General features: G+C 44.8%; 2 protein-coding genes across 4 annotated transcripts; both read left to right on the plus strand.

The window, feature by feature from the left end:
• Positions 1 to 38,360: 38,360 nt before the first annotated feature.
• Positions 38,361 to 71,988, plus strand: LOC126545103 (venom metalloproteinase antarease TserMP_A-like). Its single transcript, XM_050192825.3, has 14 exons — positions 38,361 to 38,481; positions 40,814 to 40,983; positions 44,516 to 44,608; positions 49,136 to 49,259; positions 51,264 to 51,332; positions 52,120 to 52,241; positions 54,541 to 54,612; positions 61,007 to 61,131; positions 63,141 to 63,190; positions 65,332 to 65,440; positions 65,509 to 65,640; positions 68,975 to 69,125; positions 70,324 to 70,434; positions 71,854 to 71,988. The coding sequence occupies exons 1-14, from the start codon at positions 38,403 to 38,405 to the stop codon at positions 71,890 to 71,892; spliced, it is 1,446 nt and encodes a 481-aa protein (XP_050048782.1). The 5' UTR covers positions 38,361 to 38,402; the 3' UTR covers positions 71,893 to 71,988.
• Positions 71,989 to 76,216: 4,228 nt separating this feature from the next.
• On the plus strand, positions 76,217 to 121,420 carry LOC129388120 (venom metalloproteinase antarease TserMP_A-like). 3 transcript variants are annotated; one of them, XM_055078219.2, is made up of 14 exons: positions 76,228 to 76,476; positions 77,824 to 77,990; positions 78,555 to 78,647; positions 80,132 to 80,255; positions 81,765 to 81,806; positions 82,323 to 82,453; positions 86,751 to 86,822; positions 90,693 to 90,817; positions 95,438 to 95,487; positions 103,865 to 103,973; positions 104,066 to 104,197; positions 105,443 to 105,599; positions 109,518 to 109,631; positions 121,282 to 121,420. In XM_055078219.2, the coding sequence occupies exons 1-14, from the start codon at positions 76,428 to 76,430 to the stop codon at positions 121,318 to 121,320; spliced, it is 1,404 nt and encodes a 467-aa protein (XP_054934194.1). In that variant the 5' UTR covers positions 76,228 to 76,427; the 3' UTR covers positions 121,321 to 121,420. The 3 variants fall into 3 exon arrangements, with proteins under 3 accessions (XP_054934196.1, XP_054934194.1, XP_054934195.1); XM_055078221.2 differs by lacking the exon at positions 105,443 to 105,599 and having other exon boundaries at positions 76,217 to 76,476; XM_055078220.2 differs by lacking the exon at positions 86,751 to 86,822.
• The last annotated feature ends 4,667 nt before the right edge of the window (positions 121,421 to 126,087 follow it).

Consider the following 126,087-nt stretch of genomic DNA (forward strand, 5'->3'; position numbering starts at 1 on the left):
CAAAATTCATCCTGTAATTCTTGTAATCTTGTACTATATTTATTTGCAGCAAAGGTTCTACGTCGTGCGTCGACGTCCCACCGAGTGCATGCGCTAAATTTGATGCTGGCATTTCGGCATAGCTTGTGAATGATGTACACACAAACGTTGCATAAGGTCATACGTTGTATAGGATGAAAATAAAAGAAATTGTACGCCTTGCATATATTTGAATAGAATTTATTTACTAGGTCCAGTAAAGCTTCGCTTCGGATTGATTCTAACATGCTCATCGGATCTCCCACATTTTGTTTTATTTAATCAAAGAGGATAACACGCTGGTGAGGGTCACATTTGCGCCGGTCCTTGACCAGAAGAACTCATCGGCGAAATGCAAGGAGAAGCTTGCCCACAACCTTTTGAATATCATGAGCTCGTGGTGGCTGCTCACACGTCGGCTGTCTCACCTCTTTGACGGGAAAAGTTGTTTCCAAGATGCAGGTACATCTAGCCCTGACCTATATGTTGAACGTATGGCTTAGACCTTTATGAAAAGGCCGGCTTGTCACAGCTCAGAGCTTGCTCGCCCGTCGTGTTATTAGCAGGCCGGATTCTCAACCTAATCCTGTGGCGACGCCGTTGCAAATTGCTAAATTAAGCACTTGATTTTCAAGCAAGATATACGCGCCATGGTAGCTTATTCGCAGCGCCGCTGCGCTACTGAGCTTGAGCTTGCGGTTTCGATCCTTATCGCGTCAGCGAAATTAATCGGGGATGAAATGTGAGGGCGCTCGTGTGTACTTACACTTATGTGCAAGGTAAAGAACTCCAAGTGGTCACAAATGATGCGGAGTTCCCAACTACGGCGTGCACCCTAATCATATCGTTATTTTGGCAAGTAAAAACACCGAATGTAATTCTCTTACAAGCAGTTGAGAAAGGCCTTGTACAATTCTGCCTTTCACTCAATGCACGAATACAGTACTAATACCGTCAGACCCTCCACACCCGGTTATCAATATTCACTGCGCTGGCTGGGCCCCATCGAAACCCTGTCCGCTTAAGAGGAAGCTTTAGCTTAATTGGACCCAACTCTGACGCGGCCTATTCAAATACATGGAAAACGCAAAAACGTTTTTCTCAGATAACCCCTGGACCGATTCTAATTTGTTGCATTTGAAAGAGAAATTTAAATTCTAGTGACTGTTGGAAGCGGAATTTCGATTTAGGGCTTGAATTTTCTTAGAAAGGTTTTCAAATATTTGACCGTTTCAAAAAAAATGGAAGTACGATGTTTACAAACTCATAGCTCTGCATGAAAAACCGATATCGTGGTTCTGTAAACGGCATCCATTAGATCATTCAAAGCGGACAAATTCGATATTTCATTTTACATCTTACGTGGATTTGTTACGTTGGTTACAAGGGTTCTGCAAGAGTTGTATTTTCCTATTACTAAATTTTTTTGTATTCATGTGTAACATATCGATTTTGTCTGCTTTAGATGTACTATTAGATGCAACTCACAGAATTGTACTATCATTTTTTGTTGTTCAGTTATAGAGTTGTAAACTTGATAGTTTCGTTTTTTGAAAATTTTAAATTTTTGCCAATTTTTAATAAAAAATTGATGACCTAACTCAAAAATGCAAAAAACAGCCACTAGATCTCAAGTTTTTCTTTTGAATGCAACAAACCTCGTCAAATTTGATGCAGTGGTTGCCGAGAGAAACGAATTCTCCTTTACATGTATTTAGATAGGAGCACCCGAGCTAAAGCTTCCTCTTAAGCGTGCTCCTGTCCTTTTGCCAGACAATTAGAAAGGATAAATCGCTCAATGTAGGCAATTTTTATTATTTTCAAAGCAAACAAAACTTCCTACAAAGGAGGAGAGCGTTTGATTGGGATGTTCAGACAACGCTGCGGGTCACTTTCGGATGCTTGTGCCACCGGTTAAGTAAGTTTCACATCAGGAAGTTGGAATCAAAAGAGATTGGAATAGTCTTAACGTTAGAGGGCTCATAATAATATAATGTTACGATATTCCAGACTTCAGGAAGGGAGTTAACTACTACATTTCCTGTAGGCGTCAGCTGATAGGCGTCGTCCACCAAGAGTAAAAAGCATTACCTACATGTAATGGTAACCACGAAAGCCTGTAACAGTATTAAGTAAAACCGAACATCGCAATGTCGTTCGCATATATTCTGGTATGGGCTGCAAATGGTAATACGAGGCTGCGTTGTGAGGCTACGCAGATAGTCAACTTTTTCTCAGATCTCGTATCCTGTAAACATTTCTGGTTTACTGTACCCTAGAAAACGGCGATCTGGCTGTTACTCTTATAGATCGGCACTGGCACAAAGCGAGAAATTTTCAAATACGAACAAAACCTGGCCAACAAGGCTAAAGAAAAGCAGGTTATGTCTGGGTCTCGTGCATATGTAATTTTCTCGCTGTCTTTACTGAGGCAATATAAGAAAGACATCTCTGTTATTGGGCGGCTACTGACTACTGTCAATTCCCTTAATATCTATTCGAAAAGACTTGTCGAAAATATGTCTGGTCTAATAAATGTACGAATGCCACGCCCTGTGGTAGTAGGATTTAGGGAAAATTTCATGAATGTTTCTGAAGAAAGCTGTTCTTGTTTATAAACAATTCGAACGTCAACGTCATATGACCTAAACTGACGCGCTTTGACCGGGAGACGCTTCGCTCCGCGTAATCTTGTGGTGCATGAAAATTCGGATACCACGCTCGATGGCGAAGGAATGATTACATTCGAATGACGATGGCGGCGTAACGCCGATGGCATGACGACACTGGAATGATGACGACAGAAGAACCATGATGGCATGACGAGGGTACAATGAGGGCGATAGAATGACAAAGAAATAATGAAGACGACAGAATGGCGACAGTGGTATGAGAACAATGAAGTGACTAAGTCAACATGACACTGCTGGAATGATGACGGTATGACTATGACGGTGAGACGATAATGGTACGAGGACGACACGACGACAATTGGATGATGAAGCTAGAATCTCGACTGTGGAAAAACCACAATGGCATAACAAGGTCGGTGACATCCCGAAGTGAAGGCCCCTTTTATGACGATGACGTACTGACAACGATGGCTTCATGACGACAGCATGATGACGATGAAATCAGGTTAATAATGAGAGTGAACTGAGCAAGTTGATGTTGATTCATGCTGAAAATTTAGCGCTGTAAAAGACAATGGAAAAGGAAGAACGTATTTAAGCACTTACTGAAAACTGAATGTATATTTGGGAAAAAAACAAGTATGTTAGTAAGACTTGCGCATGCGTGCGGAGAAAAATAAATATTACAGCGATAACACAACGAGAAGAAGCCCGTCAAAACAGGGCTCTTCTAATACAGGGCTGTGGAAGCAAGTTATTACTAACGGCTTGTCGGAAGACCGTATCGTTTTTGCTAGAGATCTTAACTCGCCGGACGTGGTGCTGTTAAAGCGGGTTGACAGCCCATTAGTTTAGAAATAAAATGCATCTACATACTCTGAATTGAGAATGACAACCAATGTGCTTGGTCGAGCACTATGTGTATGCTAACCTTCTCGTGGCAACAATATTATTGATTTGTTGTTCTGCAATACTCAGATACTATGAATAAAGATCAGGACGAAGAATGTCACATAAAAGAGCAGGAGCGCTGAGTGTTTCAGTGACTCGTTCATTTTCTTGACTAATATATTGATGCGGATTTTTGAGACGTGCAATAATAAAGTTTCCTGCGACAGTAGAGTTTCCAACAAGATATACTAGAGGGTAATGTGGTGTTAAAATCTCCGGAAGCTGTTGGTATGTTTGTTCAGTACAGGTGGTAATGATGGGTGGAACACGGATTTGCCAGAAATTCGTCCTTCTAGATTCAATCGGTTTTCTCACTTGGTGAATTTATCATTTTCTACTAATGTTGCAGTACACATGCAACAATTCGCAATTATTCAGCATAAGTGCTGACACTCAATGAACTCTAGAGTTGAGAAAAATATTATTGCTTTGAAATTTATCAGAAGAAGCATGTTAATAGCACCACAAGACACAAGACGGAACAGATTCGATGTACCATCCATCATTCCCATGGTGGCTTAACATCCACAGTACTAAGTTACTATATATTTCTTTGCTCTTCTATTTCTGATTGACGTAGCCGCACATGTGCATAGCATTGCTTATGAAGCATTATGTCAGCTTTACGGTATAATTTTCAATATTACATTTTATTTCCACCGACAGCCAACATTCTAGTTGCGGGTACAAATGAACCTGCATTACATGTCCGTCAGAGGCAAGAACTGTCCAAAAATTATTATAGTATATAGATAGATATAGAATAGATATAGTATTTTATATATTGTGTAGATTTTCGCACTTTTTATTATCACAAGTATGCACAAACTAGGCATGCAGCAAGTCCTCCTTTGCGCGCAGCGTCTCCCCTCGACCGGAGGGTTGCGGTGTATACCTTTACAAGTGTCAGCAAAGCTGTCTGAATCGCGTTGTCGGGCATGCAGAGAACATTTTTCTCGCTGGTGCTCTTGTTTCGTAATATGAGTTCTAGGTTTGCTCACGCTCTGTGTCTACACCGCTGTGTCCTGTGCTTCGAGGCGCTGTTTTATTATTCTTAACGGGATATTTCGTTGATGATGACAGCGCTTGCGGCAACCATTCTGGGCACTCTTCCACTCGCTCGTGCTCTCTTGGCAAATTGCTTGATGGAAGTCACTCAACACCATAACAGCGCTTAAGCTCACTAACATCTCGTTGAATGTCATATCTCGCAATACTCAAGGCAGTTACGGCTTTCAAGAGTATGAACTCATAAAGCCATCAATTTGATAGGATGACCTGCAGACTAAATCAAAGCTATCACATATATTCATGTTTGTTCTAAGGTAAACGACAGAAGAAAGGTGTATCTAACTGGAGTCACTTCGCTACCAGCAATATATATTTTATGAAATACTACCTATCTTTAATACGTCACTCAATGTGTTTAATGCCTCATTTGGAATTTGGACGTTGTCCTAACTTTCAGCATTGCATCATTTCGTTGTGGTAGGAACATATGCTCTTTAATGGAGCTACGTGTTTCATGAGGAGCGGCTGCTGTTTCATATCCTTCGTACCGCTAATGAGCTTACAGCCCGACACAAACAGTGGCACGAAATTTACTTCGACTGGATAATGTTGCCAGTGTTTGCTTACTGAACTGATGATTGCTGTCGAGAGAAGCTGCACAAGAGTCTCTTTTACGTCTGTCACTCTGGATGTTTAATGTCGTTCGAACTGAATGGCATTAGCATTGAATGACATTATTCGGCTGCTGCATAGAGATATTTAATGCCATGAGAATGGAACGACTTCTACAATCGAATGAATTGGAGAAGCTCATTCTGCTTCGCACTCGTAGCGAATGTATGTTCTCTACCTCAGAGACAAAGTAAAAAATGACATTGAACGTTGGTAATTCGAGAATAATTCATGTAAAAAGGAAACTATTTAGCGTGTTTTAAGGCATTTGTAATTTTCACGAAATAAAAGCTGTATGACAGGCTGTCACAAAATGTTTTGCTCTTCACTTCAGTAGCATCGCTTTACTAGTCGGTCTTGCTGTACGAAGGCACAAACCACTTCACCTGCTGCAACTGAGCATCGTCGTTCAGCACGGCCTTGTGAGTCATATTTTTTGTTTTTATTTATCCGCTATGACTACTAAGCTGGCTAAGCCTTGTCTTGACTTGTGGTGGCCCGAAATTCTGAAATGGAAGTTTTATATGCGTTTTGTTTCAGTGAAATGACGGCCTGCTATAATTTTACACTATATTGACTTTTCGGGCAAACATACCTTGTTTTACTTTTCTTGCCCTTTTTTTAGAATGATCCCCATTGATATCATGACCAAATGACATTAACTTTTTCTGTGTAGCACCAGCACGGGTCGAATGACATTCGTTGCACCGAATGCCACTTGAATGTAAGGTCATTAATATGCCCAGTTTGACAGGGGTATTATATCGCTGCCAGTTCGCGAGATCGGTGCAACTGCTTACTTGACCACAAGGAGAGTGTACGTGAACGCAAACAAAGCCAGTTCTTTTGTCCTTATGAACTAACCAGTGAGCTTTTGCTTAAAGTTTGATCTACAAACCTTCCCCGCTTTGACTTTCATCTTGTCTCTTCCTTGAACAGCATCTTGTAGAACTGGCTTTGAGGAGCGGCTCGGTAGCATCGCCCGGAGCACTATGACTTACTTCGTACTGTTCTTCGTACAGATCCAGCTGGGGTTACGTGGATGCAGCGCTGGTTCCTTCCCTGCCTCGGCAAAGGCGATGGCGTCAACGGCGCCGATCACACGACAACCAATTTCCACTGCACTGGGCGTATCGCCAGCATTGATACCGACATGCTCACGTCACATGGATTTAGAGCCGGCTGAGTCACACCTGGATCGCTCATTTGGCTCACCAGCGACCCCTGGAACATCGGTGGACCAGCTTAAAAGGAAGCCCAGCAGCCGCGCGCAACTCAGTGGGCTCGGTAGCATCGCCCGGAGCACTATGACTTACTTCGTACTGTTCTTCGTACAGGTTGGTAACAAATGGCGTTTTTGTGCTTGCGTTAAGAGCAATGTTGTCTGTCTGGTAGTGCTGCCGAGCCCACAGTGCGCAATGCTTTGTTGTTTGGAATCATTTCGTGTCATTCTCATGGTATTGCAACGGAGTGGTGACGTAGAGCAAAATCCGGGCCCCGATAAACTAGATGAAATATTGCGGGCTGTAACTGAAATCCGAACTTCGCACTCGACCTTAGAAACTGGTCTAGCAAATGTGCAGCAGAGGCTTTCACAAATTGAAGCGACCCTCTCGTCACTCAGGCAATATCGCGAGAAAGTTGATAAGTGTGAGGCAACTGTGCACGCTATGCGCAGTGAAGTTGCCCAAATGACTAGAAAAATTGATGAGCTGGAAAATAGGAGCCGCCGCAATAACCTAGTCATATATGGCGTGAAAGAGCACGATAAGGAAAATCCTGCAGCCTTGGAATCGTTCGTAACAAAAGATATACTGCATAATATTCTAGACGTTCAGGTCAGAACTGTGGAACGCGTACACCGAATTGGCTTAAAAAAGCCTGGTCGAGATCGACCAATCATACTACGCTTTTATGACTTTACCGAAAAAATGACAGTACTTCGCAACTGTTTCAAATTGAAAGGAAAGACAATTTCAATTTCTGAAGACTTTTCCGCTGACATTCGTGAAGTACGCAAAAAGCTATGGCAAGCCGCGACAGGTTGTCGGGATAACGGTGATAAAGTCAGCCTACATTTTGACAAATTAAGGATTAATGAAGACCTGTACGTCTGGAATAGTGAACAGGAAAAAATGGAGCCATTGCACCGCTCGAAGCCCCACGTGACAGCGAACGCTAGCACTTCCAATGAATGACAAACAGAAAGTACTGCACGGCTGACGTTACTGTGCTTTAATGCGAGAAGCATTGTCAATAAACTTGAAAAGCTTGAGGAACTGCTGCTGTTGTATGGCCCAGATGTAATCGTAATTACAGAGACGTGGTTGAACTCGGATATACATGATTCTGAGGTGGTTCCTCCCTCCTATGCATTTCTGCGCACAGATCGGGACGGTCGTGGTGGAGGCGTTGCTATTGCTGTTAAGCGGCATTTGTTTGTCCACCGAGAAACTGGCATTACTGATCATGAGAGCGTCTGGTGTACAATAAAGGTCAATGATGTCAATTTACTAATAGGTGGTGTTTACAGGCGACCAGGCACGCCGGACAGTTACCTTGCAGAACTCTACGACTTCTTATATAACCACACCAACCAAAGAACGAAATTAATTCTAGCTGGAGACTTTAACTTAGGGGGCATTGATTGGGATACCTTGTTAATCGGCAACAAAGAAGTCAAAAGTTGTGATCTTCTTTTTGATATCATGCAGACTTTCTCGCTAGCTCAACTTGTGCATGAACCAACTCGCGTCCAAGGGCAAGTGTGCTCAGTGCTAGACCTTGTCTTTGTGTCCTCATCTTTAACCCCTGAAGTTAGCGTAGAACCGGGTATATCCGACCATAAAATGATTTTACTGACGGTTGACGATCTTGGCACGGGTGCAAGGCCCTCTAGTACTGACACCAGAATTCTGGTTAAGAATTACACAAGGGCTAATGATGAAAGCATCATTGATTTTTTAGGAATTATGGAAGACGATTTTGACGATGGTACGTTGGACGCCAACGACCTATGGTTGAAATTAAAAAATGGGATTTCGCACTGTGAAAGTAATTTCATTCCTACCAAGCTCAAAAGGATAAAGCGGAGGTCGCCGTGGATTACAAGAACTATCATACACCTCAAAAGAAGGGTTCAAAGGATGCGCAAGAAAAAACATAATCCCACTATGGTTAGTCAGCTTTCACGAGAACTGAAAGAAAGGTTAAGAAGCGCGAGAGACAACTTTTTTTCCAATACTTTACTTGAATTCATGACAAATCAGCCTCGGAAATTCTGGCGGTATCTATCAAAACCGGAAAGTCCTCCAATCAAATTGGAAATTGCCGGTATAGTGGTTGAGGATGCGCGTACCATCGCTAACTCATTCAATACATATTTTCAGTCGGTATTCTCCCGTGCCCACGCCCCTAATATGCCCTTATCAGAGTATGACTCTGCAATGCCTGAAATCCTGATAACAGAGTCCGGCATTTTGAATTTGCTGCTACAGATAGACGTTAAAAAATCGCCTGGCCCTGATAATTTATCAAGCACTTTTCTCAAGCGATACGCGGGTCAGTTGTCCCCCTTCCTGCACAAAATTTTCAGTGCATCACTTGAAACGGCAGTGCTTCCCGCGGACTGGCTGTGCGCAAAGGTGGTGCCAATTCATAAAGGTGGGAACAAGCAGCTTCTTGACACATACAGGCCAATATCCCTAACCAGCACATGTTGCAAACTAATGGAACATATAATAAATAAAGCTATCGTAACTTATCTGGAAGAAAATAACCTATTATACTTCAGACAACACAGCTTCAGACAAGGGCTTTCAACTGTAACTCAACTTTTAGAAATTATACACGACTTTGCTGTAACAATCGATTCAAGACTGCAAGCTGACGCAATTTTTGTCGATTTTTCGAAGGCATTCGACCGCGTTCCACACAGTTTACTCATCTTCAAACTTAAATCAATTGGTATTAATCCCAAGACTGTTTCATGGATCGAAGCCTACCTCTCGAATCGGTCCCAGTTTGTTTGCGTAAAAAATACTGAATCGGACTATCTTGATGTTCTTTCTGGTGTGCCACAGGGATCGGTTCTGGGGCCAACTCTTTTTCTTTTATATATTAACGACTTGTATACATGTATGGAACCAGGGGTCACAATAAGGCTTTTTGCGGACGACTGCGTCATATACACAACTGTTAGAACAGCCGATGAACAGACAAAACTTAATAAGTCTCTACAAAACATTGTTGCCTGGTGCGAAAAATGGGGCATGCAAATTAACACACAGAAAACCAGGTGTATGACTGTAACACGTAAGAAAGAGCCCTTAAATTTCACATATAAACTAAGTAATACTTCCTTGGAACGAGTAGACTCATTCAAATATTTGGGTGTCACAATAACAAGATCGCTGAAATGGGACGTACATATCAATAATGTTTGCGCACGCGCGTTCAAACAACTCGGATTTTTACGAAGAAAGCTAGCAACAGCCCCCACCTCGGTGAAATTAACTGCTTATAAAACTCTGGTTAGGCCGATATTAGAATACGGCAGCATAGTATGGAACCCGCATCAAAAGTATTTAAACTTGGCATTAGAAAAGATCCAAAGCAGGGCGCTCCGATTCATTTACACAAAGTATTCAAGGTACGACAGCGTAACCGCGCTTCGCACACAAGCAGGCATACCTACACTTGCTGGTCGGAGGAGGTTGGCCTGTTTGAAGTTCCTTTACCTTCTTTACCATGACCTGATAAACATAACAAAATCCGACTACTTGGTGCCCCCCGGACGTCACTCCAGTCGAACTAACCATGAAAAATGTATCGGACCATTCTTTTCGCGTTGCGACACACTAAAATACTCATTTTTCCCTTCAACAATACATCTGTGGAATTCTCTGCCAAGTGACATCGTTTGCTCACAATCTGTGCATTCGTTCGTGTCGACACTCGAATCTCACTTCGAGTCATTATCGGAATGATGACAGCATTGTGGTCTTCTTGGCTGAGAGTCCTCAAACGTTATCAATGACGTATTGCCATGCCCCAACTTTTTTCACACGCCGGTGTCCATATGCTCTTTCGTACTTCACTGCGCTTGGTTCTTGCGCACGTCTGATAATATACATTACACTTGACACTGTTTGTACATTGCACGGCACACCCAAATGCATTTTTTCCTGTATTAACTGCTTTCTACACATTACACGGCGTACGCACTGTATAGGTTGTTTTTGTTTCCTTGTATTTACTTATTGCTGACCTGGCGCGTCGATTGTAACCATTGCTTTTTTGTTTGAGTTTGCTGCAAACCCCCTGTATAACAAAGCGCCTGTACTGTTTGTATGTCCACTCCTGTATGAGCCTCTCAAGGCTTACAGTATTGATAAATAAAAATAATAAATAAATGGCACGTATTGTTTGGCCTGTAAGTTTCTTGTGTTCAGTCACGTAGCTCTTTTTGGTTACAATCGTTATGCATGTGCTCGGAAGGTCCCTACCGAAAAAAAGGAGCTCGACTTTACTATTGTTCGCAATGGTATAAAGACACCTATGAAGCAACAACACGCTCATTTCTCGACTTCATCCAGGATTTTTGTGGCAAATATGTTGCCCCCCCCCCCCCCCCCCAAGATCCCATAAAGCAAACACAGGCACACAATTCAGCTGATGACATTTGCCTAGTTGAAAGCTTCATTTATACGACTACCTCGCACGGTTATTTACATGTTGAAGCAAATCTTGCGCACTAATGATTCGCATTTTTAATTCCTTTAACCATAACACACCTCTCTACGGGAAACACTCTTAGGTGAGAATAGATTGCCCGAAACAGCTGATTTCAATCTACATACAGGTGACATGTTTAATGTGTGCATCTGTTATCACATTAATTTTCTCTCGTAGCTCTTTATGCTAAATCTACTTGGAACTGGGTGCATGTTGCTGTTGTCAAACCGGCCACTGTGCAAGAAGTCAAATTATAAATACTTTATTAGAATGTACTGATAACCATGGCTTGATCTAAAGCTACTTTATATAAAGTTTATGTTCTATGTACATGACTCTGATGATTGCCCTCACCAGGGTATAAACTAGTGCACTCGTGGCACGATTCCAGTTTACCAGGGGGTTATACCGGCTGACATAGCTGTGTTGCAGGCGTCCCGCCAAGATGGTGGGCGAGATGGGACCGACGGGAAACCATCAATGTTAAAGATTGCCCAGTGCAATATCGGAAAAGTTCAATTTGACGTATACCGCTCAGACCCATAGCATACACACCACGGCTAAGCAGGAGCACTGTTTCTTTTTGCGATAGCAATTATATGGACACTCCAGGCACATTTCTGCCGTCGCTGTCGCCGTCGCCGCGAGGTCCCGTTTGAGTAAAGGCGTGTGAGGGTGAGCCTGGGAACACGGTTTAATCTTGCGTGCGCGAGCGAGGAACGTGGCCCGGATGCTTGCCCTCTCCTGTAGCGCGCGAGGCTGGGGGGCGAGACGAGGGAGGAGGGGCGTTCTTCTCCGGCGGCTGCTACAGTACCTCGATGTCCTCCTCGCCCGCCGCTCCGTGCAGAGTGGAGACAACCGCGGCGTCTTCTACAGCGTTGGCCATGCGAATGGCGGATGCTGTTGTAGCCGCTTTGGCGGACGCCGTAGAAACGCGTTGCCGGCACTCGTGTGTCTTGAAAGCGATCTGCGACGTGCCTAAAGTGCGCAAACGCGCAGGCCTAATCTTCAAAGCGATCTGCGATGTTTGCAGAGCGCGCATAGTGCCGGAAGCCTCGTATGCGCTGTGTTTTTGACGTTTCGTTCGCGCTGAAGCGAGACATGCATGAAGGTCAATTCGCTTGCTGCTGCCGCGGTTAGTCACTCCAGAATTTTCATAGCGCGTTTCCGCGTCCATCGAGCGAGATGTAGTCATGTTTACCTGTGCACGCGTAAAACCGTGCTGGTTAATTTAGTTAAAACACGTTGACGAAGTACTTGGTTTGAATCCATGATAGAATGTTTATAAACGCGAAGCAGACACACAAAGACAGCGCTGTCTCTGCGTGTCTATTTCTTTCTACGTCCTCGTTGAATCACGCTTACACATTCTATCATTGTTAATTTAGTTAGTAAGCGAATGTTTACAAGTTTATACGGCCGCTAAAACTGCTATCCTTACTTCGTACAGCTATCTACTAATTTGCTATCTCAATAGCCTTCGCCTTTCGGGCGGAACTGCGAATGTCAAAGTGTGCGAGCACACAGCGCTCATGCCAGCATAGGGAGGCAGAATGCTGCTCCTGCTCGGCCTCAAAACAAGAAAGTCGCGTATTTTCTTACAGCCATGAGCAAATGTTAAGCAGCACTTTATTGTTTACAACTGCGCTTTATGAAATTTTTCACTTGTTTTTCAGCAGGCCCTGAAAATTGTAGTGTTTGCGATAATATACCGCAGTAGTGTTAATAAACACTTGACAACTTTCAAAATTTGCGATTTAGCAGTTCTCCTACCAACGAAAACTTGATAACAGGCTTCCTGTTAATTTTGGTTATATGCTGGAAGTTGTTACATGTCGTCTAGAGAGCATTCTGTCGCAAAAATTTTCAAGTCGGCTCATTAATAGCCGAGATAGAAATATTTCACAGCCGCAAACCCATGATTTGAGCAGGCAGGCTCCACTGCATAACGAGACTCCCTCTCCACTCACCCCCGTCTGGACTTCGCAAGCGAAATTCCTTCCCTGCTTTCTCCCATGCCGGGCCTCGAGGATCGCGTGACACATACGCCACGGGCCTCACCTTAAATTTTTTTTCCTTGCATTTATTTCGCTGATGCGCATTTTCGCTGGCGGCATAGCGCGCGAGCTGTGATCGTTTCGCGCAGCGCACGATTTTGCGCACTGTGCACAAATACACATGACTAGCGTTATCATTCAGTGCTACACAAATACTGAGGCAGAACAAGCGGATCGCAGAGCATGATCACGCGCTGCAACACAGTAGAAAATGGCATAGTTTCGGCACCTGCGCACGTGACCCCACGATCGTGGCAACAAGCAGACGCAGTGGAAATACATCTCTCTTCCTTCGGTGCGAAATAAAGCGAAAAACAGTCAGACATTCTGTTTGTGTGTTTTATTATTTCTCTAAACTTCAATTCGTCGATTCAAGCAGATCCCACAAATAACAGATGGTGCCTTGAATAATTCTACAAGTCACGTGTCACCACAAGCGACGTCACACTGCGCGCTCGAGTACGTAGGCGCAGGGACGCGAGTACGTCATCCTCCGGCTAGGAGCGCGGCGCCCGCGAGAAGAAAACACTGCGTTGGGTTTCAAATTTCAGATCATTCCGCGGCGCCTAGCGATGTAGTACTTTGAAGATAGGATCTTTATCATGCAATCTGTGCTCGTCGCTTGTCAGCTCAAAATGGCCAGACCTGGCGAAGGGCCCTTTAAGCTAGGTAACATAAAAACCAGGGCCCGTAATCACAAAACATTTTTGCGCTAGAAGCGTTCGTGCCCGCTAATAGGGATGTAGGACATATTGTTAACGAAGGTAATCAGCCAATGAAAAACAGCACTTACGCAAAAGAAAGCTTCGTCAATTCGGCCCCAGATTCTCGGACAAACTAGTTTCAAGGTCACCGCGCTATAATTTCTTTATTTGTTTTTCAGAGCCGATAGGGGTTCCTTAAGAACACATTTGAAGACATAGTGGCTGGAAATAAGGTAAAATAATGCCCAAATATTGCCCAAACATATTCGGATCACTGGTATTTTTTCAATCCAGAGGAGTTTTATTACATAGAATTCACCACTGGTTTCAGTCGATCGCTTTATTGCAGCTTGTTCGCATCTTTATGCAAAGACAATCTTTTCCTGTGTGGTCGGATTTCGCCACCCAAATATTTACCGATGCTCTCGGTTCCACCACAGCAGACAGCACATTACAGTTTTATCTCTGTCAGTTGTTCATTCGTCTGAAGGAAGAAAAGCAGGAATAGACACAAGGACAGGGAAGTTAGCCAGTTCTCCGATCGGCTGCCTACCCTGTGCTGGGCAAAGGCGGTAAGGGGAATAAAAGATTATAGATAAGGGATGTTATAAAAAAAGGAGAAATAGCAAAGAAGAAAGGAGAAAAGGAAAGGGGAATACGACACTGCTTAAAGTCTCTCTTTAAGACCAGTTACTCGCAAGAAGCGCAACATAGCCTGATCTACATCTTGTAGTTATGGCTTAGGATAATGTGAAATGCATGGCTTGGAATGACTGATGCTTCCCCAGGTCATTCAACATCCAATCCGATGGTTAAATACTAGACCTTATGTTGTGTCTTTGGAATGTGTCTACATTCCCATTTCCGATACCGGTTGCGACTTTTCCGAAGTTCAACGAGCCGAAACGTCCAACATGTAGACCCTGTATTTGCAGCGGGCGACAATTTCGAATGGATATGCCATGTTAAGGAGAGGCAGTCGACTGAGAAAGCCATTTTCGGTCGACTTCTTTATTGGTTGCAATTTCCACGTGTTACGTCGGATTAGAAAAAAATAAAATCTTGTTTATGCTGTGCCTAGAGTAAAGGCGCACTAAATTGCGAAAAATTTCCGTAAGCTATAGTGCCTGACACTGTATAAAATTATTTAGTGAGCTATCATTGCTACGAAAATTCGATGCAAATGGTCCCAACTTTATTTCAACTTGTTGCAATTTTCAGTGCCAGCCGACAACCATACATTTTCTCGATGATTTTCATGTTGTCACAGGATATGAAGGTGGAAATGGTTTTATTTGTGTATGAAGCTTCACGACACCACTGGATCAAAACAAATAAAGTGGTTATAACGATACAGCTAACGCCACGGAGAGCTTACGCTAAAAGCGACATATGTGGCGAGAATAGAAACCTTTGAATAAACAGTGTCTTCAAACAACAAAGAAGACTGGTGATCATCATTGATTAGAATCAAATGAATAAAAAGAACCACTGCATGCACATATATTCTGTGCACTTGCTGTCGAGAAGTTTACTCTTCTCGACGGCTGTCTTCGTTTTCTGTCGAAGATGTCACAAAATAAGTAGGTGTACCAAGCAACCATCCAGTTCCACAAAAGACAAAGAGATGTTGCTTCATGGCTGCCTAGGCATGGGATGAAACATCAGACAAAGCTTGCAGGTGTAGTTGAGGAATGCCAGGCATTGGCAGTGGAGAGCGACACTGTTGCTTGAAGAAAATAGAAGCCTGTGAAGGCACATCAGAGTGATATTTACAGATTTTACGCCAGCATTTCGTTCACAGGTAAATGTTCTTGCTTGACTACGAATCGTGAGAAGCACAGGAGCATAAACGCGTGTCTGTAATTGTCTTGTCTAAGTAGCTCAGCTTAAGTGGAACAGCTGTAACGGAAATGATACCGTGTACAAAGTAGAACGCATGGATGTTCTGGATAAAACTCAGATTTGTTAAAAATAAGAAGTAAAGCGTCAAAAAGCCAACCGGCGCACCCATACAGTCACGAAGTGGTTACAGGAAAGCAAAGGAACTTCGCGCTACAAAATAAATCAACGTTTTCCCAGATATGAAACGCTCCCAAATGCCAAATGGCCTCTCCGATTTCTCAGTTGAACTTGTACGTACTATAATACATAACATTGTGTTATAAAGTTTGTAAACAGGGATAAGGTGCCTCAGAAAGGCTGGCCAACGTTTCGATAGAAGGACCTATTTTCGTCAAAGGCGGCCTCGAAATTCTCGGCATGCATTTCGATGGGGGCGAAATGCGAAAACACCCGTGTACTTAGATTTAGGTGCACGTTAAAGAACCCCAGGTGGTCGAAATTTCCGGAGTCCTCCACTACGGCGTGCCTCATAATCAGAAGTGGTTTTGGCACGTTAAACCCCATAACTTTTTTTTTAATTCTCGGCATGTTAGTTTTAAAGGGTTAGTGCAGTGACGTCACATGCGGATGTTGTCGGTGGCGGTTGGTTATAAAGGGAGAGATTCAGAGGTAATGAGCGCTGTCGCCTGACGTCTGTGAGCGTCGTTCTTAAGACGGTGGCACAAGAGCGGGAGAGTGGGAAGGCGAGGAGAAAGGAAAAGACAGAAAAGGAGAGAAAAAAAATGGGGTGGGGTACACCAAGAGGGAAAAAAGGACGAAAAGCGAGAGGTTAGGGAGCATTCAGGAGTGTCGTTGGCGGCATGCTTATGTGACATTAGCAGAGCCGGTCAGGCGGTCAGTGCGCGAGTAACACAAAAGACAAAAAAAAAAACATGAGTTGAAAGAGTGAGCGTACGCGCTCAGTTGAGGATTCTGATGTGAATTTTATTGCTGGATGAAAGGAGTTTAGGAATGCTACATATTTATCTAGACTGTCTTGACCATGTAAATCATTGTAATCATGTCCCTATATTATGAATATGTCGTCTATGTATCGTAGGTATGTGTGGGGCTTGTCAGTGCAGCACGATAGGAAATCTGTTTCTAGAATCCCCTTAAATGTGTTCGCGTGGGTTGGTGCAAGAGGCGTACCCATGGTTGTACCATGTATCTGTAGGTAGTAACTCTCCTCAAATTCGAAGATATAGGTGTGTGTTAGAACTAATTCAAGGAGAGACAAGTAGACTTCAGTAGAGTGTTGTGCATCGTGTTGAGACAGCATTTGGTTTATCGAAGATAAACCATCAGGGATTGGAATGTTGGTGTACAGGGCCGTTGGTGTACAGGGAATGGTGTTGTGGGGTAGTGCGCCTTTAGTATTAATGCCCTCTATAATTCTCAGCACGTGGGGCGTATCTTGTACAAACAACAGAAGTGATTTTGGCTCTGAGGCACCTTATCCCTGTTTGCGAACTTTATACCACAGTGTGCTATTCCATCTTTCAGCCCCTTTCTTGATTTTGGATAACCCATAACAGTAACAGCTACCATCTGCCGTTCGTTTTATTAACTGCAGAGCTATAGCAATAGAGAGAGAGACAGAGAGAACATTTATTTAAATAAAGGGAAACCGCAGGGTCCTTCGACGGGCCCTGGACGTGGGTGGAGTCCTCTGTCCAGGACCCCATGCACGCTACAGCGAGGCAGCGGACAGGCACAAAGCGAACACAGTGCGCTCTGTATGTTCCATTTAATTATGTCTGTTATCTTCCTGTCACATGGTAATTATTAATAAATAAATGCCAGCTAGCCCCAATTTCAATTGTTTAGTTTATTCATTAGAATTTTATATTTGCCAAATATTGCGAGAACTTACGAAATTTGCTTCACTCAATCAAGCGCCGGCTTTGGACCTCGGCGCGGGGAACATGACGACGATCTCAAATGGCTGCCTCAGCTTCGCGTTTAGCTTTGAAGATATTGAAGTTACTTGCCTCAACTGCGTTACAAATGGCACCTGTCTTTTAAAACAGTGACCCACATACGCCACGATGACCCACACAGGCGCCCAGTAAATTATTCGTGCAAGTGGGTTATGGGATAAACAAAAGGTGACAAAACGCACAGCTTAGAGCAAGCGAAAAGGTCAGGTTGCTGTTTAAACTCAACTATGCGCAATTCCTCTTACTTTTATTTCTCTCGTCGTAAGTGTGCCGAACAGGAACAAAACGATAATAATTAAGCGTGTTTTACAGTTAAAAAAAACTGGCAGTTTTGCATTTCTTTTCGCGCAGGAATATTGTAAATAATAAAATTCCATTTCATTTGGAAGATTTGCACGAGGCGTAAACAAATTTGCCGCAGAATCACGTCCAAACATTCGTGGATGTTTCAGCCGTTTCTCTCTCTTTAACTCATTCGCTCCTCCCCCCATGTGTGCAATACCCAAATGGAAAAAGTTCAGTTATGGTAAATCACATGTGCGAAAATTCGCTGTGACAGAATATTTATTAAAATAAAAAAGTGACATCTACGTAAGGCTAGCCCGAAGCTACAAAGGAGACATACAATTATCAAGTTATAGAGCAATTATCACTGCACCATGTATCATATTATCCCTGTATCAATTATTAATGTATTACCGTGAAGTGAGTAATTATCATTGTTAGACTGAGGACCCTTCTCACGACTCGTCCTTAAGTTCTGGAGTCCCAATTGCATGCATCAAAAGTGACAGTTTCGCTCGAAAGGCGAAGTGTTCATTGCGATAGTCAATTATTAGAGAGCTATTCGAATTATTAGGATACTAGTCTTATTGGCTGTATAAACTGTTTTAAACAACGTAGACAATGTAACGTCCGCTTACTGGTGTCACGCGCCCACAGGAAATCATGAAGGCATCTCACGGGATGGCGAATTTTCCTTCCTGCTACCTCTCGCTTCAACGCGGACTAGGTGCGTAGGAACGCAGCGCACACGAAGCTGTGAGCTATTTTGGGTTGCTCAGCATTTACACCCACCGCAGACTACCGCCAAGATAGGGAGCGTACAGCCACGATCACTCGCGGCCCGTGTAGAAGAAACGTGCTACCTTGCCCCTCCCCCACACCGCTCTAACCGCGCGCACAACTCCCCGCTTCTCTCCCCACCCCTTCCTTGTGCGCACGAAAAGACGGCGCCGATCCTCTCCACCCTTGCACTTGCGAGATCAAGCCACCATCCTTCTCGGCTCACCCTCGCAAGCTTTCTCTTGCATCTACAACATACGGTGAGCGGCTTCGATCTTATCGCACTTGGACTTTACACGGAAGATCACGGCGACGACGACGGAAATTTGGCTGGAGTGTGTATATGATTGTTATCGCAATAATAAAGTTCTTCCTCTGCTTCTATATGAAGTCTATAGTTCCGTCGAGAATGACGAATATTTTTTGTTTTTTACCTGCGAGCAGCACCTATGCAGCTGCATAGAAAACCCTGTGGGTTTTCTGTGCAGCATCATGGTGCGCTTTGTTGTACGACAAGTATTTTCTTTTATGAAGGCCTAGTTAAGTGCCCTATTTTTACTTACCTCTCCCCCCCCCCCCCCCCACCCTCCGCTGTCTATAGCCCTGTCAGATGTCAGATTAGTGATCAGACTAGCAGACACAAATAAAGTAAACACAGTGCTGCTGAAAAGTAACATTGCTATCACTGGAGGATCTCTGTGAAATTGAAAGCAATGGTGACTACCTACAGCACTAAATCAAAACCTGATCTGGTAACTCCCATAACATTTTTTGATTTCGCTGGAATTGGAGTGTGTTGAAGTAACTGGCATTGCAAGGGGGGTGGGGGGGTGACGACAGATGGTACGCATCGGGTTTGAGCAGAGAGCATCGCAGCCATATTTTTTCTCAGCAACTTAACTCATGAAACTCCAACAAATGTCATCTTGCAGCGCTCAGTACTGTCATCGGTGTAGCTGCCCGGATTGTAAGTAACGATTAGCAGAAAACATAAGATCATAGCCGTCACTTCATAGCATGAAGGTTTCTATACAATCAACATACGCAGACTTCTACGGCTGAGACGGGTGTCTGTTTCCGAAGGCTTTCATCCACCTACTAACTACGATTGTAAACAAAAGCGTCAAAAAGGGTAGGTTTTGTCTAGTACAAGAAATGTCGGAATTTTCAGCAAATGGAGGGCAAACTTTCTTGTTTTTTCAGTTTTAGCAGCTGCGGCTGGCCTTTGAACTTCGTCTGTTTCTAATGTACACTTAAAATGACTGCTAGTCAGAAGCAACAAAATTTTTGTGCGCGTTTGCTTTAGATTAAATGTAAGGTATGACATCCTTATATGTCCGTAACAACGCTAGACACCGGCAGTATGCGAAAAAATACGCCACATTTCCTGTTCTTCATTTACCAAATGCTGGAATCGTGCAATTCGTACTCTAGCAAGACGACACCGTCAGTACAATCCAGTATTTGCAGCCATGATTTACAGATAAAACTTAGATGGTCAAATAATTGCGAATATTAAAACGCTGGTGTGCACTTGGAACCTATGGAACTATATGGTTAGTATAAATTATGTTCTTGCTGCAGCCACATAAAGAGACACTGCCATTCGCTGGCCCAATAAAAGGTGTCCACGACTGCGACTCATTGTCACTGTGCCGCTGCGGCAAAATTTCGTGAAGCAATTCAGAATCAAATCAAATGCTTTTGCTAAAGGGAATATATTGTTACAGCGACCGGCAGGTGACGTGCTGCACCGTGACATAGGTGCTACGATTCGCTCAATCCACAAAATTCTTTTTAGAATTATGAACGACAAAGCAATCAATTTTATGAACTAGCAATCTTTTACGCTGTTAGCCGAACAGACTGGAGGAATTTCTGAGTGAGAAACTGAGAAACTGAGAAAAACTAAACTAAACTGAGAAAAACTACGGAGCGTTGCCTGCGCGTTCTTTCGTAACCTCCATGACTTCTTGGAATTTGACTATATTTTTTAAAAGCTATACCAGCCTAACCTATGCACTGTGCTCTTTGTCAAAGCAGTTCGCCTTCATTATGAGGCGAACGCAATTTTAAGGAAAGGTTAGTTACCCGCGAAAATAAGTGAGACTAAAACTGCAACATGTTGTGTTTAGTTGAATTCAAATGAGGAATTTCAGGTTTTTGATAAGGACACTCTACGACCACTGCACAACCACAGTGAGTTATCCACACACAGAAATGCGTTCTGTTGTACCGCTATTCTTCCAGCTCAGAAAATGATTACGATGAGTCAGAATAAAGGCAGCAATGAAGCATTTAAATTTCAGTTTTGTTTTTGGAAATCAAACTTCACACATAATGCCGATTGGAAAGAGCGGAGGTGTAATTTTCCACGCATTTCCAACAGATATAGAAGATTTGAAGTTGAGCCGATATGTATTCTGCTTTAGCGCTAATACACCAACGCTGAATGGCTGCCGAAAGTAGCGAACCATTCAGGGAACACCAGATTCCTTCTTAACGTCATAGAGCAGCTCACAATATATGTATGTAGAAACTTAGGAATCACTTCATGATTCACCGTAACGCTCAACCACTGCTGTACTCTCATAATCATCATACATGACACTACAACTTTTTTTTTGTGTTTTGCGTTGTGTCTGCATCATGTACTTCTACTGTCTTTCCTTTCATATTTGTTGCTTGTGTATCATATGTGATCTACTCTAGCTTAAAAGGGCGTGGGACAATGGTACTCGGCACTTGTCTGTAGTGCAGTTTTTTACCTATTATCGATACGTGGAGAGACAGTTCCTTTGTTGCCGAGGAGCTCTTGATTCTTCTGCACTGTGATGTAAAGGTGATGTAAAGACTGTCACGTAAAGGTGTATGCCCAGTCTCTGTGGCCGTCACAAGCTCTCAGTTTAGCCAAGAGATTTATCTTTCCCTCAGCAAAATGCCACTTCAGTTGTCAGCGCTTCATGGCCGTGGCCTACATCTTCAACTCATAGCTAAGGTTACTGTGCCAAGCACGGCTTGTCACGGCTGATTTTCTTTTGTTTATGTTCTTTTTTTTGTATGCGACCTGCCAAGTGGCTAGAAATATCTCCTTTGACGCTTTTTTAAATCATAATTCTGAATATCTACGAAGAAACATGCTATACACCCACACAATATAATTTTGCTATATTGAAATAAGTTATAACCAGCTTCAACCAGTGGCATAGCCAGAAATTTCGTTCGGGCGGTGAAGATGGTGGTGGGGGAGGCGGGGGGGGGGGGCTCGCTTTGCAGTTCGGCCTCCTCCTTATAGAATTTGTCGAGGGACCAAAGACATGAATAATAACTGCATTGCAATTGCCAACGATGCTGCAAATTTTTGAACGCTACGCACTCTCAAGACAAGTAATATATGTATTCTTTCATAAAACAATACACTAATGTCCCAAAAATTGTGCCTGAAATAACTGATATCAATGCTTCCAGGTTTTTTGTCTATTTAATAAGCACAAAATATCATTTAGAACTGCATCAGTTCGAAACCAGCAAAGCAGTGCATGCCGCGTATACGAAAAATGTAAATGCCGGTAAGGAACAAGTTAAGGACAAATATTTTAATGAAACTTTGTCATTTAGGAACCGCGTTTCCATTTTTGTACATATGCAACGGCGAGGCGAAAATCTCGATGAGGCTGTTTTTTGTTCCAATGTATTGCGCAGGAGCAGCTGTCACCGGTCGTGTATTGTAATTGCACCGAAATTGTAGTCGCAACAGAGATCACATATAAAAAGCAGAGTTCTGGAAAATATATGAGGGCGAGTCAAATGAAAGAGAGCCAATGCGAATATATGACAAACGGGGTAGTTATTGAAAAGTAGTCTCCATGAACATTAAGACGTTTGTCCCCCTGACTAAAGAGTAGCGTGATTCCCGTCTCATAAAGCATCTTGGGTTGCTGCTTCAAAAAGTCTGTAACTGACTCCTTCACGCCATCGAAGGACACGAATCTGGTTCCCTTGAGCTGTTTTTTCAGATGCCCCAAATTGTGGAAGTCGCAAGGCGACAGGTCTGCGCTGTATGGTGGATGTTGCAGCATTTCCCACTTGAACTTTGCCAGTTTTGTCTAACCACATCACGAGGTTGGGACGGGCGTTGTAGTGGAGCAAGATGACCCCATTCGTCAATTTTCCACGTCGTTTGCTCTTGATTGCGACCAAAGCCAATCCGGCGTTTCACAATATCGGAAACGATTGATAGTCTCTCCAGGTTTAGCGAAATGACGGCCTTTGCTTTGTTAGGAGGTGGTTAATTCGAGTGTTTCCACTGTAAGCATTGCCGTGTGTTTCAGGCTCGTAATAGTGGCAGCATGATTCGTCCCAGGTGACAATTACAGACAAGATGTCGCCACCTTCATTGTGATACCTGATCATATGAGTCAAGACAGCGCCGAACCTCTCCGTCTTCTGGCGATGGTTCAAATTCTTGGGCATCCATTGCACACACAAGAGCCTAAAACCAAGATGTTCATGAGTTATGCTGTGGGCCTAACCGTGACTGATGTTCACACGTTCTGCCAGTTCATCGATGCATATCCTCCGTTCTTGTCTAATCAACTCATCAACCTTTCCAATTGTGCTGGGGTTGATTTCACGGTGGCTTTGGCCCGGTCTTGGGTCATCTTTGCAACTTTCACGTCCTTCTTTGAACCGTTTCCTCCAACGCTTCACAGTGGCCAATGAAATGCAATGTTCAACGCACGCGGCAGCCATACGGCGACTAATTTCTTTTTGTAAAAAACTTTCAGCTGTCAAAAAAAAAAAAAAAAAAAAAACTAGCGACACCACGCTGTTCAACTTTTGGAGCGTCCATTATGTCACGCAACCATGTTCAAACCAGTGAACACATATCCTCAGAATACATATCCTCACACCTGCCTGTCACTTTTTTAAATGAGATGTGCCTGTGTGCTATACGCCCATGCCTCGCAGATAATGAACCGAACCATTATTGCGTGGGGTGGGCTGGCTCACTTTCATTTGACTCACCCTCCTACATTAGAAATGCGAAGATACAATGGAATATACTAATGCGAAGATACAACTTGAAAGAAAGGGCAGAAAAGTGTCACCGGAAACAAAGTTCACTACACGTATACACAAAGCCTCGCAACAAGATATCTAAATATAAGTATAAGTATCCAATAAATCTACATATGTAAGAAAAATTGACTGTATAGAGTGCGTCAAAGAATGCAAATAAATATGTTGGGCAATCACAGATTCACAGATCACAGATAAATGCACCTTTGGCGTCAAGTGTTTATGACAACAACCCAAAAAGTTCCAGAATTGAAAATCTGAAGCACGACTTTGAAATGGTCAATGCACCTTTCACATCAAAAGCTTATATGAACTTTATACCCATAAAGTTTCGGAATTGAAATCCATGCGCTCCGTATATTACGCGGCCTCCGCGAGATGCCGCAACGAGCCCGCTCGCCATCAAAACGCCCTTGAAACTGTCTACTTGGATGGGGCTCCTTGCGTTACGTGACTTCTGGTGCATGGGCGTTGCCGCGAAATCCGGCCCTAGTTTGAGATGTTGGTGCTGGAATGTCTTTTCCAGCGTGAAAGATACATTCTAGACAAAATCCAGAATAATTTCCAACACCGGGGGTTGTTTTGTTCGGCGATGCATAAAAGCATGAAAAAATTTCGTTGGGGGGGAAGGGAGGCTAGAGATCCATAACCCCCCCCCTCCCCCTTGACTACGCCCCTGGCTCCAACGTTTGTTACTTCTATTCACGACGCCCCTGTAGTTGATATAGGTCAATCCACCGCGGTGGCTTAGCGCCTATGATGTTGCGCTGCTTAAACGCGAGGTCGTGGTATCAAATCCCGGCCGCAGTGGCCCCATCTCGATGGGGGCGAGAACACCCGAGTGCTGTGCATTGGGGGCAGCTTAAACAAACCCTGGTGGTGAAAATTAATCTGTAGTCCCCGACTACGGCATGCCTCATAATGATATCGGAGTTTTGGCGCGTAATACCTCAGAATTAATTCATCAATTCGTTCATTCATATAGGTCTGCGTACGAGCAGTCAAAAACACAAAACAGTATCGTTATAAGAAGTGCACTCAGTTTTCGACAATGCGGCATGTCTTAGTAACAATAAGTAAATGACGCAATATACATATATTAGGGCTCTATTAGTGTTGTGTGGTTGCTGATTGTTAATGTCGGCAATAAATATCTTTGCTCCTATTGAACTCTGAGGTAGTCGCTTGTGTACTTAAAGAAAGCATGCAATGAACCTAAAACAACCAAGAACTTTATTTTCAACCAAGAATCGGGAAAATTGGTGGCTAGGAGCTGAACCAGCTAACACCATATACTTATTAAAACCATGCTACTGTTGGAATTTTGAATATGTGAGTGAGGATTTAAATAAGACAAAAAATCAAGCAATCTCCTCCTTGCACCGCGTACTAATTTCTCTATATTGTCCGGTGGCAGTAATGGTTATATTAGCCAGCCTTTCAAATTTTAGATTTATTTGTCTACTGATTACCCCTTCTCCAGCTACAATTCGTACAGCCTACAGCAAACATGTTTTGCACGTGCAAGTGGTGCCCACAGCCATGATCTTGCATCAGTGCAGTAGGCCACTGGCTGTAGACAACCTGTCTTTAAATTTTTATTGAAAACCTGAAGTCTGCACACCATAATACCGTTGGTCTATACATACTGGTAGCACATATATTCCCATAGTACACATTATGGGGTATGTTGGCAGAAGTGAACAACTGCAAATATACGAAGTAAAATGCAAGCTTTGCTTGAAATAGAAGGCAATCAGCAAAATCATATAACAATGCTTATTTATTTCCAGACAGCACTTTGACACACAGCATGAGTACAGTATAAAGCACATACTGGGCCACAGTTCCTGTACGTAAGCTGTTTGAATATATAATGGCCCGGCTGTACAAACAACACCTCAACACTCCGGAATCAACGTCCCAGACTGTGGCGAGGCTGACAATAAAAAAATAACACTTCCGTATACACTTCCCTCTGAGACGATCATTCGGAAGTGCCATTTTTCATAACTCTATTGGGAAAGCAAAGCTTAGGGTAAGCGCTTCCTGTTTTCGCAAATACCATGCATAAACAATATGTGTAGCTTGAAAGTATTAGTAATAGAGTGGTCAAACATGTTTTCGTGTGTGGTGACTTGTGAATGTTTATGATTGATTCTCTGTAACGGTTTACGTTTTGGGGATTTCATAGCTATTTTTGTTATTTTACGTTAGTACTGTGTTAAGTATATTTGTGGCATATATTAGGTATGTGCAACGATTAGAGTTTCATGTTTTCAAGAGTCCTATTCATAGACAAAATATCAAAACTGGAAATAGCGGTAACAAAGTGATCGGACGTCTTTCTTGTTTTTATTTCCACGTGTGGCGGCTGATGAATGTGAATGGTTGATTGTACTTACAGGGTTATGGTTTTGTGATGCCATAGACATTTCGGGTGCTTCTATTTGCATTATATTAGTGTTTTATGGGTATATTATCTGTTGTCAAAAATGATTTCCTTTTTGTGTCCATTGGAGTTTGTTAACGTACTATTGGGGTTATTATCCAGTGTCAATGTAAGGTAGTGTTGTGTTATGTCAATTCGGTTCTTGCTGTACCGCTTTCTTAGACGCGCTCGAACCCTCATCATGTGAATTAAATTTCAATTTTTGTTCAAGCCCTTGCAATTTCGAACGATGCACAATAATGTAAAGAAACTCATTTGTCCTTTGCCATTATTGTTACTAGACACGAGCGCGACAATACTTTTTTACTGAAAGTGCAAAGTTTTGGCAAAATTCAGTCTCAAAAAGAAAAGAACAAGCATTCGTTGCCAGTTGAACTGGTTGCCGGAACTCGTGCTTCTCACAATGCAGTAGGAGTTTAGTGCTAAAATTTATCGACGAAACCGGAATGAACCAGGCGAGCCTGAGGCGTCGCCAGGATATAAAATGATGACGTGTCTTGTCACCTCGAGCGAGCTATCGCGCTCTGCACTGGCTGGCTTCGCTCCATGGAGCAAGCGAAATAAGGGCATCCGGGCTCAATTTTTGCCTCGTCAGAACCACACGTAGAAACAGGCGCTGCGGTGTCGTTGAATTGGTGAAGCACCGCTCGCTAAACATTGAAAATAGCCGCTCGCCTCTCACCTGTAGCAAGCTTTCTTTTCGTCTACTTTGATCTTCAACTACCTCATTATTCACGTATTCCAATTAAACATAGTTATATTTGTATGCTCCCTTGGCTTTTTGCTTGTTTGTTTTCTTGTTTAGTTGTAGTAAATTCCACAACCGGTGGTGGCCTGTCGTTAAAGGGGCACTGAAAAGCAACATTGAGTCAGTTTATAGACTGCTAAAATATTCTTTCAAAATATTTTTTTTTTCTATTCGGCGAAGAAAAAAGGCTGTGATGCCATATTGTAATATCGCCTTCACTCCGTTCTATATACTCTCTTATTGTTTGACGTAGTAGTTCTGCGGAAACCCGCATAGTGGAGAGAAGTAATTAGGGTGGAAGTAATTAGTAATTGAATGTTTCATTTTCCCCTTGACTCTCTGATTGTTCACCGCTCGTGAACTGTCCTTTCTGCTGATAGATAGTATGGCATTGACATGCTGAGAAGTCAAAAGCATGACAAGAAGTGTGGGAGTGCGACAGGCGCGTCTTGCGAGGAGCACAAAATTTATAGCAGTGATAATCTGGTGAAATGTACACTATCAAAAGTCAAAACAATATAAGCGCGTTAATATGGCCCTCTGACGTGATCGTGGCCGCCATGGTTGGGTACTAGCATGATGAAAAGCTGCCTTTGTTACGTCAGATGAAAAGCATTTATTACGTAGGCGTAGCGCAGCTCGAACCAGTGACAGAGCGAGAAAAAGGAAGGAATTGAAATAAAATCGTCCCGTCATTTCCACCCCGATTACTCGTACAGAAAACAAAGCGCAAGCTTTCTCTTCATTTTTATTGTTTAATTTCATACCAGAACGCAAGGGCCCTGTGATGCAGTGAGACGAGACAGATTTCAAGGTATTTTCTCGCATTAGTTTTTTAGCGAAGCAAGATTGCGAGATCATTATAATTTCAGTCTTCTTTTCATTTACAATATCATGCCCTTCCTTCTTTATCGATGAAGTAGTACTAGGCAGAAATAAACAATGACTAAATTTATGACACCACGGAAGCCAGCGGGTGAAGTCCGATGCGGCATGGTCAGCCGTTTTTAGTCTTTTTGTATTTTCGGGCTTATCAAGGCTTCGCTAATGGCAAGAGATATATTTTCATAATAAAAAAAATTGTAGCACAAGTTCAGTAGTAGTCTACTTTACGGTGCCTTTCAAATGTAATTTTCTAAGGGGGAAGCTGGCTAATTCCTGCGACCTCTACTTGATGGTGCAAACGCGCGTTGTTACCCAGCTATAACAGCACAGAACTTGCACCTCCCAAAAACGCGAAGGTTCAAAGCTGGTGGGAGCACTGCGAGATCAGCGGCCGAAATAAGCAAAAGTCGTTTGCAGTACTTGTAGAAAAAAAATCGCAGGACTGCGCGGCACTTGCAGCACAGTGACAGAGTACGCTAGAGGAGCGGCTACACGAGAGCTTAATTTTCTGCGACACGCAATAGAGGCTCTTCGCGGCGAAGTCTCTTCAAGTCGTTTTCACGAGAGCGATCTGAACTATCCGCGCGGCGAGGACGGCGAACTGCGGCTTGTGCTGCTCTGTGCACAACGGTCTGCTAAGCACGAAGTTGCCAGGTCGTAGCCGCGCACGAAGCTCTGCGATTCGCTTTTTCAGCAGCGCGGTTCCTGCCTTGCGAGGAGGCGCCGTGAAGTGTAGGGAAGAATAAACAGATGGGTTAAGACTACGCGGCGCACGTGTCGCATTCCTTGACCTGTGGCACGATACGATGCTGTTGGTGATGATGAAGACGATGATGATTTATTGGCATACCCTTTGATACGGCTCGGTGACAAATAGTCGCCTAGCCTGCTTGAGTTAATCACGTCCTGTCACAAGCAACATGCAACTGCAACATGTCGGGACAGCTGTTGGAATGAACAACCCTACCAAACTGCAATGCAAAGTTTGCAAGTATCGACACTACGCGGCGCGCATCTGACATCGCGTGACAAGGGACACGATACGATGCTAATGATGATTATGGGGATGATTTATTGGCGTTCCCTTTGAAACGGGACGGTGACATACAGTCACTTAGCCTGCTTGATTTATTCAGGTATGTTATACATGTTTTCATTCTAGCATGTTTGTATACGTCCCCTTAATCTTCTTTTTCTTCCTCAAACGTTCGCTATCTACCTTGTACCTCTACTTATGCTACTACATTGTGTGCCACCTGGTATTATAAAATGCGACTGCAGTACAAAGTGTGCACGTATCGACGCTACGCGGCACGCATCTCGCATCGTAAGACAAGTGGCACGATACTATGCTGATGAATAAGATGATGCTGAGGGGGATTTATTGGCGTCCCCTTTGAAATCGGGCGGTGACAAACAGTCACCTAGCCTTCTTGATTCAATCAGGCATGTCGTACATGTTTTTCATAATAGCAGTTCTTAAGCATCTCCATAATCTTCTTTTTCTTCCCGAAGACTTCTCGATCTGCGTTGTACGTAACGTATGCAACTTCGACATGTCGAGCCACCTGCCGCAATACGCAAATGTTATGCAGAGTTGTACGTATCAATGCTTCGCGGCGCACATTTCAAATCGCCTGTCTTCTTGTGTGCTAGGACGCCTTTATAGGGCATGTTTCCGCTGTAAGCTAGCAAGCGCTGGCGTAACTCAGTGGTAGAGCAGCTGCCTGCCGCGCTGCAGGCCCGAGCTCGATCCAGGAGAGAGCTGGACATATTTTTTCCTCGTTCCCGGCGACACCCGCGAAGGACACCGGGGGCCGTGGCGGACAACATTGCCAACCTAAACGGCTATTGGAATGAGCTCATAACAGCTTACGCTGTAAAAAATAAAGCAGGGAAGAGACGGCGCCGTACATGCTACAGACGTAGGCAATACAGGCATAGGCATAGTTGGAGATAGGCAAAGTGCTACACTGCAGTAGATGCGCTAACAACCTAAATAGATCGAGGGGGTAGGCTAGGAATTACTATTATTCGCCCGCACCACTTCAAAAAAATATCATCATGATCACCATCATCGTCACCGTCCTCATCATCAGCACCACCATTCGCGCGCTCCAGACAACTGAGCGAGGGTCAATGCGCTCGTGTAATATGCGCGTACGAAGAGTGCGTTCGTATGTAGAGCGCACTAGTTTCTATGCCGCCATGATATATATTGGATTGTACTACGTTGCAGCATGCCCAATGGCTGCGAGATTATTGCAACGATGCTGGGTCCTTTTACTGCAAGGTCGTTGACGCGAGTTACATGATGGTTTTCGTGTGGTGGCGGTGGACAACATGCGGTGCCGCTGTTTATATCGAATGTCGCGTGCTCTACGGTTGCCGTCTGTAGAGCCATCGCAGCATAGAGGAACACGCATCGAATACAGCGCAGAACACATATGTACTAGGCATTTGAAGAGATTCAGCCATAGCCAAGCAGGTGCACCGATTACAGCGAAGTGTTTGCAAACTCTTAGGTAGATTTGGCGCCCAGGCAAACCAGACCCCTAGATCTTCGGAATGGTGTGAAAGCTCCTATATGGAGCCTCACTGTACTTAATGTCTGAATAGCTTGGATTTGCACAGATTGGCAATTTATCTGTTTTCTTTCTTTTATGGATTGAACAAAGCCGTTTTGGCCTACTTTCCGTAGTTTGGCATGGCTGCTTGGCTGTTGGGTCGGTCGCCGGATATCCCCGGATATATTGGTAATATAAATGCGAGGATTGTATGAAATCACCTGCGAAGGGGCTTATATGGCCCTTGTGTGCGGCCTAAGTATGCTTACGTTTGTCCTGTGTAAATAAAAAATAAATTCGTACATAAAACCTGAACATACAATGTCGGCCCAAAGACAATTCGAAGGAGCATCGATCTGTTGATGGCATTGTGAAAGATGCTTGACTGATTCTTTGATTTACTTCGATTTCTTTAGTTTAGCTACTCAGTTTGTGGCACTGGATGTGTTCAGTAGGTCTACGGCAGCGCGATTAGAAGACAGGACGAAAGAAGACACAGAATAACACACACGGTGCTAACCTCAAACACAGAAGTTAGCGCCGTGTGTGTCGCTGTGTGACTTCGTTTGTCCTGTCGTTTTATCGCGCAATCGTCAACCTATTTAAGACTAGGTATGTGCCTGTTGTCGGCCAATCATCCAGAAGGGGCATGTCGCACTACGATTCCCATATAAAACTCATCCAACCAAACCAGTCTTTATATAGTATCAAATAGCAATTATCAATCACCAAAGCTTCGCTTCATATAAATTACAACACGTGCGTTGGATTTGTAGAGCGTTTTTCAGCTTTAAGTGGTTTTCCTGCAAGCACGCTGTGCTTCAAGTTTTTAGCGAATGCAATACATGTGACTACATTTTTATAATGCGAGTCTCGCTTCTCGACAAGTAAAAGTGCATATGTAACGGCTCCGAACAGAGGTGCATAGAAGGGCTTTCGTGGCTCTCGATGACGTTTGTAAGGGGAACAGTCTGGCATCATGCTCTTCATAAAAATCATGCTCGTAAATTTGACAGTCCTTACGCGGGCTTACGCGTTGCCCAGAATGAGCGATAGCTGTGCTCACTTTCTGTTGACGTGCCCACTGCGTTGACCTGAATTCGCGGCGCCTACGTTGCCATTCGTGGATAGATCAAAGCAGATTGAAGCGTGAAGGCTGCAACGTGAGTTGACCCAACGAAAGAAGGGATCCCACGGAATTGTGGTTAAAGCTGATATTTTCACCATGGCGCTAAGTGATTTATTCAATAAACAATAGTTCTTCACCCGTATTCCTTCTTACAATTAAAGAGCTTGGCTAGCATTTTAGCCATTTAGAGAGAACACATGACTGCGAATAATTTGAATGTTGATGTGAGCTGAAATCATGTGTATATTCAAGAACTTAGCCCAAGATTTCTTGAAGTTTGTTGAACCAGAATGCCTCAACCAATTTGAACCACTTGTGTGCCTGAGAGAATATTAACCTTTTCGCGTCAACTAAATATTAGCTGGCATTATTAATCTCTTATAAGGCTGCAAATATTTCTATATTCTAGATAAAAACAAAGAACAGGGGAAAAAGATCGCGGCCTAGTGTCTCGAGCACCGGGCTCTTGTAGTGTGGTATTGAGGTTCGATCCCCTATCATCAGGGACGTAATTTCTGTATTTTCTGTGTGTGAGCTCTTCGGCAATAACAGCAGCAGCAACCTGCCGAAGCAGCAGCACCGACGATCACGGGAGTCCAGGCCCCGCGGTGCCACAGCCATGCCATGCGAGTATCGCGTCTGAATAGCTGAGCACTGCACAGGGTCTCGGCGATTGAAACGCAATACCCGGCGCTCATTGCTAGAGGTGCTTCCCCCTCCCTCCCCCCCCCCCCCCCCCCATTGAGTGGCCAGAACAAGGAGCTGACGCAACGTGTTATATGCGATGAAAGCTAGGGCCTTTGTGACAAGCTGTGACTCAATTTGGTACCCCAGCGATGAAACAGCGCTCATCTGTAGCGCAAGAAAGCACCGCGGTCGCCGTGCGGTCTCATTGTCGTGTTTGAATTGCTGAGCACTTTACACTCGCCGTCCTTGCGGTGACGTTTGCATAAAACGTGCGCGTGGATGTGCCTGAAGAAGCGGCTAATTTGCGTCAGTCACCACAGTAATCGAAAACTGGATTCCAAAGAACTCCTAGAAAGATCTTGAGAGCTCCAGAAGTTGTAGGTCATAGGAAGCTGTGCGCCCTATTTTTCTACTTGTGGGTGATTTGGAGACTGTTTAAAGCCCCCACAAACACTATAAAAACGGACTAGAATTTTAACCCTCTGTTAATGGGCCTCTAAATCACTCTGAGCTCGAAATTTTATTATATAGTCGCAGCTGAGCACCGGTATGCAATGACCATACAGCCGCAAATAATTTTTAAATATCGTAATAGCAAAGAGACAGGCCTTTCGTAAAAGACTACACGGCCGCCATGGTTTGTCACCAGCTTTCACTACTCTCTCCACTGGTGTTGTCGCCTCCTCGCCGCGTACCCTCACCAATTTTATGCAGTGCACCTGAAGCAACGGGTCGCCGTCTACAGAACAGAAGAAAGGCTCATCCACTGTACGCCGTAATCACCTTCCACGCCATGCCTACTGAAGGCAAGCTTCGAGGAACTAGCAGGACAGCCTTTAGACGAGCCTCGGCGAGTACGATTTGGCGATTTCAAAACCAAGAATTCTAGGGCCGCTCAGCCTCAGAGCCGCTCGCACTAAAAGATTGTGATAGTGCTGTACGCGCACAAGCCATCGCACAACCTGCAGAGGTTTGTTCACAGGGCCCACATTAGGCCGCTGCTCGCTCCCCCAAGAAAACTTGATAGCCTGTGCCAAAAGGTGAATCACGAGACTGAGAATAAAGAAATCCATCTCCATTCCACCCTGTGAAAGTGGATGTACAGCGAAGCTGGTGCGGAGGTTAGGCAAGTATCACCACCCCAACTGACGTTAGACGACGTTACGCAAGCACCTCCACCCCAAGGGACGTACGTCACGCACGCACGCGTGTGTGGGATAGTTTCAGTTTCAGTTTCAGTTTCAGTTTATTTATGCGTTTGAAATGTTTTACAGTAGTAACTCTAGGAGGTCCCATAGTCAAAGACTGGGGAGGGACCTCCAACAATAAATACATAGAAAAAGTATACTTAATGCGGTTAACAACAGCAGTAGCAATCCTAGGAACAGAAAGTATTAACAAACAAAGTCGAGTCATAGTAGTAACAATAAAGTATAAACACGAAAAGCAGATCCAAGGAGTATTATTCGACATACAGAAGCGTAAAAAAATATACACCACAATCACTTTCCCAAGAAGTGGTGACGAATTTTCCTCTTAAGTAAATGAATGGAAGGAGATAATTTAATGGAGGGTGGTAGTGAATTCCATATTGATGTTGCCAAAACGTTCGCAGTAAGTTTGCCGTAGTTAGTCCTTGGTTTCGGTAGGAGGTAGTTATTATGGTGTGAAAATCGAGTGCCAGTGAAATGGGGGGTTTGGTCTTTTGATATCAACAGTACAGCATACATCCTAATTCTTCTAGGTCGTCCGCCAAGCGCAAGCGCCTTATTGAACTAAATGAATGTTTAAAAACAAAATGAGTCAGCATGTTCGTAGCGTACGACTTACTTACAACCTGCCGACATGATAGCATCGGATTGTAATTCGAATATACGAGAAAATATAATTCTCTTCCGCGGAAACTAAAGCACAAGTCCCTTTTACGGCTGTCATTTGGGAGGAGCACGCCATGAAAAATCCCAACCAACTAGAGGCAGACAGCTGCCCTGTAGGAAAGTTGCGAAACAAACGTAGACTGCAGTTTGTCAAGTGTACTTGTAACATTGTTCACCAGTTTCCTCTTTCCTGCGCACGTGTTCATGTTGGACATACGGGGCGCTAATAAAGTCAGTAAGCAAGAAAACAGATAGCCACCTGCCATTGCATTGCGTTGAATGTGGCTGTGAACCACTTTTTTAAAGAATGCGCCATAATGTCAAAATAGCATGATGAGCGCCCAGCGCTGGTGTCTGAAGGCTTCCACATCCAAAAGTGGCAATGTGTGCCTAAGCTTGCCTTCCGTTTCGCTTCTTCTGCCAATGGATCTTGTTCTGCACTAAACTGGGTAAAGTCTGGTGTGCCGCAAGGTTGTGTGCTTGGGCCGATTTTCTTCCTTATTTGTATTAATGACATAAGCAGCAACCTTACTTCTACTATTATACTATTTGCCGACGACTATGTTATTTACAGAAAGATCACTAACCCGTTTGATACTAATGCCTTGCAGTCCAATCTTGACAAAATTGCTTGTGGTGTGAACAATGGCAGATGGAGATTAATGTTTCCAAAACAAAAGCTGTAACATTTACTCCGGCTAAACACACTGTGTCCTTCTTTTATTCTATCAATAACTTGGCCATTGAGAAAATTCCTGCAGTAAAATGCTTAGGCGTTCATATTTCTTCAGACCTGACATGGCACAACACATTGATTACATCACCACAAAGCGTCGAAGACTCTGGGTTTTATAAGCCGTCACTTACATTGCACAAATCAGCAAACCAAACTATTAGCATACTGAACTTTAGTGAGATCGCAATTAGAATACGCCGGCATCATGTGGAACCCGCATCAAGCATATCTTGCCGGGAAGTTCGAATCATTGCAGAATAAGGCCACTAGGTTTATCACAAGGAAGTACTCTCGCTGCTCCAGCATTACTGATATCAAATCGTGCCTAATTTATGTTCACTGGAAAGGCGAAGACTCGTTACCCTGTTGTCTCACTATCACTGACTTTATTAGAATCCTGCGCGATTCACAGAATCTCATATCAAACCGGCAGTAAATCGCATCTTTCCTCGATTAGACCACGGCTTTAAAGTACAACCAAATATCGCTACTACCAAGCTTATGCGTCACTCGCCATTGTTCCTTGCCATTTACCATTGGAATAAGCTGCCTGCGGAAATCGTTTCTGTCAACAACCACGACGCTTCTGTTAGCAAACTGAAGTGCTTATTGCGTGCCGACTGTTAGAATTGTATTATTCTCTATTGTTGCCACTACCATTGTAGTTCTACTTATTGCAACATGTTCTCAGTGTTTGCAGTGTATTTTTCGGTATGTTTTGTCAAGGTATGTTCGCAGCAAATGGTGCTCGTTTTGCTGCTGAAAGATGTAACTCTTATCGGTGGGATTAAGTTTCATTTGACCTCCGCGCATGCAACCTTTCCTCGGTATTACCTGTTTTTCTCGCAAAGTAGTACACTTTATATATATATATATATATATATATATATATATATATATATATGCTGCTTAAACGAATAAACATATGGTTGTTAGTGCCGTCGTCTGTTTGCTTCTCATTTCTTGTTATTCTGCTCTGTTTCTACTCAAGTCATGAATCATCCCAAGCGTGTGCGCTTCTTCATAAACCAATCAGTGGCAAGCAGTGAGACAGCCCCCATCTATTCTCAGGACACAGAACTGGATCTAGGCGCTATCGGCCTACGTTGACCAACTAACCGACAGCTTTTACCTTGGTGAGTCACGCCCAGCACCTTGCTGAGGTCACCACGTGTGACGAAGTGACGCCTGTGGCATCTCCGAGGCGCGTAGACCAGCCACAAACGCGAATTATGACTTTCATGGTGTAACGTACGGAATCGGCTTTGTTTGTTAGAAATTGGTAAATATATTAGAGGTCGGTTTGTAGCCTTTTAAGCCACAACCTATTTCGACACCGAAATTGGAGCGTTTGGGCAACGCTGTCAGAAAGCAGTCCAATAAAAAAAGGTGCAACTGAGGCGCTATAACGTCTAACTAGTCCAATCTGTTTTTATTCCAGTATCCTGACGTTAAATTTACATAACCACCGACGCAAGCATCGGGCGGAACCAGCAGCGTTGTTTGAAAAGCCCACTCACACGCGCTCCTCGTTTATAGGAGGCCATTTCTTTTTGCTTTCAAAGCCAATAGCATTGCCTACATTGGTGCAGTTTTTTTTATCTGATTGGCTGTCACGAAGCGATGAGCAAGTCAAGTGGAGAGGGTTTCAATGGGGCCGAGCCAGCACAGTGAAAGTAGGTAACCCAATGAGGAGGGTGATGCCGGTGTCTGCGATTGGTTCTCATTCCCTCACTTAGCTTGTGGTAGCTGGGGCAAAATCGCCTCGGCGTGCAACGGAAGGTTAAAAATGCCTCTAACACGGATTCTCAGCAAAGAACAGTTCACACAGCAATGACATGTATATGTCCAAAGGGCTCAATAACATTATACTGCCACGCACAAATCTTTATTATACGCAAATAAATCCGTGCTCCCCTGCAGCTCCGAGTAGCCAGGGCTAGAGCACCCGGCGGGCAGCCATGTGCCATTTCTTTCGGAACGGGGCAGTGCCTGGCTATCCAGAAAAAAATTCTGTTTTGTTCGGCATATTAATGCGTCTTGAATATTGTAAAACCGACAATTGTAAATTTTGTAAATCTTGAACCTCACCACGTAACATTGATGTAGTGAGGTTTCGCAGTTTTATGACGCCGCGTGACAGACAGGGGAAATGGGCGGCGCCCAGAAACGCTTGACCAATATCAGAGAGCTAGTGGCGAAAAAGTCGTCGAATCATAAATGATTATTTTTGTTTTGTTCAGTCTTTTCATGCATAATGAGTGTGCACGTATCATATCACTCTTTTCATATCTTCGCGGTTTTCGCGATGTCGCGTGAAAGACAGGCGAAGTGGGGTGGCCCGAAAATTTGTTGACGCCGCTACACTCAGACACATGCTATGGGAATGTAACGCCCAACGCAAGAACCAGTTAAATTCAGAGCATATTAGAGGTTGGATTGCGCAACATTTGACGAGACACACAGAAGAGACACACCACAGCGCTCTGTGGTGTGTGTCTCTTCTGTGTGTCTCGTCAAAATGTTGCGCAATCCAACCTCTAATATGCTATACCAACACGCCCAGTCGTCAACCTTGGTAAATTCCGAGACCCTATCGCTGAGGTGGACCGCCACTCTGCTCAGCTCTGACCTCGGCGACCAACCCTGGGCCGTCCAACAGGCCTGCGAGGCGACGCTGAGACAAGATCTCGACGTCCTGTCGTGGGAGACCTGAGCCCGCGTAGCCAAAAACTTGCCGGGCAATTCAGTAAAGTTATTACGAACCAATCGCGGAGGCCTGATTGAAGAATTGTAATAGGAAAGTTTGGAATAGCTTTACGTTATAGCGCCCCTGGCTCCAAATCTAGAAGTGTTCTGTCATGGTCTCACACAAGAAAAATTGATTGAACTGTTGAGTTCTAGTACGCCAGCAAGGACAGGGATGTTTTGTGTTGCTGCTTTGTATTCTTTCTAGACAATCGCGGGTGATATTAGATCTCGACCAGTTCACTCCTGTAACAATCTTATTTACGTCATACATACTTTAACCCTACGTAAAGCATGTAGGAACAAAATTGAGCAATGACTTCTCTTTTTTTGTGCTGTCATGTATGTAGGATTGCAAACAATGCCTAGGTGGAACAATCATCGTCCTTTTAATTTAAACCAATCCGCGCTCGCAAAAAAAGAGCGAATGTCCTTGCGTCATTCCAAGGGTGCATGGATAGTCGTGTATACTTGCGCACTTCGTCGCAGATCAACCAATTGTCTTGTCATTTGGCGGTTAGCTAACTAGCTGTGCGACCTACGGTATATTTTGTCGGTGAGACATTTTGCGCCGTGTGGTTGCCAGGGCACCGTGAAACAGCCAGACAAAACTGTAAAACTTATAAATGACGCCAGCTGACGCGCAGGTAACCAAGTTCCGAAAGTCATCCGTAACTAGTGACGTAAAGGTCAACTTTCAGGCTTTATAGAATTGCAGTAGGGTATATTGTAAAGGAGGATGTTCTTTCTGCAGCAAACTTTGTATAAATTGACGGCTGAACGTTGCGCACGAGCAGAACACCACCGCCCAACTTTCATGCCCGACTATCAAGGACCGGTAAAAAGAATGCTCGCCATCATCGTATTACTGCAATTTGTTCTCTGGTGCAATGCAGGTAACGGTGATCACATCGTGATTTTTATTTACTCCGGCCCCAATCTAGCCATATTGTAATTATTTCGAGCATATATTAGAATTCGTAATGTTTACTATAAATACACATTAGAGACGTGCTTTTTCTGCGCCGTCTTCTGCGTATATTTTGAGCACTATCCTCTGAACATTTCAGTGAATACGTTGGGCAGAGAATGCATTTTCGTCATTTTACTAACCTATTCGGTTATGCTGAAGTAATTCTTTTTCATAAGCTGCTATGCTTTTAGTGAATGTGTGTAGCCTGTTAGAAACTACCTCACGGTAATTTCACCACTTCCCTCATATAGAACAAAACGTGTCATACGTGATTTCCCTGTATCGTCAGGAGGCTGCCATTACGCTTATTGTGTGACAAGGTTTTGCAAAACCTGCCTAATATGACCTCACCCTGCGTGCAAGCGAGCTAACATTTGCACTACAGTCTATTCCGGACGATTGCGTTGTCTGTACACGGAAACTAAAATTGTCCAGAGACGGCACGAAGGGTGCTAAATTAAGGTGAACATCAGGCGAAGTTCCGTTCAGTTCACTTTATTTTCCTTAAAGACCACCAACTTGGCGGCGTTACATGTTTGGACGACAGGAATCTGTTATTATTGAAAAAATTAATACATTCTGGTGTTTTAGATGCCAAACCCACGATCGGATAATGAGCCATGTCGTAGTGGGGGACTCTAGAATAATTTGGCCACCTGGGGCTATGTAACGTACTACACCCAACGTACAGTACACGGGCGTTCTTGCGCTTCGCCCCCGTCGAAATGCCGCCGCGACAAATTTGATATTATGCAAAGGTTAATTAAAGCAATCAGAAACTCATAGAGAACTTGTTTGAATATGGTGAGTGAAGTGCTATAGAATTAAAAATCGTGAAGTGATGTCCACAATATCAGGAGGCAGGTCGTTTTGTTCTGCTGCTGTGTGAAGAAAAAAAAGGAAGATTGGAATGTTTATGGTAAAATATCTGGTCGTGATACTTCACGGCTCCAACAGCGTGACTAAAACAAGCACTAAGAAAACGGAGAGGACACCACATAGCGCTGTTTGAACGCAAGTTTACTGCAGCAAAACGAACATTTTATAAAGAAAAACAGTCCCATGATCTTAGTCCCTTCGCCATACACAAAATATCGCTATCAAAGAACGACCTTCAAGTTAAACATGCAATGCTTCGAAGGGGCCACACGGTTTAAAGGGGGGAAAAACAGGAAAAATATTTCGAAATGAAATTAACAGTAGTACACATACATATATAGCATATGTACATTAGTATATAGGACAGCGTAAGTAGTACAACACACACACACACACACGCACACATATATATATATACCAACAAAAACGTTTCTGGATTGGGGAAAATATATGCAGCGAAGCAGACGCGCGTCGAAAGTCACTTATTGACGTTTCGGCCTGGGTCCGGCCTTCAGCAGTTCTGATGGAGGCCGGACCCTGGACGAAACGTCAATAAATTGCTTCATAGGCGCATCTATGTCACAGGATATATATATATATATAGATATATAATGTCGCTAGGCACCAGCCAGATGTGTGACCCTCTCACCCTACATCTAGCAAAGTAACTTCTCTTTCTTCCAGTCACGGCTGGCTAACACAATCTGAGCCCTTCTCTCACACGAAGAAAATCTCCATTATTTCACGCGACAGCTTCTCCTACTGCTTGAACAGCCCTGTAGTGCTACCAAAAACCAGATGGCATCCGCTGTCATGACAGTGCAAGGAAAAGTGCGAAAGCACAAACCTCTTCAGTGAACTATGGTGCTCTGCAAACCTGATATTCAGGCATAGTCAAGTCTGCTCTATATTCTGAAGGATGCCAGAAAAAAGAATACAATACACACGATTCTGCGTGCACCGGACGAACTTCATGCCGAATGTTTCATGGACGAATGTAACTTGAAACATGGCCGCCATGAACAACTTGTAGCAACATGTATTTTCACCCACTTTCATTTCCTTTTATATTATGAATGCTACATTTACATTAAAACAAGCAATTTACCCAGCGCATTTCCTTCATATCAGTGTTTGTTGAATTCATATTACTGCGACTTAACCAAATTATGCGCCTCGGTTTCCCTTCTTTTCGTGAATGACGAGTGAAAATATTTGCAAAATTTTATATCTACAATAAGTTTAGTTCCAAGTTTGTATTGCTTTGTTCTCGACTCATGAGACATTTCAATTTCTTGTCTGACAACTCGAAATTCAGTGTGTAACTTGAGTGCGTCATGCGATTTTTCTTTTCCTAATTTTTTTTTTTTTTGCAGAAGAAACTGACCTATTTGTCTATCCGAGTATATTGGAAGAACGCTCGGCTGAGGGAAAATTAGTGCTTCGCCTGAATGACAAAATAACATTGAACCTTGAAAAGAGCTCTGTGCTGGCCGACAAACTTCTCTTTGTCACAAGCAGCGAAAAAATGAATCAACTGGAAGCTGTAAGTGTAACAGAGCTTCATGTGATGAGTTTCCGTATCGCTAAATTTCGCGCTGCATGAAAGAGCACACAAAAATGTGACAAAAGTACACATTCGTGGCAGGTAAGCGGAAGGTTGTCATTTTTTTAGACGAAGCTTTTTTTGCCTCTCACCGGTGCTTTTCGTGTGCCGGCTTCAGTCTTGCGCAATGGACTGGTCTTGGAAATAAGGCAAACTGGCCCTGGTGATCGTGCGAACCTAGGCCGCCTCAAGTAGCTGGTGAAGTACTAAACGCAAACGTGAGCTGCAACAGAAACCTGCCGTCATCATTGTTTCTTGCCTTGCATTTCATCGTCTCATTCCTTCATTGCCGTTGTTATTACTTCGTCGTCGTCAGCCTGTCGTCCTCATGCAAGCAGTCGCCGTCAATCTATCGTAGTAATTTCATCGTCGTTATAATATTGTCATTACTTTATCGTCACGCTATCGTCAACAGGCAGACGCCGTAATGCACAGGCCGTCATGCAGTAGCCGTCATTGCACCATTGTCATCCGATCATCGTTATGCCAGCATCGTAATTCGGTCGTTTTAAAGAAGTTGTCGCCAATCCATCGTTGTTATGGCTTGGTGCTTTTGCAGCCATCATCATCCCGTCTTCGTCCCAACGTCGTCATCATACAGTCGCCGTCATGCCATGTCATCATTCCAGCGTCGTCATTTGGTTGTCGAGTGATGACCATCATTCCGTCGTTGTCATTCAATGCTCATCATGTCATGGTCATGATGCTGCCGTCGTCATTCTATTGTCATCATACTGTCGCCGCCATGTTATTGTCGTCATACTGTCGTCGCCATTACGTCGTCACCATACAGCCGTCGCCATTCCGTCGCTGCTTTGCCGTCGTGGTCGTTCCTAGTGTCATCATTTTGTCCTCTTTATTCCAGCGTCGTCATGACGTTTCATCATTCCTTCGCCTCCGTGCTGTCGTCGTTTTTCCATCGTCACCGTTGCATTGTAGTACTGCATTCGTATATACTTGCAAATGGTTGCTAAATAAGAACAGCGCTCCATGCGAACACTTATGAAAACTTCCCTTGAGTCGACTCCCACAGGGCGCCGGTTGCGCATAATTTTCTCATAAAGAATTAAGAGCTAAACACTCACAGGTTCATTCGAGTATACCGTGCTATTTTTTTCTTGGAAATTCTTCGCATCGCCTTGGATATTAATGCACACGGGAACTCTAAATGAAGCACGGAATAGGGGAAAAAGGTATTGTAATATTGCTATGAAGCCGCGCCATATATGTTTCAACTGTGCACTCTTAACATCTTGCAAATACAGCCAAGATGAATGTAGAGTTGGAAGCAAGATTAGAGGTGATAACAAAATGACATCTAAAGAAGAGAAAATAAATCTGAAGCCAGGAAAATGGTGGAAATATATCTACAGTACACTTCCAAATGCGGCTAATTCCAGACGGATTGATACGTTAGCTTTTACCGGGCAACCAAGTATCTTAAGTGCTCACTTTTGAGTTGATTAAGGTATGAAACTAGAATGGCATACATTCTCAAGGTTTTCCTAAGCTTTGTCACAGCACCAAAAAGGGCACAGTGGAACAAATACCCTGTTTGCTTCCGACCCGTCATTGTTGCATGGTGTGCACATTATGAGCTTGACAGAATATATATTGATGTCCACAATCGTCGTTTCACGAACGCTGTGTGTAGTATAACGATTACAAGCAATATTTTTGCGTACTTTGTTTACCTTACATGCGCAGGGAAAAATTACGCCCTAATGCGCTTATTATCAAAGTATCTGAAACTATAATATTGTCACGTTGTCGTGACAGTGAAGAACTACTGTGGCACAATGAAAATCACTAAACTAACTGTTTATAGGGTGACCCTATGCCCAGCAAAACAAGAATACTGATAGCGGCAATTACACCCGTCGATCGTCGAAAATCTTATCGGCAAGTCGAGCATATCGGCTATTAAACATGACTCACCGAAAGTTCCAGCCTAACCGCTGGTGCCCGCGTGCCATCCATAGAGTAGCACACAATTGGCATGGCACATACGATATCATTACGCCATGTTCATTGACGACAGACAATGGATACAACCAGCGATAACATTCTAGAAACTTGTGATACAGAAAAGCGCGCCTTTCCCATGGCAATAGCATTAAAACAGAGATTGGTTAATGAAAAATATTTACCGAAATTATAAACAATTGATACGCGTGTCAATATTCACCCTCATTGGGCAGCCTGGTGTGGTTGACAACAGAAAATAATAGTGCGCCAGTACCTTCTGGGGGAGTAAGTCTTCTGCCATGAACTCCTTGAAGTTTAAAGCAAAACATTCTTAGTGAACTCTCCCTTAATTTCCTGACCATGGCTGCTGTGGCTATAGAGCTCGAAGTTGTTAGCCATTAAGCAATGAGGTCTGCAGCAACACGCATACTTCTCTCGCGCCAACTCCAAGCAGATCGTTGACGATTCATTGAAAACATTTTTACTCGACGTGACAATTCTGCCAGTCGAATGGGAGGGCAAACAGCGGTAACTGTCATACACACTGGTGAACACCTGTGTGTGGTGAACTCCTGTGTGCGAAAAAGTTACCACGGTTTTTCTATATTTAAAGCCACACTTCTCTCTCTCTCTCTCTCTCTCGTTGAGACGATGGGCGTGTGCGCCACCTCCCGTATCACGTGGGTGCGCCACTCTTCACGTACGCGCTGTCGCGCGAGAGCTTTGTGGCATTCGATTGTTTCTTTGCTACGCTTGATGCTGGCAGTGCGTCGCGTTTCTCTGCCGCTTTGGCTGACAGCTGCGCCGATTTTCCTTGGCCGCCTCCCATTGAGATGAACCGTTTCGTCTTCCCGGTTCGCCAAGGCTTTGCTTGCACCGATTTTCCCTGTGTGGGATCTGAATGATTTTTGTTCAGTCTGTAAAGTGAAAGGCTTGAACCAGCCGGTGCTGGTCCTCGATCAACTGGACAAAGCGCTTCACATAAAAAAAATAGTTTGAGTCCACGTGTAGACCATCAGAGGTGACGACATGCTGCTTCGTTGTGGCAAAAGTTTTCTAGACTATGTCAGCACAGGCTTCTGAAGCAGGCAAGAAATCTTGGTGGATGTCTGTAACCGGTCAATAACAGGGATGTCGGTAGGTTTTTATACGCAGAATAGGAATGCACATGCAGATAACTGTAAGTAAATGTTTGGATGTTGGTATGTTCTCAGCCGATTTAAGTTTTTAAGATAAATGGTTCACATTTACGTGAAAAAAATTCAGCTTTTATTACAAGAGTTATGTACTACGAATTGCGAACACAGTAAAAAAACGATTTCATGCTTTTAATATGTCAACCATCAACGCGACAGCATTAGCTAGTAAATTTCTGCCAATATTACATGTAAAACAACTAGTGGCTTGTATCTACAAAATAAGTGGGCTAAAAGTACCATGGACATCAAGATGGATACTTTCTCTGATCGAAACGTTACAGGAAGAAAATTAATTTTGTCTGCAGGTAGACACAAGTGCCATTCAAAAGACGATATACCACGACACACACTACCAGTCCTCCGTTATGGTGCGCGAAAGAGAAGGAACAACGCAAGTCGTAAGTTCTTCTTGTACGACGTGCCTTCTGGTAGGTACAGCATGCTGTCTCTAAGATGAGTCAGGTAAAAGCGCCGATCATAGTTTCAAGCTACAGGTAATCGCGAGCAGTAGCTGGATGTACTTTCACGTCGGCTATATATGTATGGCTTCAAACCTCATAGCAGTGGATGCATTAAGAAGATCGACAATTCCTCCTTGTGAGCGATTCCAATACTTACGATAACCAAACCCGAACTAGCAAAAACAATTAAACATCGAAGAAGGCCAATCACCGTTCTCATTTCTATAACTGTAGATGCAGTAGTGCTCTCATCATACATGTTTGGCAATGTTACTGTTGAACAGGCTCTAAAAATAAAATTCTTAGAGTGCATTTCTTTCTTCCTGTATAAAAAACAAGGCGGGCTGCAGAATAGTCGCAGTCACTAAACCATTGGACGAGCGGACTGAATAACTCTAGCTGAAATATCGAGGTGAACTGCTTTAGGTCAAGTACAGAATGGTCTACCCATGCTTGGCACGTTAAACTCCCTGAACATTAAAACAAAGAGTGAACTTCAGAACAGGTGCGAAGCGAAACGTCAATGCAAGTTAAGCTATTGAGAACAGCATCAAGACTGTGAACAAGGTTAACAAATAAAAGAATTCGTCATTCACCATCTGACAACTTGAGAGCACAAAAAAATCAAATTTTATTGGCTTTAGAGATAACTAGCACACTTTCGAATCCGACGTTACACCTGAAGTCAATGATCCAAACGACATGCAGAATAAAACTTTGTCTACTACACACATTTTAGAAATAAATGTTTTATGTATTTAAGATTAAAAAAACATTTCACGACAGAAAAATACGCACGTGAAAATTCATAACTTTTCGTGAAGAGCAATAGCAATGCAATTAGGTACAGAATGGGTACAGTGAACATTTATGGACGCTTAAATAGAGTGCTTTCCTTTATTTTATTCTATTTTCAGCTGTCAAAAATTTTTCAAACTGCTGTAACATCTTTAATAAAAAATGTACAGATAACAACCTGACTTGTACATTTAAATACAGCGTAGAGAAAAGAACCGATAGGACCAAGAAAAAATAACAGCAACAACTGCATAATAAATTGCATATCTACTACAGAGGTATTCCTTGCGATTGTTTTGATGAGAGGGTGGTAGGCACAAATTTACATTTGGAGAAACAATTGCGCAAAGTCAGTAGGCAAAACCGAATCGTATTTCCTTTCACAGAGAGTATATAGGTTACATATTTACAAGTAGGAGGCTTTCGACTAAAGTAGGACGATAAACGACAGCGGCTTGGAAAGGACGGCCTAAAGGGACGACCGACAGACGAACAGACACACATCAGGAAACCCACTTTCAAGCTCTCAATTGCTGCCGCAGTAAAACTACGCTAGAAAATGCACAGTCACGAATGCCTGAGTGTGAAGCCTTAATGGCACAGAACTTGCACAGATTTAAACAGGCGTCTCAGCATTCAGATTGCATATGAAACAGCACTCCTCAATTGTGGCGCTGAGTCTAGTCTGTTCACCTCGTCGTTATCACAATGCACGACTTTTGTGCCGCAGGACGCGAACTAGTGCTGAGCCAAATAGCAAATTTGTAACTGCGAATTCGTACTCCATAACATGACATAGTTCAACATTTGACAACGTGTGCCAAGCACTACAAAACAAGCCAAGCTCGCTGATCAGGATGCATTAGGATGTTTCTGAAGAACCCAACACGCCTGAGGCCGGTGAACACAGCGTTGAAAGATGGACTGTTGTGGCGGTATATGGTAGTTTTGTAATACAGTCCTGAAGAAGCACCAAATATTCTTTTTGCCTGTATTTACATAACCTGCTATATAGCTTTCATCGATTACGAGAAAGCGTTTGATTCTGTCGAAACCTCAGCAGTCATGGAGGCATTACGGAATCAGGGTGTAGACGAGCCGTATGTAAAAATACTGAAAGATATCTATAGCGGCTCCACAGCCACCGTAGTCCTCCATAAAGCAAGCAACAAAATCCCAATAAAGAAAGGCGTCAGGCAGGGACATACGATCTCTCCAATGTTATTCACAGCGTGTTTACAGGAGGTATTCAGAGACCTGGATTGGGAAGAATTGGGGATAAATGTTAATGGAGAATACCTTAGTAACTTGCGATTCGCTGATGCTATTGCCTTGCTTAGTAACACAGGGGACCAATTGCAATGCATGCTCACTGACCTGGAGAGGCAAAGCAGAAGAGTGGGTCTAAAAATTAATCTGCAGAAAACTAAAGTAATGTTTAACAGTCTCGGAAGAGAACAGGAATTTACAATAGGCAGTGAGGCACTGGAAGTCGTAAGGGAATACATCAACTTAGGGCAGGTAGTGACGGCGGATCCGGATCATGAGACGGAAATAATCAGAAGAATAAGAATGGGCTGGGGTGCGTTTGGCAGGCATTCTCAGATCATGAACAGCAGGTTGCCATTATCCCTCAAGAGGAAAGTATATAATAGCTGTGTCTTACCAGTACTCACCTACGGGGCAGAAACCTGGAGGCTTACGAAAAGGGTTCTACTTAAATTGAGGACGACGCAACGAGCTATGGAAAGAAGAATGATAGGTGTAACGTTAAGGGATAAGAAAAGAGCAGATTGGGTGAGGGAACAAACGCGAGTTAATGACATCTTAGTTGAAATCAAGAAAAAGAAATGGGCATGGGCAGGACATGTAATGAGGAGGGAAGATAACCGATGGTCATTAAGGGTTACGGACTGGATCCCAAGGGAAGGCAAGCGTAGCAGGGGGCGGCAGAAAGTTAGGTGGGCGGATGAGATTAAGAAGTTTGCAGGGAAGGCATGGCCACAATTAGTACATGACCGGGGTTGTTGGAGAAGTATGGGAGAGGCCTTTGCCCTGCAGTGGGCGTAACCAGGCTGATGATGATGATGATGACATAACCTGCAATCAGGGCTGCGCAAAGGTACTTTGCAATTGTATACGAATTGTATACGATACAAGATACTTGGGGAACAGGTATTTGAGATACAGATACAAGTTACTACCGCAATTATTGTATTCGACATGACACCTTCCTTCTGTATCTTAAGATACTTCGATACATTGGCAAATACTTTAATATAGATTTGTACGGCGTGTTCAACGTAACTTGAGCCTAACATTAAAAATAAGCAAGTGCCACGTAGCTCGACAGAACCAAGATAATGTTGTTTGCCGTCACTCGGAGGTACTGAAATTATTTTTTCATTCCGCCTAATTAGATAATTATTTTGAACGCCCTCTGCACACCCCTTAACAGTATTACAGTTTACGCAATACCGGATCACCGGACAGGTGTCCAGCAGCAACAACGCTTGTAGCGACTTCGTTTTTTTTTACGCATCCTGTTTACAAACAGCACACAAATTTGCATAGACGTTTTATATTTACTTATCTTCTGGCGTAAAATGTCCGTTAGCGACGTATTTATTAACGTACAATTCTTTTACGATTTTCCTTCTACGGGAAACCGTGTGCAGCCCGAAAACGTTTCCTACGTATGGCACAAATCGTCGTAGGATACCGCCGCTATTCACACAGCAGCCGCTCATAGCTCCTATTACCTGGTGATTTGTAGAATCTCCGATACTGTCCAGCACTGCCTGCAATACATGGGAAATTGGGTGTGAAGATTGAAAGAATCTTAAGTTTGTGCCTACCTGAAAGGGTCATAAGCATAACTGGAAATGAAATAAGGCTAGATTTCCCGGTCCTACATTTAAAATTCTGCTGAATAAGGCTACCAGGAAAGCGTTATCCACGTGTTAATCCGTCTAAACGCAGGCGGACTGGGCTTGTTACCGAGCGAGTGGAGGCGCAAACGTCAGTGGAATGCACGGTGCAACAACGTGGTGACGCAGAGCTAGACCAGGCAAACATGGAGCTAACATAGAAGTAACAAAATCAATTCTATTTTGCTGCTGGTGTAAATTCTCGGCAGCAGCATAATCGTGAACCTTTTGTCTTTCCAAATGGTGGAGATGTGGTACACTTGGTTACAGCAATGTTAGCTGTGTGTTTGGCTGATTGAGCTTTGCGCCACAAGGTGACTGCACCGGGGAGGTCACTCATGTTTACTCCTCCACGAACCCGGCAAAACCCCCAGCTCACTTCCGTTTACCGTAATACCGGACAAGCAAAAAAAAATCTAATAAAGATTGCTGTGTGCTGTTGCCCTGACGACGTTGCTATAGAATTTCAACCGCCGGTATGTCATTGCAAGGCTGCGTTTCCACGGAAGCACTGTCATCTAAAAAATTGAAAAGAGGGACTTCTTCATTTATAACTAGCTTTAATTTTGAATAATTATTTAAACAAGCTTGGTGAGGCGTTTCATTTTTTTAATAAGAAGCTGAGCTTTTCTTGTTACTTCGCTTTGTGAATTTGTGTGCGACGTTTTCTGTAATGTTGTCAATTGATACCACCAGGGCTGAAAGAGATAAAAGCGCTTTCGTGGCGATCTTACAGGAAGGCATTGTGAGCCACAATCTCCGAATCAAGCCCATACCTACAGGAGAGCGTTCTTCGCAAGGGCAAATGTTGCACAAAATCTACGAAGTCAAAGAGACTGACGAAAGGTTCGCTAATTTGGGTAAGCAATTTCTCTCCACTTTTGTACGAGCGCTCTACCGTGCTTCTTCTGGAGTTGTCCCGCACTGCCCCCATCAAGGCGCAACTACCTGCCAAAAGTACGGCTACGACCAAGCCGCCCACCTGACTACCATCTATAATTCTATCGTCGATAGATCAACGCATGATAGATGCCTGCTGGACTTAATAGATCCCAAAAAATTGTAGGTGTACATATATCATGCATCCTTCACGCGTTGTATTCCACAGGGCAAACTTTCTAATTAAGGGAAAGCGTCTTCGTAGGAAACAGTATAGGAGATACTAGCTTCCGCGCTATTGCAGTGATGTTCCTTGAGCAAAATATACCATGGAAACATGCATGCTTAACTGAGGACATGGTCGGATATATATTACAAATGTGCAAGGTACAACGAAATTCAAGTCCTCTCCATAAGACAAGATGCCGGTAATTGTAATTAATTAAGGTTTTCCCTATTAGCTAAATGATTCGTAATGAACGAGTAATACTTATATATGCCAGGAGACTGGAAAGTGGTTAACCGAATTGAAGGACAGTTTATAGCCCTATAACAACCTCCTGATTATACTCTCATGGAGCCGAAGCATCGACTTTCCGATACACGTGTTGCGCTGTAAACTGTGAATTGTTAACGCACATATATTGCACTATGATTCTTATACAGAACTACAGTATCGGGTACCTCAAAATGGAATACACATGTGTGAAGTGAATATCTACTGTTAGCAAAGCGATGAAAGATTTGAGAAAAGGACTTCTGATATACATTCTCCAATACAAATTTTCGACGTTGTATACTGCACCTGGTCTTCGGTTTTCTGAAGTGTAACGTCCCGCGGAGCCAGTACAGGAGGCCGAGGAATATGACAAACAGCCAAGCAACATAATCACTATGTTTAATGTATGCAGTCATTAGTATTTTCGGGAAAGGCTAATGAAGTGTGTTCATGCTAAAGTCATGCTACCTTCTTTACCCTGAATTCAAGCTGATTTGTGATACAAACAAATATGAAAGCTATTCATATAGGAAAGAAGTTATTATAACGTGATTGGTTGAGCGAAGTGTTTGATGCTCGTAAATAAAAATTATGCTTGCAATAGTAATAACTGTTCTTGAAGTTGAAATTTTCCTATTCTCTCAAGAAATACTATGTTACGTATCACTGCTCAGATACAATATCGCTATTAAGGGCAATTTTGCTTACATTCTCGAAGTTCTATTGCGAATTGCAGTTGGAATGATGCCGGCACTTGGATTTACAGCTTATATTTATACGTGTCGCTTGTAATTACATTGCATTGCACTTCTGGCTGATCGCTTATACGGTTGGTGCGATATTGCTTTCAAGTTCATAGTTCAGTAAAGGTCTCTCAGTATCTGTCGGAAATTCTAACATTTTCCATTGATAAATATAGGCTCTACCTCCCCACCTAAAATGACATGTCGTTCAATTAAAAACGTGTCATCAGCAAGTTGGACATGTCAGAGCCACCGAATGCTATCACACGTCACACCTCCTTGTCGACATAGTTGACAACAACAGTCTGATAGGTATTGAAGTGCTCAACGGGCTCGGTAGGTCATGTGCATTACATCTGTATCTATATAGGATATGTAAACAGGAGAACAATAATCATTTCCTTTGCCAATGATTTTCTCCTAGCTACTGGCTGTAGTATGTGATATACAACTGTTTTACTGCTTATTTCAACAGTTAAGTTTGCACAATATCGTAGCATGATTGTACAAAGAAAAGGTTCGGAAATTGTAGGAAACGATAGTTTTAAAAATGACAGGAAAAAATTCACTTGAACGCGAGTGAAAATAAGCCTCAGTTTTTCTCGTTCGGTTATCTATGAAGTGTATGATGATGAATTTGAGTTGATGATAGCTAAAACACAATACTATGTAAAACGACTGCCCTAGTCTCATTGCCTTTTAAACTGCTAGCTTTTTTTCACTGCCTCACATGCAATTTTCAGAGCCGAGACTCCAGAGCTCATACAGGGGTGACGACGATTACCGTGGTTCTCGACGTGGAAGGAGGAACGGTAAAAGCACTCTGACACATTACACCACACATTCCGGAAGCCGTTGTTTAATGTTTACAGTCGCTGTGCCAGGGGGAAAAAGAAAACGATTAAAGCTTTTGCTAAGAATACAATGTTTTCAATTGCAAATTGCTGCAATTCACAGTAATCTAGGATAAAGCAACTTGTATGTTTCTATAGCGTTTCTGTATCTTTGGAGTGCGTAATTTCTCGACATCATAATAAATTAGGTGCATGTTTATATTGCTATATAACCTTACGAGTGTCAATGAGAATCATTGTATTTTTTATTTCATTTATTACATACCCAAGACCAAATAGCTCCAAGCAGAATTTGAAGCAGAATCAGCAAAATATATATACAACATGGCGATAACATTGCAGCATGAAGGGAACATACACATACGAAAAACAGCATCAGTGCATACAGTTTATCGTGAGGTTGAAATTCGTTAATTATATTAAATGAAGTACACGGAAAGAAAGAACGCCTATAAATAAAGGCGTTCTTGGTAAAATATGACATTACAAAGTGGCTTTGGTAACATCGTGCACGTCTCGTAGACAACCGAGAAAGATATTCGCACGACTTAAGCGGAAATATTTGCACAATAAGGACATGGTTTAATATTCAGTTCGTGATAAAATTTAGCGCCCGAAATGCAAACTGATTCAGATGCATAGATATGTGACTCATACATCGTCCGCCACCACATAGGTGCATTAATACCAAACATATTTAAAAGTGAAACTCACAAACAGTAAGGAATCTGATTGGTGTTTTTAGGTGGCGGCGGCGATGAGGATGTTTTTATTGTGGAACTTCACGTGGTGTCCGACCGCGCGCATCAACGAGACTTTGACACCAACGAGGATTTAATTGGTTACATAGCAGTCATGACTAATGCGGTAAGTACGCTTGTTTTGTCACAGCTTTAGATTCGTTGTTCTCTCCGTTCATCTCTTGTTTTGCGTTTCTCCGCTATTTCGCTGCCTTCCTTCACCGTACTATTTGCATCATTTCGCTTCACGAGTTCCCTAACTTCCAGGTGCAGTTGCTAGCGGACGCGCGAATTGTGCTTTGTTTGGCTTCGTTTTTACTTTGTATGTAAATTTAAATGATAAATGTATTGTGGTTGTATTGGATATCTATCCGCGCACCGTGATGTGGCAAGTCAAAATTGGCTGTATTGGTTTCTACTGCACTGCTAATCCTGCTTGAATTTTTACGCCGCTCTTCTAGGACTGAGCTAGGGACAAGCTTGATATCGTTGAATTACTCTTCCAAAAAATTCCTAGAATGACGCCCACAGACACAGGAATAGTTCATGTAACAGCAGTTGGAAGTTATTGCGAGCTTAGTCATGAATAATCACAGCGCAATTAAATAAATATGCACAAACTAGACACTTTTCAAGCTTTTCGGAAGCAACCAAAAACTCCGTGTTTCTTCGTATCCTTGTGCTTTATTTTGTGCCTCTTCTTACTCATGTGCGCAACTTCGCCTGTCTTTCTGTTTTGATGCTGTCTCTTGTGGTTTCAGTTCTTTCAATTTTAGCTTGCCTGGTGAAGAGGCGTAGACAGATTCACCTAAAAGCTTCGGCCGCTCCAGTAAAGGACACTGAAAAGGAACACTAAGCCAGTGCACACTGATGAAGTGTTTCTTTCCAAATATATTTTATCTCGTTTATTTATTGCGTTGATGATAAAAACAGAAAATGAAGCATATAGTCTTGTCTTGAATTTCGCGCCGAAACCCCTGTGTTGTTACCTCTGTGTAACGTCACAAATTTCAAACAATTCTTTTCGTATTTGGGCCAGTGTGGCTGAGGCAACGTTAATGAACATTGCAAAGTTAAGACATTGTCTCTTTTCGAATCGAATGTAGTCCATCTGTGATAGGAAGACGTGGGCCCAGGCCTCAAACACACAGGGATGGCACAATGAACACAGAGAAGCTTTAATAACACGGGGACGGGACTAAGATAACGTACACGATAACACACACACAGTTCCCTTGATGAGTGTCTGTCACTTAGGTATGGTCAAGCTAAGCGTCAATATAGCAAGGCGTCCGATAGCGCGTCGGTATCACACACTCACGGCACGAAGAGGCGCAAAGATGAGCCTGGAGCAGCGAGTGGCGCAGGGGCTGGAGGCCGGGGCGTATGCCCGGCACACGACGAGCCACTCGCGCGACAGCTGGGTCGGGACGTCTGCCCGCCACAGGGTAGACCGTTCGGAAGGCTTAGTTGCACCGGAACATGCCGGCGTCGGATGCTCGCCCAGCAGTGGAGCAGGCCGGTTGAAGCCCAAGGACAGCCCGGCCTGTTCTGCCAGCACACCCAGGAACACCGGCCTTGGGTAGACGAACTGCTCGGCTCGTTCGGAAGGCCAGCCCAGGCAGCTCAGGCAGTTCGCATGGCTGCCGTCTCCGCCCAGACACCGGCTCTTCTCTTCTTCTTCGTCCGTCGCCGCCGCACAGAAGTCACGCGCATTGGGCCGCGACATTCAAATAGTCCAAACTCCTATCACACCATCATATCTGATAAGGAAAATTCTGTAGGACCGAATGAACATCGTCAAAATCAGGCACGTCGGGACGCGCTGGTGCGAAACCTCAAGGTGGCGCCTACACTCTTCTCTCGTCTTTGCCTCATTTCCCTCTTATGAAAATTTTTTTCGCTACAAGAGCGGCTCGTTTAGAACTGTAGAAGGGCAATTCACTCATACATATCTAGTTATTTCCCTTCAATGCCCTTTCAATAAAAAGTGACATGTGTTTGCAAAACGTATAATCTTGAAAATTACATTCAAATAGAGAAGACGACTACGTTGATCCTTCTTTTTATTTGCCGTTTTAGCCCTAATTATTGCCAAGGAACTTCAGCAAACATTGCAACCTATGTATAAAAGTTCACTTTCCGAAAAACAAGTAACCCGTCAGAAGCCTTCACCAAATATACTTTTTTCTCTAGCACTCAATGTGACGACCGTGTCAAAGCATCTTCAAGCGTAGCTTGTCGACACAGAAAATCGTTTGACATCCCTCTTAATACAAAAAAGGAAAGAGATGAACTTGGGGAACAACATTAAAGTTCTAACCGCCAGTATTTTATTGCATGCTACGAGCATTTTCGCAAGTGTGATGCGTTCATGTTTAGTTATCTATTCTTTCTGAGTACACCTTATGCCATTCTTTATACAGGTGAATTTGAGATATCTCGATATGGCGGAACCGAAAGTACGTTTCCAGCTCGTCGGACTGACAAGAAGGACTGTAAGTACCACGAAACGTTTCCGGAGAGGTGAAAGTGGAAACAAGGGAAAGACAAAGCGGCTAGTCATGATCATTTTTCACGCAATTACCTGATATACTCTAACTCTTCTCGCAAAGACAGGGGCGCGATATTAAACTAATTATCTAGCGCGAACCAGCCAAGAACACGAAAAATATCGCTCAAAATCAAAACCAGCGCTGACCAACAAGTGAAATTTATTGAGTAGAAAGCACATTAATCTCCGCACATCAATTCATCGTGTACGATGGCCTACACTTAAAAACAGACGTGTAAAATTCAATTTCTTTCGTTCATCAGTGGCGCTGTGGCTATGCTGGTGCACCTATTTCTTTTCCGCTAGATACTGCAGATCTCCTTTAGCTTGTGTGTGACACTTTCGTTCGCATATTGCATAAACGCGTGGTTTAAAATGGACCAGCGCTGCTGCACTGCGTGCATCGGAAAGCGCGGAGCCTCGACAGATTATACAGTATACAACCAACTTACGTGGGCTCTTTAGGTGCCCTGACTGTTTTTTCTATGTAACACTGCAGGATTCAACTGTAACTCAACGCCTGTCTTGTTTTTCTGTGTCGCTGTTGGTGTCCTTGTGTTGGTAACGCCAGGTCCCTATTTCAATAATGATTGAACATGTCTGCTGAGATTATTTTACTCAACAGCATGAGTTGCTCATTATGAACGGAAGTTATTTCAAGTGTACTAAATGTCAATGTCGATCAACGGCTTCTTGAACGCACGACATGGCATGGCCTTTGCTCCTTCTGTTGGCAAATAGCTTCCAACTTCTGGCTTACCGTGCGTGTCTGTGAACGGTAGTTCTCTAGTTATCATGGCCTATGTACCCATGCGGGTGTTCCTGTGCTTAGACAGGACGAGTGTACTCCATAGAGCGTTACGAGACTGCTCAGAAAACGAATATGGGAGGAAAAAATTATGCAGATCCCACGCACTGTGGGAACCGATGTATGCGAAGCTTTCCGTGCTGGATGCTTTGATTGACGATAACTAGAGGTGATCTTGACGGCTAAAGCTTAATTTCTTCAACCCTTAGGCTAACACGAGAATGGGGAGTTGATGTTAAACGTTGCCTTGCGTGCACCACTGCTGTTTGTCTGCGTAGTACACAGCACGCATAGCACATCGCATCTTACATGGCACATCGCATTGTGGAAGAAGTATTAAACTTTAATTGGATTGTGGGGCTGTGAGCAACATAACCTCGTTATCCTGAGTACAGGGCCTAAGTGTGGACGCGAGATCACGTGGGAAGTGGGAAACCGGCAGTCGACCACTGATTACTGTCTGATTACAGAAAGAATTCATAAGTTGAGAGAAATGGTCATTGACGAGGAAGGGTATAGCAACATAGGGAGTGACCATAAACGCATCATTTTGAAAATGGGATATGCAGTTGAGAAAGAGAGCAAGGAGTGCAGAACGACCAGTCCAAATTTCAACACTGAAGAAATAACAAATATAGTCACAAAAGTCGAGAAAGAACTAGGCAAATGGCCAAGGAAAGAGTGGGAATACAGTGAACTTTTAGGTGCAATAATGGCAGAAATATGAAAAAAAAGCAACGTGTTCGTTGGAAAGGAAAAAGAAAATGAAAAGCTGATGAAACAGGGAGATACAAGAAGCGATCGCCAAACGATTGAAAGCATCCCGAAAGCACAGGCAGGAAAAAAGAGCGTCGTTGCCGCAGGATGAAGTAGCCAGTAAATGGGAAATATACCGGGAGAAAAAGTCCATGGTTCAAATACTGGTGCAAGTGAAGAGAAAAGCTGAAAGTGACCGTTAGTTGTCAGAAACACGTGAGAGAAAGATGGCCGCACCCAGAATATTTTGGAACCACATAAAATTATTAGCCAGGAAGTCTGGAACATTACAACATATCCTAGACGAAGATGGAAACAAACTGGAAGGGGAAGCGGCAATAAATTACATCCGAAAAATAACAGCCGAATCTTTCCAAGGCAATTATGAGGTTCTACTTGAAGAAAAAAGAGCATGAAAGAGAACAAGATGGAAGAGGAGCTGCTGCTGACGAATTTCAACTGGAAGAAAGCGGAAGAGAAAATTCCTATGCGCACAGCCACAGGCCTAGACGAGGTTCCCGTTACGCTGATTAATGAACTAGGACTAAAAAGTAAGGAAGCCCTTGTGAAAGCAGAGGAAAAAACTTTAAAAGATAGACGAATACCAAACAGTTGGCGACAAAGTAGAGTCAATTTAATTTATAAAGGTAAGGGGGAGAAAGATAGAATTCACCGTATAGACTGTTGACCATTACATCGGTAATATACAGGTTAGCAATGCAGGCAATCAAATTAAAGCTTCAAGCATGGGCAGAGAATAAAGGCATTTTGGGAGAGCTTCAGAATGGCTTCAGAATAGGTAGGCGTTTGGATGATAACTTGTTTGTTCTTACTCAGTGTATTGAAATATCAAAAGTAGAAAGCAGACCGTTGTATGTGGCCTTTTCAGACATTACAGGAGCGTATGACAACGTAGACCGCAACGTTTTGTGGGATATTCTGGAACGGAAAGGCTAAGGCAAGGATTGTCTACAACTTTTGCGAGAGATTTACCTAGAAAATACCGTTTGCGTTCAATGGGAAGGGATGAGGAGTGAGGAGGAAGTAGATATCAACAAGGCACTAAGGCAGGGGTGCCCTTCATCGCCACTGCTGTTTATGATGTACATGGTTAGGATGGAGAGGCCGCTAGAAGGAAGTGATATCGGGTTTCATCTCTCCAACAAATAGGCGGGTATAGTAGTAGAGCAGCAGCTTCCAGGTTTATTTTATGTGGACGACAGTGTGTTGCTAGCTAACAAGCAAAGCGATTTGCAACGTCTGGATAGTATCTGTGGACAGAAAGGCGAGAATTTAAGCCTGAAATTTAGCGTTAAAAATCAGGTATTACGGTATTCAATGAAAACAGACCGTGGCATTACAAGGCCTGGAAATACCTCGGGTAAAAGAAAATAAATATCTTGGTATATGGATAAACGAAGGTAATAGATATATGGAAACATAGGAAAAAACAATAGCTGTAAAGGGGAAGAGAAATGCAGCCATAATAAAGCACAGAGCGCTAAGGGATACAATAGGTACAAGGTGTTCCGGGGTATGTGGAAAGGTGGAATGGTTTTAGGACTTATTTTTGGAAATGCGGTTGTTTGCTTGAAATCAGAGGTACAATCAGGACTCGATATCAACCAAAGGTCAGTGGGACGCCTCGCATTGGGCACTCACGGGAAGACTACAAATGAAGCTGTGCGGGTGATATGGGCTGGTTAAGTTTTGAAGTGAGGGAAGCTCACAGTAAAATGGATTATGAAGAACGACTGAGGAATAAGGAAGAAAGCAAATGGGCTGGGAGAGTGTTGAGGTATTTGTATAGAAATAACATTGATTCACAGTGGAGAAAAAGAACTAGGAAGCTTACCAGCAAGTATGCGGCCTGTAGGGTGAGCAGCACATCAACAAAGAACGCCAAGCGGAAAATCATAGTGTCTTAAATAATCTCATGGCTGGCGGCAATGGAAAAGAAACCTGCCATGAGTAACAACTTAAGAGGAAAAAACGAAATCAGGAAAGAAACAATTTATAATAACTCAAAGGGAAGTTCATTACTTTTCGAAGCGAGATCGGGATGCCTTAGAACACGCACCTATAAAGCGAGATATAAGAAGGAATGAGAAGCATGTGCTTGCTTCGGCAAATCTAGGGAAACAATGGAGCATGTTCTATTAGAATGTGAAGATATCTGCTCAGTGGTCGATTTAGGGACCACTGGACTCCTTGAAGCCCTTGGGTTCAGCGAGAGCAGGGGGAAAGTAAACATGTCTGCAATAGAGATTACTAAGAGGCTATTGGAAGATTGGTGGAAGAAAAGTAGGGAAAGGACAAAAAACGGACACGTACAAAAACAAAGTTCACTATAGGAGGTCAGAAAATGTGGTTATGGGAGTTCATCGTGCGTTTTTTTTTTTCTCTTTTTTTCTTTTTTACCTAGGTAGGACATTAGGCAGTATACCAGCAAGAGCTTGGTGGCGCAACACACCATCCCGTTCCAAAGGGGACGCTCATAACATCCATCGGTCCATCCATATCTGCGCCGCTGTCTCACTGAGTGGCTGCGGAAAAGCTGGCTCAGGCGTCCTTGCTGCATTGCATTTCTTCAGCTAATGCGCGGCCTGCCGACTTCTCTCGCACCTTTTGATGACTCGGACAGAATGCTTGCTTATTCCTGCGCCGTGGTGTCATCGGAAGCGCTTCCAATTCTTGCATGCCTACACATCGTGCTGCTGCCTTCGTAGATTAAAGTGTCGATGCACCATAGCAATCCTTTTGCGTGACATGGGGCACCGATGGAAAACCTGTATTTTAATAAACGGCAGCAAAAATGGAGGAGCTTCTGATAACATAAGGTCGCAGCGCCGGATTAAGAAGCAGGGCATTCTGGCGCGAGCTATCAAAAGGCGCGAGATAAGGCAGTAGGCTGCGTAATAGCCGAAGCAATGCGATGTGCGATGGACGCGTCAGCGAGCTCCACCGTAGTCGCCTAGTGGAACAGCGCCACAGATGTTCAGAGTAAGTGGTATTGAAGGTTTAACCGACGAGCAGCGTAGCTCGTTAGGAAAAGCGACGCGACATGCCGGCAGGTGTGACGGGCACGCATGTGCACCCCCGCTCGAGCGCTATAGTCAGGACCCCAGACGCTGCGCCGGTAGATGGCGCGTCCAACGCAGTTTGCCACGTGCTCCTGTAGTCCATACACTTTTGTTCACGGATGTGCACGGTATCTGCGGTAGCCGTCAACAAAAATTTCCGAGTTCGCACCCAATTTTGCTGGGCGACATCTCACAAGACTAACAGGTAAGGGTGGCATGTGCAAAATGATTATTTTCTGTTATTCTTATGTGTTTCTTTGTTCTTGCACTACGATAATTTCTTCCATGTATACGTCGCTAAGTTCTCAGTAAAAGTGTAGTTGTGAGTAAGCGCTTTTGTGTGTCTTCTTTACCTACTGTTTGCGTAAGAGCTGCGCTGTTTATTTCCATCAAGATATAGATGAATGCAGCGAAAGCTCCAACTAGCATTTATGGTAAATCAGATGTTTCGGAGTCCGTCTGGTTCCTTCTCGATTGACATGGCCAGAAGCGCTGCGCTGCTAGTGTTTAATGCTCGCTCTGGCGGCTCCACTGCCGTATGGCGACCCTGCACAGATGATGGACAACTTCTGTTTACTGTTTCAAAAGGGCAGTTCCTGTCGTCTCCCGAGAATGCCATGATTCAAAAAGGAGTCACCTCTGGAAATGCCTCTCCAAACGCGCTCGCGGTCATTGTAGTGCTTGAGTAGGCTGCAGTACTTCACCATGACACTACCGTCCCTGTCAACATGGCGATGGTCATTCGTGTGCTATCTCCCTAATTCTTCCAGCCCACTTCCTTGTTATGCCACCGTAAGACGTTTAAACTTTGAGCAATGTATCTTGTAGAGCTTACAGAGCTCATATGTGTTTGTTTGGGCACCGACATCATCCAATTACTTTGTTCCCAGAGAAAAGACGCCGTTCTAATGTGCTCAGACGGTTGCATAATATGTAATGGTTGGTTATGTTGTCGGCACTTAGTGAAACAGAGCTAAACAGAAGGCTTCTATTGCGTTACAATTGGTTGTAGTTGATACATACATACGTACGCAGCACCTTTTTTTTTCAGTGGGCATGTGGTCTTTTGGATAAGGCAAAAAAGACGCAACGGTACCGAATGGTCAGTGAAGCGGGGTGGGTGTATAGGTAGCTCATGAACTGTTCCCTATTCTACTACCAAGCTCTCAATAAGGTAGCTGTACGCCTGTTTACCCTCCAGTGCCTATAGGCATAAAACTCTCGTAGACATCAGTGCACTTCTCACCATCTCAATCCTCAAAAAAGAAACCAGCCTTACTCGGAAGCACCAGGTCTGTAATAAATTTTGGTTGGGATTTCCCGAAATTTATTGTACGAGTAAAGGTTCATGCCACTCCGGTCCCCATGACTCCCAAAGACATTTGCTGGGACGCGGATACATTATTGCTTTGGAGTAAGCAGCTTATTTCTCACCGTATACTGCTTACTGAAAAAGAAACGCCAGCGCAAAAAAAAAAAGAAAAAAGAAAAGAGAACGTAGCTCCTAAAGGACTGAAAAATGACTATTTGTGCAATCGACTGTCATTTCATATTATAAAGATTGTGCATACATTCTCCTCGAGTAAGACAGTGTTTGATAATAGCACAATGCAGAATAAAACATTCGTACGAAATCGAATAATACTGCAGACACACTCACTTCCTTATTTACTTTCTTCCTTTTGTAACAGGACCCTCCTTTCGCCAAAAACGTTCAAGGTACTATAGACACAGGTGTCACGTTGGACGGTATACTGAAATATCATGAAGATGATAAGATACCAGGGGAACCTGACTTGGTGTTTCTTGTGACCGGGTAAGCATTTGACGCTGCCTACTTCTTTTCAGCGATATCTGGTGTAAGTCGTCGTGTTTAACGTAAAAAGTTGCAGTTTCGCCCGAAATGCGAACCATCAGTTGCGATAGGAAATAAGTAGACAGCTATACAAAGTACAGAAAGTAGCTTTATCGGCCATATAAACTTGTAAACATGCGCTAACTAACTGAACTAACAAGCATGGTTCAGAAGAACTTCAGTTTGGCCTAGTTGTTGCTTACTGCATATCATATTGACCGCAAATAAAGACGGGTACAGCGGAAGAGAACACAAAAGCAACACGGGCGTTACACCGCCCGTGTTGTTTTCGTGCTCTCTTCCGCTGTCCACGTCTTTATTTGTGGTCGATATGATATGAAACAAGCATGATGTCACGCGCGTGAAAACAAACATGAACACATCTCCCTCGAGGACCGCGCACACTCGCTATGAAAACGCTGTAGTAAGGAAGCGCGGCGGCAGCAGCTGGCGAAGTGACCTTCGTGCTGCCTCTCGCTGCAACGCGAACTAAGCGGTGGAAATACAGCAATCACGAAGCCAACAGCACTCGGCGCACTCTGTCCTCATCGCAGATGGCTTTCTATAGGTAGAGCCCCCGTGGCCACACCATAGGCAACGGCCACCGAAGTAACACTCCCCCCGGTGCCTTACCGCGCGACGGAAAACAGCGCGCTACCTGCCTGCTGTCCTACCTCGGGCGCGTAGAGATTTAGCCACCATCGTCGGCTCCCCCTCGCAAGCTTTCATTCGCACATACAGCATACGGCGCCGCACTTCGTCAATTTGATCGCATTCGGACTTTATACGAAACATCACCACGACATGGACTCCGATGTCAGCGACGATGGCTGAAATGTGCCTGGAGTGTCCATATATTTGCCATCGCAATGATATAAAGGCTTAAATTGGGTTCCTGTTCTTCTTATTACATTTGAAATGTGGCAAATTTGGCCACCGATAGGGCTGGCCATGTGATAATCATAGCTGGGAAAAGATAATGAAAATACTAAGCACTGTCAGACGTCTATAAGAATCTAGCCAAGCATTAACAGAGCAAGTCCGTGGATCACGGAGAAAAAAGAAGATCAGTTGAAGAAGTTTACTGACTGGAAAAGGCAGAAAGATCGGCCGGAAAGTGGATTATCTGGCCTGCTACTCTGCGCAAGCGAAGGGGAGGAGGAGAAGAAAGAGGGTCACGAGTCGAATACCGTGAAAAACGCAAGCATGGACTGGTAGGGAGCGTTGTGGAAGCATAAACAGGCATAACCTACTGCTGAAAAAAATTTACCAAGTCACTGTTTACACGAAACTCTCGTGCAGTCTTTAGAGCTTATGTCTGCTTGTTGGGGCACGTGCGTGGTCCAAGCACTTTCTGCGCGGAGAGACAGCGCCCTTCTAAGGGTTCAGACGACTGCGAAAGACGTCTCGTTGCTAGTCATGTGGCCGGCGCTCAATGAGACATCGTTCAACAAAAGACTTCATTACCGTACAGTTTGTCGTCATTACATACATAGACGCTTATTTGCTTTTCTTATACAAGTTATACGCACCTCAGGTTGTCCTAAGCACACCGCACACGTTCATCGACTTGTCGACCTGGTGGCCTGCTCGACACCGTTTCCTTAGCTTTACTTGCTTAGGAATCCGGTAAGACCTATACATAAACTGAAACGAACACATGAATGAACTATAATATCACCATTATTTAATTTCTTGATACAAATAGTAAAAGTAACTTTCAAACTATCATGTTGAATGTATAATGAGTACCTAATAAAAAGCAATGAGTAGAGTAAGCAATCTCAAATAGGCAATGCACAAAGAACGATAAATCCTCATTAATACCGCTAATACATAATCACCCAGTGGACTTACAGTGGTACATCATTTCCTGAAGGTTTTCGGCATCACTCTTATTTTTCTGTAACTGCTCATTCCATGATACCAATACAGCTTTTTAAATAACTGGAGTTACAATATACTTTCAGCCTGGATCTGATAAAGGTGGACAATGGAAGAGTGGAGAAAGGCATAGCGGGTAAGTGTTGGTGGTGGGGTGGGGACAGGTCCAAGCAGAGTTTGTCTCTTAGACTGGCTCGGCAACTGCGCCACTTGAACTCTATTTTTTTTTGGTGAAAGGGGTGGAGGACGGTCATGAATATATGTCACCATGAGTCCTTCAATTGAGTTTCTAGCATGAATGTGAAAAGAATTATCGACGCACCCACGTCCACTGTATGCTGTTCTTCCGGGAAGACTAACTGAACATTTCGCTACTATCTCGCGGAGTGCCTCTAAACGTACCGTGTATCGCTGGCTGCCAATAAGGAAACCGCCATGAAAGGTATCAGCAAAATGTTTGAGTGGAGAGCCTCGCATGTTGGCGTCCCAACAAAAGAGTCCTTACCAGTTAGGTACTTTAAAGATAGCCAACCGCGACTAATGTTCAGCAGATCACCAACACTCTCAATTCATTCGGGCATTACACCAACGCTGTGGTAAAAGAAACTTAGCTGTCCATAATTCACTTTTCTATACACAGAGTAAGAATACAATCTACGTTCGTCATGGATATCGGTTTAAGGACATGCACGCTGCTTCTGCATGTTGCACCGAGTGCAATAAACAGGGTGACCAGAAACACGTCATCTCCTTCTGCGAGCGCTTCTACGTTTAATGTAAGAAGCCCATGTGGGTAGCCTAGCAAGATTTGCTCATTAGCACGTACAAGACAACTAGCGTGTAAGGAGAATCCATTTCGCGAGGAGAAAGTGTAGTAAACAGTTCAAAGTCATATCTGGAGACAATATATGCCGGTGTCTCAGGATAATCTTATGCTACAAGAGGCTATTGTCCACTTTGTAGCACGACGAGGTGCTCTCCTTGCACAGAGGAGTGAGATGCAATCACAAAGAAGAGGTTTTATTTCTCCTGGCAGCAATATATATCCGTCGTACGCAGCGCTCTTGAATATTACAGTGTGGAATGAATAGCCGTTCGTCAACCACAGGCGCTACTGAAGGAAAGTACATGTGAGCGGTGTGAAAAACTTTAGGAAGAATACCTGGCCTTGCAAAAGCTGCCGGCGATCACTTGGTCCCAGGGCCACTTATAAAGGTCGGCAAGGTCCGAAGCCCATCACAATACGTCTGGTAACACAGGTCGTACGGTAAATAATGTCAGGGCATTTAGTTACACTAGACAACACTAATGAAAAATGCGGGTTCAAAGCGTAATAAAAAAGACGGGTCGCGTGGGATCCATTTCAAGGCGCCTTGCTATCCTACACACGTGGTTCGCTATGCGTACTGCAGCTCCATATACCGCAAGAACCTGATGAGGAACCGAAACATCTATTTGCTGAATGCGCATGTCCTCTCGGGAACAAAATCTAATTTGCGCTTGTGTGTGCGCTCACAGGGCTCACGAACAAGGTAGGTCTTAGCGCGTCATCATCGTGTGAGGAATGACAAGCTCCTGCTGAAGCAAATTATTGTTTGTCGTGCTTTAAATGTTTTCGCACGATTCGTGCAGTTTTCACACAGTTTATTTCCTTTCGTTATCGCGTCAATCACCTTCGTTTATCTTTTAATATATGTAGCGTCTGACAGTGTAAGTTAGATCGACCTGATATTCGCCTACCCTTTTTGTCAGTCCGTCTTATTTGCCTCTCTGTCCAAATATATTTACATGCTAGAGAGAGCCCGCCGCAGCCACAGTCTGACCATGGGATGAGGCTTTTCTTAGGCAACTACACGCACGAAATCTTCGAGCATCACTCTGACGCGATGTCTTTTGGCAGAAACGGAGAGTGCCTGAATCGCCGTTTATGTGCCTATCCTACCCGCTTACTAATTAGTCAGCGAGAATAAAGGAATCGGTTGGCGATATATCCATTCAGTGGCTACCAATGAATTGTTGAATCCCGATGCTTTATAATGACATCAGTTGCCAGACACTTCTCAAATTTTCGACAAACGAATTAGAGAAAGCTTGGAGAAGCTTGACATTTTTCATAAAGACCCTTGTCATACAGACCTTACTTCACCGAACCAAGAGCGTAGCAGCAAAAATACAAACGTTAACAATCGACAACTACGCGCGTATATCCGAATGCAAGCATTTTAAATCACAAATTTCCGCTGTGATATGGCTATACAATAATTTTTATTCTTTCAGGACGCGCATTCATTGGTGCGGTATGCAGCAAGCACGGGGTCGGTGTCGGTGAAGACAAAGCAACCGCTTACAGTGGAGTCAATACCATGGCACACGAGTTGGGACATCTGTAAGTGCATTTTGTGCGCCATTGGTCTAAAATTTGCATACAAATTAAATCGTCATTCTACGGTGCAGAATGGGATCAGATCATGACACTACCCCGAGGTGCCCATGGAATGAGGGTTATCTCATGAGTTATGTGGACGGAGGACTAAAGAAATACAGACTTTCTCCATGCACCGAAGACAGCATCCGCAAAGTCTACGGGTGAGCCGCAGTGCTTCAACCATCTTGAACTATAGGTCTGGGTTTTTCTGAGCATAACCTTTATCATAGCCCGACAGTATAGTCGAGCATTCACTAACAGTTCCTCTATCCCCAATATTTTCGCAGGCCATGTACGCACTCGCACGCGTTAGTACTCGCTAAAGTTCCTACTCGTGCTCATTTATACTCACCAGCACTCACTGATGCTTATAATAACTTCACTTCACACTTACTGGTAGCCCCACCAGTTCCCTCATTCTCGCATCCAATCCTGGCATTCACTCACATACATACCGCCACCCACAGTCGCCATCTCAGGCACGTTCGTGGTCGCTTCCACTAAAATTCAAAGGGGCTCACTCATGTTGATACTCACGTCAACTTACACCCTTCGCTCACTCACTAACACTCTGTCTCACGCCCGTAAAAGCATTGCGGGGCAAGTAGGTGTCACTGTATTCGACAGTATGGCGACGTATTCCTGTACTTGCGCTTGATTTGACGATACTTCAGTGTGCGGCAAACTTTTCTTCTTTTGGCGCGTCGCTGGTTTTAGACATTAGCGAGTAGTGGGGTACGGCTTAAAAGGTGAGGAAGAGGAGTTAGAAACAATGGATCAATTTGCGATCAAGTGAAGGGATGTACAAATAAAACCCCCTGTGCTCTTAGCTGTGCTCGGTGGTTCCACAAGTGCGTACAATCGCACTCGATCGTAATCAGGCTCAACCCTCCACAGTTGCTTGGTTGCTATGGCATTGCGCTGTTGAGCTCGAGGCTGCGAGTTTGATCGCGGCTGCCGCACTTCGATGTTTCCTAAATCACACACACACACACACACACACACACACACACACACACACACACACACACACACACACACACACACACACACACACACACACACACACACACACACACACACACACACACACACACACACACACACACACACACACACACACACACACACACACACACACACACACACACACACACACACACACACACACACACACACACACACACGCGCGCGCGCGCGCGCGCGCGCGCGCGCGCGCGCGCACGCACGCACGCACGCACGCACGCACGCACGCACGCACGCACACACACACACACACACACACACACACACACACACACACACACACACACACACACACACACACACACACACACACACACACACACACACACACACACACACACACACACACACACACACACACACACACACACACACACACACACACACACACACACACACACACACGCGCGCACGCACACACACACACACGCGCGCACGCACGCACGCACGCACGCACGCACGCACACACGCGCGCACGCACACACACACACACACACACACACACACACACACACACACACACACACACACACACACACACACACACACACACACACACACACGCGCGCACACACACACACACACACACACACACACACACACACACACACACACACACACACACACACACACAGACGCAAAACAGATGCTCGCGCGCTTAGATTTAGGCGCAGGCTAAATAGCCCCAAGGAGTCAATGCTAATCCGGAGTTCGCCTCATAAATGAAATCGTGGTTCTGGCACGTAAAACGCCAAAATTTTATTAATAATATTGAGTCGGGCGTAAAAGCCCGCATTATGAATACCGCGAGATTCCGTTATCAGTTCCAGGGGGCCCATAACGTGAAAAATTCCAATCTATTTTTATTCCAATCACCAGACGTCAATTTGCGTAACCGCGGACGCAAGCATCGGGCAGTGATGTGCAGCTCTGACCTGTCCAATCAAACGTTCTCCTCGTTTATAGGAGGTCACTTTTGTTTGCTTTCCAAACGGCGTTTTGTGACCTTGCGTGAGAGACAGGTGAAGTGGGTGCATCCAGGAAGTCATCATCATCATCAACCTATTTTGTGTTTGCTGCAGGACGAATGCCTCTGCCTGCGATCTCCAATTACCCCTGTGCTGCACTAACCGATTCCAATCAGCACCTTCAAATCTCTTAATTTAATCACCCACCTAGTCTTCTGCCGTACTCGACCTAGCTTCCCCTCTCTTGGATCCCATCCCCTAACCCTAATGCTCCACCGGCTATCTAACCTACGTCTCACGTGACCTGCCCTGCTCCATCATTTTCTGTGAATGTCAGTTAGAATTACAGGGCTAATGGCGAAAAGGCGCCGAATCAGAAAGAGTTATTTTTCTCTTATTCGGTATGTTCATGCATAATCAGTGTGTACACGTCATATCAGATGGGAAACCATCGCCGTTTTCGCGACGTCACGTGACACACAGGTGAAGTGGGGCGGCCCGAAATTTTTTGGCCAGTCGTGGAATGCTGGTTGCAGAATTGAAATAAAAAGTTTGTAATAGCTTTCCGTTATAGCGACACAACACCTGTTCACTTTTATTCAGCGTTTATCAGCGGGGAACGCACTTTAAACGAGGTCTCAAAACTTACTTTTTGATCCGCTCTCACCTCTGTGAACCTATAGATAAGATCAAAGATGAGTACTTCAATAATAAGCTAAGCCGTGATGCATTTGTCTTTCCAAAACACGTCTGCCAACTGCCCTTAGTTTTTGCGAGAGTGTGTTTTGTATGTTGTAATGTGAACTGCTCTCTTTATCATACTTGCAGTTCACAGTAGCCTCTAGTCTAGCTGAGTTTCGGTCCTCTCAGTGAAATGCGTGAATAATTGTGAACTTTATCCCGGGGTGCCTCACGTGCGTAACTTTACGTAGCAAAAAGTTGCTTATTAAAGATAGAGAGCGCAGGTTTCTCGCATTCTTCACTCGTGGCAGCTAGCGCTTTGACATGCTGTGTGATCTTTTACCATATTCTAGACCAGCCCATGTTTTACCTAAACGAGTTATAATATTTCCTCACTACAGTACAATAAATTATTTGTCCTGCTATCGCCATCGTGTCCTTCTATCATGATCGCGGTCAACCCATCATCGTCACTGTGCAGTCGGCTTGACGCTCTCGTTACTCACACGCTCACGTGAGGCACGCAGTCTTTTGCCTTATGCCGACACGTCGCGCGACCTGGTAACTGTGGAAAACCTAAACTGATGGTAGATAGCCAGCAGCCTGCAAAATTGTTTTCATGGCATTGATACCCACCCAGCGGCTAATCTGCATAGTTTATCTCTGTCTCTTAACCTTTCTAATTACACATATAACACTCCACGAAGCCTAGAGCAGTGATAGCCACTTAAATTTCAATGAACAGCTCTCTCGTAATGGTCGGTGAATTTTCGATAAGCACTACACTACAATGTATGCATTTAACGTCTGGTCCACGCAGGAGGCTAACGAAAGCGTGCAAAAGCTTGCTCACGAGCACAAACTTGATGGAAAACCACAAGGAATACCCAGGACAGACAGTGCGAGAGAAGTACTATTGCAGGAAGGTGGTCGGTGACAAAGGCAAGGGACTGAAGGTCTTCCCAATGAAGGTGAGCTGGAACCACCACTTTATCAAGCGTGAATATCCGTTTGTTTGTATTGTTCGCGACAACAAACCACACTGGCGTTCGGCAAGTGTGACATCACTATGTTGATAATGAGACAACGTTTCACAAGTATTCGGAGTCTCGTGAACTCCAGAGGCCTGTTTACTACATTCTAAAACAGTTTCACCTTTTGGGGTGTTTATTTGCCACACAACGATAATCATCATCTCTCTTCATCGCTGCGCTCACCACTGGCCTGTCGAGAATGCTCTCTCATGCTGATAACGCGCATGCCGTTCGTGACTTGGAAGTTCTGGGCTCGCAGCCTTAAAGAAAGGAAATGCGAGAAGACAGATGAAGATTATTGTTGTGTGATAAACATACACCCCAAATGGTGCAACTCTTTTTAGAGTGTACTGCAGCAATGAGAAACACGTTGAGCAATAATTAAAACATTTGTCAGTGAATAAACGTAACTTCTTCTTAAAGAAGATTTGCATTAAAATGTGTTTCTGAGTTGGATGTCCAACACTATATCACAGTGCATTCTCGGAAAAATAATGTGACTATTATTTTGTATGACTGGAAAATCGTGCAGTTCGGGTTTACTCAAATATCCTTAAATTTCTTCGGAAATAACTCCCACATGTAGTGCAAAGAAATAACGCCTTTAGTATTACAGGGCTCTTGGGAGAAAAAGTAGTGCTTTGTAGCTAGTTTCGTAGTCCATAGGTGAGAAGACGATCAACAGAGCCAGCCCCCAACGAATTTCACCGATTACTACATCCGGGGGTGTCAAACCTGTTGCCTATGTGGAATCTTTAGCTGACGCGTAATAGAATCTCACATTTTACACGTATTTCACTGCGCAAAGGAAACAGGCTTGTCCTGACGTAGCAGATTGCAGTCGAGAGCATCATCCTGCAGAGCACAACGCTGAAGGTTAGTTGATCATTTCTATTGCGCGCGGAAGCGGATACGGTAAGCATCGCTGTGGTAATGGTGCTGTCAGTCAAGACGGGACTCGTGCTCACCAATGGTAATCACGGTTTTCTTGCGTCCTTCAGTTCTCTGGCGGTGATATGTGACATGGCATTTCATGCTTGTGATCGGGTACATAGCCACCGAAGAACTAACATTGTTGCGCTATCTTGGTCATTCAGCAGGCATTCACTGATTCCTCCTATGCTTTCACTTACAGCCTGCGGACCAAGCCAAGAAGTGCAAAATGCAGTGCTGCTATTGGAAAGGCAATATGAGAACTTGCTGGGGTGCTGCTATACTAGAACACATGGCTTGTACGAAGGGAAAGGTGAGTATCTCTAAAGCATGCTTCTAGTACACCGTATTGGATATTGCGGTAACTAGCACAAATCAGTCTTCGACACTTGGATGACCTCGTTCACTCTGCTATACCGAGCGGAGCCTACCTTCTTTTTTAACCAAAACGTAACTACAACTCCGAGATTTGACATTTCCATAAAGAGACAACGAGTCACTTATATAAGTTCACGCATTTATTCAACAACACTGAAACAATGTGTCTGGCGATGCCAGCAAAGTACCAGAGAGCCCGCAGTGGCCTTCTCAGAATTCTCGTTCTGCGCTAAATGACAGAAAACTGGGCGAATTGGCAATGATTTACGGTTTTAGACATCGGGCGGAAAAAGACGAACACGAGAGCGATGAGAAGCGCTTACCAAACCACAGACTAAGTGGCTTGCAGAATGCCGTAGAAATTACCTTGAGAAAGCTTTTATCTAGAGCAGACAAGCTATTACCTCAGTTAAGTATTGGATGAGCACAAACCGTTGTTCACTGGCGCACCACCGTCTGACCGTGCCTTACCATGTCGTGAGTTGAATCGCATTCGCAACTTTGTTTGAACCGAAGTTCTTTCCAGACACTAGTAGAAAGGCGCGTTTCCTGAGAGTCATGAGAGATCAGTAATAGCGACAGTATCTGCGTGTACCAGCATTTCTATTAACTTCCATGGAGAACTGCCATGCTTGAACCGCGATTTCCGAGAGTAAAAATGTATGTCTATGATTGAAGAATTGACGCTACCTTCTTATTCCCCGCACCGATATTTTTCGTGTTTTAATTATATTTGACGTTTGGTCGTTTGGTCGGACAGTCGTCGTTTATTGCCTCTCTTGCGTTCGGGCTTCTTTGTGACTGCTTCCTAAAAAATGAACTAGATTTGTCACTGCCAGAACAATCGGGCCAGTGGCACGAGTGAGTTCCATCTACACTGTCTCGATATGTTGTGGTTAATACTAGATATCGAACTACGATCATGGGCTTTGGACTTGCAGTGTTTAAAAGAATTGAAAGCGAAGTATTGGTACAAAGCACAGCCATTGTAAGTTTAACGCGAATGGGCTCTGCTGAAATCGTCATTACCTGTGAAAAGTTCGATTACAGTTGTCTCCCATAGATTTCTTTACCAAAGTGTTTGGAAAAAAAGCTCGACTTCTAGAAACAAATAGCCCAACCCGAGGAATATTTCTCAGGTAGAAAAACAATCTCTTTATTTGTGAATAAATAAGCTTCGCTACCGGCACGATTAGACAGTCGCGAAAGGTGGCGTTTCAGCTCCTGTTTTGTGTACAAGATCACAAAATGCTTGAGAATTAGTAATGTCTGGAAAATATGCCCATGAGGAAATGAAGAAGTGGCGTCACACAAGCTCCACCTCAAGGCACTAAAGCTTTACGTTCTTTTTCAGACGTGCAAGAGAGGAGCATGTGGAGTGCATGAATGGTGATAATTGGGACACCATTGCCACTTCAGTTCCTGTTATATATCTTGAATATAGCTACCTAAACTTTGATTCTATAAACAATAAAGTACGAAAACTCCACTGGTACTCACTTATTTCTTTATGGTTATTTATCACTGATAATGATTTCTTAAATGTATTTCTTTAGCGCGTATATGTCAATACACGCAGAGTTGCCTGTTAGTCTGAAACAAGGCTTAACAGCTTGAATCTACTGAATATTTTCTAATGAAGTAGGTGATCACAGCAAGCTTTCGAGTCAATTAGAAATTATCAGTAGATATATATGCTTACTAAATGGCCACAGTTTTTAATGGAGCCTCTCGATGAGGCCATGCGCACTTAAATAGCGTAATATGATTGCTAAATGACTGGACTGATTTTCATAACATGAAATAAATTTTAAACGAAGATTAGAAAGAATATTTTGAGCGAATTTAAAATTTTAGTGATACATCTTTATTATTTCAAATTTTGGGGGATATTTTTTGTGTATATTTTATCCAAGAAGATCACTGATCAATATTGTGTGCAACTAGCTCGGAAGACGTACGTGGGCTGACAGTCAACATTTCCCTTACTAGCAAGCTAGAAGCTGCTCATGTGAATTTTGCGTGATGCTGCAGAATCATCGCTCACTTGTGAAACTTGGGAGAAAGAACCACAGACGAAGCGTCTCCAGGTTTCTCGCTTGGTCTGGCGCTCCCTCTCTCGAGTGGCGTGTGCAAATGACTCTTGGACCTGTTGAGTGTCCAACGGAAAATATCTCAATGGACTAAGTGCTTATAAGTGCGCTACAGTGAATGTACTTATTCGAACTTGTGTAGGCGTGTCGATGTTAAACGTAAGACCACAAATAAATGCATATAGGGTGTCCCACGTAAATTTATCCAAAATTTAAAAATATGCGAATGCCACGTCGCTGGACTTAACCAAGATAATGTTGTTTGCCGTCGCTCGGAGATACTCAGATTATGTTTTCATTCCGCCTAATTACATAATTAGTCTTAATTAATTATTCAACTTGTCAAATAGGACGATCAGATAAAAAGTGTCAATGTGAAAATTGTAGGGCAACACGAAAAACTCCCGATACAGCTTTACGTTGCTCATTACGTGCTGCATAAAAGTGTTTTTCGGAGCGTGAAAGAAGCCTGCGAATGCACGCAAAGCTGCCGCGCGATTGGCTGCTCGAGGCACTTTGCGCGCATTCACGGACTTCTTTCGCACTCGGAAAAACACTTTTATGTAGCACGTATTGAGAAACAGAAAGCTGTATCAGCTGTTTTTCCTGTTGCTCTACAATTTTCTCATTGACACTTTTCATCTAATTGTAATATTTGAGAAGTTGAATCATTAATTAAGTCTAATTATGTAATTAAGGGGAATGAAAGAATTATCTGAGTATTTCCAAGCTACGGCAAACAACACTACATTGGTTCTTTTCAGTCTCGTCGCATTTGAATATCTTTAAAGTTTGCCTAAATTGGCGTGGGACACCCCGTATATTTGTGCTGTAATTAGTCGATTTAGTGCGACACGGGCTCTTAGGTGCAGAGGCTTGATGCAAAAGGTGCTGCACCTGGTTTTGCGAAGGCCGTATTTTATAGACAGCAGCGTGCAGGTTGCAGAGAACCTCTGAAGTGGGACGACTAGCATACTTGTAGTAGGAAAAAGAAGCCAACGGCCAAAGTCTATGCTTATTTCGCACGAAGGCTAAGGAGCTGGTCGTGCGCGCTGTAATAACAGATACGAGAACCCTGCATGGGTGACAACCATATTATTCAACTAATTCTTTTCCATAGCAAGCCATTTCGCCTTCTGACACAACAGCGTCGTTTTACCAGTGTGCCTACCATCGTATTCTGCCTGTAAATTTCAAGAAAACCCACCGCAGTTGACGTTTGATTCCGTTGACGTAGGTTAGTGCTTCTTGACACAAGAGAGTTGATGAGACGCTACACGTAGATTAAATATATGAAACAAGAAAATGGACTCTTGCACGGCCCTTTCTAGGGCAGATTTAGAGCTCAAATAGGGTATACGAACACGGGATCTTTTTAGGGGTTTGGCAAGCCTCATTTGTGTAGAGCGAAACTTCAGCACAGTTTATTTATAAGGTTAGCTTAGTTATTTAAAAGGCTGACCGTCTATTTTGTCGAAGAGTCGTGGAGCGTGCACCTTGAAGTACACACTATAATATGAGAAAAGCTTCACCGGCATAAGAGGTTCTCTCTAAGTTTAATGAGAACGCCAGACATCTGCATGCGGAAAAACTGTGCAAAGTATACGGAGTTTACAACAAGAGTTGTAAGCTGGGAAGAACTGTAGTAAATTATGTAAGGACAAGGAGCTTTGACAAACACTGAACGTCTGGCGTAAGAATTGCCACCCCATTAGGACTAACGCTAGTACAACTCAAGAGCGTTTTGTGTTCGATGGCTGCTATAGGCGAAACAGAATTACCAGGAAACGTAACAGCGCATGAGTTCTCCGATGCTAATAATCGAAGAGCTCATAAAAGTTATTCTGCTAAACAGAGCTACATTCCAACAAAATAGACAGAACGCGAAGCAAGACCGTAGACTACAACGACACGTGGGGCCCCAACCCCCCCAAACTTCTGCACCCACCATTCTACGCTTATTCTACAGAATAACCCTCACTCATACGAGTACTATATATAAGCGCACCTTATCTCATCACATTATACTGCTCCTATTGGGAGGTGCCTGCGTACGCAAATGTAGAAAGGGCGGGGTCTACCAATTCATTACGCAGGCTAAACCCCCTTTTGGACTTGTAGTAAACCAGTGAAACATTGTTATCGGTACAGAAAAATGACAGTATCAGGAGCGGTACTTTGCTAAAGAGGATGGACTTTAATAAAGCAGCAGTAATGCAGGATCTACACCACAGCAGCCCAGTAGTTTGTAAAGCGTCTATTGAGACGCGATAGTGGCGACAGGGCAGTGGCGAAATTCTTCTCACGCCCATGAACAGCTGTCTGGCCTGTCGGTCATCAACACGTGATTCTGTAAGTCCCAAACAACTGGCGCCACGCGGCGGAGTCACCTTCTCAGCGTTAATCGCCTATGCAGGCTGGTACTATGAAACGCAAAGGCTCAGCCTGTATGCTGCACTAAGCGGTTCCGTGTAAATTCCCCTTTCAGAATTTCGTATTAGGCGGTGTGTGGTGCTCCTGCACTTCAAATAATCCGGCATTAGACACATGCACTGCACGTCGTTAAGAGCAAGAACAACGAAATAAAGCGATATATTAAGAATTATGGGTTTTTACGTGCCGAAACCGCGATCCGATTATGAGGCACGCCGTAGTGGAGGACGCTGGACCTCCTGGGGGTCTTTAACGTGCACCGAAATTTAAGTACAGGGGTGTTTTCGCATTTCGCCCCCATCGAAATGCGGTCGCTGTGACCGGGATTCGATCCCAGGACCTCGTGCTTAGCAGCCCAACACCGTAGCCACTAGGCATTCACGGCGGGTAAAAAAAGCGATATTTTGAATAAACAATTTTATTGTAAGGAGGTGTTACGATTACCTTCCTTTCAGTGATACAACCCCACGAGCGCGCCAGTGGCTTGCCAAAATAAAAAGCGGGCTAGATCTCAATGCACAAACTCGCCGTTGAAGCGCAAAATGGGAATTATATGCATTGATGCCGTAAAGATTATTTCTTCCTCTTGTTGTTGAGGCCAAAGGCGCCACCACACGCGGGCTGGCTTTACTGCCAGGAAGAAGGTTCAATAGGCTTACTCATCCTAACTTTCAATTATGCTGTGGATAGTTATGTAAAGAGCAGTGCGAAATCTGCATTCTGAATAGGTAAAGGGAAAAGTGGGCATAGGATGGGAACGAAGGATCAATTATAAGGAGCATAATAGTAGTTGGACAGTGCGGAAAAGTTTGCAGTGCTATGAATTGCGATAAACAGAACTCGGAGAGTAGCAGAGCGATTCAATTTTTTAAGTCATTGAATGCGGTGCAGGTACTTTGTCTTGCAGGGGAGAAGACTGAGGGCGGCCAGCTGTTGTTATCAGCGCGACATTGAAGTCGCTGCCCGAATGTTGCTGAGTAATGTTAGGCTCAGTGAAAAGTGGCGAGAAAAGCCGATCAGAGGATAAACACCAGGACAACTGTTTACAAATCTACACAGACAAGAAATATCAGCGCATTGTCTTGTCGCTTAGTTGTCTGTAAAAAAAGCTGAGTGAATGTTGCGGCCTGATGTCTGGCCGGCATTTTATTCTCTTTCGCGTTCAGAGTGCACCGTCAAACTGCCCGTCGCCACCATTCCACGTTGACGGCTGATAGCGATGGGGCCATAATAAAACCGAGGTGGAGACATCTCTCCAACTAGCCATAAGAAAGTGCAAGAAGATGTCATGATAAAAAAGTTCACTTCTGGAGCCAACTGCATAAAATCAAGTGTGGCAGTTGCGCACCCGCAGAGTACCAGCATCGAAAGATTGAGCACGGCGACCAAGTACAAGTGAAAAATGGCAATTTTTATAATCTTACTGCAATTCCTACTCTACAGCAACGCAGGTAATTTCACGCTTCCATGGATGAGTATATTCCCCCATAGTCTTTAACTATGTGCAGCTGCTATTAGTTCACAGCACCTATGTTGCGTTTTCCTACTAAATACTGATTTTAGAGACAATGAGATGGCTTATCATCCTCCTCCATTAAATTTTGTGTTTCTGCGTATTTATTAAATTGTTTCTTCTTGCCCTTTGCGTGAATTGACTGCGCCTATCGTATCCGTATGTGAATTCAACGTTACCCCAGTTCCTTTCATACGATACAATTTTATCTTTATGAAAAGAAATCGTGGACGGTTTTTTTTTGTTTTTCTGACTGCATTGCAGTAATGTTGCGTTGATGCTCATGGCTGTCACTGTTTGGCGATCACGGCACACTAGATACAAGGGGCTAAATATTGCGAGAAAGATCTTTTAAACTGTTTCGCAAAGCGTCGCTGATAAACAGAAGAGCTACAATGCCATTTGCCTATGGCACTCAAGAACTAATCAAAGAAACGAAAGCCAATAGACAAAGAGGTTATGAGCCACAGTCCAACTTTGGAACCGAACAAGACAAATTTACTTGTGGGAACCGCTCGTCTGCTGTGTGGTCATCAGAATCGACTATCGTTCGTTGAAGCAGCACGTGCTTGAGAAAGGCGCAGTGCAAAAGCATCTAAATGTGAAAAAGTGCAAAGGCAAGGAGGCCCCCATGTGAAGTTATGTGTGATACGACACTTAGCTTATCATTTACTGCAGCAGTAGTAAACCATAATTTTTGCGAAAAACCATAAGTAGTAAACCATAAGTAAGCCATAATGTTTGCGAAAAAAGCCCGTGAAATTAGTTTCTGAAACATACAAAAAATAAGGTGACAACTGCGTTAAATGGCAGAGTAGGCAGTCGGGGGAGTTGGACACGAGTTTATGAATAAGAAAAAAAAACGAGCAACAACAAATGGCGAAGGCAATAAAACTACTCGAGCAGTGCTCATCGTGTTGTCTACCTTGCCCTGGTCCTCTTTATTCTGCGTTCCTTTTTTTCTTCTTATTTATGCGCCAATGTATTTTGCAGCATGGAGAACGCACATATAGAAAATAAGCTGAAATTCTTATGAGAATGACTTCATACTGACGCCATCATGAAGACAGAATACGGAATATATTTCTGGCTTTCTGATAAAGATATCAACGCTCCACCTCCTAGATAGAGTGTTGAGCGCAGGTTGGCGAATGACGTTGTCAGCTGTTACGATCTCATTAGGATTGACAAATGAAGGCACAGTCACCACTTAAGCATGAATGACGCAGTTTTTTTGTTTCAAGTGAATTTCTATTGACTAACCAAGTTGTTTCTTTTATAACAGAAAAAGATATGTTTGTCTATCCGACTATTTTGCAAGAAAGAACGAGCGAAACAAACTTGGTTGTTCGGCTCAATGACAAGTTCACATTACATCTTGAAAGAAGCTCTGTACTGGCGGACAAGCTGCTCTTTGTTACAACCAGTGAAGAAGTAAACCATTTAGAGGAAGTAAGTGTACAATACTTCTAAGTGATCGATATCTTCAGTATGTTTATAACGACATTGACTGTGACTTAAGTATACAATAGACTAGTTGTCAGACTTTCGTCACACCGCCTACTACATAATCCTATTTATAACTCTAACTTGGCAGCGAAGAAGAAATTAGCTTGGGTGATGTCACTGAATCCTTTCGTAGTTGTGGTATTGTTTTCTCCTTCAGGTCTCCTTGACACGTTTTTGCTGTGAACATGCTTTAGCTATGAGGAAGCCAGCTAACTTTTGTACCTCACGCGAATGATTTAGAAGTGACAAATATTTTGACCTAGAATGTTCCCTACCATTGGAAACGTTCGTAGGAGAGCAGGCTGCTGACATCTGATAGAAAAATTTATCCCACGGTAATGGTATGATGGTTAAAGTTTTAGCGCTATATCAAAAACGCGCCGCAATATTTCATCTGGAAATTTCGAGAAACGGTGCATTAAATAAAGTATATGGTAAGCATAAATAATTGCATTTTTATTATTACGGTATTTCAAGTAAAATTGGGGCAATATATTCACCTTTCAGGTAGAAACGTCTGCTATCCAAGAAACTTTGTACCACGACACACACTACCAGTCCTCTGTTCGGGTTCACCAAAGAGACGACACAGTGAAAGTCGTAAGTTCTTTTTTGTAAAATGTGCGTGCTAGTAGCTAGATTAACAAAAGTAAAGACAGCGCGGCAACGAAATACGGGGAAATACACCGAGTGCAACTTCACGCTCATTTGGCCAACTGGGGTTGTTTAACATACACTCAAACAATAGGTACACGGGCGTTATTGCATGTCGCCCCAGTAAAATGCAGCCGCCGCGGCCTAAAGATCAAGTCCGCCATCTCGAGCTCAACCATTCCTCGCCACAGCTACTAAGCTACCCCGGCGGATCGGGCTCGAGCTGATAGGCTTAGTTCGCATGTAAGCACGGCGTCTGGAAAAGGCGACAACATGCGAAAATACGAACACTCACAGCGGAAATAACACGCAAAACGGGCAAGTAAAATAAACCAATGGATAGTCATGCTTTCAATTTTCAAAAGCCATGAAGCAGAGCGGCTCAAAGTGGGGCATTCTTCACGAGCCTAAATTTAATTGGAGTTTGAGAAATTTATGCAGAAGAGAATGGGACAGCAAAAGAAACCATGGTCCCAAATGATGACACAATGCAAGTGTATTAATTTTTATTTTATTTAAACAAAATACCCCTAAAGGCCCTCACGGTTGAGGGTATTGCATAGATGGAGATACAGGCATGTGATAACAAAATACAATACACCATAAGTTCTTTGCAAAGAAATTAAGCACACATCATGAGAAATTGGAATATAAGTATCAAATACCGTTAATTCCGATAAGCACAAAGAAAAAGAAAAGCACCAATGACATAAACAAAGCAGTAGTCAAAAATTATACCAATTATACATCTTCCAAACAGCACAAGATCTACATTATAAGAAATATAAAGTAAAAAGAAACAGTTCAAACATGAGATAATATATGCATCATATTAAGCAGTACTTGAGGCAGACAACAGGTTGCAAAACTTGTCGGAATCAGTGGCAGTAGCAACACGTGGAGGCAGAGCATTCCAATCAGTTACGGTGCGTGGCATGAAAGAACGTGCGTAGTTAAATGTACGACATGATAAGCGACATGACACTTAGTAGTATGAGAAAATTTACATAAACAGGAACTCATGACGAGAGAGCCCAAGTAAGGGATGAGAAACTTTGAATTGGTGAAGTGAAAACATCTTTTCTAGTCTGATAGCGAATTTTTGTCAAAGGAGCATAGTACTTTGAGAACGTGGCAGCGTTAAAAGAGTGTTATCGTGGCAGATCATGCAAAGCTTTATTACGCTTCAACCAAGAAAAAGTAGGCTGAAGGTGCTCATGGAGGTTCAGATAAATTCTGTATCTAGTGCTGGCATTTTGACAGAGTTTGCTAAAATGTTTAAGTCATTTCATTGTGGCAAATCATGATACCGCCCAAAGGCCGTGCTCATTCTTTATTGCGGGAAAGCGCAGTCATTGCGATGTAAATCGTTAGGACAATTATCACGTCTTTAGATTCTTTACATAACTGCACTTGCCCTGCTCTTACAGGAGGGCATTATAAACCACAAACTGAGGATCAAACCTGTACCAGAAGGAGAGCGTTCCTTCCAAGGCCAAATTCTGCATAAGATATATGAAGTGAAGGAGACAGAGGAAAGGTTCATCAATATGGGTAAGTTGACTGATCACTGTCTGAGTGAGGATCGAGATATACTTTGGTACAATTAATGGAAATCCTCGCAAATGGTTCCGCATTTCGCAAGGCATAGTCTCACACATCTCTCTTACAGAGATTAGGAAGATTCCTTTCCCTTCCCTGCGAACGTTCAATTACTACGACAGCAGTTAAGTACACGAAACAGTGCCTGCCTTGCACGCCCGTACAGCCATTTCGTTACGCTGACGATGATCATTTTTCGTCATCGGTGTACTTGTGCCGTCAAACCGCCTCGTTATTCCCAGCTTCGGTATCACCAATGGACAGAGAACCATAATTGTTTGTCCACAACCTTTCATCGCTAACATTTGGACACCTGTCACTGCAACAATGTGCTTTTGGTAGTTGGGCACGCTAACCGCTCGGCTGTCGCGCACGTCTTTTTTCTTTATTACTTGAAGGGCACTTAAATATTCAAGCGTTAATCACGCCGGAACAGCATTGCGCAATTACAGCAATATTTTGTGTTTCGCACAGACTCTGAGAGGGGTGGTGTGTGTGTGCATGCGTTTCGCAGGTCAGAAAAAGCAGTTCTGCATAGGTACAGGCAAAACTGTAGGATGACAACATGCGCCTCGCATAAAAGTTGTTTTTAAGAAGGCGGTATGTTGGCGTTCAATTCTGCCTGCACACCTCCTAGAAATGGTGTCATGACGACGCACATGACAATGATGATCGTCAGCTTCAAGCGTGGGACATAATCAAAGAAGAGGATACGGCCAGAATAAGGCGGTTGGTAGAAAACAACGAAGAAAGCATCGACGGCGTCACTATCGAGCATGACGGTGCAATGATAACGCTATGCAATTGGTTGCATAATATCCCACGGAATTCAATGCCAATGTGGCATTCCAGAACACTTCTGGGTTCAGAACACTTCTTTTGCCTCGAGCGCCCTGTAGTGCGCAATTTGCGCGTATTAGGTGGGCTAGTTGATAATGCATCTTTAGAAACAACTCATAGCGCTATAAACACACAGGACGTAGAAAAGGAAGACAGACCACATGCGCTCACTCACAACCCACAGGATTAGTTGGCAGTGAGTCCGTGTGTATGCGTTCCTTTTTCTACGTCCTTTGTTTTTATAGCGCTCTAATGTTTTTCTAATATCACATTTATGTTGCAAGTATTGAGCAACAGAAAGCTGTATCGTGAGTTTCTCATGTTGCTGTACAACTTTCTCACTGACACTTTTCACCCAATTATAATATTTGAGAACTTTATTGATGAGGTAACACTAATCAGGTAATTCGGCGGATTACAAAAATATTCCGAGTATCTCGAAGCAGCGCCAAACAACATTACCTTGGCTCTGTCCAGTTACGTGGCATTTGAATATTTTTAAAATCCTGGTGCATGATAGTTTGGACACCCTGTATAGGTCGCCTTGCGCTTCGACACACATACCCAGAAGTATTCGTGCGATACGATGGCTGTGTGCTCTTTTTCTTACTCATTTTTCAGAGATGAAGGGTCCGAGCTCCAACAGTAGCTTGAAACAAAACAGTAAGTGTACTTTGACATGTTAGATAATTAAATTGACTGTTTGAGCTCCGCAGCCGCTGTAGCAAAGATGTGCATGTACCATTATGCGCATCAGCGTGAAATGTTCCTAAATGGTTCGAGGCGCTGGTTGTAGTAGGTTGTAAATATTGACGAAATTGCTAAAGTAATTTTGACATATAGCATGCGATCTACATAGTCAGTATTATAAACTTCCTCGTACCAATTAGTATACTCGTGCAACAATGAAGCAGCTGTGCAATCTGAGAGATGTAGTTTATTAACAGGCCCAAGCTTGTCGCTCACGTGACTCGTAAAACGCATTTTGCAAAATCAAAGCATTTTTGCATGCCATCTGCAAAAAAAAGAAACAATTGTGAAGGATCGCATGAACCTCTTCGGAAATAAATTGCTTACCTTTATTCTGACCAAAATGGAATCTAAAAATGATCAGTAATATACATGCACGAGAAACCATTAAATTACAAGGAGGCTGTTTTATCTGACCCGTTGTTTTAGCTATCAGCAGCCGGACATCCAATGGTGATGTATTTCAAGTAGAGCTTCACATCATAAGCGACAGGAAGCACCAAGGTTACTTTGACAAAAATGAAGATTTAATTGGTTATATGGCGGTCTTCATGAATGCGGTGAGTACGATCGTTCAACAAAGCTGTTACCATCTTTTCTTCCGCGTTTCCGTCCCCTCCTTTTTTGTGTGTGATATTACAGGCTTAGTTTCCTCTTCCCTAGTTGTCAGTTGCTGCCCCTTTTAAGCAAGTTGACCCTCTGACCTTTCAGTAGGCCGACTCTCCGACACAGAAAAGAGAGGTCTCCGCAATCAGACTGCCAATAAATACTGGGTCGTTTAACCCAAGATACGCCCTGTACAGATTTCACGGCTTACAAGCAAAGCTCTTGCCCGACCGATCGAGTACCCGCGACCGTTGCACTAGGCCGTCCCGAGAGCGCCCCAGCGATCTCTAGAGGCCGTGGCAGCAAAAAAACTTTGACTATATTTGAAAAGACCTTGCCTCCAAAAGGTCATCTCCAAGGTGTAAACAGGTGTGTCTGAGCACGTTAACTACTTCGTCCGTGTTTTTATCTTGCTCCAAATCCGGTTTCCGTGTTGCTCCGACTTTTTGCTACCAAAAGTACGCAGTAAATATGGAAAACACATGGTCCAACTTGCAGCTGTAGCATTTTGCAATAACCTGGATAACTGTTTATAACAGTGTGTATCCTTTGTTAACTTTTAAAAAAAACAAATCATGTATTTAACAGAAGGTTGATTGATGGTCCTGATACTACGGTTTTGTTGTTTGGTTGTATGTGAATTATGCTTAATAGTTGTGCTTACTAGTCGTTGCCAATGTATAATCACTGTTGCTTGCTCACTTCTTTTCGTGCACCCGAAAACAGGAGGTCCCCTCGCAGCCTTGTGCTATGGGACCTCCTCCGCTACATTCATCCCAATATTTATTGTAAATATTAAACATTCTTTTGATTGACTGATTGATTGAAGAGCTACGACAACTTAGCGCAAATCAACGTAAAAATAAGGGGAGGAAGGAACAAGGTTAGCGGTATTCTCTTTCTGTTCAGAAAAATAAGCTTCCAACACCTCGCAAACAACATAACTAGTACTCTTGCCTGTAACCCACAATTTCTCAAATCATGGCACATATCAGCAAGAGAAGATATATATGTATATAAATTCATTTGGCGTGTGTGTTCTAAAAGTAATGTGATCAGGTAGCGTTATCTCTGTCTCTTTGAATACTTGCGTTATGTTCGCTTCGCAGTAAATTCTTTATAAAGGATGCACCAAGAAAAGTTCAAGAAAATAAAACGCTGACTAAGAGACTCAGCGAAAAGTTGATAGCAAGTATAAAGACCTCAAGGGCAAGTTTGTGTGCGAACGCGGTAGCAATAGTTTCCGAGTACACCTTTGTCGTCTCTGCAGATTTAGCGCAATAATCACAGGTGTGATTCACGCGTATAACTACAGTGAAAGCGGTTGCCATCCAGTTTTAAAGCAAATGTTTGGTTCCTGCCCTGATGCGGGTTTAATGGTGACGTGAGTTTAAAATTTAATGAAAGAAATGTCGCAGTTTCGCCGGGAAGGCGAAGCACCAATTGCGATAGCAAATTAGTAGATAGTTATGCGAAGTAAGGAGAGTAGTGTTGCCGGCCGTATAAACTTGTAAACATTCGCTTATTAACTAAATTAACAAGTACGGTGTCACGCGCGCACAGGTAAACATGGATATAACTCACTGGATGAGCATGGAAACTGGCTGGCAAAATACTAAAGTGAGGAGTTACGGCAGCAGCAGCGATCGAATTGTCGTGTATCTCTCGCTTCAACGGGAATGAAACGTCGAAAGCACAGCGCGTACGAAGCTACTGGCACTACACGCACTCGGCAAACATCGCAGATTGCTTTGAAGATGAGGCGCGCGCGGGCGCGCACATTGCCCCCGTCACTTCGCAGATCGCTTTCAAGATACGGCGCCCGCAAGGCCGCGCCGTAAGCAGCAGCACCTAGTGTTCCTGTATATGCTCCCGCAGGGAGCAGAGTTGCGCATAGGTTCGCCGCCGTGATCCAGCTTTGCAGCGAAGCCACTCCTCGCGCGCGCAGGAGCCAAATGCCTCGCGGTGTTCCGCCTTTTTCTCTAGTGGTCGCGAGCTACAAGCGCCAATTGTTCGCAGGCGCTTAGCAAAGGGCACTTCTTAATACAGGCTACGATCGAACGAGTCATTCGTGCAGCCGGAGGGGGTGGGCTTCCAACCAACCGAAACTTTCTATGTATCTATGTAAACACGCACATACAAACACACACACAAACGTAAAAATAGGGGATAGGACAGCCTTCGATTCCCCAAAATAAAATACTCCCGTGGCTCGAACAGCTCCAAAGTTCGCTCGCAAACGCGCAGTACATTGCCACAAAAAGCGGTGCAATGATTTTCAGCATGCACATGAAGTTGTCTTATCATGGTCAGAAAGCAAGAAATGTTTTAAAGAGTGTTTAAAACTTCACACACGTAAGGTGGACACTTAGCGCATTTTGGCTGCCGAAACCAGCCGATTAATGACCGTCGCCAAGAGAGCTATCGTGCCTGCGGTTATGTCAGTGACCGTTAACATAGCGCCATTTATCACTAACCATCGTTCACAACAGCTGCACGTTTTCGATACATGCGGTGCAGACACAGATTTAAGCGCATTTCAAATGTTGACATGCGCACATTCTAAGCAAAGCTTACTTTTATTTACTATTACTATTTAGTAGCAGCAAATCTGCAAGTAGAAAAAGATTCAAGATGCAAGAGCTTCTAGCTGCTCCTCTGAACGCACGATCGACGGTCCACTGATTGCAATGGCGATAGTACTGACGGAAACGACGAGTTCGCATGAGTCGGCGATGCGCCCGTAAAGTTGGCTTCGCAGCGGCGCGGATCATTTGACGTCATTTTTCGCGCTCGGCCAATAGCGGTGCGAGCGGCGCCGGAAAAGTTATGCGCAACTCTGCTCCCTGCGGGAGCATATACAGCACGGAGGAAGGAAACTAAGGAGAGGCCCTGACGTCACTCTTTGTGAAGCAAAAGTGAAGCCGGAATTTGGCGTTGCTCATGGCGATGCTCCGCCTTTTGGGCCACTCTCCTCGCTTGTTTACATCTTTCGCGAAACCACGCCGCGCTGCGCGTGGTGTCGCGCGCGCGCTCGCGCAACATCTGGCAGAGCACGGTGCAGGTAACACAGCGCAACAAGACACGGTGATTAACGCAAACCCGCCCACTCAGCGCCTTTGCCACGGCCCGAAACCTACCAGAGCAACACGTGTGAGCGCTCAAAACCATAACAACGCCGCCATTGTGGCCCAAAAGGCGGGGCCATACAACAGAAAAAATAAAAAAGCAGCAAAAAAATGAGAACCTACTACGTCATTTCCGCCACACTTTTCTCCTAGCGCGCGGAGGGGGTAGGGCCTCTCCTTAGTTTCCTTCCTCCGTGATATACAGGAACACTACAGCCACCAAAAGAACGCCGCACCTCCCTCGCCTCGGCCCCGTGTCTCGCACGCGAAAGGAGAGGGCGCGTTTGCGGCCCGCCTTCCTCGTTGGCGCACGCGAGATTGAGCCGCGTTCGCCGGCTCACCCTCGCACACTTTAACTTGCACGTAATGCATACGTCGCGCAGGGACGATTCTATTGCCTTGGACTTTATAGAAAACCTCACGGCGACGGCAGAAATGAGCCCGAAATGACCATATAGTTGTATCGGAATAAAAAATTCACCGATGATTACGATACTCCCTAATGCTAATTTTGAGTGCAGCTGTTTAGGTATTGAATTCGAGATATGTTGTGACAAATAATTTTATTTTGAACGACAGGGTGCTCTCGGTGGCGGCGCTGAACCTCTGCTCGGTCAGCAGCAGCGGCTGACGAAGCCCTTCAACCGGTTGTTTCGCTCATTCTTCCGAACGGTAGCGTGAACACGGGAGCGTGTGGCTCGCACGGAGCGTATTCTATAGCGGCGGCTGCGCCACAGGCGAAGTAGCGCCTACGCAGTGGGTCTGAAGCCCGCGCCAGTGCTTTGTTTCTGCGCTGGCGCGTGCCTGAGTCGCCGCCGGCACTCCATTTTCCTCCTCATGCTTTCGCCATGCCCTCCTCCACTTTTCATCTCGTGGTTCCGCTGCACCCTTCTCTCTGCTTTTCTCCTCACGCCTCTTTGCCCTCGCCACTTCTTTCATTCCCCGCTGCCCTCTACGCACTCTGTCATCTTTCGCTGTGCTCGTTCGCTCGGTTACGGAACGGGCGCCTAAAAGCTGCGCTCTAAAAAGCATAGAAACCATGCCGTCATTTAATATCTATCTCGGGTGTAATTACAACCCGTTCTGCACTAGACTAATCGTACTATTCATCTGAATACTCTAGGTGAACTTGCGGTACCTCGACATGGCGCAACCTAAGGTACGATTTCTGCTCGTCGGCCTAACAAGGAGAAAGGTAAGAACATTGGAACATTGGTGGATATAGGAAACGGCGGTAAGGTGCGCTATAGTGCGTGGCATAAAGATATCCAGTACGTATACAAGTTGCCTGGCAGCACAAGACAACGAATGGGCTCCGATTATCCGCAAGTGAACTTTACTATTTCAGCGCTAGAGAAATTCGATTACACATATAAAAAAACTAAAGCAGGCGATGATTCGAACTACCATGAAGAATGAAAACTGAAAGCAACGAAAATTTGGTGCATGTGCCACAAGCGGCAATTTGGAAATATATGCCTGAGTTTCATTATCTTCACATCATAGCCAACCGCCTGTGGTATTGCGAGCTGCCGTGATAACGTAATAGTGGTTACATCAATATCAAAACTTTCTAGCCTGAGGACAACGTGGCCTATTATTGCGAGATGCTGCAAGCGGGGACACGAGCGGGGACTATATATATATAGCACGCATTCATTCATTTTACCACGTAGCTTTTATGGGCTACATTCCCCAGGATCCTCTCCGTGTTAACACAAAACTATCATCATCAGGGTTAGTTAGCTCCAGCTCCGTCGTCTTCTTCCACAGCCGGCTCGTTGGCGCCCCTCGGCGCTACAGCGCGAACGCGCTCGTGCCAGTGCTCCCGCGTTCGTCGTCGTCAATAACTAAGAAACAGAAAGACATAACCAATTTTTCCAGCTAAGCTGTTAAGGCTAGTTCCCCCAGGATCGTGTCCGTGTCTAGACAGAAAACTCTCCATACGTGTGCCAATCCTGGTTTGAAAGTTTCAAAGTTTATTTAACATAATCAACGTATACAATTGCAAAGTACACACTTCTGGGACCCAACAAATTTGTTAAAGGGTCCCTACCGACTGTTATTAGGAAAAGCACAGTTCTATGGCAGCTGTTCTTTTTATACTGCAAAATCACATAAAACCTAAATAGCTGAATAAGTAAAACAAGCAAATACAGTAGTAGGGAACATTTCACAAATGAGATACATTTTCCTGACAATTTTATTTGTTAAGTCATCGAAAACATCGGCACAGGAAAAGAAAAAAAAAACAGAAGTGAGGGCATGTGCAAGCATGCGCAGTGTTACGCATTGTTAATAAGTGAGAGCTTTAATTGTTTAAGAAATGTATGCAATGTTGTTAGAGTGGTTAGGTCACTATCAAGCTTATTCCAAACTGAGGTACCTATAAACTGTAGTGTAGAGCGACCGTAATTAGTATTTACCTTAGGCAATAAAAAACGACAGCGAGATGTGTTTCCAACATGGCGAAGTGAGGGATGGAGCGAGACTGTTGTCAAGGCCAGTTTTTCATTAACTAGTTGATGAATAACGGAGGCGATGCTGTATGTTGTCAAATCGTAAATGTTGAGAATGTTAAGGGTTTTCAATAAATCTTCACTCTTAATATGCATACTGTTGGGTGCTATAATGCGAAGAGCTCTTTTTTGAAGTGTAAACACTGGTGACAGATGAGTTTTGTATTTGCAACCCCAGCTCGCTAAGCAGTAATTAATGTGAGAGTGAACAAATGCGTAGTAAAGACTGATAAGTATGTGGGGAGGGAAATAGTTTCGACATTTCGACATCACATGCAAGCCATATGGAGCCTTTTGAACTACGGAACGCACATGAAGGCGGAATTTTAAATGGTTATCGATAATAACACCAAGAAATTTTGTCTCACTAGATTGTTTTATCGGATGGTTATTGTAAACGACATCTGAATGAATAGCCGTTTTCCTTTTTTCAGAGTGAAATAAGATAAAAACTGTCTTAGTTGGCTGAAGGTGAAGGGCATTCATTGTACACCAACGGTGCAAAATTGTAATTCAGATTTAAACTTGTTAATTAGGTTGCATTCTTCATAATCTGCTATAGTAAGGTTAATATCGTCTGCATAGAGTCCAGGGGTAGCACACACAAGCTGCGAAGGCAAGTCATTTATATAGAGTAAAAAAAATAAAGGTCCAAGTATGGATCCCTCGGGAACGCCAAGGTTAATAACGGTGCTGTTGGACTGAAAATCACCTAGTTGAAGAATTTGTAGACGATTTTCTAAGTAACTGCGAATTAACGTCAAAGGTATTCCATTAATTCCGTAACGAAGCAATTTATCGCTGAATATAAAATGATTGAGGGAATCGAAAGCTTTCGAAAAATTTATGAACAATCCCGCGACAAGATAACCACTGTCTATTGATTTTCTAATTAGGTCTGTAAATGTTGAGACTGCAGTTTGTGTGGAAAGGCCGTTTCTAAAACCAAATTGGTGCCGAGAAAGAACGTTGTGCTTGTGCAGGTAGTCATTAAGGCGCCTCGCGAATATTTTTCGGGTATTTTGCTGAAGAATGGTAGCACTGAAATTGGACGGTAGTTTTCCATTCTATACTTGTCCTTTGACTTGAACAGTGGCAGCACCTTGGCAATTTTCATCCGTTCTGGAAACACACTCGTGACGAATATAGTATTGACGATATGCGCGAGAACTGGTGACGCGACGTCAGTTACAAGTTTAACGACATGCGCCGAAAGATTGTCAATTCCAGAGGCTGTGTTTCGCAAATTATAAATAACTGAAGCTAACTGAATAACTGAAGTGCTCATCTGTAGGGTAAAGGTAAAAAGAAGCATTTGTACGTGGAATGTACGTTGCATCAAAATCCTTACCAGTTGAGTTAATGTGGGACGAAAAATATGATAGTGCAATGCGGACACGACCCGCGGCGGAGGTGAAGCAGTCGTTAAGCACTCGCCCTACGTGGACCGATCCCGAAGATAGTGCAATGTCGGGCTGACCTGCGGTTAACGTGAAGCAGGCGTGAAGCCCTTCCCATACGTGGGCCGATCCGGAAGATTGTGCAATGTTGGGCCGACCCGCGGTGAACGTGAGCAGGCTTGAAGCCCTTCCCATACGTGGGCCGATCCGGAAGATAGTGCAATGCCGGGCCGACCCGCGGCGGAGGTGAAGTAGTCGTTAAGCACTCGCCATACGTGGGCCAGTACCGAAGATAGTGCAATGTCGGGCCGACCCGCGGTGAACGTGAGCAGGCGTGAAGCCCTTCCTATACGTAGGCCGATCCTGAAGATAGTGCAATGTCGGGCCTACCCGCGGCGGAGGTGCAGTTCGCCATTAAGGGACCCGCATACACCGCTTCGGCGGCCATCCTTCTTCACAGCGTTGAAGGGCGCTGATTTTTCGTCTTTATTACTCTGTTTGCCGCTGCACAGTACATAACGCAGAACAATAAGTGCCTTTACGCTTGTCTACAACAGTACATGAAAGATATTTGAACCATGCTAGCTTAGCTAACATTTCCATCTCGATTGGTTGTTCATGTTGGGTACTTAACACATCTCCAACATACGTCACACTTTGTGTAAAGTTTTTCCTGGCAGTGCGTTCATGTATGGCCGCATGCCCAAAAAGCATGAATAAGACACTCTTACGAAATTTAAACGTACAAGACAGCATTCGAGATGCGTCAGATAGCAGTGCCACCCATAGCAACAATTTACTTATATAAAAGATGAGCGAACTCGTCTTTTAGCTGACGATGAAGATAAAAGCGGTGGGACGCGTTCATTGCCGAAATTTTCTTCGTGTACTATGGCGCTGCAGCAGGTTTGCACAAGGTCGGGTACGTCGTGTCTCGTGATTTACCTCACTTTCGTTCTGAATAAAGAAATGTTCTGCTTTCTCTGCAAGGTCCACTATACTGACTTAGAGACGCGCTCGTCATTGAAATCTTCAGCGCCTCTTGTAAAGAGTCATTTTCACTTGCTCGCTCAAGCAAGTTTCGCCTATACCTGTTTCCTGAGTGCGTGGGGATCCGTATAATTTCTTTCTTATCCTTTTAAACAGGAAGAACCTTTCTCTAAAGACAATGGAGGTACTACCGACACGACCGAAACGTTAAGTAAGTTGGAAAAATATGAACAAGAAGGAAGGGTACCAAGCAAGCATGACGCCTTGTTTCTTGTGACCGGGTAAGGCGAATAGTAGCATAACTAAATAACAAATAAATTCATTGTGCAATGTTTTCAACGAAGTGAAAGTTCTAAGTTGCGTTATTTGTAACGACAAACGACAGGAAGAAAAAAAAGGAAAGTACCACTGGAGTATGTGGCAATGAATCAAAGTTTATCGCATGAACTATAAAAAAATGAGAAAGATAAAACTCAAGCTGTTGTAATTAGCATGTAGCTCTCAAAACTGTTTATTTCACAATCAAACTGTTTATTTCTACCGCCTAAAACAGATTATATGCATTTGGCGGCAGGGTCCAAAGATGGAACCCGGGGGGCTTATGTTTTTTTCGTGTAACGTGTGAATACTTGTGAAATAGTAGAGAGAGGCTTTGTTTATCCGTGGCACAAAGTCGCGAAATTATTCAATTAGCATTCCTGATACTCATATTTGTCAAACTTGTTTCATTTTCTTTCTTTTTCGCTTGTTCTCGAATATTTTCGGAAGAAACAGTGCGGGTCGATCCTACAAGAATCATTTGGCCAGGAAGGGTTGGTGGGGTAAAAAAAAAACTAGCGTGGTGGTCTGAGTGATCAATTGAAAGGCTCCATTTGTTCAGTGCAGTGATGTACTACCTGCAGTTTCTCATGAATGAGCCTTTTTTGTGCTTGTGTTGCGCACTGACAGCAGATTAACCGACTTAACACAAACCTAGCCCTTACATTTCACGTCACCCTCCCGCTTGCTTTCGAAGGCGTAACCCCTTCACCTGACAGTGTTAACGCGCTTAACCACTTACCACGTATATGTCATGTTACCGAAAAATAGGCGATAATCATACAATCGCGGATAATGTTGGTTTTTCTTTGTCAGCTATACAAAAACATTCTGAATTCTGGGAATTGAATTCTGGCCTTTTTTTTACGCGCCAGATCCACGATTTCATCACGAAGCACGTTGTAGTGGAGAACTCCAGATTAATTTTGACCACGAGGTGCCCTTAACGTGCCCGCAATGCTCGGTACATGGGCGTTTTTGCATTTCGCCTCATCGAAATTCGGCCACCGCGGTCGGGATATGATACGCGACCTGATGCTTAGCAGCGCAACAGCATAGCCGTTAAACCACCGCGGCCGGTCTGTACAAAGACCTAGCCATAGATGCTGAATGCACCTAAAAGCACGGAATCGTTCACCATTTTGTGTGTTACGAAAGTTTCGTTCGTCATTATTAAGCGGAAGAAAATTTTGTTTTGAAATGAATCCGTGGTCGTATCGCGGCGGCACGCATGGAATGCAGAGAATGTCCGCGAATGCTGAAAGCGAAATTATTTACGTTGGTTTCTTTACTATCCTGAATTACGAGTTATGTGAAACTTCACCTCACAGGTAACTAAAGGCAGACATATCTTGTGTGCGCGAGCCAATTAAATTCTCAGTTTCTGAAAAAAAAGTGCATCTGCTCTTTGGGCCAGTCAGTACCACTCAGAGCATTGTTGTACATGGTTATAGGGCTTATTCTTGATATTTATGCCAATGTGCTGAGTGTCTTTCATTTCTGATATACCCTATGTAGCATGGTTGTATGTGCTTGTATGATCAGCAAAACAATTGTTAGCTTGGCTTGTTCGTATGATGGCATCATTCTGTAGGTTAGACGACAGTCACACAGTGGCATATTATGTCATTGCATGTGTGCTGATTTTTGGGCATGTCTGTTTTGTAAATTGCGGAATAATTCGGTGTTGCTCTGTGCGGATTCTACATGATAATACCAGATTTCCCGCATTACAAAATGTCTCGTTTCCCAGCTCTTCCATTTACTGTTTGGCGAAATGAGGCTCGCAGAAATTTAGCGTCAGGGTTCTCCGCAAAGCAGGGAAATTCTTACAGCGATTAAAAAAAATCAAAACTCGACATACCGCAGTTTTGAAATACTTGGATGCGAAAGTGAGTCGAAAATACGTGGCCGGAAAACAGGGAGTTGGTAAGTATGGAGTAAACTCTAGGAATAACAGAGGGTATAGGTCAGTAAAGTTCACGACAAGGAATGAATTGCGAATATAAATGGCTTCCTCAGGAAGGACAACAGGAAGTTGACCTGGTAATGCCCTACTGAAGAAAAAGATTATATATTTCATACCCTCCGCCGAGCCCGACCTGGTGTACAGTTCTGTTCCGTAGGGTTAAGGGCAGTGACCACAAAGCAGTGTCGTCCTGCGTCGATACTGATTTCAAAAGAGCACACTTATTCAATGAGAAGCTGGTCCACCTCAAACAGGCAAGGGAAAAGTGGATGAATTCAGCCTAGTGCTTACGAGCATATATGAGGCTTTGGAGTAAGAAATGAAGATATCAGTTAACAACAAAGGAAACCTTAAATAAAATTATTCCAGGGACCACGCTAGACGTCGGAGGTAAGCCCCCCCCCCCCCCCCCCCCCCCCCCCAAGAGAGCAAACAGGCAAACTCTCGAAAGGAAAAGATGACATTGTAAAGAAACGACAGTCTGGAAGTTTCTAACTTCAGAGATCGACTTGAATGGGCTGAACTGGCGAAGCTAAGAGACAAGAAGTAAATATGTGATATTAAAAATATTAACAGCGGAGAGATTGAGAAAAGACTAACGAAGATGGGCAGTAGAAAATGGGTAAGAAGGAAACCTGGCATTGGAAAGAACACGATGTATGCAGTGAAATAAAGGTGGGGCAGTTTACGTAATAAGCAATTTTGACGATGTAATAAAAAGGGAAGGACAATTCTACATTGAACTTTAGAGCAGCCACTCAAGTGTGATTGCACATAGTGATAAACAGGATGCATAATTTCTATGTGCAACTAGTGATTAGGTTAGAAGGTCTTCGCAAGATATGTCGAGGGGAAAAGCGGCAAGGGAACATAGAATAACAATCGATTTGATCTAGATGCAGGGCATACTATACTCAAGGAGCTTGCGGCCCCTAAGTATCAATGCCTGAAGGCTTCGAGTGTACACTAGAGTTTGATGAATGTCATTACCATAATAAACCATAAGAATAGAAGCGGGGCATAATGAATTATAGCCTCAATAGCTTGCTTTCAGCCCTGTACAAAATATTCACCAAGGTAATGTCTTAACAAAGGGGGCATAATATTTGATGCCAATCAACTAAGAAGATATAACGGTTTCAGAAAGGCACATTCTACAATAAATCGCACCAACGTCATCAATCAAGCAATTTGAGAATCTGTGGAGAATAAGAAATCGCTTCAAATGGTTGTGAAAAATATGAAAAGGCATCCAATCTATTAGATATACCCATAGTATTACAGACACTGTGTTGTCAAGGGGTATAGCAAATACTTGTAGAGAGATAATTTAATTGAAAGAAGGCATAGAGGTGAGCCTGAGCTTACACGCTCTAGCCTGCTAGCCCGTTACTTGTAAATATTACACAGACCATCGGCCCAAACTCTGCGGAAGTGTAAAGGTGCTAATTAAGAAAAACGTAAGGCAAATAGACTAATTCTTCCTTATGCTTCTACACAATGTCTCCCTTTCGTTCGGTGTTCAGAAAAGGTAATCAATCTGTTAGACTTGGGGCGTTCAACGGCGTACAAAACTGAGCGTTTGCAGATACCAATAACCTAGAAAAATGATAACAATTTGTAATTACCAGTCAGCTACCATAGTATGTGCAAGTGTATACACTTATCAGTTACTCACAGGGCACTCGGATCGTAAAAAGGAAATGCATAGAAGAACAAATTTTTTTGGAGCGCCCACAGCAGGCATCGAAAAGTAATGACCTGCCGCTTACCGCTATTCTTGAAAAGAACAGAATCGTACATGTATAGCATTCTACTTGTTCTAGCATATGGGTTAGATATTGAAGTTCAACAAAGAAGCTTACGAAGTATATATAGTTAAGGACGATACAACGAGCTTTTGGTAAAAATACTAGGCGTAATGCTAGGAGCCTGGAGAGCTGTGGTTCGAAGTAGAGAGCAAACGGGGGGCAGCCAATATCTTAGTGTAGATTGAGAGGACGAAAATGAAGTTGGGCAAGCCGCGTGATGAGTAGGGCAGATAAGAGGTTTTCAGTAGAGCTATCGAACAGGTGCGAAGGAAAGAATGCGCAGTCCAGGGAGGCGAAAAATTACATGATGGGATCTAGGCCAATTTCAAATATAACGATACCAAAGTGCGTCGTTCTCTTCGAATCTCTTGAAAGCAGCCATCAAGTGGCAATTATAAAGCTATCTGAATTGCATTCGGCACAACCAAACACTATTCGAGGGCCGCTATAGCTTTTCATGTCCCATAATCTCACAATTAAGTTAGCAACGAAATATGACTTGCATCGGCACTTTCGACCAACACTGATTTAGCTAAACAAAGAAAAGACGAGGGAGAGAAAAAAATACTGCCAATGGTAGTACATAATATTACGCAGCACACAGGCTCTCAACAACAATAACAACAAAAAAGACACACATACGTAACATACACACGAAAGGGAAAGGAAAGAGTGTGTTCGAGCTTCATGATTTAATTCAGAACGATCATATCACATTTGCTTAACAACTTATTGTGCGTGCTACTGCTCGCGGAAGGTATAACGTATGGTGTTTCAAATCATGTTTACATTTTTGCTTCCAGCCTAGACCTGGTTAAAGAGACCAATGGAAAATTGGAGAAAAACGTAGCAGGTAAGTGCAGCGCCCGTACACAGTAGAGAAAACAAGAATAATCTGAAGAGTTTCCGATATTGCTCACCATTCAATGATCTCTTTTTCCCTTGTGAAATGTAGTGCTTGCTTTTAAATTAACCACACGCAGAAAGCCTTTGAGCCTGCTACGTGTAACCATAAATTTTGGACTCACGATCACTCACGATCCTTTTGCGTGCTTGACCCCGTGTGAGAACTGTGAATTATTTATCGAGCAGTTCATTGTTCTTGATGGTGTTTGCTGCCATTCGTCACTGCTTTTGTTGAGAGCAAGAAGAAAATAACAGATGGGCTGTATTGTGGACGCATCTGAACTGGTTTGCGTGAAACGGGTGCATGCTGCTGAGGCTGTGTGGCCGCCAGGGCAAAGAAATAACGTAACTGCGAAGGTTAGGATCAGCACGTTGTGAGGCATGCGAGGAGGGGAAGATGAATTAAGCAAGGTGTTTCGTTGACACGCAAGAAAAGTCATATTAAATCAGCACACAGCCGTTGCGCATATGAGAAGCTCAGTCAAACACGAGGAGTACTAAAATAAGACTGGTCAGGCTCAGAAGTTCGCTGGGTGTGGTGGCCGGAGCGTTGCGGTGCTGGTCGTGGCCAATGCACTGTAAACAGCCTCGAGTGAGGTGACGGCCGACCCGGGAGGAAGGAACGGCAGAACGGGCAGGAAGCGTAGATGGCTGCCGACTCGCACTGAAGCCAACGGCAGTCTCGAACGGACGACGGCAGCAGTCTTGAGCGCCGCAAACTCGTACCGCTCCGACGTCGTGCTTCTGGCGACGACCGGATGCGCTCTCCATCGTGCAAATGGGCGCCCGGTCTTCAGAACACTGCGCGTAGATGCGGGTTCAGCTGTCCCTGTGAGCGTGGTCACGCCCACGCAGCCCAGAAGCGTTCGAACAATGTCCCCCGACTGGCGTTCGCTCGAGCTGCCCCGAGCGATTTTGTTTTTCTTGCGCTGCACGAGACCTTCGCTTTGTTTTCGTCGTCCTCCTGTTCATGTCATCTGCACCATCGTCTACTATCCTTCCTGCCTCGAATTCTGTCATGCACTTGGACGACGCTGTTCGATCTGTTGTCACCTCAGCTCTGTAATTTTCCCTAAGTTTTGCTATTCATTGAGTGAGTTATTTATATCCTGGGAAGACGGCCGCATCTTTAAGGCGGTACTGTCCCTATGGAAAGGGTACGGCTGCTCCGGCGCCGACATCTTTAAAGGGACAGCGCCATCCGAAGGAAGCCAGCGTGGCGGAGGCGGCCATGGCCTCGCAAGGCGTGGAGCTGCCAGTCATCAGGGACGATCAGCAGTCCAGTACGTCATTATCGCTCAGTGGGGACGACTCCACTATCGTCAACCCTGACGAGGAAGTGGCTGATATGGCGGAAGTGGACAGCGACGGCTTCAAGGTGGTGAGTCATCGGAAGCAAAGAACGGTCGGAATCCCAGTGATAGTTTTACCAACAGAGAAAGGTGCTGATTTTAGAGAGCAGAACCCTATCAGGCTCTTCGAAGCCATTAAAGTGCTGCTGGGATCTGCTCCGATTCGCAGTCGCTTCACTACGCAAGGTGCTCTTCATCTAGATATCGCAACGGAAGAGCAAGTTGACGTTCTTCTCCGGTGCTCTCAGCTTTGTGACATAAGAGTTAAAGCCCGGTTGCCCCACTCCTACATGACGAACACATGTGTTATTAGGGGAGTACCAGTGTGGTATTCAGAAAGCGACCTTCTTGACTACTTGAAACCGCAAGGTGTATTGCACGTGAAACGTATGATGCGCCGGGTGGAAACTCAAGAAAAAGAATGGGCAGCGAAGCCTACTACCTCTGTTGTGCTAACGTTTGCTCCCAACACCGAGCGCCCAGAGAAAATTAACCTCGGTTTCACCAAGCATGCAGTCAAAGAATTCGTTGAAACTCCTCCCCGATGCTTTAAGTGCCAACGCTTTGGGCATGTAGCCAAAGTTTGCATCAAAGATCAACGTTGCAAACGATGTGGTGGCGCCCACGATTACAAAGCCTGCAAGGCAGATTTTGCTTGCGCTAATTGTGGGGGCGACCATCCAGCGAGTTTCGGTGGCTGCCCCTTCCGTGTAAGCGCCTTACACCGTCGAGTGTCCTTCATTAGTGGTCCCAAACCACGACCTACTGAGAAGCCGACACCTGGAAGTGACAAGTTCCCTGCGTTAGAGTCGGAAGTTGAGTTCCCTGCGTTAGAGTCGGAAGTTCGTGGCTTGGTAACAAGCGACGTCAGTGAGCGACCTGACCCTAGCAAGACGGCAAAGTCCTCTGTGAGTGAGTCGGTTGTTCGATCTGCTTCAACCAAAACTGTCCAAGTTCCTCAGCGACCAGATCACAACCAGACTCGAAGCCAAGGAGGACATTCCCTTGCCTCAAAAGAGACGAAGAAACCAGCTGCAGCGACGAAGAGTGAGTCCCAGTCCGCATCTTTTGTTGAAGTGGTAAGGCAGTGCGTTCAACAAAATAAGGAGCTCAAAAATCGGGATCTGTCCGACCTTCTGCGAGTTCTGTTTGAAGTCCTCCGCTCCTATGTTCAAGCGATGCAGGCTGGCACCCTGAAGACCTTTCTACAGCTCGTTCTTTCGTTTGAGTCCATGATTACCGCCTTCGCAGCGAACTTTGCCTTATAATATGGCTAGTTTTCTTCAACCTCGTGGAACCAAAAATCACCGAAAAGTGCCGTTTATTATGCAATGGAACTGCGCTGGGATTCTAAGTCGATTAGCAGAACTGAAATTATTTTTGAAAGAAACTTGTGTTCCAGTATTGGCGCTCTCGGAGGCTGGCCTACCAAGGGGGAGATCTTTGACTGGATATGTTGCGCACAAGAATTGCAGCATAAAGTCATTTCCCACAGGAAGTGCCGCCCTTTACGTACGAAGAGAGATTCCTCATGTGGCTGTGAACGTTACCGATCTTTGCACCGATAGCATTGAGGTAGCGGCTGTGAAGATACGGCTCGGCTTTCGAACTCTTTCAGTTGCATCCGTATACGTGTCTCCGCGGAAGAAGGTAGCAATGGATTTGTTTCTCCAGCAGCTTTGTGACCGTTGCCCAGCGCCCCGAATTATCTGCGGTGACTTCAACGCCCATCACTCGGTCTGGGGTGACAGGAACACAGACTCCCGCGGACGCGAACTGGTAGAAGTTATCGACAGTTTGGACCTGTGCGTGGCCAATGACGGAAGTCCCACTTTCTTCCGGCCTCCCGCCTCAGCCACATCTATAGACCTCACTCTGCATTCACCTGACATTCGTGTGAAGTGGTCAACTGCACCTGACCGCATGGGAAGTGATCACTACCCAATTTTTGTGTTTACTGCCGACTTCAATACGCGCGGCACTAAAAGAAGCCATGTTGTTAATTGGGACAAATACAGGGAGCAACTTGCACGTGTTTCTGGAGATGTGATAGAAAAAATGATTTATGGCAAGATGGCAGCTACCACGGCGGTCAAGTTGCCTAATCATTTTCCGACTCCAGATTTAAAACTCAGGAACCTTTGCGCAGCGCGCAGAAGGGCGGAGCGACAAATGATGCGGAAGAAGGACGACAGATCCTTGAAGACGACCTATAACAGGCTTAACTCTGCCATTCGTCGCCATACGAACAAGCTCTGTAGGTCGCAGTGGGCGTCCTTCTGCGCCAGCTTGTCTGTTTTTTCACCAATGACGAGAATTTGGCGAGTCATTGGCAGCCTTGCTGGTGATTCTCGTCCTCGTAAGCCTTTCGAAGCGCTTGCACTGCTAAAGCAGAAACCTCTCGCTTGCTTGGCAGAGGAATTTGCAGATGCATTTGTACGTGCAAGCTCAGGAATTCATCAGTGCGCTCGGCCTGCAACATCTACGTCTGTTATGGACGCCCCGTTCACACTTCGAGAGCTACAGACAGCACTCAGCAGCCTGCGGCGTCGATGTGCACCAGGTCCTGACGACATTACCAACCAGATGATGCAGAACCTACCTCTAGAACACCGGAAGATGCTCCTAAGCTTTCTCAATCGAGTATGGGAGACTGGCGACGTCCCTCCTTCATGGAAGGTGGCTTGTGTTGTCCCAGTGCTGAAACCCGGCAAAGAAATGACAGACTTGGCCTCGTATCGACCTGTATCATTGACGTCGTGTGTGGCTAAGCTCATGGAGAAGCTGGCAAGTAAGCGTTTATCATGGTGGCTTGAAGATAGAAGGGCTCTGCCAACATGCATGACTGGATTCCGCACAGGTCTAAGCGCGCAAGATAGCGTCTTGGACTTGATAAGCCACATTGAACATCAAAGAGCTTTCGGCCTCTCAACACTAGCTATTTTCCTAGACGTATCAAAGGCTTATGATAACGTACTTCAAAGTTCAGTACTAAATAGCTTGATGGACATAGGCGTACAGGGCTATCTTCTGCGCTTCATTCACTCACTTATCAGTGATCGTAAAATCCAAGTGCGGTTAGGAAGTACCATAAGCACCGAAAGGGCGGTATCGCGAGGTGTACCTCAGGGAAGTGTTCTTTCCCCGACGCTGTTTAATGTTGTAATGGCTGGTCTTCCCGCTGAAGTGCAAAAACATTGCAGGCATATCCATATGTCGATATACGCGGACGACATTTGTATTTGGTTAAGCGGATATCAACACAAGCGTTTAGCTCTGATAGCTCGACAGGCCTTACTTTCAGTTCAAAATTACCTTCAAGGTGTAGAGTTGACTCTCTCGGTGGAAAAATCTGGCTTCATCATGTTTCCAGGTAGAGGAAGACGGTATGCGCGGCTGAAGATAGACATTGATCAATCTTGCCTTCGTCAATTGAAGTACAAACGCTTTTTGGGCGTAATTATTGACTACCGTCTACAGTGGCGACGAGCTGTGGACTCTATTGTGACATCACTATCTCCGCGTCTCAATGTGATCCGTAGAGTTGCAAGTGAGCAATGGGGAAAACACCCTTCTTCAATGATCAGGCTGCACGATGCACTAGTGACGAGTCGAATAATGTACCAGCTCCCTTTAATTTCCCCCTCACTATCACAGCTGGAACGACTTGAGGTTTTGCACAGAAAGGGCCTAAGGAGGGCTCTTGGCGTTCCGCAGTCTGCTCCTAATAATGCAGTACTTTATGAGTCTCTATCGAGACCTCTTAGCCTAGTCGCTTCACAAAGGCTATTGATGCAAATTGGCCGCCTCAAACAGACGATAGCCGGTCGAGCCCTTCTACAGAGCCTTCGAAAGAGATCCGAGTCCCGAGCGTACTTGGCCCTTAATACTATTGGTTACCTGGGTCTTGACGCTAGAGGTCGAACTAAGAGGTTGAATCCACCTTGGTCTTTCGCGAGCCTCGATTGTTCGTTGACAATTCCTCACGTTCGTGCTAAGCGGAGTTCTCCTTTGGCGGCAACACGTTCGCTCGTACTGGAACATCTTGAAACTGAATATGCACGTCATCTTCAAATTTTTACTGATGGCTCTGTGGACAAGGTCAGAGGATCTAGTGCAGCTGCTTTTCATATTCCCGCTTTAAAGTATGATTGGTCGGTTCGCTTCACTACAATCGTGTCCTCCACAACGGCCGAAAGCGTTGCCATTGAGGCAGCCCTAAAAAAGCTACGGCTTTGTACGCCTCAACCCGTAGTCATTCTTACAGATTCGAAATCCGCCCTTCAAAGGTTAGAGTATGGGTTCCCTACTGATGCTTTATGTCTAAGCTCCCTACGCTCGGTGCACACTCTCCTTATCAAAGGCTTCTCCATACGATTCCAATGGGTGCCCTCGCACATAGGTATCATAGGCAACGAGATGGCGGACAGCCTTGCCCATAGAGCGCTGTCTGGGAATCCTTTGAGAAAAGTGCCTCAAGAGGACAAGAGACTCTTCAGAGAAGCGGTGTCGTGCCACTTCCACTCTTTGTGGAGCTCACCTCACAAGCCATGTGTGACTAAGGGTCTCAAAAGAAACCAAGCCACTTTACTGCTCCGCATTCGCACGGGCTCTGCTCGTACCCCTGCGTGGATGTGTAAGACTGGCCTGGCGTTGTCACCATTATGTTCAACGTGTGGTGTGTGCGGTGACATAGAACATTACCTTATGTGCTGTACTCTGTATGACGCGGAAAGGAGCGTGTTATTCGGGTCCCTCAAGAGGACAGGAATTCCCCACAGTTCTATACAGGACATTGTTTTCCCGCGCGGGAACCGGTTAGATAGGAAGGAGGTTTCTCGCCTTCTTTTAAATTACCTGCAGGACACGGATTTGGCCTCCACATGGTGACCTTAGGTGTGACTATGTGTAGTGTAGTTGTGAGGTCTGTGTCTGATTTATATGATTTATGTATTTTAAGTGTCGCTACGGTGGAGCAATTGCCGGCAGCTACTGCAAGGCTAATCCCACCAGTAGCCTACAACCACTCAACTCAACTCAACTCAACCACTCTGTCATGCACTTCATCACAGTTACCCAATACACGAATGAAACTTATTCAAGCATACAGGGTTTACATAGTTAACGTGTGACACAACTAGTGAGAGTCCTGCGGCCTAATTTTGCGATCGTGCTCGTTCCCTTTTCGTATTGAGCCCACCATGGTCAATGGCGGTGGGCGCAGGTTAGCATGACTGTCTTGCTGCCAGTGTTTCTTCACGCTTTTTCTCGAGCGTACGTGTCGCACGTGGCTGCGCCACAGCGGAGCGACCGTAAATGCCTGGGAAATTTGCACACTTACAGGCCTCATATCTCGTGGCGGGCACAGGCCTGAATTTGATAGATTATATCTACTATGACAAAGTGAGCTCTCTCAAGCGCTACTACTCCCGCTCAAATCGACAAGAGTACTGTTGGGCTACGGCTCACTCAAAGCCGAGCGAGGGGATAAATTTAGCTCCATTTATGTGATGCGCGACGCCAGAACGGCACCATCTCTGCACGCTACACAAGCATGATCGAGAAACGTATTTTTTTCTCTACAACAATAACAAAGTATGGCACGTAGGTAGTACGGTCGCAGAGATATAGGCGATATTAGCGTTACATGTTTGCATTGTATTTCATTATAAGCAGTTTTAGCAAGCGACCCCCCACGTTCACGGAAATTATATGAAAGACGTTTCAAATCAAGAAATCCCGCAGAACCCATCTAAAATTATTACCAAGATATACGAGAGCATTCGCAAAGCAAGAAAATACTATTTTTATATAAAATTATATTCTGGAGTTTTACGTGCCATAACCAGGATATGAGGCACACTATAGCGGGAGACCGCATTCATCTTGACCTGGGTTTCCTTAACCTGCATCCAAGGCGCGGTACAGGGGCGTTTTCGCATTTCGCCCCCCGATAAATTCGGCTGCCGCGGCCGGGATTTGCTCCCACTTCCTCGGGCTTAACAGCACATTGCAAAAGCCACTTGGCCACCACGGCGGGTATTCGCACAGTCACGACCGGACTGGATTTTTCATGCGTGTTTATGCGCGCAAACAATCTAGTACGGCCGTGGCGCAGTCCAGCCTGTGCCATAGTGCAGTCCGGCCATGGCACAGCGCACATACTTTATTCAACTTCTATGACAGCTGGCTGAGGGCAACCCGATGGTGCGTTCGTGTGACTTCGTCGAATGTGCAGCCAAATGCACGGGGCGACTCTGTAGACCTTCTAAACCTCCATGTGCGAACCCCGCCTACCATTACTGCCAAGTAAGTGGCATGTGACGGCGGTGCGTCCGTTTGGCTTCGTCGCTCTTGCAGCCAAATGCATTGCGTGCCTCTGGAGAGCTTCAGGCCCTTCACTCGTGAACCGCAAATGCGCGTCGGCATCGTGACGGTGCGATGGTGGCAGTGCCATTCCCCTTCACTGTCGCGCGTATTCCGCGACCATTCCGAACCGCTGGTGTGGCGCCGAGGATATCTACTAGCTAACCATGCTGCAGGTACAGTCTTGTTCTCACGTAAAAGGCTTGAATAAAAAAAATATTTTGATGGGGTCATCATATCGAGGCCGCATAAACGGTCCAAAGTGTGGCGAAAGTAGCCAACAAAAATGCTCTCGCGGTTAAAAAGCGTCATTTTACTTACCTCTCTCTCTGCAACATGTAATGAAGGAAACGAACATTATCATTGTTCCACATTGCTCCCATTGCACTCTCAGAAGAAAGAAAATTGTCAAAGCGACCAGCCTATGAACGAGTAGCAGTTATCCGCTGAGTAAGATGTGCAGTTTGCTGTAAACATGGAAATTGCGCCAGATAGCCTGACTGGTGCAGGAATGTTTTTCAATTTAGTTGAAAACGAAGCTACTAAAACTAATCTCGTAGATAACTCGTACGATTTGCTTTCTTTCTTTCCCCCTTGTTTTTTAAGGACGAGCATTTATGGGTACTGTCTGCAGTACCTATGGAGTGGGTGTGGGCGAGGATACCGCCACCACTTACCTTGGGGTGGCTGTAGCGGCCCACGAGCTAGCACACATGTAAGTACCGTTTGTCCCAAATGCAACGACTCGATGGCCATAAAAAGCAACAGTGCAGGTTGTAAAAACTGAATGATCACTTGACGTTGCAGATTGGGTTCAGATCACGACACGACTCCGAGATGCCCGTGGAAGGAGGGATATCTGATGAGTTATGTCGATGGAGGAACGAGGAAATACCGACTCTCTCCGTGCAGTGAGGACAGTATACGAAATACTTATGGGTAAGCATGACAGCGCTTCAACTTCAAGTAGTTCAAGAAATACGTGAATTGATGAGGTTTGTAGTGAGGCGATAGAGAAATGACATTAATGCGGCTGAATAATGAAGAACACTGGCAATCCGCAAGCCCTGAGCGCATTCCGAAATAAGCAAGTGCAAACATTTTAAAACACGTTGGCGGGTTGAATCCACGATAGAATGTGTAAGCGCGACTGCACGAGGACATAGAAATAGACAAGCGCTGTCACGCCCTCGTACACTGGCGCTTACATATTCTATCATGGATCCAAAGATTTGTTGTGATTTGAAATATATGCTCCTAATCTCCTTCCGCAAGGGATATTATACTCGTAGGTGGAACATATTTGCAAAAATGTTATATTTCCTAAATGGAACATATCTTGCACGAAGGTCCTTGAGCATCGGATCTCCCTTCGGTGGAGCTTCCTGTCCGTACTAGAACATCGTCATCGTCCTCACACCATCATCGCACATTCTTCGTCATACCATTGTCATCACGGCGCCGTCGTCACAGTGTCGTTTTACCATCGTCATCACTTCAGTAATGTCATACCATTGTCGTCATCTCGTCATACCACCTTTGTCGATACATCGATGTCATTCCTTGTTCATCGTTCTATCGCAATTACGCTGTCGTCATTCAGTCGTCTTTAATGCCACCGTCGTCATGCCCGTCGTCAGGACGTCATCGTCATACAGTCGCTATCATGAATCCGTTGTCATACCGTCGTGGTCATGCCATCGCTATCATTCCAGCCTTGACATTCGGTTATCGTCCCACCGTCGTCGTCACGCCAACTTCGTCAGACACTCGTCGTTATCCCACCGTTCTCATGTCGTCACCGTCCCGCTGTCCTTATATCATCGTCGTCACTTAAGAATCGTCATCTCATTTTCGTCATGTCATCGTCATCGTACCACACTTGTCCTTCCATTGGCATCATACCGTCGTCGTCATGCCGTCATGCTCATGAGCGACCTTCGCATGTGAGTGACACAGCAAAGTGAGACGATATTGAAGTATGTCGCATATAGTCGAAGCAATGGAAGTCTCAGAATGACCAGTGCATATGTTAAATAACCCTCACTCGAGAAATACGGTGCGTTGCTACATTGCTCGGATGCTACTCGCATTACGTCACCGTAAGGAGAGTTCTGTCGTAATTTTCTTCCTGTTATTGTGCACACTTTCATGCCTACCGGTCATCACGAATGTTTTCTGCAGGAGACTTTCGGAGGAGTGTAAAAAGGTCCTGTCCAAGACGAATTACATGTCTCAGCACAAGGAATACCCTGGCGAAACAGTCCGCGAGAAATATTTCTGCAGAAAGAGGGTTGAGAGTGTAGTAAAGGGATTGCAAGTGAAAGTCTTCCCACTGAAGGTGAGCTGCTCGAACACGCACTTTAGTATAGGCCTGGGACGCAATACCCGGGTTTTGACGACATTTCAGCTAGGCTTCAATACATTGCGACTGGTTTCGTGGACTTCACTTATATAGCCAGTGCTCAAGGAATGTCTTGCGTCACCTACAAAACGAATATACTAAAATGTGCAGATAGTAAATGTGAACATGGGTTTGAGACAGAACTCTATCCTATATCATTTGGGTACCCTGCTAAGACAACACGCTATACGCGTAACGTGACGTAATGTCAGCTATGTCAATGCGTGTACGCCGATTCGAATCGTCAATGTACCGTCCCTTTCAATTTTTCAAATAAATAAAAAAATTCGTTTTCGGAGTACGGATATTACAATCATCATCATCATCATCATCATCAGCCTAGTTACGCCCACTGCAGGGCAAAGGCCTCTCCCATACTTCTCCAACTACCCCGGTCATGTACTAATTGTGGCCATGTTGTCCCTGCAAACGTCTTAATGTCATCTGACCACCTAACTCTCTGCCGCCCCCTGCTACGCTTCCCTTCTCTTGGAATCCAGTCCGTAGCTCTTAGTGACCATCGGTTATCTTCCCTCCTCATTACATGTCCGGCCCATGCCCATTTCTTTTTCTTGATTTCAACTAAGATGTCGTTTACCCGCGTTTGTTGCCTCACCCAATCTGCTCTTTTCTTATCCCTTAACGTTACACCCATCATTCTTCTTTCCATAGCTCGTTGCGTCGTTCTCAATTTCAGCAGAACCCTTTTCGTAAGCCTCCAGGTTTCTGCCCCATATGTGAGTACTGGTAACACACAGCTGTTGTACACTTTCCTTTTGAGGGATAGTGGCAACCTACTGTTCATGATTTGAGAATGCCTGCCAAACGCACCCCAACCCATTCTTATTCTTCTGGTTATTTCAGTCTCATGATCCGGATCCGTGGTCACTACCTGCCCTAAGTAGATGTATTCCCTTACCACTTCCAGTGTTTCGCTACCTATCGTAAACTGCTGTTCTCTTCCGAGACTGTTAAACAGTACTTTAGTTTTCTGCAGATTAATTTTCAGACCCACCCTTCTGCTTTGCCTCTCCAGGTCAGTGAGCATGCATTGCAATTGGTCTCCTGAGTTACTAAGCAAGGCAATATCATCAGCGAATCGCAAGTTGCTAAGGTATTCTCCATCGACTTTTATCCCCAATTCTTCCCACTCCAGGCCTCTGAATACCTCCTGTAAACATGCTGTGAATAGCATTGGAGATATCGTATCTCCCTGTCTGACGCCTTTCTTTATAGGGATTTTGTTGCTTTCTTTGTGGAGGACTACGGTGGCTGTGGAGCCGCTATAGATATCTTCCAGTATTTTTACATATGGCTCATCTACACCCTGATTCCGTAATGCCTCCATGACTGCTGAGGTTTCGACTGAATCAAACGCTTTCTCGTAATCAATGAAAGCTATATATAAGGGTTGGTTATATTCTGCACATTTCTCTATCACTTGATTGATAGTGTGAATATGGTCTATTGTTGAGTAGCCTTTACGGAATCCTGCCTGGTCCTTTGGCTGACAGAAGTCTAAGGTGTTCCTGATTCTATTTGCGATTACCTTAGTAAATACTTTGTAGGCAACGGACAGTAAGCTGATCGGTCTATAATTTTTCAAGTCTTTGGCGTCCCCTTTCTTATGGATTAGGATTATGTTAGCGTTCTTCCAAGATTCCGGTACGCTCGAGGTTATGAGGCATTGCGTATACAGGGTGGCCAGGGTGGCCAGTGCACAAAATAAAGCAAGCAATGCACGGCTATGTTAAAGTGAGGGTGTACTGTCGAACGCTCGCAGACTTTTCTATCCTTGAGAAACATAAAGCACCGCCTAACTTCTCTCGACATCACTGCGTTGACGTAATACTTTGTGCACTCGCATCATCAGCTGTTTCCATACCAAAACAGCTTGTGAATGGTGTTGTGCATAAACATGGACATTATCTGACATTACATGTGCCACCAATGCGGTACATAAACATACATATTGCAGGAGATTGGACGTTCCTTAGGATGACAGCAAGAAGAATCGCGCGCATCGCTTTTATAACATTTATTTAACGGCTTTATGAAACGTTAACTTAACATAGGCTCTACCCTATACATTGTACCTACATAATATTTTTATAACATAGGCCTATAATTTACGTTACTGCAATTTGTGAAGGCCCTCAAAGCAGCGTAAAAAATTTGGAGGACGCTTAAGCTTCGCCTTCAAGAGTGGAACGCGATAGCGTTATCGCACCCCGTTCACAACGCCTACACAACCGCGCTACGCCAGCCAAACATCGCGATCGGCACAGATAGCCGGGCCCCGACGCGCCATGAAGGCGGACGCGATAATGGGGTGAGTGGCGCGCAACGTGTCGGGGCAGCGCCGTACATTGCGAGGAGGGGGCCTTTTGTATTTGCCGCAAGATGGCACTGCGTGTGCGCAGAGCGCAGAAGAAATGTAGCGGAAACGTACTTCGCTACTCGTGAAACAGCGACTTCTGTAAGTTACATGGTCATAATTACCGATATACACCGCAGTATACCTTTCTACGGCACGTTTCTAAGGCAACACCGCATTCACTAGAGGCGATTTTGTCCCGTTTTGAAGGAACGAACTCGTGGCTGAGTGGTAGCGTCTCCGTCTCACACTCCGGAGACCCTGGTTCGATTCCCACCAGCCCATCTTGCAAGTTGTTTTCTTATTTATGAAGTGCCTTCTGGGATTTATCGTTCACGGCCAACGCCGCCGACACCGACGACACCGGCTTTTCTGCGACACGAGCTCCTTAACGCTGTCGCGTTAAAACACGCTTTGTGGTGCTTAGTTCAAGGCCCGTTTTCTCACTGGGTAGGGCACGCAGAAAGTGATGTCCTTCAGACATGCGCAGAATACGAACGTAGTTATTCTTCGTTAGTAAAACGTCAGGGTTAGTACAGCGAAGAAAAACGCTGATTTCAGCCGATGTAGCAGATGTAGCATAATTATCCGTAATATACATGATGCGCTACATAAGGTTAGCAAGGTGCATGCTTGGCGAAGTCGGCAAATCAGAATAAACGTGCCAAAAACATAAGAAATGTTACCATGGTAAAGAAACAGGTACAACAAACACAGGGCTACTTCCAACTAGCACTTACTGAAAAGTTAATGGACTAAATAAATATATTAAGCATACCCAGCATATAATGCTGTCTTCAACATGGTTACGAGGCAAGCGCGCCTAATGCACGTTGACGAAGTCGTTATCTTTTGTGCATTCTGATCAACTTGGATTTTTTTAATGATTCGAAACGCCAAAATTGCGCGCTTCACTTGTGTTTCCTTGCGACAGTAGACATTCCCACGTATGGTGACAAACTATATATCCTGAAAAAAAAAAACGCTACAGGCGAAGCTATTGCAGGCCTCAATCGGCAGGCTAAAGCAACCTGTTCCAGTACCTAGGCCTCCCAGTGCCCGCCGTAGTCAAAGTGTGCTTACTTCCGTTGATGCATGTAGTGCGTAGACAAGAAAATATAAGGTTGATGAGATTGCAGCATGTCCCTTCCGCTATTAAGAAGCTGATTAGTCTAAAATATGATAATGAGATAACTACATTTTAGTTTTCTGCGCAAATAATAGCCTTGTGTTACGAAATTCACTGACCTCAAAGGGGTCTAAAATGAATAAGGCGTTTGTGCCGCAAGCAGTACACATTGGTGAAATCAATAACCAACTTCGCCCTGAATAATTACGAAATTGGTGAAAGATAAATTTGTCGTATCAATGAATTTGTCGTAGAAGAGGTATCTCCTAAAGAAGTATGCAACGAGGAGGAGAGAGGGCCCGAGAGCCCACGCGAAACTTTATCACGCGCATTTTGCTTCCATTTGCAGACGCCAGCGGACGCCAAGAACTGCAAAATGCAATGCTGCTATTGGCAAGGCAATACGAGAACTTGCCGGTCAACTAAAATGCTGGAACGGATGGCTTGTAGCAAACATGGAAAGGTGAATATTGTTACGCGAACGAAGGATTAAGAACTGGAGACTATTTACAAAGTATATTTACAAAGGATAACTACAGCGCTGGCAGAACAGCCTATCAAAGCTGAATGCGCCGTAAGAAAGTCGAGTCCGAGGATTAGGTCATGTGAACAATTGGTCTGCAACTGTAAAAAGAACAGGAACGTGGAGGTCGGCGATAATTATACGGGAAGTACACATCTCAGAGACGTCAACAGTGCTGCCATAGGCCACGTGTACGGCTCGAGTAGTAGCAAGCGTGAGAACCTTCCCCAGTTGACGGAGGTTACACAGGGTGTCTACCAAACGGGAAAACCGGGAATTCTCAGGGAATTTGAACAGTCTGGAAATACTCAGGGAAAACTGAGGGAATTCGGGCTTTTATCAGGAAAAATTAGCTGTAACTTTATTGAAAGGGAACGAAAGTCGTGTTAATGCTAGCTCCAGTAACAGAGGAATTGCAACGAATCGTCAATGACGCCGTGTAATCGGCACGAGGTATTGCCAGAGAAGTTAACGACAGATTTTCCAGACGCCCGATTTTTCGAACATGCCCGATAATTCGCACGGCTTTGCGGCACCACCACGCACTCCATATAGTCAATGTATATTGCCCTGACTGCAGGTCTGAAATGGCATTAATCAAAGTCACCACCGCCGCCATTTTGATTATCTCGTTGCCTCGAACCGCACTCTCGCACCCAGATCCACTGGCAGCCGTAGCCACCACCGCGGCAACGTTAGGCCTAGCTACTTCTACGTTCGCTATTAGGCTTCTGGCCGTGCGGTGCTGTGTTTTTCATTGAAAGAATTCGCCGCTGTCAGCAATGGCACCGACTCCGCCTTTGTAATCCTCGCGATTAGCTTCGAAGCTCGCAGAGCACAGCGCGTTGCGTAATGCCAGTCTCTGAAAGTTAGCTTTGCCCTAGTACAGCAGTGTTGCGCGGTGAAGGATAACAAGCGTGGAAAGGGGCAATTGTTACGGGGCACAGTATGTATTCCTTAATTATACACGCGTGCACTCCCGTCTCCTCTCACGGTACGAGCACCGATATGCCTAATAAGTGCACTGGCAGGCCTTAAGAGCTTTTTCGGACATGCCTGTGGCAATTTTAGCCCTCAAGGGTCAGTTAAAGACATGCATTCATTTTTTTCGTACTGCCCGATTTTTCGGATGTTCTTGCGGCCCCTAGGGAGTCCGAAAAATCAAACGTTGACTGTATAACTGACCAAAAAGTTGCTTCAAATAATCCATGGTGTGAACGCGTGGCAGAAGGAGAATGAAAACAGGACGGACCGACGCACTGAGGAAATAACGGGAAAGGAAGCGTGCCGCTGCCTCTTTGAAGGAGTTTGAGCTCAAAAAACAAAGTGTTGGCTGACGCCGAGATGCAGGTGTCCCTCATTCAAGCCAAAATAAACTCTTTAAAGCAGTGAAACCCAACACTGAGATGTTGTGTACGGGCTGAGAGTATGTCAAGACAGTTGAGGTTGACTTTCCAACTGCTGAGAGAGAATCTTAGTTCTGACAAAGTTCAGGACTCATACCTATGAGCTTGCTATCAGTTGATAGAAATAGCTCATATTCAAAAATATTTACTTATGTATGCATCTCCTTTTCATTCGTATTTGAATATGTTCGACTCAATTTGGAAAGTGTTTCGCCATTTTTTTCGTTGTGTCCTCCGTTTTCTTTAAAAAAAAAGTAGATATTACTCCTTACTATTCAAACTGGATTAAGTCACTTGTTTGTTTCAACATGCTTACTAGAGAGTAACAGCATCGAGCAACATGGTGTCAGCCTGTCTTGATATAAAACAAAGTCCTAGCTCATTCAGGGAATTTCGCAAAATTGCTCAGGGAAAACCTGGAAAAGTCAGGGAATTTGCAAGTGTCATTTGGTAAGCACCCTGGTTACAACTCATTGTGGACACCTGGGCTCCAGTATCTATTAACGCCGTCAAAGGGACACCCGTCGACTTGAACATCAAGTAAGTTCTGGTTTGTTGGGAGCGTCAATGGAGGATTTAGACACGACGAAGATAATAACGCACTACCCCCAGGAGCTGCATGGTCTAGTTTTCCGTCCGGGAGGGTCCATAATTAGTCGGCGACGAATAGCGGCGTGACTGGGGTGACGAGGACCGAGGCGCTGAGGTGATGGCGAGCGAGCAGGACGACTGTCATTGACGGATACGTCAGAGGTAGGAGGCACATGGCAAGGCGAGTAACGGCGCGGGTCGGCATATGGGCGAGGAGACGGGGAAAAGGAGCTCGAATACGGCGGCGTCAAGGAGGTGTGGCAGTGGCGAGCGACGTGGACAATGTGGAGGCAACGGAAGCAAATGGGCTTGTCGTCTGGAGTTCTCCAGTCGGTAGGGTTGCAGTGTCTGGGAGGGCAATACAGATCGCTATGAAGTGTGTGGGAGATACGGGGTTTCTCCTCCTCCGTACTCTTGGGACAAAGGAACGACAACACAGTAGTGCAAACAATCACAAGGGCATTTATTGCACCTTTCATAGATCAATGGCTGCTAGCCGAGTGGCTATCCACAAAACATGCCGATGGGCGCGCGACAAATCTAGAAGTCCGACTCACCGCGAGCGAGCGAATATGTTCGCCCCATGCTGGATCCCAACGCCTGGTCGTTCGCGTGTTCGGTCACGCCAACGGAGGCGCGCTCGAAGGCCGCCACGCGAGGCGGTATCGCAGAAGCATGGGTCGCCGCGCGCGCGTGGGACGTCCACCCGTGCGCCCGACCCGCCGGGAAAGAGGGTCGCTCCACCCGCGGCACGGCACGTCCGTGCTGCTCGCTGTCTCCCAACCCAAAAGGGCGCCAAGCGCCTTCCCTTTCGGCGCCCGAGTAACCCCGCCGCGACGGTGGCGCCATCTCTCACACCGCGCTTGTACCACGCCGCGGGCGCCAGGCCACGCGAGCCGTGCGGGAAAACAGCATATCAGGGGATGCGCTATGCGGGAAAAACATCAGGGGACGCGCGAGAGTCGCGCATCCCCACATCCCCCCAACCTTAAATCACTTCTTATTCCGGCGAAACATGTCACACGGTCTAACATTAACCCGTGCTTCGCGAACAAGGTGGTACATGCAACAGTGGCCGCGCCGGGGAAATGTCCACACGCTGTCCGTAACATGCGAGCCGACTGTCCTTGGGGTACACCGCTGGCGTCCGCCGGTCACAGCAGCAGCTTTGCGACTCGACGGCACGATCCCAGGCCAGGACTCCGGAGACGACGACGCAGTAGTCGGTACGAGCAAGCGTCGCTCGCGCCGACGCGCCCAGCTGGCAAGAGCCGCCGTAGCTGTCGGTGACCGCTGGCTCCTTTGTCCGCCGCCGAGGGTTGTGAGCTGATGCAGGAGGCCGCCGAAGTCACTGCGCCGAACTGGCCACAGCATCACCATCGCCCGGGGTGACTCGATCGTAGTCCGGGGCAGCCGCGCAGACGATGTGCAGGTGACAGCAAGCCAGGGGTGACTCCAATCACGCTGCGTAAACTCAACACACTCGGCAAACACTACAGTAGTGCAAGGGAGAGGAATTCTGCATGCGCATCGCCCACGTGGTACGATGTTCAACTCGGCTAGCAAAAGATCGGGCAGCTACTCAGATGCTAAGTTCACGTGAACGAAGCTCGCTTCCTTGAGCCGAACGAGTAATTTCAATTCGTGCGAGGCTAAACAGAATGAGGGAAGCAAATTGCAACGCCTCAACGCCACGGTCCACCAGGTTGTGTCCCTCCACGTGCGACAGGCAGCTTCGTAAAGCCTTAGGCCTAAATCGTCGGTACCCTGACAACAACCGGCATCCAAAAACAACACCCAAAATGGGCGCAAAACAGGCAGCCGCGAGGAGACGTTAGCTCTGTGAGGTGGTCCTACTCCGCTCGGTGCACACAGCATCCGAGTTGACGGCGCCCACCGTCCCAGACGGTGTCGGAGCGCCCGGTGCCAGGCCGCAATACCAGTCAGCCCGTCGTGGCACCCGTGGCCCGCGGCCACCCGGCTCCCAGAGCCGCGACTTCATCCGAGTCAAAGAGATAGAAGAAGCTATTTACATAAGAAATTCGGACCACCCACGAGGCTTCCGTACTCACTCGCTTCAGGCTTGCCACTGCTCCGCGGGCGCTCAGCCTCGCTCTCCCAGGATGAAGACCACGTGGCTCTCGTACCGACGAATGTCATTAAAAAAAACACTTGCGAAAAGGCTTAGCATGTTGACATGTTCAAACACACTACAGCCACAGCCGCCTCGCTCAAGAAAGCACGCCGCCGACGCTAGCGATCAAAATCCACGCTAGCCCTACGCTTCGGTTCAAACAAAGGTCTTGAACGAAGCAACACTTAAAATTATCGTCCGATGCCCCAAGAGGCCCACGTTGGGCAGCCAGAAGTGGGAGATACGGGGTTTCTCCTCCTCCGTACTCTTGGGACAAAGGAACGACAACACAGTAGTGCAAACAATCACAAGGGCATTTATTGCACCTTTCATAGATCAATGGCTGCTAGCCGAGTGGCTATCCACAAAACATGCCGATGGGCGCGCGACAAATCTAGAAGTCCGACTCACCGCGAGCGAGCGAATATGTTCGCCCCATGCTGGATCCCAACGCCTGGTCGTTCGCGTGTTCGGTCACGCCAACGGAGGCGCGCTCGAAGGCCGCCACGCGAGGCGGTCTCGCAGAAGCATGGGTCGCCGCGCGCGCGTGGGACGTCCACCCGTGCGCCCGACCCGCCGGGAAAGAGGGTCGCTCCACCCGCGGCACGGCACGTCCGTGCTGCTCGCTGTCTCCCAACCCAAAAGGGCGCCAAGCGCCTTCCCTTTCGGCGCCCGAGTAACCCCGCCGCGACGGTGGCGCCATCTCTCACACCGCGCTTGTACCACGCCGCGGGCGCCAGGCCACGCGAGCCGTGCGGGAAAACAGCATATCAGGGGATGCGCTATGCGGGAAAAACATCAGGGGACGCGCGAGAGTCGCGCATCCCCACAAGTGTAGCTGTCGGCACCGGTCGGGCGTCAGGTAAGGAGACGGAGCAGGCATCAGCAAAACCTAGGTTTGCAAATTCTTGCCGCACAACTGCCTGAACGAGAGAGATTGCTGAGGCTGGTTGGTCAATGGTGGGGTCAAGTGGGCGTGGATGGAACGGCGCAGGACCTGTAGCCTCGAGCTCGCGATGAACAATACGTGTGACGTGCTCATTTAAGGGTGGTGAAGTGGTAAGGTCGACGCAAGACGAAGTCGCAGCCGTGTTAGGGAGCCGGGACAACTGTGGAATGACACGGCGGCGTTTGGCGAGCTCAAAGCGGTGGCATTAATTCCTTGACAATGACGTCGATGGTGGATACATTGTCGAAGACCAATAAGTTGAACGCGTCGTCCGCGATCCCTTTGAGTACGTGGCCGACTTCGTCAACCTCGGCCATTTTCTCACCGACTTTCCGGCAAAGAGCGAGCGCGTCTTGTATGTACGAGGCATACGATTCAGTAGAAGACGGAACTCAGGTAGCAAGCTCTTTTTTAGCAGCCAGCTGCCGACCAGTGGCATTCCTAAAGAGGTCGCTTAGCTTCTTGAAAGCTTCCTAGCCATTCTAGAAGCATCCTAGGACATTCACTAGCATAATGGTAGGGTCCCAGCAGTTGTTTCGGCTAACACGCTCATACAGGCTGAGCCAGTCAACGTCAACAATATCTTGGCCGGAGAATATGCCAGGATCGCGGGGGCTGGTAACCGTAACTTACGTTGTTGTCGGGGTCACAGGAGTAAAGGTAGACGAGGTGTCATCGGGAGCCATGGCGGAAAGCAGGTCGGTGCGGCCGCTGCGGAGCTCCGTGGCGAGGACGGGGAACGACACGTTCTACTAGAATGTTACGCGAACGAAGGATTAAGAAGCGGAGACTATTTACAAAGTATATGTACACAGGATAACTGCAGCGCTGGCCAGTTCAATCGACAGCTCGAGAGCCAGAGAGCGTTCGTCGTCTTCGTCGGGGCGCCCGCGTGCGTCGTCCACAAGAAACACGCGATATGCGTCTAGCAATATCTTAAATTCTTTATCGTTCCGGCATCGTACGAATCTGAAGGTGGTTTAAGCTATATCCGGAAATAAATATTGGTATACACGTCAATATTTCTCCCCCCTTACCCTCAACGTTTTATTTTTAAAATAAGAACAGTGCGAGAAACAGGGGCACACGAAGAAAGGCACACGCAGTGCTGGGACCATCAATCTTTACAGCGTAAGCTGTTGTGGGCCCAGTCCAATAGCCGTTTCAGACCGCCGCCACCACCACCGGTGTCTCTCGCAATTATCGCCAGGAATAAGAAAAAGTACCCAGTTCCCGCCGAGATTGAGCCCGGACTCTGTGCCCTGTAGTCAGCTACTCTACCACTGCTCCCCAATCGCGCTTACTAGCTTCTGCGGAAACATGTCCTATACAGGCGTCCTAGTTCGCGAGCCGTCATGCGATGTGAGATGCGAGCCACGCAGCGTCGATGGGTGCACACATGGCATTGCAGTTGCATATTATTGCACCAAGTGGCAAGCCATGTAGCAGTTGCATCACATCGTGCCACTTGTCACACAATGTGAGACGTGGGGCGCGTAGTCTCGATACCTGCATTTACTCTTCGGTGGACGTTATGGTGCCTCCTCGCTAGGTAGGAACCGGTGCTGAAGAAGCGAATAATAGAGCTACGCGCGCCGCTGCAACCACGCAACGTTGGGCTCCGCAGACCGCTGCTCGCTGTCGATGCCGGGTGGACAGTTCAGTTCCTTCTCGTAAAAACGACGCAAAGAGACCTTGCCGCGAAGGCTCTGAAGTCCGTCCTGCCGGAAATGCGGCCCGATAGCTTCGCCGCGAAGCCCTAAGGGCCGTTTTTCGCTCGAGCCGCCCATCGCCACAAGCCGCACCGCACGCGTGCGGTCGCGCGAAAGATTGCACGTATCAAACACTTGTGCACAAATTTCGGTATACAATGTGTAAGGTATACACTGTGCACACAGTGTAAATGGTAATTTGTGCACAAGTGCTCGATACGTGCAATTTTTCGCGCGACCGCAAGCGTGCGGTGTGGCTTGCGGCGATGGGTCGCTCGAGCGTAAAGCGGCCCTAATTGCATGCTGCCGAAAAATGCGGCCCGGCAGCGTCGCCGCCGAGGCCCTCAAGTGCATGCTGATGAAACTGTGACCCGGTAGGCCACCAAACGGTCACGTGCGTGCAGCCAAAAATCAGGCACGACAGCTTCACCGCGGAGACCTTATGTTGCATGCCGTCAAAAATCCCGCACGAAAGTTTCGCTACGAAGACCGTCAAAGGCGTGCTGCTGAAAATCAGGCTCGAGAGCTTCTTCGCGAAGACTCTCATGGGCTTGCAGCACAAGATGAGGCCAGGGGCCTTCGCCGTTTTGGTACCAATGTACAACGGTATTCTATGCAGCCGCGCCTCCAGCACACGCTGTGGCTGCGCTGCGCGTGCAACGCAAACCTGTGACTTCTTGATGTGTGGTAAGTGAAAGGGCCATCTGGATACTCTGAAACTACGCAGATTCATTTCAGTTATTTTAGCTGCATGATGAATAACGCTAGATAAAGATGGAGAACACTGTGTGGGCCTTTAGAATTTACACATATTTGATCTCGAACAGACCTGCAATGGCAATGAACTTGCAATAGGACAAGCCAAAATGTAGGCACTCCAAGATAAGCAGGGTTATATCCGCAGCAATCTGAAAGGTATAGTAAAAGCAGCGGAAGAATTTTATACTGACCCTGTACAGTGCCCAGAGCAGCCACGATTTGAAGTAGTAATGAATGATTTACAGAGGATCCTTCTATAATTAGCGAGGAAGTTAGAAGGGCTTTGCAAGACATGAAATGGGGGAAAGCGGCAGGAAAGGATGGAATAACAGTCGATTTAATGAAAGAGGGAGGAGACATCATTCTTGAAAAGCTTGCAGCCCTTCATACGAAATGTCTCACACTTTCAAGGGTCCCAGAGAACTGGAAGATTGCCAACATTATACTAATCCGCAAAAATGAAGATGAAAAAAAATGGGAAAATTATGGACCTATTAGCTTACTTCCAGCGTTGTATAAAATATTTACCAATATAATTTCCAATAAAATAAGAGCAACACTTCTGTCAACAAAGAGGACAGGCTGGCTTCACGAAGGAATACTCGCAATGGATCGCATCCATGTCAACAATCAGGTCATCGAGAAATCTGCTGAGTACAATCAGCCTCTTTATATGGCTTTCATAGATTACGAAAATGCATTTGATTCAGTAGAGATACCAGCAGTCATAGAGGCATTACTTAATCAAGGAGTACAGAAGGCTTACGTAAATATCTTCGAAAATATCTACAAATATTCCACAGCCACCTTAATTCTACACAAGAAAAGTAGGAAGATACCTATAAAGAAAGCGGTCAGGCAAGGACACACATTCTCTTCAATGCTATTCACTGCATGCTTGGAAAAAGTAGCTAAGCTATTAAACTGGAAAGGTTTACGAGTGAGCAACAACGGCAAAAATCTCAGCAACCTTGAGTCTGCAGACGACATTGTCCCGTTCAGCTACACTGGGGACCAGTACAACAAATTACTGAGGACCTTAACAGAGAATGTGTGACAGAAGGGTTGAAGATTAATATTCAGAAGAGAAAAGAAATATTTGGTAGCCTGGCAAGGGAACAAAACTTCGCGATCGCCAGTCAGCCTCTGGAGTTTGTGCAGGACTATCTTTATCTAAGTCAATTACTCACAGGGCACCCTGATCATGAGAAGAAAATTTGCAGAAGAATAAAAATGGATTGGAGCGCATACGGCAGATATTGTCAGATCCTGACTCGAAGTTTACCCCTATCATTGAAAAGAAAGGTATACAACCAATGCACTCTACTGGTGCTAACGTATGGGGCAGAAGCTTGGAGACTGAGAAAGAAGCTCTAAAACAAGTTAAGGACGGCGCAAGGAGCAATGGAACGAAGAATGTTAGGCGTAAGGTTAAGAGCCAGGATGAGAGCGGTGTGGATCAGAAAGCAAACGGAGATAGCCCATATTGTAATTGACATTAAGAGAAAAAATGGAGCTGGGCAGGCCACGTAATGCGTAGGTTAGATGACCGGTATATCATGAAGGTTATAGAATTGATGCAAAGAGAAGGGAAGCGCAGTCGAGGGAGACAGAAGAATAGGTGGGGGGATGAAATTAGGAAATTCGCAAGGGGGAAGTTGGAATTGGTTGGCGCAGGAGAGAAGTGATCGGCGATCGCAGGTAGAGGCTTTCGTCCTGCACTGGACATAAACAGGCTGAGATGATGATGATGAGCTATATGATCTTGAAGAGACGTGCAATTAGGCTCTAAGTGGGAAGCAGCTATGTATTACAGACAGGTGCCACGTTCCCAAAAATATGAAGAACGTAATGTTGTGTTCTTAACCGAACACATGTCGGGAACATCATTGCGTTTCAGCCAGTGCTTATTTCTATGCGATATGTAACGAACGTGATAATATCAATTTTTGTAAAAGGTCCCAAACCACTTCTAATGACACACACACAAAAAACATTCGCGTACTTCTTCCCGGGATTTTCTGGCTCTTCCTTCACACGTCGTGACACCATTGACGAGATCGTGAACGTGACGCCACCAAGGGTGAAAAACTTGATTGGTTCAAGATAACTTCCAATCCGTCAGCACTCTCACCTTTGCCATGCAGTATTATGCGCGGTATTTTTCGTCATCTTACTTGCCTTTCGTATGCAATCAAATGACTTCACCACTTGTAGCGTTTCTTGCACTGCGCGTGCGCCGGCATCGGGGTGCAGCCGACAAGCTCGGATCCCTGGTAAACGGAAGTTGGTGCTGTTTTCAAGGAAGAATACAGCGCCAACATGAGGTTGTGCTCGCGTATCTTCTGAAGATATTAGCGCCGAGGCGGAGACATTGCCCGAGAGAGCATAGCTAAAGTGAGAGAGAAACCGCTCCCTCGCTGTCGAGACCAGAAAGGTTTAGTGCAGTCTTTAAATTACACTGTTGCATTCTTAAGATATAGAATTTGCATGTGTGTGAAAAAAATACACGTATTTCCCCACTGCTTGTCGTAAAATTATGATTTCCTGAGACGTAGCATGGTGTTGTGAGTTAACATGCTCATGCTGCATCTCGCATTTTTGTGCCACCTCTCGCTATTCTAGAAGAACTTCACTAGTGTATTTCGTTGTTTGTGACAACACGATGCTTAAATCAGAGAGTATCAGTGTTCACGAAATACAACGGCACGCATATGAATAAACTATTTCGATTGAGCTTCGCATTGACGCGACAGAATATCTGGGATGAATAATCTACGCAATCTCTCCTGAGTTACCTTGGAGAAGGACCGAAGGCGTTGTACATTGCTATGTGCAAATGGTTTCGCGAGATTATTCATCTGCACTGGCCAAACTAGCAAGTTTGACACTTTCATGTGATGACCTTCGATACTCCCAAAATGCGAAATCCACAAAAACGAAATCCACAAATGCGAAAACCACAAAATAATATGGCACACGAGATCTGAGAAAAATCTGAATATCTGCGCGGCCTTAAAACACAGCCTAGTATTCGCATTTACAGCCTCTGCTAGTATATGTCAACAACAACGGGATTTTCGGTTTTACTGATTGCTATTACAGGCTGCTCGGAAATGGAACGTTTTCCAAGACCCTTTTGTCCGTAAACCTTTGTGGTTACGGACAATGGATTACGGATTAGAAAGCATAACGTACGGGTCTTCGCGCTTGGATTCGTGGGACATTACGGCTTTGTGTAGCTTAAACGATAAAGTTGCATCCTTCTGAGCTACAAGGCGTGAACACGCCAGGCGTTAGTTTAAGCAAATTAATAAATTATCTAAAAATAATAGATATACACAGAAGCGCCGTAAGCCTTTCAATATTTCAAATTCTCATGTACAGCGATTATTTACGATGATGCAGATCGCTCATGGATGAGCGAGAAATATTTGTGGGTTAAAATCTTTACTTACTCGCAGCATTTATTGTCGCCATTTAGTTACTGCGCGTCCCTTATCGTTGTATGTATGTGAAATGATTAGTTTAATGAATTCAAATTTTCAGAGCAGTTTTTCACTTAAATACGAATGCTGAGGCAGCTGCAGAAACGAATCCATCGTGAGCTTCATTTCCGTGCTTGCCGTACTTCACAAATGTTTGCCTTCAGTGCAGATCTCTCTGTATGCTATTCATTATACCCCCGCAGACAGTTATGCATGCACGTAAAACGATCCTGCGGACAGCTGTAACGAAATGTGAAGGAATAAATCCGAACGAAATCAGCCCGTAAAAATTAATACGTCTTGTAACAGCCGCCACCACATTATAACCAACGCGCTCTGCGGTGGCCCCGTGGCTATGGCCGTAGCTGCTCTGCACTGGGCTACGGTTTCGATTCACGACCGCAGCTGCTATATTCTTTTTCTAACTGAAGTGATACATACTCGAGTACCCGTATATGCGCGTGCGCTTTTGAAAAAGCACGACTCTTTTTATTTTGGGCACCACCAAACTATTTTGAACATAATCATTTGTTTACTTCATCATTTTGCAGACGTGCAAGAGAGGAGTTTGTGCGGAGCACGAGTGGTGAAATTTACAATCTAACTTCTACATGGATTACTGGTGCCAGTTCCCAAGGAGGGCGGTCATAACACTGGTTGCGTGCAGAATAAATTACCTACCTCGAATCATTGCTCATTTTGCATTTCTTTATTTACGATACTTGGCAGTGAGAAATGTTCATCGCAAGTATTCTCGTTTGGCGTACGCTTCTATGTGGAGATTAACGTAGTGGGTAAGCAAGACCGCATGCAGACACGTAAGATTCTAACCTATACAAAATTTCTAATCAGATTATAGTCAAAATAGCTGGCTTTGTTGAAGCTAGTACAGTGAAACCAGAATGCGACACTGCATTTGTAGTGAAAGAGAAGCCTACGTCGTTTTTCTATTTACAAGCACTCTACAGTGCGAGATCATTTTTGTGTGCCGGGGATTCAGGAAATATTGTTGCCCATGACAGTTGTGACAGCACCCGTCGGTTAAACCGAACACTGAAAAATCACAGAACACAGTGCCACTCTTTTCAAAGGCGACGCTATTATCCACCAGCAAGGGAAAAAAATCTTGCCCTTGGTGCAGTCGTGTCTGCAATACTCAATTTACGTTAGCACCGGAAAATAACAAAATGTGACTGCTTTTTCTTCAACGCCAGCGGTACACGAGTTCCGGGGCGCGTCCAGCGCGCATCCAAGGCAGCAGCGTCCGGCGCGCCACGAATGGCCGTTGGACCGAGACGTTACTTGGAATGAGATTCTGTCTGTAACAGGAAACTATTGCGTCCATATGCACCAGTGCACAGTATGGCGTGGTGCGGTGGGATGTAATGGGATATGCCATCGCCAACGTGCACTACACCCATTTTAACATTGTGCATAGTATCATCTGCAACCAATCTGCCTTTCCGGTAGTCATTTTATCTATTCTCGATTACAGGAGAGGCAGCGCTTTTTTTTTGTGATACTGTAACGTTAAGAACTGCGTAAAAAAGCAACAGACTTGGCAAGCCTGCTTCATCACAACCAATTTTTTAGTAAAGCTGGGTCTTTCCAGCAGTTGCGTTTATAACTTCAGTTTCCCCTAACCAAACCACCTATATGAATACAACAATCAAACCCCGGCCCTCAGTCCCCAGCAGCTGCGAAGCAACTGACCACGATGGCGGCCAGACCTGTGACGCAGCAGAGGGTGCTAAGAATCCCTCGATCCGAACAGGCCGCCATTGGAATCTGAACCTGGCAACGTTTAACGCTAGAACGTTATCTAGTGAGGTGAGTCTAGCAGTGCTATTGGAGGAATTAGAGGGTAGCAAATGGGACATAATACGGCTCAGTGAAGTTAGGAGGACAAATGAAGCATATATACAGTGCTAAAAAGCGGGCACGTCCTGTGCTACCGGGGCCTAGCGGTGAGACGAGAACTAGGGGTCGGATTCCTGATTAATAAGGATATAGCTGGTAACATACAGGTATTCTATAGCATTAACGAGATGGTGGCAGGTCTCCCTGTGAAACTTAATAAGAGGTGCAAATTGAAGGTCGTACAGGCCTGCGCCCCTACATCCAGTCATGATGACCAGGAAGTCGAAAGCTTCTATGGAGACGTGGAATCGGCGATGGGTAAAGTCAAAACAAAATACACTATGCTGATGGGCGACTTGAATGTCAAGGTTGGCAAGAAGCAGGCTGGAGACAAATCAGTGGGGGAATATGGCATACGCAGTAGGAATAGCAGGGGAGAATTATTAGTAGACTTTGCAGAACAGAATAGTATGCGGATAATGAATACCTTCTCCCGCAAGCGGGATAGCCGAAAGTGGACGTGGAGGAGCCCGAATAACGAGAATAGAAATGAAATAGACTTTATACTCTGCGCTAACAATGGAATCATAAAAGATGTGGACGTGCTCGGCAAGGTGCGCTGCAGTGACCATAGGAAGGTAAGAACTCGAATTAGCCTAGACTTGAGGAGGGAACGGAAGAAACTGGTACACAAGAAGCCGATCAATGAGTTAGCGGTAAGAGAGAAAATAGAGGAATTCCCGATCAAGCTACAGAACAGGTATTCGGCTTTAACTCAGGAGGAGGTCCTTAGTGTTGAAACAATGAACGACAATCTTGCGGGCATCATTAAGGAGGGTGCAGTAGAAGTCAATGGTAACTCTCTTAGACAGGATACCAGTAAGCTATCGCAGGAGACGAAAGATCTCATGAAGAAACGCCAATGTATGAAAGCCTCTAACCCTACAGCTAGAATAGAACTCGCAGACCTTTCGAAGTTAATCAACAAGCGTAAGACAGCTGACATAAGGAAGTATAATATGGATAGAATTGAACATGCTCTCAGGAACTAAGGAAGCCAAAAAGCAGTTAGGAGAAACTAGGAATTGGAAAGAATCAGATGTATGCGTGAAGAGACAACGCCGGCAACATTATTACTAATATGGATGAGATAGTTCAAGTGGCAGAAGAGTTCTATGGAGATTTATACAGTACCAGTGGCACCCACGACGATAATGGAAGACAGAGTAGTCTAGAAGAATTTGAAATCCCACAAGTAACGCCGGAAAAAGTAAAGAAAGCCTTGGGAGCTATGCAAAGGGGGAAGGCAGCTGGGGAGGATCAGGTAACAGCAGATTTGTTGAAGGACGGTGGGCAGATTGTTCTAGAAAAACTGGCCACCCTGTATAAGCAATGCCTCATGACCTCGAGCGTACCGGAATCTTGGAAGAACGGTAACATAATCCTAATGCATAAGAAAGGGGACGCCAAAGACTTGAAAAATTGTAGACCGATCAGCTTACTGTCCGTTGCCTACAAAGTATTTACTTAGGTAATCGCAAATAGAATCAGGAACACCTTAGACTTCTCTCAACCAAAAGACCAGGCAGGATTCCGTAAAGGCTACTCAACAATATACCATATTCACACTATCAATCGTGTGATAGAGAAATGTGCGGAATATAACCAACCGTTATATATAGCTTTCATTGATTACGAGAAAGCGTTTGATGCAGTCGAAACCCTAGCCGTTATGGAGGCATTACGAAATCAGGGTGTAGACGAGCAGTATGTAAAAATACTGAAAGATATATATATATAGCGGCTCCACAGCCGCTGTAGTCCTCCATAAGGAAAGCAACAAAATCCCAATAAAGAAAGGCTTCAGCAAGGAGATACGATCTCTCGAATGCTATTGACGGCGTGTTTACAGGAGGTATTCAGAAACCTGGATTGGGAAGAATTGGGGATGAGAGTTAATGGAGAATACCTTAGTAACTTGCGATTCGCTGATGATATTGCCTTGCTTAGTAACTTGGGGGACCAATTACAATGCATGCTCACTGATCTGGAGAGGCAAAGCAGGAGGGCGGGTCTAAAAATTTATCTGCAGAAAACTAAAGTAATGTTTAACAGTCTCGGTAGAGAACAGCAGTTTACGATAGGTAGCGAGGCACTGGAAGAGATAACGGATTACATCTACTAAGGGCAGGTAGTGACCGCGGATCCGGTTCATAAGACTGAAATAATCAGAAGAATAAGAGTGGGCTGGGGTGCGTTTGGCAGACATTCTCAGATCATGAACAGTAGGTTGCCATTATCCCTCAAGAGAAAAGTGTATAACAGCTGTGTCTTACCAGTACTCACGTACGGGGCAGAAACCTGGAGGCTTACGAAAAGGGTTCTATTTAAATTGAGGACGACGCAACCAGCTATGGAAAGAAGAATGATGGGTGTAACGTTAAGGGATAAGAAAAGAGGAGATTGGGTTTGGGAACAAACGATAGTTAATGACATCTTAGTTGAAATCAAGAAAAAGAAATGGGCATGGGCAGGACATGTAAGGAGGAGGGAAGATAACCGATGGTCATTAAGGGTTACGGACTGGATTCCAAGGGAAGGGAAGCGTATAGCAGTGGGCGGCAGAAACTTAGGTGGGCGGATGAGATTAAGAAGTTTGCAGGGACGACATGCCCACAATTAGTACATGACCGGGGTTGTTGGAGAAGTATGGGAGAGGGCTTTGGCCTGCAGTGGGCGTAACCAGGCTGATGATGATGATGATGATAATGATGATGAACCAAACCGCACAACCGGATAGCCTTATATAGCGAAGCAAATACTCCCCTCTCTGACAATGAATGCCCCTCTGATTTTAATACGTTTTTTTTCATCGATTTTCATCCGCGAGGATCATAACAATGTACCTGATGTTGCTGATTATGACTGGCAATTCATGGAAAGTATTAAAAATTGTTTGAGAATTGCTTGTCTTATTAATAATCTCAAGTTATCTACCTCATCTGGTGCTGGTAATATTAGTTCCAAAATATTAACAAAATACCATTTCTATATCCAGTAACAGTCCGTACCATATACTAAAGCAGTCTTTGTCGTCGGGACAGCTTCCCAATGACTGGAAAATGACCAAAATCATACCCATATTTAAAACTGGGAATAAAAACTTCCCGGTAAATCACCGTCCAATTTCATTGACCTGCATTTGCTGCAAGATGCTCGAACATATAATTGCGTCTCATATTTATAATTACCTAGAGTCCAATAATTTATTTTTCACCAGCAACAAGGTTTTAGGAAAGGATTATCATGTGAGACACAGTTACTTGAATTCACGACTGACCTGCACCTTAACATGAACAATAACCAGCAGACCGATCGCATTTTAGTTGACTTTTCCAAAGCATTTGACCGTGTAGCACATTGTCACCTTATTGCAAAATTAACTGCACTTCGAATTGACTCCTTCACTCTTTCATGGCTTCGTAACTTCCTTTCGA

The sequence above is a fragment of the Dermacentor andersoni genome, chromosome 10 (genome assembly GCF_023375885.2).
Source record: "Dermacentor andersoni chromosome 10, qqDerAnde1_hic_scaffold, whole genome shotgun sequence".
NCBI lineage: Eukaryota > Metazoa > Arthropoda > Arachnida > Ixodida > Ixodidae > Dermacentor > Dermacentor andersoni.

Excerpts from the sequence above, each read along its gene's own strand:
- LOC126545103 (XM_050192825.3), top strand. The coding sequence starts at position 38,403 with ATGCCCGACTATCAAGGACCGGTAAAAAGAATGCTCGCCATCATCGTA. Across the intron at positions 65,441-65,508 it reads GCACACGAGTTGGGACATCT|AATGGGATCAGATCATGACA; the intron begins GTAAGTGCATTT and ends TCTACGGTGCAG. Across the intron at positions 65,641-68,974 it reads AGCATCCGCAAAGTCTACGG|GAGGCTAACGAAAGCGTGCA; the intron begins GTGAGCCGCAGT and ends TGGTCCACGCAG.
- LOC129388120 (XM_055078219.2), top strand. The coding sequence starts at position 76,428 with ATGGCAATTTTTATAATCTTACTGCAATTCCTACTCTACAGCAACGCA. Across the intron at positions 86,823-90,692 it reads TCGGCCTAACAAGGAGAAAG|GAAGAACCTTTCTCTAAAGA; the intron begins GTAAGAACATTG and ends CCTTTTAAACAG. Across the intron at positions 90,818-95,437 it reads GCCTTGTTTCTTGTGACCGG|CCTAGACCTGGTTAAAGAGA; the intron begins GTAAGGCGAATA and ends TTTTGCTTCCAG.